Here is a 108,174-nt window from a genome sequence, read left to right on the forward strand (position 1 = left end):
GAATGCGGTCATTTAAAGTTACATATTTAGAGCCACGTCCTGTGTCTGAGCCCTGCTCTGCCTTAGCATCCACCTGCTCTCAGTGGGGATTTCCCCCTCACCCTTTTCTCCTGGCAGGGAAGTAAGCAGGAAGCAGGTGTGAGTTGCAGTGCTCTCCTTGCTGTTCCCAGCTCCTGCAAAGAGGAGTCTGTGTGGTACAGGGGGCTCACTGCTACCCAGGGGAGGTAACTGCAAGTCTGAGTTTAAGAGCAGAAGCTTCACAGCCTCTGTGGGTGAAAAATCAAACTGAGCAGACTAAATAGATTACACTAATTAGGAGATGCAATATCCAGAGAAGAACAAGACAGTACTTTCTTTGGGGGTATTAGCTGTTCTTCCCAGCTGATCTGTCCTGGCTAATGTCCTTGCAGATAGGCTTTGGAAGAAATTATACAAAGTCATTGGTTTGGGTTTGTATCTGATCAGTTATCCCACATCCTCTAAGACTTCTTCTATTGAAGCTCATTCACTGAAAGAATAAATAAAAAATATGTTTAGCAATTGAAAAGAGAACTATTGACGTTTTCCCAGCACTTGAAAACATGCAACACTGTCTGGCATTCAGCTACATGAGAGCTAAGCCTTGTTATATAACCATAGTTGTAGGACGTTTTGCTCTGCACACCTCTGGCCAGAAGGCTGCCTCTAAATTCACCAATGTCCAGTGTGATTCATGGCATTAGTGGTGCAGACCTGGATTCAGCCCCTCACTCACAAGCCTCTCAGTGCTGCAGTTCCTGACAGCTGTACCAGGACAGCAGCTGCTGGTGCCCAGTGACCTCTGCCACACTCATGCTTAAAAATGGAACAGCAGGACCTGAAAGAGGGGGAAGGGTTGAGCATTGGAGTTTGGGAATGAAACAGAACTATCAGGAATAGGGCAAAGATCTTGCTGGTGCATCCAAACCCATTTAATACATCTGGGCAAGAGACAATGCAGTGTGTTGCAAGCACATAAACACTGAGATCTTTGGTTTGTAAAGTTTAGTCACATCACACTTGCCACAGATAAATGCTACACCAAGGGACAAATTACTGAAGGTGGTCTCTTTTCTGACTGAAATCCAAATGATTTTTATGCTGCCACCTGAGCTTCTCCAAATATTACAAAACCAGTCTTGACCCTAGCAAGTCATCCCTGTGGGTGAAGAGTGGAAGGATGCTGCTGGCAGCCCCACTGTTGGGCAGTGAAAATGTTAATCTCTCTTTTCCCCCTCCTGCTGCCCAAACTGCTGGGGGGCAGGCCCCCAGACCCCTGCCCACTCCAGCTGCCCTGGCAGTGCCAGGCTCCTCCAGGCTTGCTCCTGGTGCCTGGGGGTGCCTCCACCCCACGGCACTGGAGGGACATCCTCAGCCCAAGCCACATGGCCCTGATGCAGATTGCTGTTTACAGAAACCATGTCTTTTCCCCTTTGGTGTCTGTTTTCCCTTGTGCAGAATCTTCCCAATTAGGGATAGTTTTTTGGCTGTTTAGTAGATCAGTCCCACGTTTATATATTAAAATTTTCTTCAGCCTGTTTATTCTGCATCCAAGGGTTTAATCAGCAATTGTGCTTAAGGGTAGCCTGTGTTCTTTATTATCTACTTAATCAGAGGAAAGAAGGCTCTTTCGTCTTTTTTTTTTTTTTTTATTTATTCTTAACTAAGAAAATGATGAGACTTGTTCCATGAGAGGAGTGCAACCTTGTACCTCCTAGGCAGGAGCAAGCAATGCTGCCAGGGGAAATATTTTGTACACAATCTTCCTTTCAGATCTGGTTATAAAAGGGTAGTGGCACTGAAATGATCAACTTCCTAAAAACCAGCTGCTGACTTACTGAACCCTCCACCAACCTTGGACAACTTAAAATGCACTTATTAGAACAGCTTATCCCTATCTATTTTTATAGATAAATATATAAAGTTTAAATATATAAACTAACATATGTAATCAATACATGAACACTTTTCTTTGAGGTTAGTATTGATTCCAGCAAAGCATGATTATGCTGAAAGATAGAAAAAATGCAATAAAAAATACGAAATTTTAATCCCCTAGAACAGCTCTCTGCTTTCCCCAATCCATCTGCTTCTCAGCCAGGTGTCTCCTGCCCCTGCAGGAGGAACACATACCTGGCTGGAAACCAGGCTGCAGGAAAAGGACCCAATATTACAGCAACTTCCCTACTACTGGCTTTAGGTCGGTGACAACTCATCAGTTTTATCCCTTCAATATTCTCTTCACAGCCAGTGTTGTGCTCATTTCATTTCCTTGTCACTGCATAGGGTTTCTAATATTTCCATGGGATCTCCTTCAGTAAGCTCCTCGTGGCCACTTGCTTTTCCACAGGCTGGGGTTGCTGGGTGATGGCACCAGTGGTGGCACCAGTGTTGCTGTGCCCAGTGGTGGCAGGACTGCATTCCCATCCTGTGCTGTGCTTGTTCCTCTACCCATTTCCCACATCCCTGCCATGGTGCCCACTGCCACCACTCTCTGACCACACACCCCCAGCCACCAGCCCAGCACTGCTCCAGCAGCCATTGCACAGGCTGTGGGGCTGCCTTTCTGATCTGGGAAAGCCATGAGAGGAGTAATTGGGTCCTTTTGGCAGTGTGATTGTTTGAAAATCCCCTTGTCCTCCTCTAAGCCCAGAATGAATGCTCATGCATGCACAGGTGCCAGCGATGCCTTAAGTGCCTCACCGGCACCTCTGCTCTGCTCTTCCTCTTCCACTAGAGCCCATGACAATAGATGAAACCCTCCAAGACAACCTTTTCTTGCATCACAGTCAACACTTGACTTGAAAGAGACTTTCATCAGCTTCACAGAGCACTATCATGGCATTACTTCAAGTGCCAAGTGCTTGAATTTAAACCTGGAGACTTCCTTGGAGAGGCTCGTTGCAGACCAAGGCACTCTGTGCAATCACTCCTGCATCCTCCAGTGATAATTGGTCATCAGCCGAGGCTGCCAGCTCTGCAGAGAGCTGTACCCTAGGACTGCCTGTACTAGGACAGACTTCCAGCAGAGAACCCAAAGAAGGAGACTCACCACAAGACAGTTTCTCATGGTTAACATTACTATACTGTCTCCTAATTGAAAACTCCTATTTGGCAAATGCCTTCTTTTTGTGTTGGTCTTTGTTGTTTTTTTCTCAGTTCCTTGTGAGGGCAAATGCAAGCCTGGTGATTTCTGACAGCAGGTAAGATCTACTTTGTTGAATTTTACCCATTTAATATCTTTGATCTTTGTGAAATTTGCCTTCCACTTTTTGATGTGATAAGACAGGGAGTTATTCTTGCTTTTCCTGTCAACTCCTACCAGCAGCTGGGAAAATGGTGATTTCCTTGCAAGAAAAGTGCTTTCCAAAAACCATCAAAGCTGTGATTCTGCCTACATTTTGCTCAGGTTTTGCTTAGGTTTAAGTGAAGGTTTGTCAGCAGCTACACAGGCATAAATGAGAAATACCTCCATGCCTGACTCATCCAATACTCTACCACATATCCTACCTGGAAAGAGCTCCTGTTCAGCTGCTGCAGCACGTATTTCTTGCTCTCAGGAGGGGGCTGAGAGGTCAGAGACCCCTCTCAGGAGTGTGTTTAAAACAAAAATCTGTGAGGTCACAGCTTATGCCCTCTTATCTCCCAGGTTGCCTGCACCTACTGTCAGAGCCAGATCTGCCTCATCTCCCTGGCAAGGGGGCTGTGCTGGCACCTGGACCACAGGTCTTCAGACATCAACTCTTCTGCCTCTGCAACATGGAAATACTGGAGGAAACAAACGTGTTCCCAAAGATAGTGCCTCCCTTTGTGGCTTTGAACAGCCATGTGTCACTCACACTCCTGCTGAGTCTGACTTTAGGTACAGCTGGCTGCTCTGGGTAAAGAGGGCTATTACTTCTTCCCAGAGCAGATTGTCCAGATGATGGACATACACAATGATTCAATCTTCAAAAAAGCCCTAAACCCCAGGAGAAGGGCTGTTGAACCAACACTAAGGGCCAGGGCAGAGGCAGCACAAGGCACCAAATGGCAGTCCTGGAGGAGGTCACTGCCAGCATCTCCCCTTGCCCAGGGTCCCCCCAAGACCCCACTGGGGCTTGCTCCCTTGGCACCTGCCTGTGGGGCTCAGGTGGCTGGTCATGATGAAACAGGGGTGGCTGTCACTGCAATGTTCTCACACTGCAGCCCTGTGTGCAGCAGAAGGTGCTGGACAAGCCATGAGGGTGGAGGGATGGAAGGCAGTGGGAAGAAAGGGAGCTGAGGGAGGTGCTCCTGCTCTGAATCTCTGCTGAAGCCCAGATTTGAGGATAAACACAGCCCACAGACTTAAAATGAGCAGGTGGGAGAGTTTTCAAATCATGCAGGGACTTTTCCCTCCTCAACACTTGTGACCTCTTCCTGGGCACAGGCACAGGCCAGCACAAAAGGCAAAGCAGTGCATGGCCAAACCCCTGCACTCCAACTCCTAATGAAATTCATGCAAATTTTAGAAAGGGATTGAGATGTCTGGAGCTTCCTCCACCTGTCACTGCCTTATTTCTAGCAGATGCCATAATGAGGCACCTGGAGGACAAGATCATTTTGTTTTCTTTACAGTAATCACAATTTAGCTGCTCCATAATTTAATAAGAGTGAGAAGGGAACAGCAACTGGAAGAGCTCACCGGCTTCTCGGGCCTGATGAGCTGCATCACAGAGGGCCCTGTCCTGCCATGTTAGCAATACAGCTTTGCAGTCCAAGCTGACAATCAAATCTGTCTACTGCTTTCCTGGGGGCTGAGCATGCTGGCCCAAGGCACAGCCACGCAGCAGCCACGTGTCCTGCAACACCTCTGACAGCACGCAGCAGAAGCCAGCAGCTTCTGGAGAGAAAAGCACACATTGCAGCTCCTACCAACTCAGCTGGGTCTTTGGTCACCCACAAATGTGCCCAGCACAGCCAGAGCACCCCGCAGTGCTGAAGCCAGAGCACAGAGGCACATCTGCCCTGCCCTGGGAGAGCCTGGCTGGAATGGCAGAGGGCTGCCTTCAGCTGGGAAACCTTACCAGAGACCATTCGCAGAGCTTGGTGCACCTGCTTATGTATTTTAAACACAGACCTGCCTGCAGCTATTTCTGCAGAGCAAACAAAGCCCGTGCTGCCCTGGGCTGGATGGTGAGCACTTGTAGGCTCCCTTTGCATTGCTGGTGCTCCTCAGCTGGCCAGGAGCTGCAGCAGCAGCTGTCTAATATGCTCAGCCAAGCTGCATCCTCACCAACTCCTGTTCTGAAAAAAGTCCCTTTTACTGATAAAATGTCTCCCTGGTGCCAGTAGGTATTTCCCCCCTTCTTTCCCAAAGCCTTCTGGATTCACTGATGACCCCGCTTCTCCAGGCTGGCCTTACCAGGAATTTTCCATGAGAAAACTCATGGAAACAAAGATCCTAAATAGTTGTCTTGTACCTTATTTGCTGTGATGCTCCTGGGAGTAGTCTCAGAGCTGAGCAGTGTCCCACCCTTCCAGGAGCAGAGCCAGGACCATGGCTGCAGAGCCCTGGAAGGGAACACTGCTCCTGCCTCACCATCCAGCTTTGGGACACTGCTGTGCTGCCTTTGGCACCTCGGGATCTACCCCTGCCTGGGCAACATCTGGCTCTGCAAATGCTGCCATTGCTGTGGGGACTGTGAGCAAAGTGACTCCTGCCCCATGCTCTGAGACTTCTGCGGCACCAAGAACTCCTCATTCATTTAATGTGGTCCCTTTCCATCAATCCCAGACAGCTGGTGTGAGGGGGTGCCTGTGGAGACTCTCCACCTGGCCTGGGGTGAGGGGAAATGCCCACACAGAGCTGGGGGGAAGGAGCTCCACTCTATGGTATTGGCTTGAGGATGGGAGAAAAGGGAGGAAAAGGAGGGAGAGGAGAGGAGCACCTACCCACCAAGTCCAGCAATACTTTAAACATCCCCTTTTTCCTATTTCAGTCTAATAGGTTTTAAACAAAGCAACATTTCAGTTGGTTTTGCCATTGAGATAAAGAGTTTTTGGAAGCCTGGTACTTCCTTACAATGACAGGTAATAGACAGATCTGTTGATAATGACTCAGCGCATGCATGAACGAGCATTTAGAGTCCTTCTGTACTGTGAAATACCTAACAGTGCCAGGAAAAAATCCTCACTAGTATGGTGGGTGTGTGCTCAAACACATTTCTTTTCTTGCTAATTCTTCCAGGACAGTGGGAAATGTTGCAGTGCAGCTGACAGCATATCTCCAATAATGAAATGCTGCGATTCAGTGGTTTTTCACACTCACAGTGGTATCACCTTCTTCCTGCCTGTATTCTTCTGAGAGGCTTAGCAAGATGAAATAAGCTACTTCAGAAGCAACTGTGATGTGTCTGCAACTGAGGTGTGGGTTTGGGGTTTTATATGCTGCAAAACCCCTTCCTATGCTGGAAGGCACTTAGCAACAGGTAAATAGCCAATTTCATTAGCAGATGTGATTTTTCCATAGTGTCAGTTCTACTGATTGAATCACTGATTAAAATGCTAAAAAGCACTTTTATTTTAGGCCTTTTATAGGGCTAGCACAGTGGCATTTGCTGAGATTTGCATAGGTCTTTATAGAAAGGAGACAACTTTTGAGGTCCAGATAGGAGGAGGATGAGTCATATTTAAAACCAGAGGAGTTCTTGTTATCAAATACTTATCATGGTTACAATAAAAGAGTGAATGTCTGCAGCTCCAACTGGAGGAAGCCATGAGATCAACAGAAGGTTAGTGGGGAAGAGAAATTACAGCTTCCATGGTAAAGTGATTTCCCCTCCACATAAAGGGGGCGTTTTCTCTGAATTTACCATTGTAAACATGCAAAGCACAGATTTAAGGGCATCTGATAATGTTAATCTAACAATAGCTTTATTCCAATATCCCTTAAAGAGTCTTCAATTCTTTTATTGAGATAGGCAGAGATTTGTCTATTATCAGTGAGTGAATCAGAGATATGAGGCAAATACCAGTTCTTGTTTCTCAAGGAACTGAAGCATGTTTCAGTATAGCCTAGGCTGTGAATCTCGAGGAGCTGACAGCATACTGTGTGTTGTTCCTTTTAAAGGAGTTATAGGGAATATAGGAATTGTAGGGAAAAAGCCCTGAAGGGTTTTGCTTGGTTTTGGTTGGTAACAACTACTGTCCAAGTACATAAAGTCAAGGTGCCATGACTGTAGAATTGACTGTACTTAATTATCAATAGACAGTTTTACTGCTGTTCCAACACCTTGTTACAAAACCTCCGGTGTACATGGGGATGGGGACTTTCATCTTGCTGTCCATTTACACCAATTTGCTAGGCACATCCTGCTCCTCACCCGACCTTCACCATGGGACTTTTCCCTCCTCATAGCCTTTGGTCACACACAGGGGCTGGTCATCTCACCTGCCCACTGGATGCAAGTCTCCCAGGAGTCTCTGTCTTCAGGAGCCTCTTGAGTCCATGACTTTGGAAATGGGTGACTGGAAGCACACATGTATTTCAGACTAGATCTTACCAGGGCTTTTTTCAGCCCTCCTGGTGCTTTCCTAATCACCCATCCACTCCAGTCCTCCCACTCTGCATTATCCTTTCGTTATTCTTAATTAGGCCACCTACCTTTGCAGGACTGACAAAGGGGGCTCCAGGAGGATATTTAACTATTTAATGTATTTTTCCCTTGTTCAGAAGGAGGCTGCACAATCAGGGAATCCTCAGCAACTCTGGAGTGTTCTAAACAAATTTCTAAGACAAAAACGATGCAATTTCCCTGAGATGCAGTAGAAGGGGCCTCCAGACAGTTTGGGAGGTCTGTCTATCTGCCCGTGTAAGCCACTCTTGCTGCCAAAGACGCAGCATCACCCACCACTGCCAGCCTTTGAGAGCAGCACCCCTTGCACAGAGACAGTTACCACACTCCTGGTAATCTGCATACGAAACACACCCAAGTGCTTTAATTTTTTTCCTCACAGGTGAAAAACCATCTGCTTTTTTTGACTCCTGGACTCTTTCAAAATTGTCTGTGCTGTCCCTAAAGTGTCACCCCATAGACCAGACATGGTGCCAAGCTCAGGCTTCTGCACAGCTCAGGCTGGAGAAGTTATTCCGGGTGATCTTTGCTTTTTATGAAGCGGTATCACAATTTGATTCCTATTCTGTTTGCAGCCCAGCTGTAATCCACACGTTATTTAGTCCCAAACTGCTGCTTATAAAGGTATTTTTTATTTTCATTCCATTTGTGCTTATTTATCTCCCTCCTGAACGTAGTATTTTCCACTATTTTTTTCCCCTGACCTTCCCTCCAACTCATCAGAGCCATTTTTAAATTTATTCAGGCTTCCCAGCCTGCAGTCTGGTGAGCTAATAGTTTTATTCACTTTATAAATGTAGCCTCTAACTCATTTACCTACTGCATTAATGACATTTGCCAGAAACAGTCATGAGAGACTCCTGCTGGCCTCTCTTCCTTTCCTCCAGGTCTGACTACCTATTGATATTTTCCACTTCCTCCTGCTCACAGAAAGCCATCCACCAAGGCTGCCCGGTGACTTCTGTATTTTCAGGGCCTTTCTGCCTGTATCTGGGGAAGTATTTAATCTTCTCCGAAGTCTGCAGTAGCCCTTTGGTCATGGAAGAGACAATTTTCTTCTCCTTGAATTCCCTCTGGCTGGTGATTGTGTCCTGATGGCCCACTCAGTTTAAAACACAGCATTCAGTGCTAATCACTCTGCACATCCAGTCAATTGCTTTGATTTCATGATCAGCCTGAAGCAAAGCAAACCACAGAGCAGCCCTGGCACAGGGACACGAAGGCCCCTCAGTCATTATGGCAATCTTGTTCTTCTCAAAGCTGGGCAGAATTTTCCTCCCTGGGAAACAAAGCAGTGCAGGAATGATGGAATTCTTCAGGGTGCAGCCACAGCCTGCACAGGCTTGGGAAGGTTCTCCCATCACCTGTGGCACACACTGCCCCAGGATCCACACTGCATGATTACTGAACAACACTTGCACACCTTCCACAGGATGGTGTATCTGCAAGAACACTCAGCCACTTCAGTGCCTTTGACGGCTTGCAAAATAAAATCATCAAATAAAAAATCCAATGATGAAATTTTTTTACTGTCAAGTGCTTGGCCGTAGGCATATGCTCCAAACTGAAGTATTCTACACCCTTTCTTTAAATGCCTAACTTGAAAACACCAGTCATCTACAGTCACTTGCACACTCATGGAAACGCATCATGCTGGCTGGAAAGAACACCTGAAATCATACCCTACCGACTCAGCAGCAAAGAAGCAAAAAATCCACCATGGAGTGCTTGCAGAAAATGTGTGCAAGTGCTATAAGCCCATTGTACACATTTTCTGCAGCACTTCATGGTGGATTTTCTGAAGTGCTATAAGCCTGTTTAAAAGTAGGGGACATTTCACATGAAAAGGATGAACAGTATGAAACAGCAACCCAACAGTGGGAATGGACATGGTCTGTCCTTCTGAAAACATTTCCACTGTGATGACATCCATCTGCTTCCCCACACACATTCATTAGGGCTGGCCCTGGTCTCATGCATGACCTTTGCTCTGGTAGTTCACTCAGAGTTAGAGATGACCTCGGGTGGGGAGGACAGCCCCACAGGAATCACCCCTGATCATTTACCCAAATTGTTCTGACTGTCCTCAGTGCCCCAACTGATCTCTAGAGAGTCTTTCCAGTTGATCAACGCGATATTTGAAGTCTCAAAACTGGACCTAGTACATGAGCCAAAGCCTCACTATTAGGAGAAGATGGATTATGTCAGGTGGCCATTGCTCAGTGCTTTTACTTACGACACCTTCTCCTCAATATCTGCTTTGTGATCCACTACAATCTCAGACACTGTTTTAAAGAATTGCTGCACAGCCAAAAAAGCGCTGCAATTGTGTGGTAGATTTTTCTTACTCCAGTACTCTTACCTATTCTCCCGGATTGAATTTGCTCCTCTCTCAGGCAGTTTTTCTAATTAATAAAAATAATTTCAAGTTTTAATTCAATTTTTGGAAGTGATTAAACTATCTCTGGTTGATATAATCCAACAATTTAGTACCAAAATATTATGTATTACTTCATCAATGGAAATACCAAAAGCAAGACAGGTCCCTATGGAACAGCAATTGTTCTATTTCTTGAGTTTGATGATGGAAGACTGATAGCAATTTTCTGAACAATCTAACCAGCCTGATAGTACTTCACAACACTTCAAACAAGGCTGGTACCTTCTGCTTTGTTTTAAAATGTCTTTTTAAAACAGCTGTTTCCTTTTTTTATCCTGAAGCTCATTATGTAGCTTTTTAAGAAAATTGCTTCAAAACTGTGTAGCAGTAGCAAATTCTCATTGGTAGGGGTAAACCTTAGTCTAAATTTACTTATTTTTTATTGACTATTTAATTCAATGATTATCCCTCTTCTATGGAGCTTGAAGGAAAAAAAAAATTGAATATTTAGCTTTTCCCAAATGGACTAAATGCTCATCCTTTTGTTAAATAATTGATTTACCTTCTCTTTATAACAGAGGTTTCATTAGGCTTCAGTGGTCATAAAATTTTTTGAGTTTTTCTGTTCTTTTTTTACATATATCTTGCTTTTACATTTATACATAGCTACATATTCTATTCTTGTCAATTTTTCTCTTTAAAGAACTTCTGGCACAATTATAATGGGCTCTTACTATGCTCCCAGGTTTCCCACTGCATTGGTGTAACTTCTCATTACGTGTCCTTTTATTAGTTCCTAAAGATGATAAATAATTTATGATTCTGTTTCAGCCATTTTATTAAGTATCCTGGAGTGAATTTCATCTGCTCATACTTAGGTGAGAATTTCCAGCTTTCCAAAATGCAACTTTTTGGTTTTTGTTGAATTTCCAGCTTTCCAAAATTTAATTTTTCAGAGAACACCATCCTCCTGAATCCTCTTCATCTCCTACAGATGCCCTGTGGTACCACACAACAAACTCTTTTTGTAGACCACTGAGCTGATTTGAAGTCCATATAGATTCTAGTGTATAGCTTTCCATCTTTGCCTAAAATTACAAAATTGTATTTTGTAGCCAAGATCAAACCAGTTTCTTCTTCCAGATTAGCAAACAATTCCTCACTAGTCTGAATCAAACCTAGGAGTCACTCTTGAATTAGACTCCATGAGCCAGTGTCCTCCTCATTTGTAGTAACCTTTGTGTAGTTTGCCCCAGCAGAAAATTTTCTGCATGTGTTACAAAGAAAATATCTACTCCAAGATACCAGTGGAAGAGAGTTTTTGTCAAGGTCAATAGTTTCTCTCAGGACAACTCATTTGTCACATAACATGTCGTATTTTACTTTTCATAAACATAAATACTCTCTGCTGTTCTTCAGGTGTGGCAAGTTAGCAAGTTTTGATAACAGCTAGCATTTCTTGGGAAGGAATAAGAATTTTGTGTTCCATTATTCTTGAGAATAAAGCCAGGAGTAAAAATGGCTTCAGGTGATCATTTGGATAAATTCAAGCTCTGAGCATTAACTCTCATCCCAAAACTGGAATAAGAATTAATGTATGATTCTATGTAATGAATCTCACATGCTACAGATTGAAGATGTCAAGCACATAGACAGGGAATCTCACAGGTCTGGAAAGACTTATTTTCCACTAGAATTCTCAGTCCACTTATCACAACTATTTTATTAAATATGTTACATTTAGAACCCAATACTGAACAGGAAAAAAACGCCCAACAGTGTGGAATAGACTAGGCTGGCACTTAAGCTGGACAGACAAAATTATTTAATGAAGTAATACCTTTCTTTAAAAATTCTTTCACTTATTAAATAAACTGCTAGATTAGTTATGAGACTAATCATTGAACTAAGAAAAGGCACTGGCTAAATAAGAGCTAATAAATTACTTTCAACTAAGTTTGTTTTCTGACTTTCTAGTCATGTGTTGAATACATGGTCCACTGGGAACCAATACAAATATCAGCATAAAAATTTGTCTAATCAAATGAAACAACAGAAACACAGTATAACTTCAGTTATTTCAAAAGTGCCAACACTGTCTGTGCAAAAAAATAAAACCGGAAGATGAAAGCAAAACACCACCACCACACAGTAGATTTAAACTTATTCTTTATGATGCACTTTCATCAAAATTTGTAGTTGCCAAGTATCAAATTTCACTCATGCAACATCAATGCACGAAGAAATACATATTTTGGTGAGAAAATTAAAGTCCGTATTTATGTAAAAACTGTTTCAAAAGAAAAATAAAAATAAAACAAGACCTATTTTCTAACAAAAAAAGAGGATTTCTTTTGTTTTTGTTAACAATAATTACTTGGAAAATTCCAATTTCCCACATGAAAGAGTTAAAGGAAGTTAAATGTATTTAAAAATGGAAGATTCTGCATTTACATAGTTATATGCCATTAATATTGAAGATATGCTTTCTGGCAAAAAACTTCTCATGCTTAAAAAATGCACCTTAGTTTTATACTGTACATTACAACATAGGGTAGTAAGAAACAGAATTAGTAAACAGGTTATATGCAAAGAAAAAAGTTACATATACAAGACAATTACAACTGACACAAAAAATTTAAAATGTCCAGTTTAAACAGTATTTGAAGGCAATTCACAATCATTTCAGGAGTTTTGTGAAATTTAAGGCCATTAGTTCTAAATAAAATGCATCTGACACAAACTCACAAAACTGTGTATTTTGTACAAAATATACATGCAAAACCAGTTTATCATTATATACGATCAGGCATATAATACATTTTTGGGGTAGTTCTGTACACAAAATTGTGCACAAAGCAACGTAGTTGTGCAATTTTTAAACCAGTTAATGAACTTTATTATTCATGCACCCTGAATGGAAATGTGATTAAATGACAATATTAAACCCAAATATTAAGAGTCAGCATCCCTTTGAATGGGCAATCAAGACAAAAAAAAAAGTTAAATTTTTAAAGTTTAAAATTGTCCACTATAAAACATCTGCTGTAACCACTTCAAAAGACATTTCTGATGCAAGATTTCCAGTACTTTAAGGAATGCATGATATGATTTAATGAGCTCAGTGAGTCAACTATAATATTCTGATAGTTCTGGATTGAGGTAATTTTCTTTAATTAATTATAGCAAGTAACTATTCTAATTTGTTTCAGTAGTTAGTTTAAAAAACTGTAAACTTAGACAAATTTAGAAATTGGAGAATCTCTGAAAAATACACATACCTCCCACTCACAGTCTGGAGTTAGTTGTAAGTTATATGCAATGATGCTATTCACATTTAGTTATTGAAATTTTCAGTACATAAGATGAATGGATTACTGAGCACTAATTGAAGCACTTCAGTTACTTTAAAACACATTGATGTATTTGTCCTTTTCTTAGCTTTCATTTGTATTTGTCTGGACAAACATTCAAAGAGATATTGCTTCTCTTGTTATCTTGTGACAAACTATTGCAAGCTAGAAGACAAGTGAGTCAATATTCCAAACTTTTAGTCTTAAGAATAGTTATAAAAGTACTGAAATTTAAAAATAGTAACATGTAAACATTGATACAGGGTAATAGCATTCCTATACATTTATATACACACAGTATTCAGAGAGGACCCATTCTTCTGAGTTGAAAACCTGACTTGTGCTTTCTCCCCTTCAATAAATACATCAAAAAGTAGGGTGACTAGATTAAAAAAAAAAAGTCTCAGAACATCAACATCTTGCTCCTAGCACTTACAAGCTTTACAGTTGCTTATGCAACTATAGGAGAATTTTGGTATGTGAAGAGAACTTTTCTAGCTCCAAAAAGTTATCAGAAGCTACTGCTGCATCCAGAGATTTGTGAAAATGCTAAACACTTCAGAGCAGTCATATCTGAGTCTGCAACACGTGAATTGGGGGCGTGTAGGGTGGAGGTGCAGGTGATGGCTTTATTCCTCTGACTCTCATGTAGGACAGAAACTGCTCTGGGATTTCAGCTAATACATCTTTAGCAAGTCTTGCCATGCTTAACACGTGGTTTCCACTTCTGTCAATGTAATCTCGGAATGGCACAAACTACAAAACCAAAGATATGTTCACTCAGGCCATCATGCAGACACAGAATATCTCTTACAACATAAAAATAAGAAAGCTTAACCTAGGGAGTTAGAGCACGTGAATATGTTACATTACACAGCTTTAATGTTACATTACACAGCTTTAATGTACATTTTATAAATACACATTGTATCTCAAGTTTTACAGATCTGCCTTCTAATAGAAATAGTGTAACACTTTCACTTGGGTGAATCCCTTCACATGAGCCATGGCTAGCTCAGATTGCTGATGACATGCTTCACTGATATATTTGGGTTATCTCTCAACCCTTTCCATGCAAGAAGGTAACTTTGTCTCAGAAGGCTATTCTTAGCTTACATTCCCTGCTCCTGGGGCTACCCACCAATCTGCCTCCACTCTGGTACTTGGCGAAGAGAATTTCTTTTTGACCTCTGAAGTATACAAAACAGAAAGGATGACTTGAAATTTTTTACCATTTTGCACCATACCTAGTAGAACTATGAACCACCTGAACACTTTCAATGTGATACTAACAAAAGCATAAAGAAGCTAAGCATAAAGGACTGCATTAAAAACAAACTTGTTATGTGATATCCAGATGTTCAACACCTAAACCAGTTACCTGCCCACCCCTGGCTGGGATTCCATAATACTTAATGAGAATCTTGCATTACTGGCATACAAAAAAGAAACAATCCAGGCTCCTTGATTTTTTTCCTTGCATGAAAAGTACATGCAGTCTGAGTTAAAGAACATGCGTCGCATCCTAAGAGATCACCTCACCCAGTGGCCTGCAGACATGGAATCTCAGACCACTGCTCTGTAGCAAAGTGGGGCTATTTCAAAAGTGTAATTCCTTAGATGCAATTACACAACCCAGATGGCCTGATTTAGCTCTTCTTCACCTCTCCCCACACTGCAGACATGTCAGAGGAGCTGCAGGAACTACAGACAGGTAAGCAAGCCTAGAGATGTACAAGGACAGCTAATGGAAATGGCAGAGGAATAGAATCAAAGGTATAAGGGAAACCAAAGGGAAACTGATGGAACAAGTGCTTTTTCTATAATTTAAGAGTTTAATTTAAAAGGCTAATACGAAAAAAATCTCAGGAGAAACAACAGGTGCATCACTACAAATAAATATACTCCTAAAATGTCTTAAACAACAAAAGGATAAGAAAGGAGCAGAAATTAAACAAAAGTGAGGAAGAATTTGTACACATGTAATACAGAGCCACTACAATATGCATACATACTAGTGAGGGGGAAATAGTAAAGAACATGCCTTTACATGAGCTGCAGTCAGTAGTAAATAAAACACATACAGTGACTCACTGTTAACAGACAAACTTTTCCTGTACTAATTTAATCAAAATATTTCACAATACTGTTAGAATTAATAGGTAATTCCACTAATTTTAATTAACCTAATTCACAAAAATATCAACGTTTTATATTTGACTAGTTAGTTCTACAAAGGCAAATCAGTTTTAGCCTGCAAGATACAAAATAAAGGTCAAACCAAACTTGGAGGGTTTGACAGAATCCCTATTCATTTAGTCTATGAAGTAAATATTTGTTAGTATTTAGACAGAAAAAGAGCACAAAATAATACTGTCTTAAGGTAATTCAATATGGCACAGGGCAACATTCTGATTAAAATATATTAATAATAAATACATGTTTTATTGCAATTCTGATATGCAATGAACTACAAAGAAATACAAAAGGGTATTCATTTTTTTTTCTACTTTTCAGCATAGGTTAGTAATCTCTGATGCAAAGCATTTTCACAAACCTTGTTTATAACATGTTAGAACTCTATCCATTTATGCTCTTTGAAGTTTTTTGGGCTGCCATTATTAGAGAAATTGTGTTGCTTATATTTAAATCTATTTAAACATAACTGTAATGCATGCCAGATATACCTGAATTAGCTTTAAAAAATCTGACATGGCACTCAGGGTTTTGCAGAAATACTAGCTTGGGGTCCAACCCACACACTACTCTGTTGAAAGCACTGACATTTACAGAACAACAGATTACAGACAGCTCCTCTCCAGACTGATATGGACACCAAGGAACATGAAGGAACACCAAGGAACAAAGACTTTGACAAAATTAGAAAAAATTTCTTTTCACCTGTTCAGCTGTCTTACATCATCCCTACTTTTAAAACTACCTGACAACAATGACCAAAGAAGAAAGCGTGTTTTACTCTTCTAAGAGTTTTGGTATCTCACTTTCCCATCAGTTGTTATCTCTGTATGTTGCAAAAATGAAAAAAGTATCTTTCTCAACTATTAGAATTCAGGAATCCATGACTTTCTTTAATGTGTAGCCATAAAGAGTCTGAGGGTAATTTAATTTCTGTTATCTTATGCTCATTTCTGATCCCCATTTAGAAAAAAAAAAAAGAGAGAGGGAATTTTAATGTAGTACACATGAAGACTGAAGAAGACTGAAAAAAAAGATCTGATCATTGTAATTTCCATACATTCATGTAGTTTTCTTTATTTTTGTTTTCTAATAAAACTAAAATCAGGTGTCAAATACATGTTTTGAACACATTCTTGTATTGAAACATTACATCCATCAGCAGTTATCAATCAACCCTTAAATTATTCACGTATCAGTATTTGTATTTGTAACAGTGTTAAACATTTTGAAAAGTTTCAGATCCTGCAGATATAAATGCAAACAAATAAACATATCCCCAAGTTCATCAGCTGCTATCTAACCTTAATTACCATGCAGCATGAGCTACTGATATGGCTCAGTTATTCTCCCTCTATATATATTCTACTAAACAATAATATAAAAATCTAACCTGTCTTGAAGAGAAATAAGTGAAAATAAGTAAGAGGAAAAATAAGCAAACACTATGAAGTTTGACAAATATCAGGAATAAAAGAAGAAGAAATGGCAGATAGATTCAAGGTGAGGTTTGAATCTAAGGATGCTTGTCAGTGTTTAAGAGGCATTTGGAAAATGTCCTCATTAACATGTCCTAACTTTTAGTCAGCCCTGTACTTAAGTGGCCAGGCAGTTGCACTGGGTGTCTTTTGTAGGTCCCTTCCAACTTAAATACTGTATTTTATCAATGTGTTCAGCCACTACCAGGAAAATATGGTTTCCATATAAGATTCATTTTTAGACAGATACCATTTTTTCTAGAAACACCGTGTTTCTCCAAATTTTCAATAGCTCACTCTTCTTCATGGCTGTATAACACCAAGACTTTGCAACAGTGTTCTGCCAGTTAGGGGTCATTTCCTAACAAATGCAGATCCACTAACTGGCAGGACAAGAGAAAATATGTCAGTGCTAAGGTAAAATGAATGATGGAATATAGACAGAAACGAGAATTCAAAACAAAGAGGAATAGTAGCAAGTATATCTATGAGAATATATTTTCTCTCCCACCTGCACAATGTCTCTTTCTGCAAACCTTCCTCTTGAGGAAATCCTCACTACATCCCCATCCAGTTCTTCCATAGCTTAAAAAAAACAAAAACAAAACACAACAAAAAAACCCTATGAGTTCAGGTGCACAACAAAATCATCTTACTGAGAAAAAAAAAGTTCAGACAACTTACACTTTCAAGCAATAAAACCAACAATTCTCTAGGTAACTGCTGAGATCATTTGCATCATAAAATACATCATGTTTTGTAGCTGTTTTGCACTTTTTCATGGTGACAATACATACTTTTATCTTTACTGTCACCTTCAGAAAAGAACAGACTATGACAAAGCTTTTATCCTTTCATCTCTCAAAACAACGAGTATATCTGGTTTTGTAAGGCAATATATATATATGTGTGTATATATATATATATACACTTTCAGAAGTGGAGAAGAATTCATCTTCAGGAGCTACGGTTACAGAAGATATCAAAGGATACAGCACAAAGACGTAATAACTCACAGTTCACACTGAAAAAGCAGTATCTTCTAATGCTAAGGAATGAGGAGATCTTAAAAAAAATTATTAAATTTATTGGGCAATTCTTCTTGCATCTTCTGAGCAGGATACAGGAAAGCTCTGTTGTCCTGATACCTGGAAGCTATTCTAGGTAGAAAGATGTACCTGCTCTCTTGTCAGTGTTGAAATAGATGGATTTGGGATCTCAGATTACTGCTCAGGTGTTGGAGCTACAATTCTACAAACCTTCTTTCAGTGTACGCTATGAAAATCAAAGCCCTGCACCACTGAGCTTCTCAGGGGTTTACAAACTAGGTTGAATTCACTGAAACCAGCACTTCACAACCCAATTCTTCTGAACATATTTGTTCAAAGAAACAAATCAGTAGGTCTGCAGAATATGTTGCCTGATGATGATGTTGCAAAAATATCCACATGCTCAAAGCAGGAGACTGAAAAAATAATTGAAGGAATTTCACTAAAAATTTTCCAAAATAGACACGAAGCGCATCCTACCCAAACGAAACTCCAACCTAAAAAACAGCATGCAGGGAAGTATCATATTTGCTTAGTCTGCTCCTAACATTCTCTACAAAACTACCCATGGTCAGATACAGAATACTGGGCAAAAATGCTCCTGTTGTGACCTGTTATAGTCATCCTCACATCCTTTAAGGAAAGTTCTGCTAAAATGTGTCATCTACCCAAGCTTCAGACTTTTAAGAACCCCTCTGGTATTTCCCAGGGGCTGGGAGATCTAGGGAACAGGGAGATCTGAAGAGGAGCAGCTTGGTCTCTGTAAGGCAGAAGTGAAGCTTCAGGGTCACTTGCATGTGCAGAATGTGCCTAAACATCACCCTCCTGCAGACACGCTTGTCCAGCATCCACAGCAGACATGGAGTCTGTTGTGTATTCCAGAAGGAATCTCTGTAGATGGAAGCAATTTCTCTGTCCTCTTGGGCACTGAGGGACTATAGACTTGGCACAGACCTAATTTCACTGAGGCAGTAAAGCCAGGACTGTGGCTCCAAAGATGGAAACTGTAACTGCAGAACAAACAGAATCCCGACTTCAGGAAAGGGGGAAGGACACCCCAAGAACATGTCCTGGCTGAGAAAGGGGTCCTGAGCAAATCCAAGGACAAGACAAACAGGGAGAAAGGGAAAATTGCAATGGAGGGGCAAGAGAATGGTACATAACACACCATTCAGACCATGCTGGAATTCTCAGGAGTAAAACATGAAGTTTAGAAATTTCCATCATGTGCATTTATAAATATGAACTTAAACTGTCTTTTTCTCAATGACTGAGGCATACAATCATCTAAAGTGTAAGTGTTCACCTGGACAATTTCTTCATGGAAAAGGATACTTAAAATTATGAGTTACAAACCACTTGCCAAACAGCGTAAGAAATGCTTGTAATAAAATAAAATACATTTTAAATATAATATTTTTTGTCTTATTTTTCCCTCTTTTTCCCTGCATTTCAAGTATTTGCACAAAAATTAACATGTACAATCATCAGTCAACACTAAACATCTGTGGTAGTAGTACCAAGTATATTTCATGTACAACTGAAGGCATACTGTTCTAATCAGAACAGAATTAAAAAGAAAGGATTTAGGACTTTGAGCAACAGACACACACAAGGTCTACACTTCACAGTGCAGTGATACATACTTACTAAATTAATACAAATAATGGAAGCAGCTTACTTATTGCAACAGACAATGGTGTTCCAGAATATCAGAGAAAGAATATGTAAACAACCTGGTAATTTCTCTCCTGCTGTATGTAACATTCTGTCAATGCTGCTGCACAGTAGGGCTCACTCCTGTTACCAAGTAAAGCCCTGTTTAATCCAGATCACCCCAAATGTATTTATTTTTCTCAAGATTTTATTACTGCATGAAGATCAATATTTCCAGTCAACTGACACTTCATGAGGCATCTAAATATTTGTGTTGAAGAAATTTAATACTGCCTGAGTATACTTACTTTACTGTAAATGCTGAGCCCCCATATGGCTCTGACTTGAACAGAGAGCCTGAGGGGCTACTCAGCTCCACATGGTAGCTTGTAATCACACTGAGTTATCAATCAATCAATCCAGCTGGAAATGCCAACAGCACTCACTCCTCGCTTCATATAATGCTCTTTTAAAGACCAGTATTTGTTTGAAAAGCCACATATTACTAAAATGTAAGCAAATATTAAAAAAAAAAAAATAGGAAAAAACCCTACAACTCTTACCATCAAACTCTGCTGGTCCTACCCCCACTATAATTATGGACATTGGAAGCTTTGAAGCCTTCAAAAGAAGAAGAAAAAAGTTTAATACATTACATAACCTCTTCCAATAATACAAGATCTGAGAACAAAGTGAACAAAATCCACACAAAAATTATGTTTTAAAGAACAGTTTTTCCCCCTAAAACGTTGAATGTTATAAACTGCTTAAGTGATATAAAACACCATGGATGAAGATAGAAAGGCAGAAGATTATTTTATTTTTTCATTTCCAAGTCTTTGAATCATACAGGATGCTAATTAAAGACAACAAACTATATTAGCATTTAATACTAATATGACAACTAAGAGGACAAATTTCTCTTAGAAACTTTTGTAAACTGCCAGTAATTGCAAATATGTACCTAATACCAGTCTGACATTTATTGAAATATGCTTTACTGTTTCTTGATATTACACAGCTGCTTGCAACTATTTTATACATTGGTCTTATGCCAATTTTTAAAAGAAAATAAATAATCTATTTGAGCAATATGTGTATTACATTTATCTCATTAAAGAAATTTTACTGTAGTCAATCATCCAAGCCACAGAAAAGCAAGATACAGAATGGGCTGTGGCAGGATTTTAAATTTTACTTTATCTTTTTCAATCAAAGATGGTATCTGGCTTTTCCTGAATAAACTCTGTAAAATCTTTAAAATTATAAAGACACTATCTTGAATGCTGGATTCTCTTGCCCTGATAGTAGCATCAGTTTATAGAAATAATGTGAATCTGCCTCTGATGAAGAAGGTATCAACTAAAACCAAAGAACATTCAGCAAATGTCAGGGCTGACAACTTACTGAGTTAATTCTGATAATTCTGTTGCTTATGGAGATATTCTACAAACTGTAGAATGTGTACAGTAATTTTAAGCATTAAACAGGAATATAGACTGGTCAAAAAAAATCATAGATGTACACCTTCTGATGGCTTAGAACCTTCTGTTTTTCAGACATTTTCTAAAACGTTATTTTTTGATTGTAAAGAAAGTCTCTTTTAAAGAGATTCCTACTCACATGGACACAGAATTATGTGGTACAATGAAATATGAAACATGAAGTAGCAAGGACAGCATAATAAAGACAAAGAGTTAAATTTTTGCATATAAACTCAAGTGTTGGCATTTCCTGAATGACAGCATAACCTTTAAACAGTTTGGTAAAACAGAATGTGTCTGACATATATGCTGTAATGAGAAAGATGCCTAAAAGCACAATTAATGTTAAAAATTGAAATTGAAATTCTGAGTTTTTTACACATCAAGTTGCATTGGACATCATTGCCCTTTTTAGTGTTATGGATATTATTAAGACTGAAAAAACTGCTATTGAATAGCATTAATTAGTTCTGTCATGGTATACTGTGCTCACACTTCAGGAAATATGCAGAAAAATGAATGCATCTTCATAAAAGATCAAGACAGCAAATATTCCCAAACTTCCACTTATTCCAAACTAACAACACATCTGCTGTGTTTCCAGACAATTGCAGACTAACAGCCATTATTCCTTGAAATGAACTATTATTGAAAACAAGGTTCTTCTGCATGTCTTAGCGGCAAATGAATTAATCTTGCAAGGTATCAGCCAACTGCACTTGCTGGTCTCTTATGCACAAACTTCAAACAGAAGGGTGAGTCAGAATCAAGAACTGCTCTTTTTTTTCTCCTCTTTCTGTGAGCCTTTTTGTCACTTAAAAGCAGCTCATCTAAAAGAAATTCTGCTTCAAACTTCTAGGCTGGGCTAGAGAAGGAATTTCCAAGCTTACTAAAACATAGATTCTGTGTTTGTGCTGCAGGCTGGGATTTGAGGGCATTTTGCTCCCCTGTGAGAGGCAGAACACTGGGGCAGTGTTTTCAAGGCACACCACAAACTGCAACCATATCAAATCTCTCAGGAGCTACTGAAAATGGGTCTTCAAAACTATGTCACCTAATTCTACACTATTCACTTGGACATGATGCTGAATTAATGGAGGCTTTTCAACTCACCACTCTGCTGTTAATCAGATCCAGTGTAGTATGTTAAAAACTATGGGTAGAGATCTTTTCCAACCATGTCTAGGAGTGTTTCTGTGTGTACTTTCATCTGAAATTTCCCATGGGCAAAAGCACAATAGAGCCTGCTCATAATACAGAATATTACCTATACACATGGCAGTTTTGAAGAGAAGAATACTGAAAATAAAGCAGAAACTAGGAAATAAGGAACTTACAGAGTTTTATGGACTGTTTTGAGGGAAATCATATTATTGGTATGCCTGCCATTCAGGATTAGAATGTTGGGGCAGTTTATAAAAAACTGTGGGGAATCAAAGCTGTCTGCAATTATGAGAGAGAGAGAAAAGAGTTTGCTATGCAAGACTGCATGGTGGGATGTACATGAGGAAGGAGGCAAGAAGCAGAGAGGAAAATCATACAAACATACAGTGTTAGAAGAGTATAATTTACCACAAAACACTATCTAATTAGGTCAAGTTTTGCTTTCTTTTCATCTTCATGCAGAAACTTTTCATGTTTGGTAAAAATGGGCACTTATGGAATAAATCTAGTGCCTAAAATATGAAATCCTACAAACATACTTTCAACACTTTCAGTAAAACTTACATTCACTATGGATTCTTTTGTCTGAGCCATATCAGATATAACTCCATCTGTAATAATGAGAAGAACAAAATACTGGGAGCCATCTTTTACTGAAGCAGCATATCTAAGGGAAGAAAAAAACAACATTATAAAAGTAAAAAAAAAAACATTATAAAAGGAATTAATATGAAAACAAGCTGTATTTGTAAAATTTTACCACCAAGGACTAAAAAACATAACACAGTGAATTTTAAAAGTAAAGATATTCATAACTAAGCCAGACATTATACTCTTAAATGAGAACATTGAAAAAAAGTAACTAATACAATATTGATAATCTGCATGTTGACAACACTGATGTGTTGCATCAGTGAAAAATAGGAACTCAACGACTGCCAAAAGGAGCATGGACAGAATGTGCTTTAGGGAATCATGAGAGATTAGAAAGCCTAAGTTGTTTAATAGGTATTACCTAAGGGGTACACAGCTTCGTATGAAGGGTACCCATGAATACTGAATGGCTGGGTTTATAGCACAAATAAAACTTAGCAGGAATCAACACGTTGATATTTCTCTCTCTCTCACTTTTTTTTTTACATTTATTTTTTTGTCTTACAAATCCAGGTTACTGTTACCATGATTGCAGATTTACAGTTCACATATATGTGTACGTTTGTAAAATGGCTGAACATGCACCCTGCAACCCTGGGTTAGATATTAATTTCTCTGCACCACCCACATATGTCCTTTCCTTCAAGACTCAAGCTTCTCCTTGTGCTGTGCAGGAATGCAAGATAAAATACACCCAGTGTCATTCCCACCTCAGTCAAAGGACCCAAGAAGCAACTACTCTTTGAAAATGAGCAGCTTTTGAAAGTTTGCAAAGTCCTGAAAGAGAGTCCAAACAGCCTCACTAAATTCTATGGTCTGAACAGAAGAACTTCTTTATTGTGGGAAGCTGTTTGCTGCTTCACAGCCACTACAGTTCCTACTTCTATAAATGCTGTTGGTGCTGGGAAGAAGTGAAAAAGTAGAACCTTGTGCATTGAGTTGTACAGAGAGCAGTAAAAGAAAAAAAATAGTTGCCACAGGGTTACTTTTGAATACATGCCTAACTACCTAACATGACTGTCAAAGAACTCATTATTTTTTTGGTCACTGAATATGAAAGGCCTGGTTCACTGAGCAGAGGATGTTCACTGATGGCCATGATGCTTGCATATGCTTACAAAATTCTCTGAAGATAACACAGTGCATTGGCAAGCAAGCACTTCTGATCAGTACAATGCTGCAGGCACAACTATAAGAGTTTGTAGAAAGCACAACTAGCTCACACAACACCACCATCTTCCACTCCCAAGATACAGATGGGTAAAGAAGCCATTCAAGTAGTGAACCTGTTGGATACCACCTATCTGGATGCTGGCAGTAGGGAGTGATAGTTAAATATGGAGATTAGCAAGGCCTGCCATGGAACACATTTTCACTGCCATGCAGAGACTTCTTTTATCTCACTTTTCCACAATGCTTATAAACTTTTCAATGATGACTGCATTGACAAGGTGTGATGAGAGAGTAAAATAAACATTATTTTCCTATCTGAGCTCTTAACACTGTCTACATATCTACACTGAAGAAATGGAACAGAAATTTGGTAATTTCAAATTTTTCACGGACTAGAATGCTCCAGAGCAAGAAAGATCTTATATGAGGAGGGCAGATGAGAGATGACACTAAGTTGTATCTGGTGTAGTTTAGATAACCTTCTCACTGGGTAAAGGATAAAGAAATCATTATCTGCCTAAAGAGTTTCCAAAGAACACCAATATCACAACAGGCTAGTAGTATCTGACATTGTTTACAGAGATTCATCAGAGGCATTCTTTCAAGTAGGAGGGATGTGGAAAGAAGAAATTGCTTTGAGGCTGAAGGTAGGTTCAGAGAGTAACTGCAGGGCAGTACCATGTCTATGAGAGTCAAGAGAATAATCAAGAAATTGAACCTTGAAGGAAAATGGTGTTACTGAGAACTGGACTGATACATAGACTGCTCTAGGGACGATCATGCAGTAGAAATCCTTGTGAAGACACTTAGCTTTCCCACTATAATGTAGTATGATTTGCTACCAGGAGGAGCTCCCACATTTGCAACAACTTTTAGACAAAAGTTCAGTGGAAGGACTACTAATACTGGTGAGCAGTCTTCTGTTATTCTGCAAAAGTTGGCAAATATTCCTGGAAAACAGCTGGTGAGAAAAAGAACTAATTTTATGCCAATGCTTTGATAACACTGGATCAAAAATTTCATTTTTTGCAATGAATTGCAGGCTTGAGTTAAATTGCCAAGTTCTGAGTCAGGCATCTCAGCTGCTAGACTGGTTCTGAAGAAAAACAAAGAGCCAGAAAAACTGTTGGGTTAGATTTCCAGATAATGTGACTGAAACAGACACTGAGTGCCACACATATGGAAAACTGCTACTGAAGAGATCATGTCAAAGGAAAGATTAAAGGAGACAGCTACTCTCAGATGGCAAGCAATGTAACATACATGTACATAATTTTAATGCTATGATCTGAAGACAAAACAATTAACCCTAATAATAAATAGCTGAAATCAACTATCTAGCCATGCCAGGGGCACAGAAAATTCTTTGCACCACAGAATTTGCAAACTATTTTCTGCTCGTCTGTAGAACTAACGATAGCAAACCAGTTAGCATATAAATATCTCTTGCTATTAAAATTAGCTATTTTGCAAGCTCATAAATAAAATATTACCAGTAAAATGACTTACACATCCCTACTTCTTTATTTTATAAACAGTAGTTCTTTGTGTCTATGAATAAAATAAAACCTGTTCAGCAAATCATCTAAGCCGTATCACTTTCCTATATAAATTCATGGAGGTATTATACTGCCAAGGTCTCGAGCTCAAAATTGTAAGTCAAGATCCTGTCTGCCAAAATAAGTCAACATTATCCTTCTTAAGAAACTTCTATGAACACAGGAAGGTTTTAACTTTGAGGAGTTAGATGAGGTGTTGTATAACAGCACCATGGCTCTCCAATGGTGACAGCTGTATCACTGCCTTAAAAGTGACACTACTAGCTGGGAATTGTTGGCACAGAGAGACCTGGAAGATTTTGTTGACATTTGGGATATTTAGATATTAGAGAAGCTACATATACCTAAAAAACCCTCAGAGTTTATAAAAGAATTTTGATAGATGCATGTATTTTCTGTGAAGTAATAATTCTGTGCTCTAAAGGACAAAATAGGAACATGACATGACAAAAATTTTATTTCCTTATGATTTCTGCTAAGATTTTAACTCAGGCTGGTCAACTGGATCATTTGTATTTCTTCTTAACCAGCAATTAAATTCTGCATAATACCAGCCATGGATGTCAGCCTTTTATATGCAGTTGTTGTTCTGACATGAAGAAGTTTCTCCACAGCACCTACTGTGATACTTACCTGGCTACATGATTAATTACAGGAGCAAAGTTTGTTGGTCCATAAAGCTGTACACATTTTAGACTCCTGTAATATGCCTCCATTACACCATCAATTCCATGGCAGTATGGATTTTGAGGGTTTCCATTCTAATGAAAACAAAAGATGTTTAATCATTATCAGTAATTATGAAGTGAAAATTCTGTAGGTTAATGAAGACTATCCAGTGTACATTTTTAAAAAGCAAAGAACTAAGCATTCTAAGATCTATTCAGAGAGTTTACTACAAATGCCCAGTGTATGTGCCATGTCTTCTTGTGAGTGTTTACTGATGAGATAAGGAAGTTCTACCAGCCTCAGAGTCAGAATCATTGGGACTGGCTCCTAGATAAATACTACCTTTAGTGTCATTTAACACTCCTTTGTACATATGACAGTAACAGGCATTTTCCTGTGTGGATTTAAGGTATGACTTACAGGTCAGATGTAAAACTGGAAGCATGTGTAGGAACACAGTTCAGGCTCAATGATTTATTCTTTTAAAAATGTGAAAAAAAAAAAAAAAGAATTCGTAGCCTGATCCTGAGGTTCATACACTTTTAAGAGTGCAAGGTAAAAAAACTTTTCGTTGTTTTGGCCCGATATTTCTGCACTGAAAAAGTTATTTTTGGCCTGGTATAAAAAAATAAAGAAAGGAGTTTACTCTTTGGGAGCCCACGAAATGGCTGGTACTGTAAATTCTTAGGATTGGCATTTTACTAGCTATCTCTGTAATGACTCTTTAATGAGGACACCTATTTACAGATGGCAATACAAATATAAAAGCTGAATTCCAAACCAATGTCAGGCCAGGCAAATGATCTATGTCAGGCTTCAAAACCTTTCAAGTCATCCTACCTTCATATGCCAACACCTCATTAGCTTAGTGTGCCAGTATCTCATTCTGAGGTAAAGTATACTTGCCTGAGAATCTAGAAAACCAAAGGGGATTTTTGACAGAATGTGTCTAAAACATTAAAAGAATTGACTCTGCTTAGCATTACGTGGGAGACACCTATACATGTTTATATATGGAGGAAGGAAAAATACACACACACATATATGTATGTATGTGGTGCTTTTTATTCTTTAAAAGTACCACAATAGCTCAAAAATTAACTGAACTAATTTTAGAAACTTCCTTAAAACTGAAAGATGTATCAATGTATTTGAGCTTGCTATAGAAAGCATAAAGTCTGCAATTTAAATGAGTATTTGCAATTACACCTTTTTTAAATTACTATGTAAGTGGAAAACCTTTCCCTGAGTTAAAATATGTGCACTCTTTTCTAGCACAGGCTGACAGAAGAGCAACGTGTCTACAGTCACCAGTCTTCTGCCATGTCTTTGAAGCTACCTGATTAGAACTCACCTGATATAACTACATTTGCTGTAATTCTGACAATTTTATCCTACTCTGAGAAGAACAAAAACCTCAAAATAAGCAAGTAGATAAAATATCAACACTAATCACAAGTGTCACTTATACCAGATCAACCTTTCTGGCAAATCCTGGTAGATTTTAGGTTTGCAGTTTAACTGACCCGTGGACCAATCTCAGATTTGTTCTTATCAACTCATCTTTTAGTCCACTTAGATATCCCTACGTCTCTGAACAGGCAGCCTGAAAAGACAGAGATCCCAGAAAAATGAGACAGAAAAATAAGAACAATAATGTAATAGTATCTTGGAACATGATTTGTTTCCTCCTTTAGAGAGATTAACTTCAGTCTGAAGTCTCTAAAGCATCTGTTTCTCAAGCTGCTACAGCTGAGGTTAAAGATCAGTACTTTTCTTAATTACAATTTTTGGCCTACAGGGATTTCTTGACTCCAGATTTCTCTTCATAACTTCAAGTGAAGCAACTTCACTATGATGAAAAGTTTTTAGACAACTATTTAGAGTTAGCACAGAAGACTTAGTACATTCTCTATTCTTTACTTGTCCAGCAACTGCTTAAGACTACAACCTTAAGTCCCAAAATTCTGTGGTAGTAAAGAAATTTTTAAAATATGTATTTATTTACTTACCAGCGCAAATTCATGTGATACCCTTCCATCTGGAGGCAGTCTAGCTCCAAAACCTAGAGCTGGGAACATTTTATCACTATCATAGTCCTGAATTATTTCACCAACAGCTCTCAATGCCATGCCATAAGCATTCAGCTGATAGGGATTCATGTAGTGCAGTGAAGTTGGCTGTGAAGGGTTACCTGCAGAAGCAAGGATCAGATTTACTTTAAAACTGAATCACTTCACAATTTTCTCTCTTAAAAATAAGAAGCTGTATCAGATAAAAATACAGTGTTCTGAATAAATTTTAAAAGTAGTAGTTTTCTAGTAGTTCTAAATACATTTTAGCAGAGGTAGCTGCATTTCAGCATTGAAAGGGCAGCAAGAAACTTGTAGATTTGGGCAACTTATACACTTTGAAGACAAAGTTTACAAAAGTATTATGACATTCTGAAAGCAGCTTTGGAGGAGGATCACAACTTATCTCTGCTTCACCCCACTTCAACCTCAGTCTACCTGGAACTATTTGGCCCTTCTCAATAGGTGCTCCAACGTTTTATCCCAGCAGTTATAGAATACCAAACAATAATAGTAACAATTCAAAAACTACACAGATATTTGCAAACTACTGGCTATTAAATTTTATATGTGGCTTTCCCAACTTTTAGCTGTTCTGTTTGTCCTGCTTTACTAGACAGGAATTGGCCTCTCATCTGTTGCTCAGCAAAATGGAATCTCAAGTCCAGGTGGTGCCAGCTGAATACTGCTACAAACACACACATAGGAACTGAAAAACTGAACACGGCACAACTTAGAACTGAACACAGCACAAACACACACAAGATGTTTATTTTTATTCTTACCATTGGAGGCTGTGAAATCAATAGCAACTGTGAAATTGATTTGGGTTCTGCAGAAAAAGCAAACACAAATCTTATTAATAGTTGTACTGCTATGCAGAAAAATAAACAAGAGATGGTAACATAATTTGTGGACAAACCGTAGGACACTGACTTTCTAGTATAGGAAATAAACACTGAAAATACTCTTGTATAAGGTTCAAGCCAAGGGCTACACAACACTCACTTATTAACACGCTGAAAACAGTTACTTGACTCCATCATTCTTTTTTTCATTGTTTATTAAAATCCTAAATCATTAATAAGAACCTAACTCCCATAAATATTATTAATTCCTTTTAACAGTAATACTGATTTTATCTTGGACATATTTTAAGCCTGGTCATGCAAGATGTCCTCTCCCAAATGAGGTGGAATACCCAAACAGAGCAATGTGCCTCATGGATTCAGTGCTGCATAGATCACTACTACTTTGCCATAATTTAGCTGGTACAGAAATGCATGATCTACTTGAAACTGGACAGGTGATTTTACTCTATATTCCCACATGCCACAAGAAATGAAGAAAGCATCTAAAAAGGAACAGTAATCCTCACCTCACAGCCACAGAGAGACCAAAGTGAAACCTGTAATCTTTTAATGAGTTCCATCAGTAATTATATAAATAAGGGAACAAATTAAGCCTGAATGTAGTTTTTGACTGGGTTTGATTAGGTGTTTTAAACGGTACATTGGAAGGAATCATGGATTTCCCCCTGTGGCTTCAGAATGACAACCAGCTGGTCTGTCAGCAAGGGGGAGCAGCTGAAGGTTTGAGGACCACCTACTGCACAGAACTCTACAGCAGAGCTGTCAGAGTAACTCATTCTACCAAGAGGCTGCATCCTCTCCACGGCATCTAAACCCCCATTGCCACTTTTAATTTCCCCTTCGCAGATGCTTGTTGAACCAAATGTTGTAACAACATACAGGAGATTTTTCAGATAAAGTCCCTTCAAGATCTTCCTCTTACATAGTTTTATTACTCCTCGATAGTCTCCAAGGATACAAGAAACACATGGCAAAGCTTCCAAAATAGCTAGCTATGGCAGCCCTTGCTTTGTACTTTCACATTGCAGGTCTCCTGTGAACAGCAAACATGCCTCCCATTGCAGTGGATAGCTGTGGCAGACAGTGTATTGCCTGCCTTAAAACAGCTGTCCTGAAAGGAGATCTGCATATCCCTTTTGACCATCAATGATTCAACACAGTTCAGTTAAAAATATGCGTCCACATCCTTTTGAATCCAAAAACTGTGTGCGTGTTCATTTCTAAAGACCTGGATGAAGGTAAGGCTTTTAACATGATGGAGATATTTCCTCTTATCTTCCACTAATCTGGGACAGAAGAGATGACAAGATACTTCAGTTTCAAAAGGAATCAGCTCCTGAATTTTACTGATTTACAAATAACTAGCTCACTGCCTTTCCCAACAAGTCAAACAGGCTAGAAAATTCTGCACATAAGTATGTTTTCTATCCATTAAGTCTTGGAACTTTGTGGCTTCCAAAAAAAAAGAGTAAATACTAGACTAGGTTTGACAGTCATTCCCATCAATACAATTGCATTCCTTTCCAAGACTGCATCCCTTACATTGTTTAACTTATTCATATATTTGGAGGTATTTTGATAGGAATATGTTACTAAGTGGGGCTGTATTAAGCGGAAGGAGAAATTTGATTTTGAACTATACATTATTTTTAGCACAATGTATTTACTTTAAAGGTGGGAAGGTTGATGTGGCAAAATATGTGGCAAATTAAGTATCAAGATGTAAGGAAAAGCCAGCTATTTAGATGGAACTATTTGATGCAATATTCAGATGCAAAAGAGACATCATCCTCTTTTTCTGCTATACTGCTATAAAATTCAGTCTTACAGAGCAAAATGAAATCTCAGTTTATGGACAAACCTATTTAATTTTCTAAAGTTCTTTAAGAAAACAATAGATGATACTGGTAATGGAATATCCCAATTGAAAAGATGCAGACTCAAAACATAAATGAAATCAATACTGTAATCGTAATTCGTTAAAGTTGTCAAGATTTCCACGACATCTGTGTTAATTCTAAACACTTCAAATTAATTACAATGAAAGTTTTGAACATGAAGTATTTTATAAGCACCCATTTAAGGAAGAGCAAATACGCAGTCGTGCCTATTGTAGAATCAGTGCTTTCTACCTCTTGCCTATCTAAATGGAAGAAAAAACAGAGAACTTAAAAGAAAAAACATTCTGGGGAACATGATGGAAAACAGACTGATTAATGACAAAATCTTCTCTTTCCCCTTCCTTCAAGTATTTGTCAACAGGACTTTAACTGATATGTAGTAATATTAAATGAGACAAACAAAGGTAGGGAGAAGCCTAGGAAATAATTCTGAGTAAGCCTCCTTGTCATGTTTACATAACTGCCTATGCTGCAGAAAGAAAGGCAAGATTTTACACAAGCACTTCTACAGTTTTCACTGGTATGTACATAGAAATAATTGTATGAATCACTAAAAAAGATTCTATATAAAATAATAAAGTAAGTATACTGCTCATACTTTTAAACATGGAGCATTCTACTGCATTATATCACTTTTTTGTAAAAAGCGGAAAAATATGAGTGGAATTTATTATTGTGACAAGTCTTCTTTAACTTGCAGTTAATGAGATATCAATAAGAACAACACAATATTTTTGTATTCAAAATTTACATGATTTTTCTGAAGAATGTAGATAATTAGGTTTATTAACTTGTACTGTAACATCTCAGTGAGGAATGTGAAAGATCACCCTGGAAAGATTACATAAGCAGCCCCCATATAATTTTCTTTTCAAATTTTTCAAATTTAGACATAAACCTCAAGTCCTCAGTTCCTTATACCTACTCTTTCTGTAGAGATGAATTTTGAATGAATGGGGAATTGGATGGTCATGGCATATTTGTAAAACACACTTCAAAGGAAACAGCTGCACTAGAGGCAACACTGTTTCTTCATGAATTTGTGCATACACAGTCTTCAATCAACAGAAATTTCTGACAAACATGGATGGATGACCATTTCAATTTCGGTCAAAGTTCACAACAGGAATGTAGGACTGCCACAGTTGGGACCAAAGGCAAAGCCCTATATAGCTACTGTCAAAACACAGCACAGACTTCTTTTTAATTTACACTGAACTCTGGTTGAAGACTTCAAAAAACCCCCAAAAAATAGAACTTGTTTCTTCAGGTAATCAACGCTCTAAAAAAACATGTGGAATGTATACTCAGACTTTATGCCCCAAAAATGTAAAAACAAGTGCCTAGAAATGAATAATAAATTTCCATTTATTTTACAGAAGTATAGTGTTCTGGCAGGAATATTAAGAGCCAGGAATTTTTCAGATTTGGTCCCATTTCCAGGTATGTTCCAGGGTAAGACATTTGACACTTCTGTCTCTACTTCTCTTTAGAAGAAATGATGATAAATGAAAAATCAAATGTGTTAAATATTTTAATTAGTATTGAAAAAAATGCCTTTGAAGGGGAAAAGCTTTAAATAACTGCCAATATTAAATCCACCAAAGTTCAGTATAATCAGAAGAAATAGACATAATTTTAATAATTCAATAATAAATAGATCATTCCCTTTTTTTTAATCAAATTTTCTTTGGCTGATCAGAGGTCACTCTTTCTCCGTGTTCTAGCATCAACTCCAATTACAACACTGTAAGCAAAGTTCCATAACTTAACTTAGTAACTATGTGTATGCTTCATGTAGGAAAGTACAGCCCCTAAAATGAGGAAATAATACAGCTCCTTACAGATGCTACTGAGAGCCATAAACAAATTGTGAAAACAAGAAAGGTTTGTTGCTAATCACATACCCGCCTTTAATATAGTCAAGGAATGAAACTTCTGTTTCAATTAGGAAGGAAAGCAATGTTACCTGAAAGCAAATAAAAGAGAGTCAGACAAGAATTGTGTGTTTCCCAGTTGAACAAGTAGAGACATAAGCACAATGTTTTTCGAGTTCTGTCCTTAGGATGTAATTTCCTACAGTATTAAGGGAAAAAAGAAGATTAAAAAAGATATTAAATAATTTCAGTAGGCAGCTCTTGAAAGGGAAGAGACAGATTGAGAAGTCTATAATTGCCCTCTTTTTTCTTTTTTATTATATTTAAGGAGAAGGTAAGGGGCAGAAGACTGTATTCCAGAGCAGGTTACCACATACATGTTTTCTCATTTCTGTGTAGTGTACCTAAAATTGAACATTACAGGCTATTATGATAATGCATCTATTCTATGAGAACTTCAACAAAATGAAGTTTTCTTGCTTAAAGAACTCAATTACAATTATGTTATTACTCATCTCACTTTAAAAGCAGTATTGAGTTTCGATGCAAGCCAAGAATGCAAAAATCTAGTTTATACATATATAGGAAATATATAAATCTTTTAAGTAGTATGTGTGTATATATATGTATGTATATACTTATGGGTATACATACATATACACATAAATACACACACACACACATATATATTAAAATATATATATATAAATGCAAAGGTAAGAAATTTCAGCAGTCCTAGATTTTATCATTCAGAAATGACAGAGATCCAAAACACAGAGTAATCTAAAGGTGTTTCTGACATTTTCATCAATCAAGTCATAGAGGTATAAACTCAAGTGGAAAAGACCCAGCATTTAAGATCTTCATATATTGTGCAATATTTATGAAACAAAGAATTCAAGTTATTTTAATTTAATTACATAAATTCTCTCATTCTGTAAGTGCAGCAGGCAGTCAGTAAAAACTGCTTAACTACCCAGAGCAAATCCACTAATCAAGATACAAGGAATAAAAAGGGAATGGAAGTCTATCACAAAATTTTGTGTCCATTTGCAGCAAATAAAAAATCTGAAAATACTCCGAAATTGTAAACATAAGACTCAGAATGAGATTACAGGCAGTAATTCTGTTTTCTATCCAACTTCCTTTGTCACAGTTCTGTGTGACTGAGTGATTAGCTAAGCTAAAAATCACCAAAATACACCCTTGTAGCTGAGAACAGAAGACCCTAACAATGTTCAACCAGACTGTCAGTAGCATAGTCTTGCAAAAAAGACCAAAATTTCTATGCATTTGCCCACTGGACAGAGTATTATTAATGGGTGATCTGTTCTTACAGCTAGTTATCTTGTTCCTAATTAATTTAAGCAAGTATCTTCACTGCACCTGATTTTAAAAGTCAAAAAATGGAAACAGCTCCCATAGTGGTCGAAGTATTTACTTACATAGGCAAATTCAAATTTTAGGCACTGGATTTTTTATTTTACTACTAAGCTTTGTTCAAAACTAACCATGTTATTCTGAAACACTTCTGCCTAGTATGCAATTTGACTGCCTGAATTTAAAAAGACCCCTTAAGTAATAATAATAGAGATGTGCACTGTATGTACATAGTCCTTAAATGCAGCAGTGAGATAACAGTCAATGATTTACATCCACTCTAAGCTCTCCAGAACTCTACCTCCTATTAATGAAAATTATAGTCTTGGTGCTTGGCTTGAAAATTTAGAAATTTGCAGGATAAAGCGTATCTTGGGTCAATGATGAGGACAAGAAAAACAAAATTGCAGGCAAACACAAAAAAGTGACCATGTGGAGAAGCAGAAGGGAAGCCTGAAGGACTACCAAAAGTAAGGGCAAATGGGGACAGAGATGACCTGGTATCAAAAAGAATTTACAAAACCAACAGAAGAGAAGGGAAAAGAAAAGGTAAGGAAGGAAAAAGGAAAGAAAATTGCTAACAACAGTTGATTGGTCATTTTGATGTAACTGGAAGTAAAGAACAAGTCACAGATGATTTTTTCTGTTCAAAAATGAGTAAAATACATTTTTTCAAATGCAGACAGACACTTCATTACTTGTGAAGATGTAAAATATTTTAAACCAAAATCAACATGAAAACTGAATGTGAAAATACATTTTATGCCTTTCTGTGCCCTAAGGCAGATTTCATACCTAAAATTTTGAGAACACTTTTAGCACTGGTTGAAAACGACCACTTTATATAAGTTTCTCACTCACTAATTTAATGCAATACAACTTGGTTTTAGCATGACAGATTTTAGTAAAAGGAATATGTTAGCAAAGACTAAATTAACCTAATGAATTAGGTATTGAAAGGTAAATTTTAATAGGCAAGCTGCTTCTGCCAATTTTTCATAATCTATTGCAAAGGTAGAAAAATAAGAGTTTATTTTCTCACTGATAAACAGACAAGAATGTGAGAATGTCAAAACATTCCTTCAAGGCTACTTTTCAGCATGAAAGTAGCCCTATTGACTTCAGTGGAACTATTCACATGGAAAAAACCCACATGGTGGATGTGTTTACAAAAAACATCCCTTATAACTGATTAGGTTTTCCAGTATACCAATCCTCAACATTTATCTTCACTTTTTTGTAAATGGTGCTCTGAACATCATGGATACCAGGACATCAAAGCTGAGGAAGTGCTGAAGGAAATAATTGCATTGCTAGCAAATGGTTCATAAACATGAGAACAGAACATGGAATGCAAACCAAAAAACAGAAATTCTCATGTCAAACAATACTAATGGATCTTTCAAAATAAGATTACAAAAAGCCTGTTAGTAATAAAAAATGCTGACTCTTTTTGATTCAGCCATGATAAGCATACTAGCTTTTAATGATTCTAGCTCAGCAGATAAATTTAAAGAGAAAATTTATTTGTAGAAGTGTAAGAATGTTTCAGATAAAATTTTTAAAATGTTCAGTCCAGTAGTTTCAATTATTTGACTGAAATTTTGGTAGAGCTTACTTTGCAAACCACTGGCAACTTGACAGCACACTTGGACAAATTTTATATTAAGCTCTCCAAATTAAAACCAATCTGAAAATAAATGCTATGTAAAAGTAAATAGCTTATTGTGGCCTTGATACAAAGTTCTATTTTAATTCTGTAAAATTACAAGTCAACTACACTCTGTTTGGAGCAAGAAGAAAAACATCCAGTAACATAAAATACATTTACTTACTGTTCCAGAATTAACATACTTTTTCTTTTTTCCTTTTTTCTTCGGATTTATTACCTAGAAACACAGATACAAACATTAAAGCAGCATGATCCAATATAAAGATAAGTGTAAGGTATTTCCAATGCAGAAAGTATTCTATTTTCAGTGATTTCTAAGTGTATTCAGCATCCTGTTTACTGATGCAGCTCAGTGCTGGGATATGTGCATGTTGAAAACCAGTGGTACTTGCCAGGTGAGCTAGTGCTGGTACTCATATTTAATAAGGGATGGGGGCAACAGAGGTGAGAACATTCATTGTATCTGAGAGCTCAGTGAAGCACTCTTTGAATTTTCACAAGATTCTGCATTTTTCTGCATTTCTGATCGCAGTATTTCAGTAGTGTCACTACTCTGTCACTTCACAATGCATCTCTTCATAATCCAGTTAATCTGTTTCCATCTGCTCCTCATAGCACTTCAGAAACATGAGAGTTTTCTAGTCCCAGTTTCTGTATTTGGTGCAATGACAGGATCTGGCTGACAGGAAGATTGAATTTCATGAAAATTCTGTATATCACCACCTGGCTGGCATACAGGAATTGGGGGGGGGGGGGCCCTCAGTGCACTCCCCATACCCAAGAATCTTCACAGAGCTGGACTACAAAGCATTAAACAGTTTTCTTGAATGTCTGGAACCCACACCTATAAAATTCATCACTGTAGCCACCAATAATTTTTTTCCCCTTCTGAATACCTACAAAAGGCAAGTCTCAGTTAATTTTGTTACATATACATGAAAATGTACTCCCTGCTTTTCCAGAAATGCACATGGAATTGGAAGCAAAACATTATTTTATTAATTAGGTCATTCAACTATCTCCTATATATTTAGGAAATTCAATGCCTTATGGCTTACTGCCAAGTTTTAAACTGTGAACTACTCAGAGATGTTCTCCAAATGATAAGGAATGAAAACATTCCCAATTGAAATCTTAGTCACTTATCTGGTACAAAATATTTGAAGAATTTTGCCTGAAAATGGGCCAACTAGTAATACTTGTCTTCCAAAGATTTACACCAACAACCAAAATGAAATTACATTTAAAGATCCTATTCCTTGCACAACACAGAACAGCTGTAAAATGTAAGGCAGGAAGAGACAACTATAATTTGAGGTCTTCCCAAACAGGCTAAACAAGTGACTCATTATTTTCCCCCAGTATTCCACACTGATGTTACACAGTAAATATTCTGCAAAGCTTTTACTCCTTTACACATATATAAGCCTGTTAACACTTAAAACCCCAAGTAACTCCTGCCCCTCCATTTAACAGTGTCTGATGAGCAATAGATAAAGCCTGTGTAATGGTGGTAATTAAACAATGCAGAAATTCTTGTTGAATCAAAATCTTAGCCAGAAAGTGACGCCTGCTGACATTTGCCCAGAACAGGAAGATGAAGGTAACAGGCTGCCTGTCTGCCCTGTGGCAGTTCACTCACTGCTCTCCAGAATTCAATGGTCAGGCCTCAATTAGCAGCATATTGCTTGCCAGCAGTCATTAAATGCCAAAGAGAAGATTCATTTGAACTTTCTGCTTCAGGTAACTTGACAATTGGCTGCTTAGGAATTGCAAGGAACTGCACTAGATCTTGGAGTGAAATATCACGTGAAACAAGGCATCTACTTGGGAGCAAAGATGAATGAAATAACAGCTTTTTTCTCTCCTATAATTCATAGTACTCTAATTATTATAATATGCAGGGGTTTTTTTCAAATTTCAGCTAACTTAAGAAATTAAACAACATTTTTTTAGCCTCTGAAAGTTTTACATCCCTGCAGGAACCTAGAGAGCTACATGAATTACAATGAACCTATTAAAAAAAGCTCAATGGCAAAGAGGTGGTTCTAGCAAGGTTCCTAATCTTTAAATATGGGCACTCACTCAAACTTCTCTACCCGCCTTGGGTGGAGAAGTTAGCTTGTAAAAGCAGAACATTTAGAAAAGAATTTGCCCAGTAAAATCTTTTGTTCTGATACTGTAGAGATTAATCAAGTAGAAGTAGTACCCAAGTATGAAGGATTGCAGTGTGGGGAGGCAAACATGAGCCGCTCAGGAAATGTATGCTCTTGCTGGGAGTATAATACTGACACTATATTTAAGAAATTGAAAAATTACTTAAGATGTTATGACAGAATATTCCTGGTAGGGTAGGATTCACATCAGTGATACAACAGGAAAGGACATTTTCACTGCACACACTAATCTGTGTTATGACACTATTCACAGGAAACTACTGTAACTTACTGTAACTCTGGGGTTGATCTTGTATCTAAATAAGAAAAAAAATCATGGCTTTCAAGTTATCTTTATCCTGGTTTGCACAGCAGCTGCTTTGCTCATCTTCAAAATAAAAGTGCAGCACATAATTGGAACACCCTCCTTCCCTGCCTTTTTAGTGCTTACCTAAACCATTTATATTTATTAACCACCTATATTAGGACTGTGAAAACACTGAAGTTTAATGGCAGTAGTCTGAGACCAACTAAAGGATTCCTTAAGGAATAATGAAGATCTGCACACCACACAGAAGCAAAAAAAAAAAAAAAAAGAAAAGGAAAAAGGGGTTATATCCATACAGGCTTCTCTTCTCATTAGTGGCAATAATCACTTTCCATTGTTTTCAGTGTTTTCCATTGTTGTTTTCTCATTTATTTCCTGAGAGTGAGTAAATATTCATAATACTTACCTCATAAACATTGAACTGAGACTGCCCTCTTGACAACTCTCTGTAACTTGTTGTGAATTCTCCGATGAAATCATGGCTGTTGGAAAAATAGGATTTTTAATCAAATGCACAACATCTAGGAATTTAAACATATATTTTATTTATTAATGTAAAAGAGACACACAGCCACTATGAACTGACACCCAAGAAACAAGTAATGACAACAGATATAATTTGCTTAAGAACCTTTATTACTCCCTCTGTTTTGTGTTCATCCTATTAGTAATACAAATTTAGGGTTGGAAGGTATTGGCTTCAATCTTTTTGATGGCTTTTGCTTAACTTAGCTGCACAATGAGGACTGTGTTGTAAATCAGTGATCAAGTCCAACATGAGTTTACAGAATCTGAAAAAACGGAGCGGGCTACCACAGACTGTCACCACCTCCTCAGTGGATGACCACTGGCACTACACACTGAACTGTGTTTCAGGTTATGTGAGAGAAAGGGAGTTACTGAAAGCATGAAAAGGAGCAACTTAAACCAGAAAAGAGCAGCCCTCCCAATCTGTATAACATGACATTGAATTTTTAAGGGGAAGACCCAAGCTTATTTCAGCTCCTCTATCTTCCCATCTGGGAAGAGAACAGCAATCCACTGAGGTTGCTCAGCTTATGTCATTATTGGAAAGCAGATCTTAACCTAACACTAAAGCAGTGGTTATCAAGCTTCTCCTTTCTAAGTTTTATTCCTGCTCCAAGAATACATTTGGCACTCCCGTGCTGTCATTCATGTTTTAAAAACTGCTTTGTTAATGCATAACAGGGCTGGCACATTGCCCAGGAGCCACTGTGAGCACAGAGAGAGCTGCAGTGGGGAAAGCACTGCTGAGGAAGGGGTCAGGGAACTGGGGCACAGAAACCACAGGGCAGCCAGACCTGACTGAGCTGCAGGTTTGTATGTCAGACACAGCTGTGTATCTGTGCCTGGAGTGGAAGGACTGCAGGGGTCAGTGCCCCAGCCATCAGCTACACAACTCCCAGCACTCACAAGGTCTGCTCCCATTCTCTGCTAACTTTGCTGCTCCAGATTTTCCCAGCTGTGCCCTAACGGGGCATTGTATTTCCTCTACACTGTCTCCACATCTGGTGAGCTATGAAGCTGTTTTACTTTCCCTCCAATGGTACACTACAATAGAAACTCAAAGTTTTATGACTTTGTGATTTGTAAAGCTTGTTTTTAAGAAATTCAGCACAGCTCTAATTAAGCTATAAATATTAAAAGCAAGTTAAAATAAATCTAAATGCTGCAAGATGGAAAATAGAAACAATCCATGGCAACATGAAATTTTTTTCTTGCTTTATTCATAATGAAATTCAACAAAAAAACCCCTCAAATATAAATTTCATTTTCTGAAATCAGCATGAATTCATAAAATATGTAAATCAAACAACTAAAAGGTTCATTCATCATGCTAATACAAAATAAGCACAGCACACTGTAAGAAAGCTTGAGAAATACTACATGTTAAAGATACTCCTCATTACCCAGATTCAGAAGGGACCACCTCACATGAAATACTCTCCTTTCAGCTGGGAGATCATCAAATTGCTTCCAAAACAAAGGCTTTTCTTAGGAAATGTATTTTGGAGGTGTATCTCTGCTTAAATGCTCTCCAGATTGCAAGGACTATTTAAGCAAAGGTGTATTGAACCTTAGGTAACCATGGCACTGGAGAAAAATGTGTATTGCTCAAAATGGAAATTCTCCCTTTCGTGATAGTTCTAACCTTTTATTTTCAAGTCAGGTTGTCTATTTTGAAGGCAAAAATTAAAACAATAGTACTCTGACTACCTACAAACACACTGCAGAACAGGAAACATGAGCCATTCCAGACAGGACTGTCTCTGGGGAGCAAAAGAACCTGTACAGCTTAACAGTAATTGCTCCTTTAATTCTAAGAGACACTGGAAAGCCTCCTTTTCCTATGGCTATATACAAACACTGACAAGACCTGAGATAGGAAGATATGATTCCTCTGATGAATCATGTTGAAAAGGTATGGACATAGTTATCTAGTCTCAGTGCCTTCTGCTCTTGAAAGGGCATCAACTTGGATCTTTACACTCAGTATTCAGGTGGATGTACACACCACCACTAGGCTGGCTCTGAAAGCTGAGCGCCTGCTGGGCAAAATATGCCTTTGCCAAATGTGTAAGTTTTTAAGAAAATATTCCAGTATTCATCATCACCCTTCAGCAAATGGATCTCCTTATTAGTCTCCGGACTGAGAATCCAAAGTGCTTATTCTCTTTGCCTGCCTAACACCAAATTTTCCTAGACTTGCAGACTTTCATCCATGAGTGGCATATCAGAACACTGAACCAGAGTCTTAGCACACAAAATTATCACTTAAAGCCCATCTCCATAAGTTTTCCACTTTCAGCCCTGTGTTTTGAACTGCTGAAGATCACTTTCAAAATTGTATTAAATTTTTATTTTTTTTATTATCAAAAGGAAAAACATAAAAGGACAATCATAATCAGAAACATGTTCATGAGTAAGGAGAAAATGCAAGAATTTAAAAATCAACTATCTAGCTGGAGAAGGAAGATGAAGACAAAAAATAAGGTGGAAGAGCTTAGAATCTGAAATTTAAAATCTCTTCTCCGGTTTTGATAGTCTCAGATGAGTGCTTCTGTGGCTGCAGGTTAGCATGAAAATATTTACAGCTTTATAATTCAACAGCCCCTCCCCCTTTTTCTATGTAACAGGTCATAAACATCAAGACCGTGAAATTACTTTTTTGACATGTATGCTGAGTGATATTTTTTCTGAAATTAAATGAAAAAGCTTTCAGAGAGAACTAAAAACATCATAGTACTGCTGATGTGCCCAAAAAAAAACCCCCTTAAAATGTGATTCTGTCAAACAACTGGGCTTGTCCCAAGTAACAAAACCAACTTTTGTGACTTCTTATAGCATCAGGTATGTTGGGGTTTGTCACGGCCTTTAGAAGCAATAAAAGGTATCAGAACAAGTTGTTCACACTTTGACAATTTTTGTGCAAAAACTGGTTTGACACAAAGAGAAGTTCAATAGTTAACAGTGTTAATGTCACCAAGGGCAGGTATGACTTTTTGTCAAGATGTTTTATGTGATGTTTGAAAATAAAAAAGAGCTATTTAATTATTTAACGATAATATGATCATGATATTACATTACAATTACTCTAACAACATAATTTAGGAACATGATGGAAGAAGCACAACCCAAAGCTATGGTGCTATTTTTCAAAGCACAGGTAACCCAGAATGGGGAAAAGGGAAAAAAAATTCTTAGTCAAGGCTCAGAAAATCAAAAATCAAGTGAAGTCATGATTCAGAAATCATGTATACGCACCATAATTTTGCCTTCCTGATTGCAGAACAGCCTGCAATATTCAGAATAACTTGCTCTGTTATCTAGAGAATGGGTAATCTGTCAAAGATTGCCCAGTCTGCACATCCCTGCAGCAAACGGATCCAGCATGGTGAAGTGTCCAGCTGGTGTAACAACAACTTATAAAAGCTGTGCATCATAAATGGAAATTAATATAAACTGAGAAACAGCAGAGTTGTACAAAAAAATTGTTAGAGTAACTCTTGAATGGGATTCATTTCAGATATACTTGGCAATGTCAAAGTTGAATAAGGCACTTAGGTTTTGCTAAGAACACTATATAAGTTTATAGGCACCACCAACTGGCAATTTATTCCAGGTAGGATGGATTCAATCAGACCATCTTCCCCTGTAAGCCACTGAAGTAGCTTAAATGATTAGTTCAATCTACTTGTCTGATTTCTGCATTGTCTAAAGTCACGTGAGATGAGTGTTGTCTCATCTTTCAGAGGAATTTTGCATGTAAGATGTTAGTGCTTGGCGTGCTTCTAAATTCAAAATAGACAGAAAGCAAAAAGTACAAAAAAAATCTTACCATTAGAATAAAAAGGAAAACATGTAAATGGTATCCTTCAGTTTTGTTTTTTAGATATTAATTTTATAAGTATTCAGATTGTGATGTGAGCAAACGTAGATAATATTTGAGACTATTTGAGACTGGAGAGGCAAATGATGGCCTAAAATCCACAGTATGTTCAAGATTTCACTCAGACTGCAGTTACTTAGTGTTGTCAGATTTCTTCCTTTTCTTTTTAATCTTACAGATTTTGGATAAAGTGAGACAGCACATATTATACCTTGATAAAATATAACCCGTATTTTTTATTAACTTGGCAATACGATTTAACTATTCATTGCCAGCTTGTTTTCAAAAAATGTGGTTTATACACAGATACATAACAATTTTAAGGATTTGTCAAGTCTCATTGAGAAAAGAATGCTAATAGAAATTCTAAATGGGATGCAATGACTTTTTGCTAGTATGGCTTTTTAAATTTAAATACACTAATTTTAATTGCTAGAATATGTTATTTTTGTCTCTCCAGAGAATATCTGATCAAGAAGGATGAATTTACACTGGCAGGTATTCATAGAGGATAAACATGAGATAAAATGCTTATAAATCAACAGGCTTCATGATGGAAAAGAGAAAATTAAAAGCTGAGAAAGCTGAGTAGGCTTTTGGATCTTGTCAGCAAGGAAATGAACAGTAGCACAGGATAAATCTGCCTATTATGATTACAAGATATGTTGCCACAGAAGCACAGTATCATTATCTATAATACTAGAAGCAAATTGCATTGGTAGTATTAAAGACATTACTGTAGAATAAATAACATGCTTTTAAAAATCAAAATGTAAGTGCATATCCATAAATTTTAAAATATAAATTAGGATTGAGAGGAAATAATTAAGACAGACCAACTTAAAGATAAATGGAAATATACGTAATACTGTATTATGTTTCAGTTCTAGTACCAAGATTTATTAATACAGTTTCCAATTAAAGTATTAAGATATAAGCTCAAACATTTTAAAAAGAACAAGAGGTATCAATCCACTGTGTTAAAAAATAATTCTACCTTGTTTGTCAAAATACAGGCAATTTGAAAGGTTCATTTCTTGAGATAAAAATGTACAGCCAGAACACTGGGGTTCATAGCTCCTAAGAATAACAGATATCCTTCCTGAATTTGGCAACAGAAATTCCACATATATTCCACTCTCCTCCTTCAAGGGGGACTTATACAAAACTCAGGTCTTCCAACTCCAGAGTTTGCAATAAAGTTTTGATGAACACAGACGTGGAAATGAGCATTCAGACCCAATCTGAAATTAAGGTAATTAATAGGTAGTTTCTGCATGGCCATATTTAGTCCACCATGAGTAACCAACTGCAGGCATATGCATTTTATCATGTTCCATGGATAAATATACACACAGCAGGTTTGAAATAGGCTAATGCATCAGTATTTACCACAACTGCAAAACACAGAGCTGTGTCACAGCAGAATTTTTCCAGTACCTCTAAATATTGACAAATAACTAACTTTCTCTAATATTATGCTGGACACTAAATATTAATATGTTTTAAAATGTGTATGCAGGGATAACCCTTAAATTTAAGAGAAATAACATCTTACCTTCCATCTCTATCCCAATCATATACTTCTACTTTGATTGTCCTAAAATAAAAAAAAACAAAACAACAGCACAACCCTATTAAAATGTTAAGTATATACCCGGATTGCCTTTAAGATTAATAGCATAGGGGTGTATCAATTGTGCCAAATCCAAAAAAAGCAGAATTTTTCAGTCATTTCTCATGGGGCAGCAAATAGCCTGTCAGGTAACACAACAGATCTTCATAAATCAATAGCTAAATACAATGCAAACTAAGGAAACAATTAAACACATTGGAAGTTTAACCAATATATTTTTACTTGCTGATGTTCTGAATTTTCTGTAGTTTTTAAAGCAAGTGATTCTTTAAACCTTAAAGTATTATCAAAGTTTTTAAGAACTGTTTCCTTATGAGTAAAATGAACCTTTGAGGACAGCTCTGATCTTGCTTCAGGAATGACTGGGGAGCAGATAAAAAGGAAAAAGCAGATATTTCTGAGAAAAGATCAATCATATTTCACATACTTACTTCAAAAGTGGATTTCTTAAAATGCTACTACTACAGAGTATATTATCATCAACATCCTTGATGAAACAGGAGAGATATATAAGGGTAGCAACAGTATATAGTTTTATTCATCTCCTTTTACTACAGAAAGGGTAAATATGTAAGCAAATTCAAATATTGCTAACAGTGACTCCTATTTGGCCTAAATGAACTGAACACGGGACAGAAAAATACCAGCCCCAGACCTCCTGTATTTTAACTTACTTAACTAACTTTTATCCTTCAGAACAGTTTCACGGGAAGTGAAGCCATCAGGGCTGTCTTATCAATAGAGGGGACAAGAATGTAAGCAAGTACTTTATAATTTGCTTCCATAGAAGCTGCTCCTCATTCTTACAATTACACACAGTCAAATACATATTGTTTAATTTATTTACTAAGAAGGGATTCTTCAGGAAAAAAGCTGAGCAACAGCTGATATTATATACAATATAATATCAAGTAATTCACACTTAGATGTTTTTCACATTTTTTATGATATTCTAAAAGAGGTAAAGAAGGACTTGCTTTGTGTGGATGTACCTCTTTTCAACTCAAATTTAAAGGTTCCTAACCACACAATCTGTTATATTTTATAGCTCTTGCATAATTCAGGTTGGATTTGAGTTACCTTACAATGAAAACTGATTAAAGTGAAAGTTGTTCTGCAGAACAAAGTGAGAAACAAATCCAAACCTCTTTTACCCCATCAAGTATTTCAACCTTCAAAGGAAATTACTTTCTCCTTCAGAGGAATTCAGCAAAAAAAGGCAGTATTACATCTTTTTCCCTAGACAGCCATTATTTTACTTATGTTTCAAAACCTATTATGACAGACAGAGCACACCACTAAGTTAAGATCTACGTAAGGTTTAGTGGGACTTAAGTTTTGACTTGTCTTGGAAATCTGTGTTCAAATAGCAAAATCATCTCAGTGAGAAAACTCGGATTATTAAAATAAATTATTAAGAATATCAAGATAAATTCCTGAGAAGGATCTTCAGACAGATAACTGCAGTAAAAGCAATTCATCCCTGAATAAAGCTCCTCCCTAGTGAAATTTATTTCACACTAAAGGATTAATTACAGATCTTGACTTTTATCTATTTTGCATGATATGCAAGATATTAAAAGACCTTTCCAACCCTCACATACTGAAGCTTAACCTTTACCTTAAAGGACACAGTTTAGAGGATGGGTTTCTTATTTTAGTGTTAAATAAACCCCTTTCATTTAAAAATAATCATGGTTAGAGATGGGTATCTCTGTTTTAAAACTTTTATGCAGAAGATAACTAAGTGCTTTTTGAGAGCTCATTCTGAGAGAAAGAAAGAACAAAGACATTAGACACTAAGTACTACTGCTGTACTGAAATGCCATTCCTGTGATGTCTGAAAACACTGCGTAATCACATAATTTGAGGAAAATTAAGCAAATCCTGGTCATTCCATAATGAAAATGTGAACAGCCTTCACTCAGAAGCATGCACTAGCTGAAGATTTAGTCTCCCCAACACAGAACAAACATTTACTGTGACATAGTTTTACTAATGACATTATTCCCACCTTTCACATCTATCACGGAATCCAGAGCATCAAAATTTTATCTTCTGTCACTGTCTGAAAGAGACTTTTGGGGTTTGTGGTTTTATGTATTACCATATGGATATTAGAAAGTTAATTTTTACCTTTAGAAAAAAAGGGTTTTCTAATTTAAAAAAAAAACCCAAACTCTGAAGTTTTTTCTGGACTATCAGCAGGGCAGTTTGAATTAACCCAAGAGCTAATGACTACTTCTTAATTTGAAACACGATTGTTGTATGCAGGACTATGAAGTTTCATGGAGCATTTATTCACAGAGCACATTATGTTGAAAGCAGGTCAACAGTAGATACACAATAACAATTTGAGGAGTGCTATTATACTTCTAAGTTCCCTTAATTTGGAAAGCTGGAGTTATTTCAGTATGCCTCCACCACAACATCTTTTCCAATTATTGTGAAAACTCTTTTTCTTTAATATGATAAACAATGCAGTGTCCAGTGACTAGCTTAATGAATATTATTTTACTTCTGCATTATGCACATTAACCCAAATACAAGTAAAAAATTCTATTTGAATACGCTCATTAAAAAATTGCTTCATTTTTAGTGCATCTAAGTGAGAGAGTAACCAACACAGCCATTTTTAAAGAGACTAAAAATACCCATTCCTACTGAACTAATTTGTTATTAGTGGTAAAATGGTGATTAAAACATGGTATTATTACAACCTGAAGATAGATCCTTTTACATGGCACCACTGAAAACTTCAAATCTAAAGATGACTACCTTCTTGTTTCTCATCTACTGATCTATTTTAAAGGCTTTCATTTATCAGCATCCTCTGACATTGCATTGTCACACAAGGAAAACAGATCATCATTGTTTTTCACTGAAACATTAAAAAACACTTGTGTACACTTTTCACAGAGACCATGCTTTAAATTAGTCTTTTCCTTCTGTTCCTAACTCACTCTATAGAGAGCAAAGAAATTTTTCCAGAAAACACCACTGACATTTCCTACAGATTTAGCATATTTGCTTTATTTTTCTAAATTCTTTAATTTGATGAATGCTTATTATCCTTTCCAAATGTTGATTAAGTCACACTAGGAGCTGGACTGCACAGAAAAAGCTACATACAAAAGAATACACAGAGAGTTAGGGAGAAAAAAAATGTATATACTAAAAAACTTAAGATACAGCTTACCGGTCATAGTCTCCATTACACAGTGCTCTGACAGAAATCTTGAATGCTTGCCACACTGGATTTAATGTATTTTTTACAACCTCTGTTTTGTGGCAGATTGTAAAACTGTAATTAAAACAAACAAACAAAAATATTTTTTTATTTATTTACTTTTGTGTCATCAAAGATGGAATTAAAAGAGCTGCAATCATTCATACATACAATGTCCATACAAAATATAAGGTAAGAAAAAAAGAAATATGGTGAAATCAGAAGGAAGGGAAGACTGAAGAGACCCACTGGAGAGAGATTACAGACTAGAGTGCTAAACAACTCTAAATATAAAATGTTTTTACCCAAAGCTTCAACAGGAGCTATAACTATTCAGTGAATATTTCAGAGAGGAGGGGTTTCCATCCCACTTGTTTAAACAGACCTTGTACATGCAAGAATTAGTCACAGATCCAGAAAGAAAGCAATCTTGTGAGGATCTGACTCTTTCATGGAGATTAAGAAACTAAGTCAAGGGACTGATGGCTTTCAGATTCTTATTCCCCATTTTATGTCCATGAATTTTTAACCACGACTGTCTTAAGTAAAATAGAGAAGCCTCTCTGAGATTCCATGATTACCTTCTCTCATGAACTATATTAGCACATAGTGCTTTCTCTAAATACTACAAAATTAAAATACCTCTTTTGAACCCCTACCTTGGGGACTGAACAGTTCAAACAAAAACAAGAGATAAAGTCAATGGTGAAATCATTACTGAAATTCCTCACCCAGTTGCAACTAAAGTTATCCTTTGAGGGAATGTCCTCCTTGAGCCTCAAAGGCCTATACTTTCATCCTGGTTATGATTCAGAAGACATGCCTGAAGCCAAAAAAAGGAAGCATCCTTCTGCCACAGGTGCAGAAGTACTGCCCCAAAATCCTGTTGGATTTAGGAGACCCATAAAGCATCACTGGCTCAACACTCACCCCTTAGAAGGAAGTGGGGAAGAATGGCACTCAAGGCCAAGAGAGGCTGCATGTACCAGCACTCCCAGCAGCAGCCAGAGGAATTTCACAAGTGACCTTAATGCCACTCATGGAGGAACCATAACTCCTCCAGGCTTGCAGTTTTACATAGGCAGTGTTTCCTCAGGAAACTGTCCCTGTAATCTGCCTCCAAGAGAAAAAGAGCAGGTAACACTCACACACACCCATACACAGATTTATGTTAACAGCTGTTCCACTTGAGCTACAGAAAAAAAGCAGTATCATACATGTCTAGCCTTTGGTTTGATATAAGTTAGACATGAGGAATTCCAGTTTCCAAGAAATCTTAACCTGCCAGTAGAGCCCCACAGAAGCAGAGCACTGTGTTGACCAATGCATTTCAAGGCTTAGCAGTGGAACAGAAGAGATTATCCACTTTAACAAATTAAAGCATTAATGTAGCAAACAGCCATTTGTAAAAAATATAAATTCTATTTCGTAGATTTTTAAATTCAATTTCCTAGAACTCTTGTCAAAAACATAAATGATATTTCCTAATTTAAATTTGCAGTATAAAATATTTTTATCTAACGCAATTTCTAAGCATTAGCATATTTTGCAGCTACAATTTTCTTTGAGAATTCTATGTAATTTAAATGCATACTATATCTTAACAAAAGTAACATTATTTAGCTATTTTATTACAATTAATTGTAATAGTGCTCTATATTAGAGACATTCACTGCTTAAAACCCTAAATTGCAGTATTTGATCAATTTGTTGCAACAATTTTATTCCTATACTGCACAACATGACAAACTGAAATCCAACAAATATTATAAAAGAAACACAGCTTTATCTGATTTTTTTTTTTACAAAATTAAAACTATACTAGCTGTAAATAATTAAGTTGCCTAATGATTAGCAGCAAAAATACTCAACAGGCACCTACCTGCCATCTTCATTGCTTCGATGAAATACAAGGAAAGGATCAGATTTCCCAAAGAAGTCCTTCTTGTCTAGCTTATTTGCACAAAATTGCATTAAAACTGAATCCTGAAATGGGTAATAAAGAAAAGTTACAGACAGCATGCAGTCTACTACAATAAAAAGAAAAAAACCTCAACTATGCAAATAGAAACCAAAATAGATGGGGGTATCTGTCTTTTAAATGCCCTCTACATGTTCACATTTGTGCAGTGTCTTCATAGTGCAGTTTGAATGGCTGGATCCAAGAATTCCTTTGTAGGGACATGAGAAACAGAACAATTTCCTATGCTAAAATAGCTCAGGATTTTTCAAGGATTTCCTGACATCCAAAACTGCATTCTGAAAGAAGTAGATGCACACACAAGGAAAGTGTATTATTTTCCAGGCTAAATAATTTCAGCTCTCTCTGCCTCTCCTCAGACGAGGGATGGTCCAATCCAAAAATCCAGAAGATCAAGTATGTGACAGCTGCTGAGACACTGCAAGAGACGGAGAGACTGAGGACATGAAGAAGCATTAGAGGCAATTCAAGAGATATTGAGCATTGGCTTCTGCTTCTTTCTGCTTCTTCTCTCTAAAACTAAGAGCACCTTAAAGGAAAACAGTATTCTAACTTCTTACATAAATCACAAAACGCAAATTTGTAAGTTATACCATTACCAATCCAGTGCAGTGTAAATCATAAAATAATTTCCATGTTATTTTTGAAAAGCAATGAGCACACTTACTCTGCAACACCCCAGTTCCTCTGCTGTTACTATGACTGTTCCACACTTCTTCCCAGGAATTCCTCTGCAAAAAAACACCACCACATCACCTTAGTTCTTTAAAATCATGTATGAAAGTTACCTTGTGCTCTCTGTATCAGTTTAAGTTTTCAAGTCATGAAGCTGATGGCATGCAATTCAGTTTCCCTTTTGTGCCTCTTGTACTTGGTAAAAAAATTTTGTTTATCCTAAGTGAATTGGTAAATGAGTTGCATATTTATTCTAACTAGCAAGAAACAAATCAGTTTTGATCTTAAAGGAAACAGAATTAAAAGTTTAAATAGGTTGAAACAGTACCAGAATTCTACTGTCCACCCTCCCATCGATGTTGCCTTTAGATACTCTACAAGTAATTCCTGAAAAACGTCCTATTGCAAATTTTACTTAAACAGAATACTTAAAATGTAGTTAAAAATAAACACCAGCATTATTTTACAACATTTATTCTGAAATGTCTATGAAGACAGGTAATAATCTCACTATCACATCTGATACAAGAGTTGCAAAATAAACTATTATTCACCCAGACATCAATTAAAAACATATGCTGCAACACGAGACAGTTCCTCAGCACAAAAAGCAGCAGGGAAACAGAAAACCCACACAATCTGATAGCATTCAGTTCCAGCAGCCTTTTGGAGGGGGGCACACTCAACACAGAAGGCCATGGGCATTATAAAAGAAGGAGAATATTAACATGATGGTTGATAAAGAGGTGAAATACTTCAAGATTAGCACAGAATTTCTCTACAGAACAAAAAGTTCTCATTATTCAGGAACTAAAAACTCTATCAAATGACTTGTGCAGTTTTTGATGCTCTTAAGTACGAATTTCGTATGCTTAAGTCTACATGCATGAAAATAGTTCTGGACCATTTGTAAACACTAAAGTGTTTGTTCCCTTACAAATTCCCTTGAAAATCATTCATTAAGAAAAAAATCCTTAAATGTAAAGTAAGCACACTGACAAAAACTTCAGTGGTCACAGATAAGGCAAATGGAACAAACTTTAACTAGCAATAAAGCCCTGTAAGAAAAAAATAAAATAATTTCAAGCTGGTCAAAGTACAAAAAAAAAATTACTTAGAGATTCATCATTACAGACCAGTCTTTCCAATTGCCAGAGGAATACTGACTAATACTATATAGAAGACAAGCATGTAAGAGTTCCACCTGTTTAAATACAGAATGCAGTGCCAATGTCCATCTTCCTGAGCTCTAAGGGATATCTGGTAGTGAGCTACCCTGGAACTGGTTCTATTGCACTGAAATTACAATAGAAAGCCTATGTTCAGGCAACTAATTTCTCAGAGTTTCTCTGGAAAGAGTTGCAGATCAGGGTTTGTAGAGTAATGATGAGTATTATATATATATATATATAGAGAGAGAGAGAGAGAGAGAGAGAGAGAAAGAGAGAGAGAGAGAGATTTTATCTGTAATCTATGAGAAATAAAGTTTTGTATTGCATAACTACAGTCAACTCCATCATTCAGGGCTAGTTATCTGAAACTCAGATTTAGAAAATGTGCCAGTCTAAGTGTGAACAGAGTGCAAACTGAATAAAGAAAAATAAAATGTGAAAATTTATATTTCAATGGGTCCTACTGGCTTAAGAGTCCAGAACCTGTAGGTTTCCCTACAGTGATCACCTCTTTTTGGACAGTATTTGAAGGAGCAGGTAATTTCATTGGTAGAGGAACAGAACAGGCAACCATTATCAAATGAAAGGTTTTCAACAATACCTGCATGTCTAGACAAGACATAGTCTTAAGAAGTAATTATTGTCTCCTTCGAATAAATGATTCCACAATTGAGACACCACATCTGCAGCACCAAGAGAAGTTTAAAAGGACACTCTGGGCTTTAACAAGGATCAAAAGGAAGACCTTTACAGAGCCTATGTGAAAGATGACAATTTATGTGGAAATTCAAACCTGAGAGGTGAAAAAGAGCCTCCAATTTTGCAAGCTGGAATTGCAATGAGGCAGAGGACGGAACATTTTTCAGGTCATTTGGAAATTTACAGTCTTATCGCTGAATTTGTAGAGCTTAGCCCTCTGACAATCACACACACAGATAAAAGGATAGGACAAATATATATAGGAAGTCAGTTCAGGTGTTTTTCTATCAGTTATGTTCACAGCACGATGACAGGAGAAAGAACTTCAAGTAACAGGGCAGCTGGCTCCAGTACAGCCTCATTAGCAGGAAATAGCACTCAGAGGTGAATAACTAGCATAGAATGCTCATTAAGCTTTGCAATGGCCCTATCTCCTCATCAACAGGAATCCCTACAGGAATGCACTTAGCAGATCCTGAAAAAAAACATTGCTCAGAGTTATAAGTGTGGCTAGCATCTTCTCTCTAGGAAGACAGAACATGCAAAGATCTAATTCTGAATAGTGTCTGAGCAGGTGATACTCTCTTGATAGAAAAATGAAACCACACAATGTCTGGAAGTAGATGTATCTGCACATCCTTTTGTGCCAATACAGCTGGAACATGTGAAGCCAGTCAGAGTAAACCTTACTCATGGAGCTTATCTTGAGAAGGCATTTAATGAATCTACTAACCTGAGAGGTAAAGAGAACAAACATTACTGGTAAAATGTTGCATTGTCCACTTCACCTTCTTTGAATTAGTAGAATTATTTTCCAATAGAAATTATCCAAAACATATGTTCACATCTGTACCTGGCCAGTCTGTAAAATAGAGTGCAACACTAAAGCATGTTCTTGAACAAGCAATGCTCACTGTGACAAGAATAACAGGCTACCACACTACAATACTGGGAGCAAGACTCTCCTGTGACAGAATGCATAAAATTCCAAGTCCTTTATGGTATCAGAAACAGAGAAGGAGGCTCAGGGGACAATCTCACAACTGCCAAGAAGAAATACGGTCCAGTTCATGCCTCAGAGGTGTAATCCACTGGTTCTTGTAATTCAAATGAAACTACAAGGCATGCATGCCATGTAGGCAAAGAAAATTGTGAATTCCGCACCTTCACTTGTGTACTTGCCATGAAGATTAGTGCAAGGTGTCTCAGCCTTCCTGCCTAACTACAGCAGTGGTGACCCTCTAGGCTTGAGACATTTAATTTTGAGGAAGGACAAGACCACCCTTTCACTGCAGACTTCCTAAGGCAACTTGCCCTGATGATACACAATCTGACTTGAAGCTGGACAGCTCATGGCAGCCATGGAGTCCTGAATTGTGTAAGACTTTTGTAAATGCCTAAAGTAGATAGAGCTGAAGAATAAGCTTCAAGTCTTTCTAAGAAAGAACATCAGAGCTTACTTGAATGCCAGCCAGAGAATGGAATTCAAGCTTCTCAAACTGCTTAAGTATAAAAAGTGTTACTTCTGTAGGGTAGCTGACTGGAACTAAAACAGCACCAAGCATTTTCTTCTTTGTACATCCACTGCCAGAGAACTGAAGAGGGAAAATGCTAATGAACTTCAGAAAAACAGTGAAAATATAAAGCTCTCTTAACTCAAAGAGCATTCATGCTATGAGCACACAGACATGACTTCATAAACAGAACAGTAAATTCAAAGCAGTAAATATCCCCAAGAAGGAAAGACATGCAATATTGTCAATTCAATTTTCATTGTTTGAATTTTAAGAGACATTAAACACACATCTAAAAGCAAACAATACTGAAATGCAATGCAATAGTTTCATGAATAACACAAGTGTCTCCTAGACACCCAGACTTCAGAGAGTCCAGAATGGACAATCACTCAGGCATAGCTGTCAAGTCACACAACTGTCAAAAGCACCAATGACAAAATAAACCATGGATACTGTGAAGAACTGATAAAGTCAAACACTCTCTCATTAACATGTGTCTGCCCACATGTTGAGTCCACTTAGTAACTACCATACAAGAGAGTATCAGAACCCAGACCTGAGAAATGCTTGTCTACCCAAGAGAAAATATGTTATACAGGCCAGCACAACTGTGAAGACCTTTTCTCCACAGAATCTTCATCAATATTTTTTCTTTTCTCATAGGTAATTTAAAATGTTAAACTTCATCTGCTACTCATTTCAGACTTCATTTAACCTGTACCAAATGATAAACTGCTGAATGGATGCCTTTTAATCCACATGTTTAAAATAAATTTTAGAAGTTTTCTCAGGAAAAAAAACCAAACGTGTACTGTGCTGAATAATTTACAAATTGAGGACAGAAAGAAATTTGAAGACCTTCAAAAAGTCAGGTAAGATTCATCTTACTAAATATAAGTGTCTTCAAAGTCAACACTTTCTCTGACCAAGTGACCACAGGCTTCCAGCAGAATCAACTGACAATCAGTCAACCCAGTCCATGGGGCTGTGACAGTGCAATTCACTGTGGCAGCCAGCATGAGCTAGGCCTATGTGACAAGTCAGTGAGCTGTTGTTTCAGTGGAAGTAAACAAAATAGGACCAACCTCTGTCCCAAGTGACAGGACAGTATTTCTGTGCTCAAACTGTGCAGCTGTCAAGAACTAAAAACGCATCCAGAACAAGCAGTGACTGTGTGCTGCCATCCCACAGTGCTGGGGCTCTGGTTCTCCTGGGACAGCCCAGGAGCTGGGCAGGGATTGTTCCCTTAATTGTGTACTGGAGCTCCCCTGCCTGTGCCTTGTACCTCTGTGATTCTTCCAGTGTGTGGAGATGGGTTTCCATAAGCTGATGACTCTCCTGGCAGGGGTCTGAAAGCAGCCAGGGCAAGGTATTTGGCCTCCCATGCCTACCATTGGGATATGCCTCTCATTTGTTTGCACACAACCTTTTTAATCACATAACCTAACATAACTTTTCTATTATGACACTTACTGTACTGGTCTTCAAGGTTATTTCCTAGACATGTTTTTAAAAGTTTAATATCCAGAATGGGATTAAGGGGAGAACCACAAAATACTGTTGTCTTATAACCACAATATTTACTGATGTTCATAATTTTGTGTGATTGTATTAGAAATGTGATAATCTGCTCAGCTGATTCTTTATTGTTTCTTTGTGAAGGTTTTTTGCAGGAACTCAAATGCTTGAACAAAAGGTAATAAAAGTTTTATGGTGTGCTAATTTGCAAACTAAAAAAAACCCCATTTTTTAGAATAGTACACTCAAGCTACTTCTAACGTAAGATGTAACAAGGTTGACAAAAATTTTGAATTAGTAAATTTCTTTGCTAATTGTCCAAAATGAAACCTAAATTATCATAGTATATATAAAGAAAGATTTCCATTCCATGTAACTATTTACTCGCTCAAGAGCCATTTCTGTCAATTCTGTATATCAAGATATCTCACAGCAAAATGTTCCATCCACAACTCTTGCCTCATGCAGCAGCATGCATTCATCCAACATTCCAGAATACTTACACAATTGATTTTTCCAGTCTGCTTCCCTGTGACCCCACTATTTCTCCCAGTGTACAAAACATCTGTCCCAAAAAATCCTGAAAAGCAATAACATAAAAAACTCGGAATTCGTATTTTACACAATGAAATTTGGTTTCCCATTTATCTGAGCTGTTCCCTACTGAAGAACAGATTCTGCTGAACACATCTCAGTAATAGCTATGCAGTAATGAATCATAAACAGACTCACTACCACCTATTTGACATAACAGTAGGTTACATTTACAGATGTAATTCCAAGGCAGTACACCATCACTACAGGGAGCATGTAATTGGAGATCAATGGCTAAAAGTCTCATCTTTTCACTGTGAAGCACACACACAGCATTCCTTCTACTATCCTCTTTTCCTTTGCTCCGGGTTCTCAAAGGTTCTCTCACCAAAGCCTTCCTGTATTTATTTTTTAAACAACTCACTGAAAAGCCTCTTAATTCTACTCTTGCATCTCTAAATTTTAAAGTTACTATTTCGTTACTCTCACTTCAAGACAACATGAGTATTAAAGGTTTCTTCTAACACTGAGACACAATAAAAACATGCTTCAATTTTTGGACCCAAAAAAGTATCAATAAAAGGTATACATGCATGTTCAAATATGCCCTTTCCAATAGAAATGTCCCATTAAAATTATACTCATTAGCATTATAGGTTTTCACTCATAGCACAATCACTGTATTTGTCTCCATGTATCTGATATTACTTATAGTCAAAAGAAAATAAACGTACTTAAGAAATGCAAGCATTTTAACACAAGGAATTATAATAGTGAGGAAGAGCTTACGTGTTTTGACAGGTTAGGACTCTTTGAGTCAACATCATAGCTTACAAAAAGAAAAAAAAGAAAATTTATATCAGAGTTGCCAGATGACATATCTGAGGACAATCATGTAAAGAAACAAAAAAAAATAAAACAAATCAAACAACTCTTTCACCTATTGCCATGTGTGAAATTCACACAAACAGATTTGTCAAAGTTTCCCAGTAAGGAATACAAATTGAGTCATCACATATTATAGGATTATGGTTCACTGGTTATTTGAAATGAAATCATTCTCGATAAAGTGCAAGCTTTAAATTGAAATTCTTCTGACAGACCTGTTTGAACAATGAAAGATGACAAAAAGCAGACCAAAAATTAAAAATTAACCCTAGAATATAAACTAACTTGTAAATTATTTTCTTAGGTAATTTTTCAGTCATTTAAATAAGCAAATAGAAATGATTGACAAGAAACTAAACTTTTAGCAAGAGTTTGACTTGTTCTTTTGAGTTTATCAAAATCTTGGTCTTCTACCAGCTAGAAAATGTCATTGTTTCCCTTCCATAATCAAGTAAAGAATTAAAAAAAAGCTACTCTCTGAATTTAAGAGATTGAAAAAAATAATGTAAGAAATTCATACAGTATTACTAATCTCTATACTAATAGTCTTCCATCTCTATCAGATAATGCAAGTAATATTTTTATCAAATAATCCATTCAGATTCAGCACCAGTAACTAAACAGAAAATGTTTTTATCTGTCATGTTACTGCCCATCTCAGGCTCCCCTGCATGTTTCTGCTCCCACTGCATGGAATGCTATCCTTTGGTTGTGCTGCCACAACTGGCTGCTGCAATGTATCATGGACCAGATCACATGTCAGGATGACAGGAATGCCATAACATAGCTGGATGTGGGGCAGCACAAAGCTTCAGAAACATATTTATAGAGAAAAGAAATTCCTATAAACACCATTTTAACACGAGTTAAAACCTCCAATTAAAAGCAAACTGCTTGGTAGAATTGAATGAAAAGAAAAGCACAACTTATAATTTGACTTGAGAGACAGCTACAGAAACAAAACAAAGAACAACTTCACTGGCAAAATCACTATGTACCAGCTGTGAGAAGAAAGGGACCTGTGACATTGGTGGCTGTACATTTTTTTGGGGGTCCTGCTCATTTATTGAAGCACCAAATATCAGAGATATACTTGCCACTTGATTTTTTTTTTTCCCTGCAAAATATATTAATCATATAAGGAATTTCTTTGAAAAGTAACACTTTGGCCAACAGCAGTACACAATTTTGTCAAGGAACTGAACAGAGGAAACTTTAGAAAAAGTTTCAGAATTGGGATTTAAACCATGAGTGGTGATGTGAGATTCACATTTCTAACTCAGAGTTCTAAGATACTTAATTTCTCATCTATCATTGCTATAGGGCTCTAGAGTAAATTTACATAATATGGCTATATAATTCACACAATATGGTCCCTTGCAAAGACAGCAGCAGCTATTCAGCTATGAGCTCAGAACAGACTTGTGTCCAGGTAACCCAGGACAGCAGCAGAAAGCAGTCAGCTCTCTCTGCTAAGCACAGAGAATGTGTGGTATTTACAGCTTTTCATAAACAGACAGGAGTCCACTTCTCTGACTACATAAAGAATTAAACAGCAGAATGTGTTTTCCCTTCCAGGTCCAAGTCCTTTCCAGATAGCACTTACCCAGAAGGTCTTTACAAACTCCCCTTTCTTTTCATAGACTGAGCTTGGCTTTCTCTTTTCTAGTTCATTTCTTTCACTTTTCATTTCTATTGCCCTGCCCCCTCCCCATAACCTACATGCATCCTATGAGAAGCAGGAGGCAAACAGATACAGATTTCCACACAGCTCCCACTGTGTGGCTATTTCAGCAATGCTTTATGCTCTGAGATGAATCCTTTATTTCATAAATTGATTAGCTCTGACTTAAAACTTATTTTAAATAATCCGCAATAGTTATACTCCACAGATTGAATGACATTAAAACCAACTTTTAAAACTACAAATAAAGTCTGTATCAGGCTTCCATTGTGAAAGTCAAAGGATTTGTACCTAGCCACCTCAAAGCACCCTGTAATCTTCCTGGCTTTAAGTATTTCCTTTCATTCTTTGAAATAGGTGGTCTAGTACACCTTACAAAGCAAGTGAAAAGAAATAGGAAAAGGGTTCTTCAACTAAGAAAGGACATACAAAGAAAATTTGTGGCCACCATGCACAGAGTGAAGCAAAACTGCAGCAAAAACTTAATTATCTATGAGGGTTATTCATACTCTCTCCTAGGGCAAGGTTAAGAAAGAACTGCTAATAAAAAGAGGATGAAAATTACAAAAAAACAAGACAACCTTGATTATTACAAAGACTGGAATAATCAGAAAGGACTGAAACGTAAGAGATGACATGCAATGGTGACATGACCTGGTGACTGAACTCTCAATTCTATTTTCCAAAGAATAAAGGGAAAGTCAATTCCACCAGTGGAATGAAATAAGCACATCTGGAATAACATCAAAAGCCATCTATTTCTAGAACAACTGCTGTTGTTTTAAAATCTTAAATGTAGTATATTTAGATGCACAGTAAAGAAAACTTTGCCTCTACTACTTGTACAGTATTTTATTTCTGGACAGTATATCTGTACCTGTTTTGCTGGCTATGCTGCAAGAATATTTCAACATTTTGACATATTTTCCTTTCTATTTTCTGAAAGTAATAACTGTAAGCATAATTGTGCTTTGACTAGTTAACATCTGCCAATTTCTTAAAACTCAGCCATTGCTATGTTACACATTTATTTCTGAGGAAGCAATGTTAAATAATCATGTTTATTACATTAATTTATCTTATGTCAGTAGATACCAACTCTCTTCAAGTTAATTTTATGCTGGACAAAACTTTACAGCCTTACAGAGGCTACAATATTAGAGTGAAAGATTGTTAACTTACAAATCAAATCGCAGATTCTCTCTTTCTTCAAAGAAATAGTCCATTATAAATTTTCTTACAAAATCTGGATTTAAAGTATTATCAATTACTTCTGTTCTTCCAAACTGTAAAAGAGAAGTGTAAGTATAAGCTACATACAAGAAGGAAGTGTAATTAGATACCTGCAAATACCAGGAATAGGTGAGATACATGACAGCCTGTAAAAAATTCTCTTCAACAGGTGCCATGAAAGAAAATGACTGCATTCACATGAATAGATCAGTTACCTGTGGATGAAGACAGAGTGGCAGAAGACCTCATATTTCAATATAGAGTAGTGCATATCTAAACTTCATTAATATCAGCTCCCAAAGCCAATGAAAATCCACAAAAGTTTGAACCAGTAACAAAAATCCACGTTTCCTGAAAAATGGGCCAAACACAACAGCAAGCAAAAGCTTGCATATACTGTTTATTTCAGATAGCTTTAAATATTAGGAAACACAGTCCTTCCATTGCAAATGCATCATTTTTGCACTGTCCATCTCCTATTTCACCTCAGTTCACCTCTCTCTTCATCACTCCTCTGTCTGAGCTTTTGTCTTTTCTTCTTGATGTTTATAGAAAGTGCCTTAGCCTCTGTCAAGATGAAAATATTTTAATTAAAAAAACAATGCAAACCTTAGCTGGGGAAGACCCAGAGCAACCTGGCCTGACTTTGGAGATGGCTTTTCATGGATCAGGAAGATGAACCAGATACAACAGATGAATAGGAGGCTAGATAACACATAAGTTCCTTTCAATTAAATTAGTTCATTATTGTCATACTTCATATATCATGGGTTTAAATTTTCTAGCTCCATTAGCAATAGAATTATGTATGAATCCAAAGGAAAAGTTATTTCAAAAGAAAAAGAAGTTATAAAATGGCAGCTAAGCATCAGTTTTAATCTTTTAAAATAATGAAACATCATAAATTCATAAGTAGTTTTCATCTCTTCAATTCTGCATTTTTTTCAATAAACAGTATTTCATTTTACACTACAACCATGTTGCCCTTGGGAAATATGTCAGACTTGATTTACAATGCATTACAGAAGTGTATCAGTAACCTAAGATAAATATGAATGTGCTGATGATCAAATCACACTGAGACCAGAAAAGGCCTAACTGAATACCCATTACACTGTCACCTTCATCTCCCACCAATTATACTTAGATTGTTACAAAACTCAAGAGAGTTTTGTAATTCAGTGGCATTACTAACTTTTCTTTAAATTGTTTTAAATTACTGTTTTGGGTTTTAGTTGAGGCTTCAGGTTTTTTTGTCTGTTTACTTCCTTTTTTTTTTTTACATGGGCTATATAAATGATTCCTTCACTTATGTTTGCACTCGAAGATCTTACAGGCCTTTTTCAACCTAACTGGTTCTACGATTAAACTACTATAACTAATTACTTAACTGATTAATTACTAATAGAATTTACCTTAGTTGTAACAGTAAAATTATGTTCTCTAAAAATCACTAGTCTACACTTTCCAGCTAAATTAAGAACCTTTTGAAATTTGTTTTCCCAATTACCTATACCCCTTTTAAGTAGAAGAGGTTACTTCTATAATCCAGTCACTTATGACTAACAACATAGCTACTGATTAATTAGTTCTCCACATGGCCTACTTTCCCCACTAACAATTGAGTAAAGCTAAAATTTCAACATGGCCAAGAAGCAAAAACCTTCAGAAACATTATTTGGGAGAATAACAAAATCAATGTAACTATTTAAAGGGACTAATCTTCTACTTACCACCTTAATTTTTTTACTGCTGGTATAAATATAATATGCCAGAACATACAAAACACAATCCTGATTAAGCCCCTCCACAATGCCAACCTCTAAATTTTGACTGTTTTAATAGATACTAGGAATGGATTCTACTCACTGAACTCCACATCTGACATAGTCAAAATTTTAGGCTTTTGACTATCTCTTGGAGGCATTTATATAGAATGATTCATCTGATCTAATGCAGACATCTGAATTAGGTCTGGTGAACAACTGCCCTCAGGATGTTATTTTTTTCTATTAACTGTAAACAGAAAATTGAGTTGCAAATATTTGTACCTGAACCTCCTGATAGACAAGATGAAGATAACTGTGATTTAAGCCAAAAAGCTCAGATTTTCTAGCAACTGCAATCTTGAAAGTCTGTTTTAATGCCTGTAGATCCTAAACTTCCTCTTTACTTATATGTATTTCTGGGTAAGATTGCATTATAACCTTAGCATCAGGACAATTACAATATTAAAATTGTTTTAACAGCTACACAAGAGAAGTATGAAAATTACACAAAATACATATGAACCTTAGACAATAATAAAAGCCAAAATTTTGATGAAATCATCTCAACCCTGGACCAGAAGAGGACCCAAATGTTTAAGTGATGATCTGAGCTTGACAACCAAACTGTACCAAGTCACCTAGGCACCTGAACAACTTAAGAATCTGCTGTTTTCACAGTTTGCTATCCAGATATTTAGAACCCTGTGTATGTCCACTACATCTCCTAATTTAACTACGATTAGGCAATTCCCATTATGAGTCCCTAAAGTGACATTTCTTCACACAAATCATCAGAGGAATGTGATCCAGTAGGTATACTGAGAGGATGTCTAGTATCCACTTGAGAACAACACAGAGCAGCAATTTTCTTATAAACTACAAATTAAATAAGTACATTGTTTCACATATTGCAGAGTTACATGACCTTTTCTCCAAGCATGAGACAAATTCAATTCTCTCTTCTTGACAAGACTGAAACTCACATCCACCATGTTTCAGCAAAGCAGAAGATACAATTCTCTGGCCAGCTGACAAAGACACCAAATATAACAGAAGAGGTCTGTTTTCTGTGTCCCTGGTCATCTACCACTGGAAACCTTTTCCAGAGCAAACACATAAAATATAAGTTCTACAAACAGCAGTATCAGACCTCCTCTCTTTTACAGGGAAAAACAGTAAGATAGTACATTCCACTCTTGGGTCTGTTCTTAAAGCCCATGGCCACATAGCAATCCACTTGTAGTGAAGAACAGTTCCACCAACCCTCTCTGAAGGCAAGGAAATACTGTATTTTATCAGTAGAAAGATGACCACCCTTCTCCAAACACTACCAGTTCTTTCTGATAACATTAAGAGTAACATTAGAGAAGAAAAATTAGATGACTAAATACTGGGACAGAGTTCCAGGCTATAAATGTTGATCTGCTGCAGGCATGCAATTCTGAGGTACTTGATTTAGTTTCTTAAGACATACCTCTCCAAAGTGTTCACACTCAAATAGGAAGATAAAGTCCAATCTACACATAATATCCTCCTTGCCTTGTTGCCTATAATAGTGTACACTCTATTCAGCAGCATCTAACTTCTCTGAAACACTGCACAGCAAAGGTAGATCTTTACCACAACTACAGGCTACTTTTGCTGACACTGACCATCACCACAGCTCAGCTCTGTTTGAACATCTTCCTCTATGGAGAGCCACAAACCTTATCCAATCTGACAGCTAAGTCTGGTTTAATTTACCTGAGGGAGACTGTAAAATGGGAAACTCATGCATTTTCTCTATTTTATTCCCTTTTTTGATGGAAATGTGCAATCAAGATATGGAAATTGATATCATTGTGACTGTATTTTAAGTGTTTGATAGTACACAGGACCCCCATAAGCCTATCATGGCATTCAAGAGGCTACGCCATGCCCTCTTCTGCTAGGACAAATTACCATCCTCAAATATCCCCAAAAGGTTTATACAGGTATGAGTATGCATCTTACCTCTCTCCATTCTCTGTTTCCAATTGCTTGTGTGTACAAAACACAGACTGTGGGGAAAAAAAAAAAAAGTTTGGTTATTTTCAAACATTAACATATCCTTAAATTAAGTGAACTAATTTTGTAGTCTCTTGTGCTGTTGAAATTAGTAACTAGGACAATCAAATGGTAATATTTTCCTTCAGCTGTCAGCAATCCTAATCAGACTGGTGACCATGTGGTCTACTTGTTGCAGAAATCAGCTAATAAATGGAGTGTTTCCAAAATGGGAGGCAGCACTTAAGCCTGACCCCTAGCAAAGCACTTGACAATCTTTAAAGGTAAAATTGGATAAAAGCAGGTCTTCTTTAAATGTGGGTGGTCAGGCTATTCAACATAACCTAATGCACAATTACCTAAAATACACTTTCTTCAAGAGAGAAGAAAATTAAAGTGAAAAAACAAATGAGGACCCTACTGAAAAGAAACAGGGGAAACAGAACCAGAAAAGGGAAAAAAAACCCAACCAACCAACCAAAAAAAAAAAAAAAAAAAAAGAAAAAACCTCTGAGGTTTCCTTCCTTAATTTTACTTCAAATTATTTATATGTATTTAAGTGTGTCATACATGCATGTTTTATTTTTTTTTAACTAAAGCCTGATAAAAAAATTGAATCAATTAAATTTACTGACCTCACCTGATTTTGAAAGACCAAGCAGAACAATCCCACGTGTCACTCAGATCTCTATTACCAGTACAGCACTCACTACACATTAAGCTGCAGCTTTCATCACAAGGACTGGTGACAGGGGTGCAGTGATTATAATCAGATCTTTTATACACTATTTTAAGTACAGATCATTTGCACTGAAGGAGCACTATAAACCTTATTTTCTACAGTCTTGAACTAGTTGCAGGTAACTACGATAAAGCAATTTTTACCTGAAACTCCTCCTCAAACCCTTTCTAAACAGAAATACAGATATTTCTACGTTCCTCTACAATTCCTCAATAAATTCTTTTCCTATACCACTCATTATTTTTCAAAAGAAGGTAAAAATAATACTGTTTCAGGTTTCAGCCCTGAACAACAAAGGTAGAGGTTTGATTTTGTCATCAGTGAAGTTAGAATCATCAACAGATGAAGCAGAAATGAAGTCAACCTTCTAACTACACTTTCTTCTTATTTGAAATGCATTTGCTCTACATAAAAAAAACCAAAAAACAAACCAAAACCCCTTAGGCAGTAGCAAATAAGAGGAGAAACAGCAAAAAGCAATTTCAATATTTTAGCTCACATAGAAGCTAAAAGTTCACACTTTTATTTTTTAAGTAAGATGTCTTGTAGATGAAAAAAAGCTTTTTAAAAAAAATACTCAAGAGTAATTCTCAGCAGATGTCTGTCTTCCTCCATTTACTCTAAATAAAACCTTGGCAGTCATGTCCCTACCTCTGGTTACTTTTTATAGTAGAGTGACTCCAAACCAAAAAGCTTATTTTTTACCACACACTCTGGAGTGTGTATTTTTTCAACACAGCCTGCTGGAGTGTATTCATGAAGAATGAAGTGAAATAGGAAAATGTGAGAAAACAGAATGAAATAGAAGCTGTGAAATCAGCTAAATAAAGTTCTGTAGGTTATTGAACTTCTGACTACCCACCCATGACTGTAGAACATCCTGAGCTGGAAGGGACCCAGCTGGAAGGAATCCATCAAGACTATCCAAGTCCAACTCCTGGCCTGCACAGGACACCCCAAGAGTCACCCCATGTGCTTGAGAGCATTGCCCAAATACTTCAAGAACTCTTTCAGGTTGGTGCTGTGACCACTTCCCTGGGAAGCCTCTTCCAGTGCCCCACCACCCTCTGGGGAAAATCCTGTTTTTCTAATACCCAACTTAAACCTCCCCTGACACAACTTCAGGCCATTCCCTTGGACTCTGTCGCTGGTCACCAGAGAGAAGAGATCAGTGGAAGATGTAGACTGCAGTAAGATCTCCCCCTCTAGGCTGCAGATGTGGCTGATATTTTAAATAAAGTAAGAATATAGGCTAATAAGTGATCACCTCATACAACATGTTATTTTAAATAAAAGATGCAAGTCTGACAGGGATACATACACGTGTGCATCTCAAACTGACATTTCAAAAAAAATTCAGCCCTAATGAAAGCTATAGAAAAAACATACCTTTCAGTCTTTCCGATAAATATTTTGTAAATTTAGAAAAAAACTTTCAAATTCTTCTATCTTTCCTCTAAAATGTACCCCATAAATTTTAGGAAACCATCCATGATACTGGCCTCCATCAATCTTAAGATTCACTATCTCAAATGGCTCTTGGAGAGAATTCTGTAAAGATCTTGATACACTAATTGTAATAATCACTCAAAAACTTCCTCAAATTCATACCCAACTGGAGAAGTGCAGATAAATACATCTAAGTTGATCTAAAGCACTCGAAATGCTCAAACCAGAGATTAAAGGCTCCATAAAGCAACCTGTTTTTTATTAGAAAACAGTTAACAGCATTGTCATGAGGGAGAAGGAATAAAGGGGGATAAATAATATTTCACAAGCCATCATATCATGCAATCACATCCTATGAGCTGAAAAAATAGCTTTTCTCTCAATCTCAAAAACTAAGGGACCAATGAGAACACTCACAGCAGCACACTGATGAAGGGTAACCAAGAAACACTTTTGGAAGGCTTTGCCATATTGTGAAGATACAGCTACATCTGCAGTCAGGAATTACTAATATTTAGTAATTTTTAACTCTAGACACTTATACCACTATGTCATATTCAAGGTAAATTTAATTAAACCTCGCAATGAAGAAGATGATGGAAATGTCAACACTTATTACTTTGTTGCAGATACAGTTCCAAAAATATTATAGATTATTATAGCCTGCACTTTCCTATCTTCCCCGATAGACTTGGCCTCCCTCACCTGCTCTGGTCCTTTCCCTTTCAAAGCATATATGCTTATTCTTTAGTCTGGCAACTACTGCTACATCAACACTGTCCATCTCAGTTTTCCCAAACACATATATTCCATTTCACGAAGACTTAACCACAATGAAGTTGATCAATTCCCCATGCTACCTAAATCTTTTCATGGTATCAGTTCTAGCAGGGCTCCCCAATGATCTTCACTGACCAGCTTTTATACTTTCCAGGCAGAGATGCCCGAAGGTCCCTTTGCTCCAACTGCCAAGGGATTCTTCTTATTGTTACTATCCTCCATGGGGAGATTCCCCAGGGAGGAGTTTTTATGTTTTCAGTCATTCATGCTGGACTCTTTTGATGATTTATACTCAGGAGCCACAGGATTCCACAGGAGGACATTTCATCTGACTGTGCTGCTGCCAGCACAGCTCTGCAGGGCTCAGCTTGAGTTGTCAGAGCATGGGAGGAAAACAATTCTGTCCATCATTAGACAGAAAAGAAACATGCCAAAATCATTAATCGGTATCTCACCAGGTCTTATCCCTGCCTCATCAGGGAAGTGCTACTCTAACTTGGCTTTCTACAAGAAAAAAAACCAAACCAACAAACCCCATAGATGTTAAAAAAATATTCTTAGAAAAAATGGTCTCCAAACTGGAAGAGCAGAATGCTCCAAAACACAAATACAGTACAAATACAAATCAGGATATATGACTTGCTTTGACTCCACTGAGCAGAAAGCACTGTCAGTAAGAGGCTTCAGGATTGTTTAAAACACTTAATGAACAATGGCTATCCAAGCCTGTCCCATCTATCTCTGCAGTTACTTCTATCACTTGCCTCTGGGGAGGCAGTGACAGATTCCTCTTGGCATGAATATTCTAGAATGCAGGAAAGTGGTCAAACCTGGAATACTGAGTAGCGATTACAGTATTAAAAAAAGGGCAAGCATATCTTCTAAGAGAACTAGGAGAACCACAAGTTCCTTTTTAACTTCAGGAGAAGTATGTTTATATTGACATGGAAGTTGGCTATGTTCCTGTGTGTCCCTCTGAAAAAAAGACCAAGAAGATAAAATTGGATTTTCACTACCAGTAGGAGGATCCCTAGATAAATGTACTCGAGTATGAAAATCATAGTAGAACTGGCCTAGTCAAAATGAGACCCCAGCATACAGAATGACTCTACATAGTTCTATCTTGTGTGAGATCTAACGGCTGCAAATTCAGTGGCTGCAAAAGTGGATCTTGTGACAGTGGCAGGATGCTGATTTTGACACCTTTTTAGCTACAGAATAAACTTACCGTATACAGAGCAGCCTAAGAATGGCCTTTGTCCAAGTGAACAGACATTGAGGAAAGTTGTCCTGCTGCACTTCCAAATACAGAAGAACAAGAACCTTTTATACTACTCACCCCTTTTACAGTAGGGCCATATCTCTGTGCCCAACTAAAGGATGGTACAAGCAAACAAATGGCTATTAAAAAACCTGCAGAGTACTAAAACTGGATGTACACTTTTTGGAGAGTATCCAAAATCAAAGCTGCTCTGACAAGTAATTTCTAGAGTGCAAATACAGTATGAGTACTGCCAGTCTCAAGAGTTTCCCCCTTCTCTCTTCACCAAGGACAATATTACTGTACTCCATGGTTTTATACTGCTAACCTGTGACAGACAGGCCTGATTGGCAGCATAATTGGGTACTCACAACTGGAGATCAGATCTCTAAACCACACCACCTGTTTGAGTGCTTTAAATAAACTACATATTGAAAAAGTAGCATGTCGCAAGTTGATAAACAAGTTTATGATACTTTAAAAACATTTCCATATACTCTGAATCCATCAAAAAATACCACCAGTTTACTCCTCAGAAACATTTTAAAATAGATACTAAGATTTCTTTAGGTTTTCCTGCCACTTTGCTTCCATGTTTTTCCCAGAAGGGGTCACCCACCAGCCACCATCACTTTGGTTTGCCCACCTGCACGTTCCTGGGCTGTGCACAGGCTATTTGGAGATACTTTGCTGGAGCATCTCCTCTCCAGAAGGCATCTCCAGCAGTGTCTCTGCACACATGGCTGTGGCAGTACCTTCAGCAGCTCTGTCTCTAGCTCACACCTGCTGACACATTTTTCCTGTGGTATGTTTGGGCACTCTGTGCTCCTCTGGCAGGCAGAAGTTCTGGCAGGCAAGGGCTGCTCATGTGCTTTGCAGAGCTGACTGGAACCAGCTGTGACTGTCACAGGGTGCTTCATGGCCTTCTCCCACACACTCACACTGCAGTCCCCTGCCACTCAAACCCTGAAATTTATGCCTAATATAGTGCCCTATCAGATAAAAACTTGAAACACTTGTCCTTAATAATTTTTTGAGCTTAAGAACTGCAGACGCCATATCATTTCTGCCAATATGAGAGATCTCTGAATTCATTATGGGAAATAGGTCACTGAGCATTCTTCAAAACAGTTTAACTGAGGGTCTTTTTTAACACAATCACAGAACTTTTAGGGACCTTTGAAAATCATCCAATGCAACACCCAAATAATTTTTACTATTTTTTCAGCCAACTAAATTTTTTTATGAATATGCAAAACACTCCGTTTTGTTACTGTGTGATCTCCCTACACCAGAAGCATGGAATTACCTATGTCTCCTGGAGCTGTTTGGTTTTTCGTTGTTTGTTTTATTATTTTTTTAAAAAAAGCTTTACAGGATAGAAACATCAAAGGTACTCCTAACTTCTTGTAGGTTTTCCCCAGGAAGTAGAAGCTTTTCCCTTCAAAAGTGTATCATAGAATCTCTCTCAAGACATTTCTGATGCAGAATGGAAATATAGTCTAACAAAAGTACTCAGATGTTTCATACTGCTACATGACTCAGTATTCAAATACCAGGATATGGTTGCATGTCTAGAGACTTGATACAAGTGTGTGTCTTGGGTTATTTCCAATGCCAGTAAGCACAGTATGTGGTATCCTAAGGAAGAAAAAGCCCAGGCTTAAAGAAAGAAACTGAAATTATGGATAAAAGCAAATGGAAAATTGTAGGGGAGACAAGATGACACTACAACCTAAGGACCAGCATATTAACAGAACAAAACTCCTTTCAGTAACATTACCAGGAAAGAAAGGAAATTGTTTGTGATCTTGGTTCCTTGATTAAAGTTTTCATCAAGCATTCAATACAGGAAGAAAGTAATGGATTTTGAATCAAAAGTCCCATCATAAATTCACAGACGAGAGTTTTGGGGGATCCAGTCATAATACAGCTTATGAGCTTACAATTTTGAAAAGATTAATTCAAAAACCATCATACAATTTTTTGATCAGGAAAGCCAGTGTTTCACAGAGATTAATTAACTTAATTTCATTTTTCAGCATTTGACTCTAAAATTAGTAGGCAGTATGTACCAGCAGCAACAAATGCTTATAGTATATTTAGTATTTTGCCTAACAGCATTGAAAAAAATCTAAAACAACAGATACTAAAAGAGAAACAACAACCCAGCTTTCCAGAATTTATTAATCTTGGGAAACTTTAGGTTAAATACTAAATAAGGGATTACTTAGCTCAGGAAACCAGTATTAAACATAGTCTTTAAAACTCCAGCTCACATAACATTAATTATAAGTGTAACTTATTCAAGTGTAACTTAATTGTTCTAAGTAATTGTCACAAAGACAATGTAAACCTAACTGACACTGAAGAAAATCACCCACCTAATTTTATTCCAGTGTTTGCACATGTAGAATACATAATAAGAAGAGATAGCAAAATACTATATACTCACTTGGATCAGATTTAGAAAATGTATCTCTGTCCAAAAGATTTCTATAGGAAAAAAAAAAAAGAAAAGATAAAAATAATCTTAGGTATAAAAAAACTGTGGAAGATGCAAATCAGATACCAATGCACATACATTTTTAACAAATCAAGAGTCAGCTTAGTCTTCTCCCCTCCTAAGACTTAGTCAGCACTAACACTCGAGTAATCTTACATTTCATTTTATTAACCATTTTGGATTTGAGCAAACTGTGGCTCATATACTCCAATACCATGATTCAAAAAACAACCACATGTACTTTATATATACATGTAACAGGCATCAGGAAGAGAAATTCCTTTAAATCACAAAGGTCTACCAGAGATTCACTTACCAATTCAACACAAAAACCTTAAGACTTTACATAAAAGAATGGCTATGAGATTTCAGAGCCATCAAGAAACATCTCAAAGAATCTGTCATGGACAAGGAAGGTAAAGAGAACTAATCCATACATAGGACACACCTAGGAATAACCATTAATTTTGTTATGGAATTCAGTCCCAATATCATGACCACACTTCAGCCAGCTGAGAATCATACACAGATAAACAGACTTAAATTAACAATTCAAAAGAATCAGGACTGACCAGAAACCATTCTCAGAATAGTTACCAATATTTCATCATTCAAAAAAATTTAAAATAAATAAATATTTTAAATTGTCTCAACAGACTAGAAAAATGTTCTGAAACAAGGTGTTATTGAAAAGGGACAAGAAAGAGCTAATAAATTTTGGAAGGTATTAAAACTTAACAGCAAAAATGCAGCATATAGTTACATGGAACTGAATATACAGCACTTAGGTCAAAAATAGTCCTAGCCATCACAGTTGGCCACAAATTAAATGCAAGTCAGGAGTCTTGTACCTTAGGCAAAAAGGCATACTGGAATACACAAAGAATGCCACTTTAGACTAACTGTCTGGTCTTCATAATACTGATAATTACTCAATTCAAGCAATAATGTTTTGGACACTCCAACGTTTTGCAATCTAAGACAGACATGGAGCCACTGGAGTTCAGTGAAAACAGAAATAATTGGAAGTATATAATGCCTACCTATGAGGAAAATACTGCTACAAATTGAAGCTGTCCTCAATATCAAGAGAGCAAGCAGGAACAGGTTTAACCATAAATTAAACCATAGGCACAGAAGTTGAAGCTGACTCCCTTGTTTTACTATCTTTCACTGTTAAAGGTGGGAGATATGATGTGAAATCTCCATTGTCTTCAAGAACATGTCAGCTAGCTACAATTCCTAGTAGGGTCTTCGATCCTAAGCCAGAGCAAAAGGAAGGATTAAATAACCAGTTTACATCCCTTATAGCTGATTATTTTTAATAACTAGCACAGCCTCTTCAAGGGGCACTGTTAACTACTCTCATTCAGATCTAAATCACATGATTTTTGTGCTACTGAACAGTGCTGAAAAGTGTATTAATATTTTGTTCAAAACAGGTGTTCTAAGTGGTCCAGTTAAAACTTCAGCAATGAGAAGATACTGTATTCCAAATGTAGGTATTGCCAAGTTCACACTTCAGAACAAGGAATATGAAGAAAAAAAAAAAAAAAGCTTGAAAAGAACATCGGACAGATCTGTATTATTTAATCTAGCCAAAGCAGGCACTAGCTTTATTATTAGTAGTTGTGAATACACCTGAATTCTGCACACACTAATTCTTCTGAACTTCTCTAGTCCATCCAGAAGTGTCATTTTTATGCATACAATTATACTCAGTGAAACTATATCCTAACTGAATGAAAATCACGCAAACATAAATTGGAAGTATTAAGAAACCCAGGAAAATCAGTGAATCCAAGTCAGTACTTGACAATAAGCATTACAAACTGCTTTAAAAGACAGTACAGCAAGTTCTGCAGTATTAGAATTGCCAACCCAAAATGAAAATGACCTCCTACTCCTCCTTAATTATATACACCTAGACACATCACTAATTCCTGGTAACTAGAATTGGATTATCCCAGGAAGAATAGTAATAAAACCTCAAAATTAGACTAACATCAAAGAAATAGTACACTATATTTTGCAACAGGCCTCCCATACTTGCCATTGGAATTCCAAACAATTTTAATTCCTCTGCATGATAACTATACAGTGATCTTAAAATTGGTATGTTAGTGCTTGTCACTGTAGATTAGGATTAAGGAATTTTAGTCATGCTTATACTGGAGATGAGGTGCTTCAAGATCTTGAGATATTTCCTACTTTTCTTGTGTTCCCTTTTAAGTTTTGTTCCCCTCTATCTTCCATATACATACTAACATCACATACTCTTAAGAGTGGCCTGGTACTGTAAAGCTTCGTCTAGTCTGATACTTCCAATAGCTGCAAAAAAGCAGCCACCCATGGGAACAGCATAAGAAGAAGGGAAGAGTCTGTAGATGAGAATCTACAGGTTCTTAAAGAATCTAAAGATAAAGAATCTTTAATGAGTTAAGAACATTTCTACAGAAGCAGCAACGCTGAAATGATTGCAAGGATAGAGACACCCAAGTTTAACATTGTAATTCAGGTCAGACCCTGCAATGAACTTGTGGTTTTGAACTAGTACAACTTGCAACACTCTCAATTCAACCCTTCACACACTTTTCCTACAAATAAACAATGTCTTCAGCAAAGTTTGGACCTGATTGTCCAAATCATAAAGAGACACCAAAATAGCAACAAAAGAACTTCGCAAGGTGTTCAAGCACTGCAGCCAATTTTAAAAGGAACTTTAAAGAAAAAGTTCCAATAGGAAAGAAAAAAATAAAGTCTGATTTGGACACTAAATCAGGTAACACCTCAATAGGCTGCTCAATTTCATTTGTGCATTTTCATTACAGGGGGATAACAACCAAAGTGCTCATTTAAATATAGTATTTACACAGTATTTACACATAGGACAATCTACAGTCACAAGAAATGGTAATGCAAAATAGAAAGCAGACTGGATGTATTTCTAGAACTTTAGATAGTCTTTGCACTCTTAATTTTCAATGGCACTTTCTACACACGCTGAGCAATACAGAATGTATTTTTTCCCTTTTCCTGAGAAAAGCATTCTCTTTGGTAGCAAACTGTTTAGTCTCAGGAAAGCTCACAAAGCTTTCAGAAACCAGAAATATCTGAAACTTCTTTTTCTTTCTCCTAATCAAAGTATTGAGAGTAACAGACACATTTTAACTGAACTTGGTGAGTATATTTTTTGTCTATCCTCATTAAGCCTTTCAGATAAAGAATGTAAAAAGAAAAGGAATTTCTATCAATTTTTTTTTCTTGAGAAACATGCATATCAAACACCTATAGCAAGGAAACGTAGGAACATCTCTGCAGAAAGCATTATTCTACTAGCAGAGATCTTGAAGGAATTCATTCTGCACCTGCCCATTCTGGTGTGGACCTTCCAAAACAGTTGCAACAACATAGATGTCTAAGAGAAAAAAAAATTAATAGGAGCCATGGCAATAACACTGGAAATGTTGGGGTATTTTTTTTTCTGTATAATGAAAGCAATTTCCCCAGAGTAGGAAAGAAAGTGATCAGTAAATAAGATAAAGTTAAAACATTTTTAGCTATGCCTCACAGCATCACTTTATTCACATAGTTTCGTAAACTCCATAAAAATTTATCAAAATAACAGTCCAGTGCTCAAGAAGTTTCTTAGCATAGAATGTTTCAGTTGGAAGGACCCTACAACGATCATCCAGTCCAATGGCCCAACCACCTCAGGGGTGACCAAAAGTTAAGACATATTATTAAGGGCATTGTCCAAATGCCTCTTAAACCCTGCCAGGCTTGGGGGCATCGACCTCTCTAGGAAGCCTGTTCCAGCATTTGACCACCCTCTCAGTAAAGAAGTGCTCACTAATGCCAAGTGCTCTGTACTGTTTAATCTAAACCAAATCACACATATAAATCAGATGCCCCAAGATTCACTGATCTAGCTAGCAGTGGCAGCTAACCAGAAACCATCACAGCCTATGCTGCTTCCTACCATCTCTCATAAACCATGCACTATGTGTATGTTTTCAGATGCATATTAAAAGTAGCATTTACTCACCTTGTCCACATATATCTTCCTTCAAATTTCACTTTTAGTTATCAATATCTGAACTTCCCTCTCTGCAAGTAATTTTTAAGCCTTTGTAACACCAAACTGTTAAGCAGAAGTAAATCCAATTCCCCCATCAGAAATTACAGAATTCTGGCTTGAAGAAAGACCATTGTAAGTACAGAACTAAGCAGTTTAAAATCTGCTCTCTAGTTTCAAAATTTAAAAAACCAAAAATCTGTATTGACTGGAAAAAGACTTACTTATATACTGCTTTCAACAGCTCTGAAATTTTTAATGATAAATATGTCGTTCACTTTAGATTAATTTGTCAAAATCTCTCTGGGTGTTATGGCTTTATGTTTCTCTTCCTCTTTGGATTACATTTAAATGCATGCAAAGATTTCTTGGTTGTGAAATAAAGCACTCAGCAGTTCGCAAACACAGAAGTTGGTTACCTATGCAAAATAATTTTTAGAAAATACACATTTTCAGTATATCATATTTATATTATATATTACAAGCACACACTACTTTACACTTTTATCAATCCATGGGAAAAGGAATTGGCCCTAGTTCATTAAATAAATGTATCTCTGTTTCACTCACTTAATGATGTGACCACATCACTTTTTCACGGAAGATCCTGATAAAGAAAGAAGCATCCTAATCACTTTATAATGCGCTGAATAATACCCATAGTACTACTGATTGTAACAAAACTGTACCAACCTAGTAGGCACTGCACCTCAGCCTCAATGGTACCACTGAACTTGCAAGGATCAGTCTAAGATGACGTATTATCCAAAGAGTCCACTCAAGTGAAGAGCCCACTTGACCTACCTGCAGAGTAATTTCACAAACTGTAGTGGCAGCTTAAGCAGTCACCCTTCCACAGCTGTTTACTCTCTCCTCTATTCAGTTAGAGCACAACAAAGCCAGCTATTAGCCTCCAGATCTCTAGATTCAAAATGCCCTGGACCTAACAGCAGATCAGACAATCACTCAGAATTTTACCTTGTTGCCAAAATAACTGGTTCTCTTGGAATAGGCTCACAGGCAAGACAACAGTGACTCTACTGACTAACAGGTAATTAGGACGACCTGTTCTTTTCTGTTCAAACCATCTCCAATCTTCGGGGCACTAAAAGAACCAGAAAGAATGCAAACATATCTCTGATGTGCAAGATTAAGAAAACATTCACAATACCTCTCCATAACCTTTGGAGAAGTAATTCACTTTTCTTGTTCACCAGAAAACAAATAATTTTCAGCCTCGTGGTAACTTTCATTGTCAAGGTAAGACTATATTGATTCAGAGGCCATAAGGGAAAAAAGAAAGGGAGAAGCAATGAGAAGAGTAAGATCAGCAGTACTTCCATGAGTTTTAAGACAACTCACAGAAAGCCATCTTTGGCTAGATGTACACAAACAATTTTAGGATGAAACCTCTATTAAAACTGCTGATTACTCACAAGGGTTTAAAACACCCCAAAAGATTTGCCAAGTTTATTTACTCTAACACAGCAATAGTTTTATAGGAATTCTGTTGAAACAGTCAGGAAGTACTGGGTTATCAAAATACACTTGTGCAGATGAAAGAGACTGGAACACAATCTTAGACTATTCCAGTTTAAATTTAAAAAAAAAAAAAAAAAAAAAAAAAGTCCATTTAGTACTATAACAAACTGGTGGAACCCTGCTTCAGTACCAACCCAATTTCTATTGGAAACCAACAGAATAAACCATCTACGTGTATGTTGTTAAGGCTGGGCAGATAAACAGTCTCTGGCTCTGAGCTTCTGGTGATGTATCCTGGGAGATGGCACTAAGGACTGCTGGTGGCTGAAAGAGCTTTTCAATCTAGTGTCAGCTCACCACTCCTTTCCAGTTACTTTCACCCAGACCATCCAAATCCATGGATATGCTGCCCTACTTGAGATTTGAGTTCTTTAGGAATGTATAATTCAGTTAATACAGTGTTTCATTAATGTCTAAATACGTAGAACACCTAGGGATTGGTTTTGCTGAAACAAACTCCAAGTTTTTCTGGAACAGCTCTTTAAAAGGTATACCTCAAAGAAGTAATTTTAAAAGGAGATGCATACCATCATTCTAATATTAATTCTTTCTCTGCCAGTGCAGGGCTGTTGGTGAGTGAGCCACTGCTCAGACAGGGAGAAAAAAAAAGAGGAAATAATAAATTTCCTAGTACCTGGATCTTTTCCTGCTGCCAGGCTTCCCTGTATGCCACCTTTCTGAGTCCCAGGATGGTGGGCTTCAGCTGAGGGAGGGCGTTACAGCGAGCTACCTGTCAGTGTCCCACCTCTGGGCTGAGGAGAGCCATGAAGTTTATGGTGGTGGCAGCTGAGGAAGAGGTGCTGTCAGAAAGAGTATGATGTTGACAACTTCTTCTTCCCCACTCCAAGGACGCCCAGCTGAGTTAACAAGCTCTGAGTGCATTCACCTGCAACTCCATCCTACATCCACATTTACTGCACACCGTATACAGCCTCTATTACATCTGCTTGAGACCTGCTCTTCCATCGCTTTTGGTTTTGCCCAGCTCCCAAACTGCACTTCTTTACCAACCATTGGACCTCTTTAAAGCACTGGGGTCCCCAGTAAGGGGGACATCCCAAGTACCTTCTTTTCACCCACTGCTGCCACGCTCCCATCCTGTGCCCCCATCTGCAATGTCTCTGCTATCACACCATGATGATGCTCCTCTGCACTACACCATTCTGTGAGGATCACAAATACATCACTATACACATAGTAACTACTTGCTACTACTATCTGCTGAAAGAAATGTGGTTATACCACACAATTATACAAGGACAAGCTAAAAGGAAATTAACTGAGCAGTAGCCACATAGTAACTAAAAAAAAAACCATACCGGTTTGGTTTTACAGCTTAGTAAAGCTGAACAATGCACCATGTAGGCAAAGGCATGTTCAGACAAAACCTGACAAGCCCTGAGACTTCCAAGGTTGCTTGAAACCTGAAGCCTGAATGAGAACTGACATGTTAAAGACTCAAAAATCAGATTTGCAAAGGCAACAGGTGCTTTGCTGAGGCCAGATTTGCACCCCCTAAACAAAGGGGAGGAGCAGAATTTTTTGGGTGTGCAGTGAAACCTCTGATCTTTCAAAGAACAGCCCAGGTGCAGAGGAGATGCATACCCACCCACCAGAGGATGACCACAACAAACAGAGCTTTGCTTATCAACAATCTTCTTTGTTGAGGGAAAAGGCCAGTAAGAAGCATATCCTGCAAGGTGATGCTTTTTATCATGCCAATGTCCTCTCCTGATGAGACTCAGGTATAAAACCACCACCTGGGGGAGGTATCTGGACATTCATAAGTAAGCCTGAAGGTATTCATTCATTTTGGTAAGTCACAACTGATTCAACCTGTGCAGTCATGAGAAACAGTGGCCATGTCTTCGGGCTGCAAATCTTCAAAGCCCCCCAAAGCACCCTCAGACTGTGCATGATCCACAGTTATTTCATAGTGTAAAACTCCACTCCCAGGGGAGGCACCTGGGCCTTCCTACCTGAACATATATTAACCCACTGAATCTTTTTTAGGGGACTTCTCCACCCCTGACAGATAAAGACTGTGACCACAATTTCGATCAACAGACGTTGAAATTGCAACAATCAAGTCTCGGTGCTGGATCCACGGGTAGTGATACCTTTACTCTCCTTTTGCATTCTTACCCTTTCTTTGTTTTCCTTGTAGATTTTCCTAAGCAATATTTTTATACTTTTATATAATTATATTTCTATAAATAATAACCAAAACAGATACATACCTCCTTTGCAATGTAACCAAACTGGTCTGAAATGAACCTGCCATGTATATATCCACTGGTCATTCAATCTCGTTTCACTTCAATCCACCCCAAGGGATTTAGTAAGAACTTTCAGTTACACCATCTCAGGGGTGGGTTAAAACAGCCTGTCCCCAGTGTGTGGAAAATCACTCTATGAAAAGCCACTGTGCACGAAGGAGACAGAGGAGTCCTACAGCTTTATTCAAATGAAGGGAGAGAGTCCACTCAGCCATACACCTGTGGGGTTTCTCTCTCGAGGTTTCAGAGGACGCAGCCTCCTTTTATCCTAAAATTCCAGCCACATTGCCCTCTTCCTTTCCCCAGTGGCTGCAGTACTAGGAAGGTACAGCCTTCCCAAACTGCTTATCACATTCCCCCCTTGAACATGTCACTTTCCTCCAGAGTTTAGAAATTCAAGCTATGTGGATTCTGCAACAGACTTTGTGCTCACCCTCTTGTCTATTACTCTTAAGTTCAGGAGTCAAACTGTCTGGGTTCTGTAACTTGAGGTTGGCAGAGGAACTAAGACCTGTTTCAAAGACATTAATGTCCATTTCTCCGTAAGACATTCACCCATGGAATTGTTTGCAAGGACAGTGGGACCCATCTTTCTCCTCACAATTGCAAGACAAGAACTTCCAATGCAAAAGATCTTCAATTTAAATTCTGTTAGTCACATGGCTGCATGTTTAAATTTCAAATAGAGACACACAGGTGAAAACTAAACCGTGCACTCTATCAGGAATGCATCTCCATGACTATGGACCCTGCAAACCATTTATATTTTTTCTGGCTGTCTAGGCCATATAATTTCAAAGGAAATAAACAAGTCAGATCAACCTTGTGTTGCCAGTCACAAATAACTTCTCCATGGACTTTTAATCCGACCCAGAAACACAAACACAAAGAAAGCAGGAAAATAAAAACCGTATTTACAATCGAAATTAATTTTATATTCTGCATTTTGTACTATACAGGGTTACAAGCTCGAATAATTTGTTGAGTATCTCTTTTTTCATTCTAACTTTCTATGACAGAGATTTAAAACAAATTACAAATATTTTAAAAGAAAACCCAGATGGTAAGTATGATTGCTGGAGGGACATGAGCTTGCCAGAAATCAATGCCTAGGACAATCAAAGATATAATTAAACATTCTTTTAGGTATTGCAAACACTTGGAAGTGGCTGGTTAAGTTTTTCAGACTGCCAAACAAAACAAAAAATTCTGAAGTGGTATGCTTTGTTCTTCTGCGCATGTAACTTGAATTATTTCAATTACTGAGAACTGGGGTTGCTTAATTCCATTCAGCTCATTCATTAATGTTAGATTTCTGTACGAGCTGTGAAGTGGCATAGGACTGATCCAAAGCAGACATGGGCAACTAACTGTATTTCTGTTGAATTAGCTGTGACAAGGTGTTTATGGTGCCTTTACACACAGCCTGCTGAAGGAGAACAGGCAATATAGAGTTTATCCAACATAGATCCAGAATGAACTAAAGACCTACTGTCTGATTGAGCATAAAGCCTTTCAAGGCAGTATTATCACAACAAACGTTCTGAATTAGCAAGATGAGCCTGTACTGTGTCAATATTTTACAGTTCTACCGTCTTCCCAATAGCCATGACATCTTTGATACACTACCAGAAGTCATAAAATGACAACATTACAGCTTCAGTTTCCTACAGATATTAAAAAAAACACTCGCAAGAAGCTAATTCTGATTGACAAGTCCACAAATAAACATTAACATGAGATATAATGAAATTCTTGACCTTTTTATTAACATAAGATTGCAGAATGGCTGCAGAATTATCAGGTACTACAGAAAAAAAATGACTAGGCCTGTTCACACAGAATGATAATCAGAAATCATCACTAAACAGATCACAACAAAAAAAAAATTAAAAATTTGAACCCATTAAACTACACTGAACTTTACATGCTCACACAGAGCACAAACTTCAAGATAAGTAATAACCACAATCCTGCGGTCTTCAGCATTAGATAAACTGCTTCAGTCAACACACAGTAACAGCACTAACAGAGGGAAGATGGGAACAGAATATGAAGTTTTTCCAAGACTTAACTAGATTAGAATCAGTGGAGAAAATCAGTAGAGGGAAAACAGGATGACAGGTACATGCCTGAAGCTTACCTGAAGCTTACATAAGACCACAAGCTTATACACACAGCTGGTAAAGTAAGAGTGGTGTCTAGACACAGGCCTATAACCAGCAGGCAATGCAAACACCCCTGGAGAGGAGGAGGAACCTTTGGGCCTGGAAACAGTAGTGAATAAAAGGATAGAGTGCAGCCTATTTCCACACTTTCACACAGACTGCAGAAACAAGGCCTTCAGTCCCTCACCATGTGACAATTGTGCAAGATTATGCCAGGCAGCAACAAATAAAGATGGAATGGCAAGTGACAGCAACATTTTCATCAGACCATGAATGCCCATCAGCACATGTGATGAGGGGAGAGACAGGGTGCAGAGGGAGATGGCTACAAGAACAATTGATCCAGACAATAGTGGACAATTACCAATACCAGAGGATCCTCTGGGATACACATGTAAGTTCTTCTGCCCATATTAGAGCTGGCTCTTGAGTCAAAGACTTCTGCTTCCTGATAAACTACATCTTACAGAGTCAGAAAAAAATTGTGAAGTTTTTTATTTGATAGGATATGAGTAGCAATTACTAGAATTAAATTAATTTCTTTTTTTTTCTAGCATTTTTTAAATTACAGCTAATGCTGGCATTCAAAAGTCATGGGAATTATATAAAAAGCTTTTAGTCATAAAGAAGTTACAGAAAGAGCATTGCCTGACAACCAAAACGTTCCTGGATTTTACAATTTTCACAGAATTTCTCATCCCATCCCATTAGATGCCTGTCTCCTAAAGGCTACCTGATGTGACCCTGAAGCTAAGCCTGGGTGGCTTAGAGAATACCAAGTAGTGCAATGCCATCTGCATAGTGCTGAATCTGGATACTTTGGTAACACAGGCAGTATGAGCATGCAAGCAAATTAGGAAATGCTAACAGAGAAACCACATGGAATTGAAAACTAAAGGAAAAGAAACTGTACTCTTACTGAACAAGACAGACAAAAATATAGAACAAAGGTAAGAAGAGTCATAGATTTACTTTATGGCATAAATACTTTGCACTGCTTCACTGACCACCAAATCACACTACCTGTACAAACTGGAAGAACTTGCCTCATGTCCTACAAAGAAAACAAGCAAAAAACTACAACAAACAAACAACACTCCCCCCCCCCCCCAAAAAAAAAAAACAAAAAACAAAATCAACCACAAAACACCAGAACAAACCCCAAAGCCAAACAAAAAGAAAAACCCAAGGGAAAAAAATCTAGTAATAAATAACAGTTATGAACTAACAATTGTTCATGTAAGTTAGTGACCACATTGGTCCTACAATGCCTCAGGTATCAAGGAAAAAAATGTCATGACTCAAACTGTTGCTAAAAGCATTTCTCTCCAGGTACTAAGGAATACATAACTGCTAATTATTAAAGACCTTTCAGCATTCTCTGAATTTTGCAGCTTGCTCTTGCAGTCTTTCACAATTTCATTTAACACCACATTTCACAAGCTTTAGCCAATGGATGTGTTTACAGATGAATCACAAATGTGTTAATCATTAATCTCTGCCCTGGTATCATTCATTTTCGACTCTACTTTGAAGCATAATTTTGTAATCAAAAATTGTCATCCAGCACATACAGAAGAGAGGAATCTCCATGGAAATTCCCATCCTTCTGCACTTGGCATCTAGACAAATGAAAAAGTTTTAACAAAACTGACATGGCTTTTAAGGACATGTACAGAGAAACTGCCTCTCAAACTATTTACTGAAATATACTGAAATTAGTTACAAGTAAGGTCAGAATCGACTGACCATGTTCCATACCTGCATTTCTTTGTAACTATCTGATGGATTCTCAAACCACTGGGAAACATGGCAGGTATATACAAATGATAACTGGAATTAAAGGAACTCCCACAGTAAAGGAATTGGGTCAAATTAGGCATAAATGCTCTGACCTCTGTAACTATGACAGACTATTTGAAGAACTCACAAGTAATACTAAAGGTCCTGGATTGCTTTTACACATTACAGCACACCCTTCCTCGGACAACAGTTGGTGCTTGTCAACTTCGCAGAGACAGCCAGCAAGTACAGCGGGGTGTTTGTATGTCACCCTGGTGACTGTTTCAGTATTACAAACTTGATCTTACTCTATTTCTCAGTGCTTCAGCCTTCTTTTGAAAACAACACTTGATAAAACATCAAATCATGCTTTATTTACTAAGTAAGAGAGGGAGTGGTCTGACAATTTAAGTTTAGAGCACCGCCGTTCTGTCCTGGTAGTAATACTGGTAAACGGCAACAGCTCTGAGGAGCTACATTACAAAATGAAGCAACGGATTGTAGAATAAACTCTGTCTCATTTCCCATCAGGAAACACACTGACAGTTCAAGTTTTCCGCTAGAAGCTGCCAACTCTGCTGGTGAAAGGCGTCACCGCTTTGCAGCTACTAGGAAATACTTAAGGAAGCTGCGGAACGTGAACGAACACATGAAGCGCATAAATAAAAGGATTTTTTTAGACCTCTAATGAGAAAAATCTCTGCATCACGATTTTTTGCAATACCAATAAACAAGCGCCAAAGGAAGAAAACCACAGACACTATATTTAGTTCTATGGGTTGGCATTCCCTCAATTTCTCGGCAGCAGCGTTACGATAAAACATGACACAACACGACCGTACTCCTAAGTTTTACAAGAGAGCTTTAAAGAACCCATGACGGGATTACTGCGGACGGAAGGTCTCCGTCCCCACCACGGCACTTGGGACATCTCCAGAAGTTAAATACCTGCCGGATACCGCGCCCTGCCGCGACTCCCGCTCCCCGGCAGCGGCGCGGGCAGGATGCGGGGCGGCGGCAGCCGCTGCCCGTCTCGGCACAACCCGCGGGCGCCAGCGCTTCGGCCCCGGGGTCCGCCGGCAGCAGCCTGCGGCGGACACGCCCGGAGCGCGGCCAGCGGGTTGCAGCGGGCTGGCAGCCGGCCCCGGGCTGCGCCCGGCTCTGCCCGAGGATGCACGGGCAGCTCCCCGCGCTCCGAGGGCAGGAGCGGTGCTGCGCCTCGCACAGCGCCCGGCGTGCGGAGCGCGTCCCGCGCTGCCCTTCCCGTCCCCTCCCCGCTCCGCTGACAGGCCCGGGACGAGGGGACCCCGCCCGTCCGCCCCCTCCGACGCCCCGGGGCGAGCGGGTGGCGCGGCCGTGAGGCGCCACCGTACCTGCAGGACACGGAGAGCTCCACCTTGGTGGCCGGGATGCTGGAGCTGAGTACGTTAAAATCCCCCACGGACGCCATCTTCGGAAGCCCACCGCTCCTGCCCGGCTCCTGCTGCCCCGCCGGCTTCTCCAGCCCGAACATGGGACGGAGCGGCGCGGGTGGGAACGAGGGAGGGAAGGAGGGAGGAGGCGGTGCCTATCGGCCTCCACAGCGCGACGGCGCTGGAGCCCGGGGAGCGCCGGCCGGCCCCGCTCCGCTCCGCTCAGCTCAGCTCAGCACCCGCGGGGCGCTCCTGCTACCGGAGCGGGGCGTGGCCTCACCGCCGGCGGGAGCCGGACGGCCCGAGCGAGGGCAGGCGCCGGGGCCCTGAGGGGAAGCGCGGCCCTGGAGCCGTCGCGACCCCAAAGCGTGCGGGGCGGGGAAGTGCCCCGGTGGAGGCGTGCCCGGTCTGCGGACCCGAGCGATTTCGCTCCCGCGCCTCCCCGATCTGTTTTCCCCCCTGGGTCCTGCACAGCAACTCGCGCTCCGTTCCGTCCCGTCGGCTGTCCGGGCAATCTCCTCCCTCCGCGTGAGCGAGTGAGGAACCTCCCCGCCGTCTTCCCCTTGGCTCTTGCACGGAAACTCCCACTCCGCTCCGTCCCGTTGCGCAGGCTGTGCGGGGAATCCTCTCCTTCCGCGCTGGTGTGCGTGCGGGTCCCCGAGCAGCGGCAGCGGTGGCTGGGGACAGCGGGTGCGGGCCAACCTGCGAGGCCCGGCGCGGGGTCACGAACCCTCCCGGGCAGCGAGCGGGGTTTGCGGGAGCGGCGGGACACGGCACGGCGGGACACGGCACGGCACGGCACGGCGGGACACGGCACGGCGGGACACGGCACGGCACGGCACGGCACGGCGGGACACGGCACGGCGGGACACGGCACGGCCGGTGCCGCCAGGGGGCGCGGCGGAGCGGCCCGGAGGGTGCGCGCTCCCCGGGGCGGTCGCCGGCAGAGGGGAGACCTCGGGGGTCAGCGCCTTTGGAATTCCAGCCGCCCTTCCAACCGCGCAAGAGTCGAAGGAAAAGAGGTGGATTTACCTCGTGTACTGTGTGCATTGACACGTTGAAAAACGGGGGTTTCACTCTCTCACATGTGAGCAGGCACATTCCTTTTTCCCCCCCCCCAAGATCACCAATCCAGTTGCCCTGAATCTGTTCGTAATAATTCACAATAATCACAACAGCTCCATCATCTTACACGCAATGTGTATAATTTGTATCTATTACTATGACATCGAAGAGGTCCCCAGTATTTATTTCTCGTCACGGCAGTTTGAAAAGAGGTATAACTGCCACCATTCCCATGTCACAGGTGGGAAGTGAAGGCAAAGGCAAATTAAATGCCATGTCTGTAGCCACACAATGTGTAGGACAGGTCAAAGATATCAACCCAAAATTATGTACTGAATTTCTCTACTCCTCTGTCAATAGTTTTACATACAGCAATAAATAAGTTTATTGTGTTTATTTGTAAAAAAAAAATCTTCAAAGCAGCGAACATTATGAAAATACATTAATTTCATTTCTAGATTCTTGTTGCTGTAATTCAAGTTCAATGCTTGATCTCAGCTAGTACATCAAAATAATGGTATGAGAACCTGAATGTCAACACCTGGTTAGCTCATAGCAGACAGAAGGAACAGCAGTGGGAATGCGGAAGACAGTAACATGTTCTTATGAACGGGGCATATACTCCCTGTGCACAGCACACATCTGAAACATAGCTCCAGTGGCAGAAACTCAAGGAGGATATCACGGATATTTTATTCAGAAACTTCTGACCACATTCCAGTTCTAATTTTCTGGCTCTTTGTTTTCAGGAAGTTATCACCTGAAGTTTCATTTCTTTATTTTCATTCTCTTGTCCAGAGCAATTTGTTAAGCACAGAGCAATTTCTCATCAGATATCTCTAAAGTACTTCCTCTTAAACCAATCTGTCTAAAGTTGTCAGCGCAGCCGAGAAACCACATACGTTCACAAGTATTCTAGGTATGTCTGCAGGCAGCCAAGCCAGTAAGCCTACAGCTGAAATTGCTTTAAAAAGCCAAACCACAAATGTCGAACAGAAAAACAAGAAGAAATTTAGTTCACTTCTATCTTTGTCTGTACGGTAGCGTGGAGGGATTGGTGAAGGACCAGTGGTGTCTTGAGAGGCAAATGGCGAGTACAAATAAGCTACTAGATGACTAAAACCTAAAGAACAGTTTTTTGAGAAAAAGACGAACTTTTTCAGCTTTATAATACAGTTCTTCCCTCTTTTATAATCCACTAGAAGGATCTAAACATGATCATTGGGATCATGGCATGGCACGAATAACCGGAAATGTACGAAGTGTTATTATAATAAGGATATTACATCACTATCAATGATATAACTGTTAAAATAAGATAGGTGTGAGTAACCTAAAAGTATGTCATGTGACACGATTTTACATTATTCTCTACTAATCCACTTTACTTTTGGTTATGTGGGGGTTTGTTTTGATCTTTTTTTATGTTACCTGATCTTAATATTTTATTCTACTTAGAAAAATGAAAATTGTCGGCGATTGCTGATTCCATAAGTAGAGCACCATATGAAAATAATGGAGGAGTTAAGGAAATTCAAGTCTTCAGTGTTGCTGGGAGATATTAATCTTCTCTCATGTTTATAAAGGCACAACTATTTTGTCTGTTAACGTTTCAGCTTAGAGTAAGTACATAATTCTCATGCACTGAGAGTGATTTATATGAGGGAGAGAAATTAAAAACTAAACCAAGGAATAGTTGAAAGATATGCACCAATGAGACTAAATATACATTATTATCATTCCGAAACGGCACCTTGTATTTTCTCATGCTTAAATGGCACTAAGGTGTGGGGACTGGAACTATGCCAAGTATTGGGACTGAGGCAGTTTTAGTATCTGAAATTTATGTGCAAAATACCTATCAGATTACAGTACAAAAAGAAGCATAAGACCTATGTGTGGTATATGGTAAGCTGACATTTGGATGACATCAGTGCAGAAAATTTTGCAATGCAAAACAGGACATATTTTCCTTGCTTTCTTTTGTGATTGCTATTTTATTATTACTAGCTGTTGCTAATTATCAGATACCTACATAACTTGTTTCAATACCCGCTACCTAATTTAAGGAATGAGGGATATATTTGCAGTAATTATAGCATAAACTATGAACAAACTAGAGATTCCAGAATAGCTGTAATGCGTAACACTGGATGATTGCTTTAAAACATCACAGCTTCCAGGTTTCAGCGGTATAATTGAAGTCGAATGCCACAGGATGCAAACATTGATTACTCCCCTCCACCCCCTCAGCTTTCTGCCTTGTAGATCATTATTAGGCATCTCAAAAAAGAAGTTTAATGATTAAATCTTTGCACTACTAAAAAAAAAAAAAACAAAAAACCATACACAAAACCAACACAGACTAATCTGTAGGAAGTTAAGGAACTGGAAATGGCATCTATTCTAGTTATGTGGTAGAATAGGTGGATGATTATAGAAGTGAGCTTAGAAGTGAGCTTCAGTATTATTGGAACAGAACAATGTGACTCCAATGCATTTTCATGACAATGGCATGCCTACTCAGTCTGTATTTGTGATGAACATACCATATTCCCTTGTTCTTGTTCAAGTATCTGTTCAATAGTTCACTCAAGTGACATCAATCATACATCATATTTTTATCCTGGCTGCTACCAAACTGTTTCTTCCAAAAACCTGAAGAATAGAGTGAACTTAGCCATAAGCTGGTCCTTTCTGGTAACTGAATGTAGCACTGAAACAATTCCAATATCCTAATACAAACTACAGTTTGAGAATTGCTATATCTTTCTTTCCTGTCTTTGATTAATATAGTTAATTTCCTCCTTTGCTATTGCTGATTGTTTCAATCAGTTGAACAAAGACAAGGAATTTAGCTTTTGCTGGGACAAGTGCAAACTTCAGTGTCAGCATCACTGTTGGAACCATTGGCAAGAACTGTGGCTGAATACAGACCGTAGGCTTTAAAAACTATCTGTAATAGAACATGCTGATGGATGCATTCAGTCTCTTTATTCTTCTAGGATAAATTATCTCCTATAAGTCCATAATATTGTGATCTGTTTTAAAACACACAAATACTGATGGAGCTCTGTTTTTGTGAAAGTAAAGTCTAAAGGAGATGTCAGACTCAGAGGTTTGATGTAAAGAAAAACTCTCCTCTTCTTTTAAGGTTTTCACTTTAAACACTGGTTTTTTAAGGGCTAATGTCTACAGTCTCACAGGTGTCAAGGAGAGAATACATTCTTCTGTAGAAACAATCTAGGCTTTCTGTGTTTGAAAGCCTTTGAAACCTATCCTCACTGTCTGCATAAGAGCACCTCCGTTGTGAGGACCCAGAAAACCTTGTCACCATGGCATAAGCCTGAGGAAAGTTAGTGAGTCATCAATGCAGAGACAGCTGATAATTTCACCCTTTCTGTATTAGTAATGCATTTGTTTGTATACCTCTCTACTGTTTCCTTGCAGAATAAAATCACAAAGTATAAATCACTTCCCCTCTTCAAACACACAAAGGACAGCTATCCAACAAATACTCATCTCACTGTTTATTTGTTTACAATGGAACTGTGTTATATCTAGTACTTTTAGCACTAGATAATTTTCCTGTAGTATTTCAAATTTCCTTCCAGTTTGATCCAGGCCAGAAGAGAGAGTTCAGCAGCACAACCACAAAGGTTTCTTTCTGCCACATCCTAAGGAAAGTGTTCTTCCATAGAATCAGGTTAAGTAGTGGCAGTTTCTGACACAGCTTTCAGTTAGTTCAAGAGCTCTTCAAAATGACAAAGACCCCTGAAGCATTTTCAGAGTCATCCAGGAGATGTAATGGAATCCATTTCACACCTTACATTTAGGACTGCATAGTAAGGTCTCTACAACTATAAACAGAGGAATTTTAAGTCTACTGAGCACTTTTTCTGATTCTCAAAGTGAAGCAAGTATAGTGGAACTCAAGTTCTAAAAAACTGACTTGGGAGTATTTTTAGTACAGGTTTTTGACTGTTAACAAAGTCAGATTAAAGTTCAGAAGTTCAGGTTTAATTTTAAAGAACGAGGAAAACTTATTAGGTGTTTTTGGGTGAAAAAGTATTATTCATGCACCTTAACTGAGCATTGGCCATCCAGATTTCATGTGTGGACAGGCTACCAGAAAAATGTAAGGGTGTATTTAAAATAATTTTTCTAGAAAGACAATTTATGACTGGCTCATGGCAGCAGATAATTCTTGATTCTGCTAAACTAAGTGTTTAGTATGGCAGGAAGAATGGTAACAAGAAGATTGTCTGCATACAATTTATCTCAAAAATTCTAAATAACAATGTTCTTTTTAATGGACATAATATTAGACAGCCCCAAAATGAAACCTCAAGACATTTGTCACAAGATCAGCTGAACAATTCAGGAAAGTATTTTAGTCTTAGAAGAGGTAGAGGAGAATCTACTTCTTGCTGTTCAGTTACTTCCCATGTTCTTGGACTACTCTTGATGACTGGAATTATTTTTTCCTTCCCTTCCCTGCCCAATCACTTATAGACCTTCTAAGAAATATCAGGTGGTTTGCAGAAAACATTTGTTTGCTACAAATCTTTTAGGAATAATATATTTCACAGTTTCTTTCTCTGCCTAATCTCAACCCACATCTTTTCCCTCAGCATGCTTCCAGAATATTCATAAAATCAATGCCACCATTAGCAATACAGCTTGGGAGGCCAAGTCTTCAAATGTAACAGTTGCTTAGTGAATATGGCTAACGCAGAAGAAATTAGCACATAGCCTATACAATTTGAAGGTATGTTATCCAGTTATTTTCTTCATGGCAACTAAAGTCAAACTCAGTTCTCTTAGGGAAAAAATCATTGCAGCATTTCTAAACCCAACAGCAGCAATGCCCAAACTGCTACATCCTCCTCCATCACCCAGGTGGTGACTTCAGTACTCATGCACGTGACTTTATGTATTTCCTGCTAAAGGAGATATTGGGTAACATCATTCTAGGTATAGAAGAAATCAGTAACTCTTCCAAAACAGACACATTTAATCTTTACATGTAGACTCCAACACAGATTTCATGAGGGAGCACCAATTGCTTATCTATTACCTCCCTGTAAATATTCAGACAGATGTGTACACGGTGAGGGGGTGACCTGGACTAACCTGGTTAAGTGTTGGATCCACTGCTTATCAATAGTCACACACTTGAACTCACATTAATAAATACTCTGGATGATATATCAGGTTATCTTACCATTTCATCTTCCCAGAAAGATCCCTGTGGAGTCAGGGTAATGCTACATATTCTAATTAGCCAGCGAGAAGGAAACCCAAACTTTTCTGTCAATTGCTTTTTAACAGTTTCTCTCACAAATTTCTCAGTGGAAGCCAAGATAGTGGAATTTCAAAAAACTTGTCACCATATGTATACCCATATCATTTCTATGGCTTCCTCATTTAAAAAAAAAAGTTGTGGGTGTTTCTGTATTCCTTCAAAGATCAGTGAAATCACAACATGTTGCCATATCTCTCCGTACTATTTTTCATGCAGTCAGGCTTACAGTGAAGCTCTGTCCCAAATTAATTTTGAAGGCTGCATGTGATTTACTTTATTGGCTTCTTGATTATTTTTTTCCCCAAGATTATACTTATTTTGTGGAAGAAACCCTGATAAATGCCCTTTGGACAAAAAGAGAACATGGCTCTATTTTCAGAGAGGAAAACTTTATGGCTACTTAAGACTCTCTGTCATACTTGATAACTCACTGTTAGAGACAGAACCAGAAGGCATAAGCCTCTCCCACACAATGAGTTCCTATGGTCTGGGTTCTGGAAAGAGGAGGAATTGTGTCTGGAAAGACTTGTGAAAGTGTGTGAGGATACAAACGATTCTGTTGGCCAGGTGAAAGACTTTCTGAGCAGGTAACAAATCTTACCAGTACTAGCTGTGATGTTGATTTGGCTTTTGCAGTTGATTTTATGCCTCCACCTACAAGGACATAAGCAGCAATAACTAAAATATCTGGAATATCATTAAACACCTCCACTCCCATAATTATCAATTATTAGTCCTTGATAGGAGCTTCAAGGTTGTATGCTCAGTCTGACAAAGCAGACTTTAATCCATTAAATCACTTTGGCTTTCACCTCCAGGTGCCTGTAGCAGTAGGGGCTTTTTCTTCAGCTATTCAAAGAAAGTTTATCCTTTCAGATAAAGTGCAATTTTCTGAGCTACTCAGTATGGTTGGGTTCTAAAGAGCCCATAGTTTTCTTCCAGGGTGCAGACTCCAGTTTTCTCTCAGGGGAGGAGCTGTGCAGTGGCCTGGGTTGCTCTGTCCCTCAGTGAGCCTGTCTCTTTCCTACACAGCAGGGAGATCTCTGAAGCAAAAGGGAGGTCCCTGTACACTACATATATTGAAGAAATAGAATTACTGCAGGATGTCATCTTCTTTTTCTTCCAATTTACCAGAAGCAAGCTCCAAAGTGACTACACAAACCCTCAGTGAAGCTGATTTTAATCACTCATGACTCATTTATAACTATGAATTAAATTTTCCTATTTTACAGCATTTATTTTGATTGCATTTTATAATGACAGTTGCCATCCTAGTTACCAAACACTAATTTATGATATAGGTTAATTTTGCGTTATTAATGAACTATCAAAAAGGCACTGTGACTTATGGTACTGACATTTAGCAAGTCACTAAAATACCTAGAGAAGAAATTCAGAGAGTTGCTTCTTTTTCTTTCATGAAAACAGAAAAGAATCACAGATAGAAAAGTGAATTCTGTAAGAATATTTCTTATTTTTTCATCCTCATGCATTCCCTCATTCATGAATTTTAATGTTATATTATTTTCCATTCGATTAAAATACCTTAAGCAAACAGTTAACAGCATGTGGATCATCTTTCGGGAACACTGTCCATCAGATTTTTCTCATTTCATGGCAACATTCAAGCAATTAAGGTTTTAATGAGGCTGAAAATTTCCAGCCCAAATAATGTAATGAGTTTGACTATCTTCCAGAACAACTGTGGCACTAATGCAGGAATGAATTTAACCATATGCTTGAATTCATAACTGTGTTGTTGGGCAGCAGCTGCTTGCCTCTTAAGTGAAGTGTAAAGCTCACACTTAACATTTGCTGAGCTTGGAGGGTTCATTGCACCATTGCTTTGCCTGTGTGAGAAGTACAAGTACAATATTGCCATTTTCTCTTGTCGCACTCTGCTCTCTCAATGTACATATATCCACAAGTTATTTAAATGATACCTGATCCAATACTTATTTTCAGCTTTAAAATACCACTAAAGATTCCACAGTATTTCTCAAATGAGAGGTAAATAAGATTTTGTTACTTAAGAGAATATGGAAAATTAAACTGTATCAGTGCCATGGACTGACCTGTACTGATGAGTGTCAGGACTTCTAATTCTGTATCTGTGGTAAGTGAGAACCTTTCATTTCCTCTTCTTTTCGGAAGGGTTTTGCATCCTGATAAAAACAGTGTTTGTTTTCCGAAAGTGACTTCATACACATTATTTATTCAACTGTGAAATAAACATTCCTCTTCAAAAATAAAGAACTAATTAGTTTGGGGCAATTGCCAGATACCAGCAGCATACTTTCCAGAGCCACAGTAGCAAGAATTCTATGAAAATTATTCCACTATTTAGGTAACCATAGCATAGTTGTCGTCAAGTTATTCTGAAAAAAAGATGCTGGTTTGCTGCCAGAACAAGTAGAATTTGTATCAACTGAGAATGTAACTTCATAAATACTTCAATATATTTTTCTGGTGGTAAAAAATAACTAAAAAGGAAACAAACCACTAGATAATTATTTAAATAATTCTAAAACAAGTTTAAAGGAAAAGGCCAATTTTAAAACTGTCACATGGACTGCAATTCTGAATGTGCTTCAAAGATATACACAAAACTCCTTGAAATAAGAAAAATATTTTATTTGAATAGTGATTCCCTGTTTCATACTTATATGTTTGATTTAAAATTTAACTATAAGCACACACAAAAATATCTAGTTCAGCAGCTTTTAAAATGGTAACTCAACCTTGCTTTGCGTAATTAAGAGAAGGATTAGAATGATTTTAAGCCTATTGTATTTTCAACAACCTAGGCCAAATTTATCCATATGGGAACTTAACAGAACTGAAATGATCAATGAACTAATTAACCCTCTTGAATTTAACAGATAATTCAGTGCAAATTAATATTACACTTTAAATATTAACTTCAGGTCCTTAATTATTTACAGTTTTGGTGTATCTTTTCCATAGTGATATAATTAGTATAGCTATGTGGGGATATATAGTAATTTTAGAAGAAGTTTGATTGTGAGGTCTAATTTGAGTCCAATTTGTGTGTCTCCCAAGCATAAACTTTTGAAAGGGAAGAGCACTAAAAAAATCTTTTACTGTTGAAAGTTTCTACTTTTAAAAAACCTTTTGGGAAAATAATATGCATTCTTCAGTATTAATCTATATAAAGAACAAACTTGGGCTCCTAACACAGGAATAAACTCCTTACACATAATTGCTAATTCTACATAATACTACACTACATTACTGCTACACATAACACTAATCTTAACACTCAGTGCAGTTTTAGTCTTGCAGAATACCTAAATCCAAGAACCAGTCCTAATTCAATACAAAAGAAAATCCTCTGGTACCTGGTACCTGGTAGAAGCAGACTCCCAACACAAGTGTTCTCCTAAGTGCCACTTAGATCCCACAAACTGTATTAGGCACTGTATGTCAGAAAGGGTCACTCTCAGCTCTAGTGAGAACTCAGCTTCCTTTTGCAGCTTCATCAGTAGTCTTGAGTTTACCTTCTGCAAGACTAACCTTTGCCTTGGCTTAGCATTGGCTGAGAAGCCACTCAATGCACAAGCTTGGTATGGCAAGGAAAGTTTAGGAGTCGTGCTTCAAAACCTATTTTATTATTCCTTTTCAAATTAAAAACATGTTTTACCTAGTATTCTCTGATTCCAACATCTCTAGACTTAACAGTCGTTCCAGGTAGAAAAATCTTAATTATGAAAATCAGTTATTCATTGTTATTATCTAAAGATCAGTTTTTATCCAGCTTTTTTAACTCAATAGCTTTCATTTTACTTATTGCTGTAGATGTCTGTCAAACTATAAATCAAACAAGAACCTTAATACATCATGAGGCCATCTTGGCATGCCATCTAACTTAGCAGGGAAAGCACTGTTTCACATTTTCCAAAGCACAGAAACCTGCTGGTTTTTATCAAAGAATGATGGGATCACTGAATTTGAAAGTGACCTCCATGCTTCACCTAGTGCTCCCGCTCTGATCATGGCTATTGCCAAAGGAAGGACAAGTTGCTCAGGGTCTTGTTCAGCTGAGGTTTAAAACTCCCTAAGGTGCCCCTTTCCAACATCGAAACACTTATAAAAATGTGCCCTATAGCCAGCTAGGTTCTCCTTTGCGGCAGCTTGTGACTGTTGCCTTTTGTCCTTTCTGTTGTGCACCTCCAAGGCAACACTCCCAGGTATCATCAGAGAGCTCCACTAAGGTAACAGAGAGCACTCTTCATCCTTCTCATCTCCAGGCTGCACAGGGAGAGTTCCCTCTGCTCTTCTTGCTCATTACGATCTAATCATCAGCTCCCCAATCATCCTAATGATCTTGCACTTACGTGTCTCTGCAGTTTAATGCCTTTGTAGCAGGGATCCTAATGCAGCTCAAAGATGTGATCTGGGTGGAAAATTCCCTGCTTGCTCTGGTACCGCAGCCTGGAGCGTTGTGGTGCCTGGGGTGATCTCTGCTCATCCATGTTCCATTTGTTGTCTGTTAACCTGCAGAGCTGCTGTCCACCCCTCAGACCCCCTCAGACCCCCTCCTTTACCCACGTCTGCACCTGCACCGAGTGCAGGCTTGTGCTTTGGTCTGCATTGAAACCCACAATGCTCCTGTTAACCTGACACCGGGGCCTTTCTCAAGACAGCAAATCAATGTGATAAAAGTCTTTATTGCTTATTATCTCAAACTTGATCAGGGCTTTTTTTTTGGTGTCTGATGATAGCTTATCACAGCACAACGTAATGTGGTAAAGCAATAAACATCAGTTTACAAAACTTAGCTCAATTTGTTTTGTTTTCTTTTTAAATAAACCATTAATTTTTGGTTCTTTCAGAAGTCCAAATCATACGAAAATGTACTGTAAGTCTTAATATCTTCCTTAGCACAATTTCCCAGATAATCTGTGAATTTGACATAGTGAAAGAGTCTCTCAGGTTGCAGAAGACAAGCTATAACCACCACTGATTCATGTCCTCCTCACAGCCCTTGGTGTTCCTAAAAAGCAGATACAGCTCAAGAACCTGTTAGTTTCCTAAACTTAGATACATATTTCACTATACAATGAATCTTTGCACTTTACATTTACCTTGTTCTTTATATTGTCTGAAACTGAATTTCTAATATTACCATTTTAGTTTATCTTTGTGAAGCTCTCTTAAAAATATGCTGTTCCTTTTATAGTTGCTTTCCAAAATAAGCTTCTTACAGACATTTGCTATCTAAATAAAATTAATTAAATTGAATCTTCTTTTGTAGTATAGGAAGACAAATAAGATGAGAAATGCAAATACTAACCCATATCACTTCTCCATCAAAGGCTTTTTCTCCCAGTATGCTTTCTGAAAAATTGCTTCTGCAATGCAAATGAAAAATAGTTGATATACAAGCAAATAGATTATATACAGCTTTATTAAACTCTCATTTTTTGATGATTAAAACATTTCTAAATGCCGCTTCCTCTTTGCAGAGGAAGGCCTTTGAAACATAAATATTTTAGAGCAGCAGAATTGTTCAGATTTTAACTGCTCATGTCCTCTTTCATTTTTGATGTCATTGGAATGCTTATACTTTATTTACAGTCACAGAGAAAGAAATACTTTCATGATTTGTTTGTCATATTGAGGAATAGATCAGAAATATAAAAAAGGTCTTACAAGGAAATGGGACAGCTTCAATTGTATAAGCAACATTATTGCTGCAGACTTTAGAATTGCAGAAGTTATTTACCTAAACATATGGAACTATAACTACAAAAAAAATCTATCTTTTAAAAACTACTTGCTTAGAATAAAATAAAGTTAAAAATTAATGGGGTTAATCTATGATGTAGTGATTTTTATCATTTATCAACCACTGTTCCATACCAGTGTTATGACATAAAAGGGAATTCTGAGACCAATGTTACATTCAAAATCACCTTCAAATTCATAAAAGAAAATACCTTATATGGAAAAAAAGAATTTATTACTAGTCTAATGAAGTTCTCAATAGTAATTACAATGCAACAGACAGTTACTAAGATTAGTCTAGTCACAATACTTCCTGCTACAGTACAAATTATCTGATCAATTCAGAATAACATTAATAATGGAGTCAAAACTGTTGTACAAAACCTTCCTAGTAGCTAGCTCTGCTCTTGGGCTCTGCTCTTGGGCTTTCATGTTTGGCTTTCATGTTTGGTCCTGTATTTGATGGCATCAGTACTGCTTGAGAAAAAGAGGGCTGCAGCAAGCCATCAGCACCCTGTGCCCCTTGCCAGGGCAAGCGTGGTGTTCATGACAGAGTTCCTTCTTTGCTGGAAGGAGGTGTATGATGCTGATGGTTTCTTGCTCCCTACTATGAGAACCCTCACTTGGGGCAGGTTTTCAAGACTGATTCTGTGAGCTCCTGCCTGATTGCCCTGCAACTCCATTTTAAATTTAAATTTACTCTATATAATGAGCTTGCTCTTTCAGCCCTTTTGGCTTTGCCCAGCTCTCAAACTGCACTTCCTTACCAACTACTGGTGACCTCTTAACAGCACTGGGGTGCCCAGCAGGAGGATAACCCAAGCACTCACTTTTCACCCTCTGCTCTCACAATTGGCATCCTGTACTCCTATTTGCAATGCCTCTGCTATCACACCGTGATGATGCTCCTCTGCTCTGCACCATTCTGAGAGGGTCACATCATTATACACATAAAAACTACTTGCTACTACTATCTGTAGAAAAATTCGAATTATCTCTCTTTTCCAGGTGTTGGTGAGTATATATGTTCTATTTAAGATGCATAGACTTGTAGCATAGGCTTTAAAATTCTTCTTAAAGGAAAAATCTGATAATTTGGACACTTCAAGATGTAACTTGTAAGGACTTTGGTACTTCTGGACTCAGTACTTCAAATTCTGATCTGACCAAAGTAATGCAACAAATGTGGAACAACTAAATCACAACAGAGAGCTGAAGAATAGTTGGCACACAGTTATTATTAATAGTTCTCTGAATTCCCAGGGCTCTGCACTATCCTAACACTGGAATTGTTCCTGCCTCAAAGAGATTAAATTAGGCTAAGGTTCAACATGTGGATTTTAAAGATAACTGCAGAGGATGGGTAATAGAGAGCACACAGAAAACAAATAATGCTGGATAATTACTTCTATTGATAAAATCTGTGAATGGAGACAATGCAATATAATACATCTAGATTTTACTAAAGGATTTGATATAATTTCTCACCAAATGATGTGTTGATTAAAAATTAGCACTATACAAAATGAATGCTGCACATGCTAAAAAGAATATGATTCAGAAAGTAATTCTAGAGAGCATCTATAATGGAGCGTTTCAGGATCAGTTCTATTCAATGTATTTATCCTTTACTGGGAAACTTCACAGATAAAACATAATGGAGGCCATTATAAGGAAAAGAAGTATGTTGATCAAGTGATTGGAATTTCATGGTAATCTGGGTTCCCTGGAATAACGGTGCACTGCAGTTCAGTGCAAATATATGCCTATAAGATGCAAAGATATGGATCATCCACTTAATATGCAAAGCCCTGTTTTAGAGAGCAGCAAGTTGAACCAAAATTGAAGACAAGATGGAAAGCAGCTTTAAACAGTTTATAGTGCTCTAGAGCAGGACATGAGTTGTAGCCCTGTCCCCAAGCACAGACTGGCCACAAGCAGCAGATACTGTTTTCAAGAGGCCTTAATAAATACAGAACAGGAGTCTGAGTGTCTCAGGAGAATTAAATCAATGCACCTAAACCATGAAAATTTTCCCCCATTGACAAACAATATTTTGTACACATGAGTTTATATAATGAAAACTTTTAAAGGAATGGCTGCAAGAAAATGCGCAGCAAGGGAAACTGCCCTTCCTCAGAACATACTGACTGTAGTCTGCTCTGCTTTTAATCATCCCCTTTTAATCATATAATCCACCTAGTCAGGAATCAAGTCATTGTCCCAAAAAGCCAGGCTGGTGCTGCATCAGTTTACCATGTCACCACCCTGTTGGTTGGAGAAGCCAGAATGACCCCGGTGCTCTAAGCCGAAGTTTGCAGCTGGACTGGGCTGCTCAGCAGCCCCTGGCCCCTGGGCTGGCTCTCAGCTGCTCCTGCCAGCTGTGCTCTCTGCCAGTTGTCTCCTCAGCTGTGTTTGCTGCCTGCAGGCTGCTCCCACGCTTTGCTGGATTGTTTCACTTGGGGTGTTTCAGCTCTTAGGGAAGGTTCACTGATGTGCAGGAATGTGGTCATTGCCACAGAAAGAGGAGTCCCCAAATACTTTCTCTTAAAGATAAATTCAGTCGCTCCTTGGGATTGCTTTTGTCAACTCTTCCTACTTCAGCAATCTACTGTATATTTGTAGGATTGTCCAGGCTTTCCCCATCCCTATACCTTAGCTGATTTTAACATAAATGTTGTCAATATTACAAAATACCTATGAAATTTAAATATTTTAAAGCCTGATATGTTGCCTGTTGACGTCAGTACTTCCCACTGTCCCACAGGTGCACAGACTGGGTTCACCCTACAATTGCAACTCGAGCCTGCAACTCCCAAGGAAGGCCCACTGGTCCCTGAACATCTTACCTGAGCAGAAATTAAGCCTAGAAGGTAACTACATCCCAGTACTTGCCTGTAACGGAACAAACAGCAAAAACATGCTTCCAAAAATAATGCTTCAGACAGTGGTGGGACTTTGAGGTTTTCTTGGGTTTTTTTGGAGGGAACTTTCTCTCCACAAGAAATTGTTTTCATTCCTTGTTTTACTTACAGCTTAGCTACACAGTTTGAACATCCATCTTTTCCTGTCTGCAGCGTTTGCTGAAGCACCTGGAAAAGAGCAAACTTGTTAGGCAACATTAGTAAGACTGATCACTTGCCTATTTTTGGCTGGTTGTCAGAGCAAGATTAAGGAACCAGTTATCCCACAAGCTAACCTTTAATGGCACCCTGAAGTGCTACTATAGCACTTAACTGAGCCACCAGTTAGATGGTCATTGCTGTACATGTCGTACATACAGGATGCAAATATTTCCCAAATTTAATGCTTAAACTATTAGCCTTGTTCTTCTCTTCTTCTTCAGATAAATTTCATTTAAAAACTCAATTTCAAAGAAATCTAAAAACTAGAGATAGCTCTAAAACTAGTCTAAGGGATTGTGTGGTAGGTTTCCCCAGTGAGTCCAGGCTGACAGAACCACAGTTTGAATGGGAAGGAGGAAAAGCTCTAACATTACTGCTCTGTGACCAGCTGTACTATTCTGAACAGTGCTAACAGGAAAACCATAGCCCATTCTCATATCTTATAAGTCCATACTCACACAGAATTATCATGTCCCTTCCTATCTGTTGACAAAACCTTTATAGGTGATAGTGTGAATAGCATAAACTACTTCATCCTTGTGATTGGTCTTGCAGTGTTTTACTTAACATTGCTTTTTTTTCTGCAGCACAATACATTTCATGCTGAAGGACAGTTTATGGAAGATGTGGGCCACTCACCTGCAGTACAAACTGGCTTGCCTGGGGTCTCCCTGGCATCAATTCCTGGGAATCAAAGAACCATCTCAAGAAGGAGCCCTCCCTCCTATAATTTCTTGGGGATTCAACTAGGGGAAAAAATTCACAGTGAGATTTGCTATTCAGTTCCAATACACTGCCTGATGACCTGAATAGCTGCAATTTAGAATTGAAACTATTTGAAACTAAATTGAAACTCCTGGGATTTAAGTCTTCTTATGTGGTATTAAAGTCTACAGAGTAGATGTGCATGTGGGGCTAGGTGTCTAGGCTCCTGCTGTGATCAGTGAGACCTAGCAAATGCTAGCAGTGGAATGCAGGCTGGGCAGACTCAGCCAGATGTAGGAGCCTACTTCAGTGTGAGTGATGCACTCTGGAGGTCTGCACTGGTGGCAGGGGGCACCCCCACTCATGTCCAAGTCTGGGCTGCAGATAATACATTTAAACAGAAAGAATATCACTCCATCTCTTTTATTTCCTGTGTTTAGTAAGACCAAAGAAAGCACAGCACATACAATAATGCTGTAGCAATTTATAGTCATAAATGGTATAAAACAAATAGCATTAAGAAAAGGAACTGTAATAGGCTTGACTTGTTAAACACATGCAAGCATTGGTTGCATAGGAACTAACAAACAAAATTCATGGTAATTTTGTCAGTTATAATAGCAGCTACAGGGAATATAAATTTCATACTCTCTCTAAATTATCATCTCCTGTTTTCTAGAGGTGGAAAAGAAGAAACCATGAAGAAAACATCTGCAGTTTAGGGGTGGATTGTGAGAGCTACTTATAATAAGATAATTATTGCTTTTTAAGGTTCAGCAGAAGATATGCTTATTAAGCTTAATAATGGCTCTATTAAAACACAAAGCCAAATAATCAACAGTTGTCCTGCCTCACAAGAGTAACAATTAAAGGGTGTGATTTGGAGCAGAAAAAGAAATAACAGCAAAGTAGACAAAACTGAGAGAGAAACCACTCTGCTTGGAAACTGAGTATTGCAGAACAAAAGGCTATAAAAGAATATCTGAAGTAACCACAATGCTTACAGTAGAGAATATTTGCCAAGTCAGTGAGTATCATTAAACAGAAACTGAAGTCACATTTAAAAGCGCTTTTTTTTTCCCTAAAGTAACTTTTCAGTAATTGCTGATCTGACCTCTGCAAGCTGGAAACAAAATTACAAACAGTATTTTAGATGTAACATTGGGAATTTGAGAGTTGATTCATTGTCCCATAAAAATTAGCAGTAGCAGGCTAAACTGTTTATGCAGAAAGAGGAGCACTAGGAGTATTCTGCTGGGAATGCTGGAATCACATTGTCCCTCCAAATGTTAGACTGAAAGTTTTTCAAATTTCTGTTAGGAATAAGGTTTTGCAGGGGAGGAAATATACAGTATGTATCCTCCCTGGTGTGTAAGGATTAGCTCAAACAAAAATAAAAAGCCCAAATAGCTCAAACAAAAATAAAAAGTCCAAATTTCTCTATTTTTTTTCTGATTTCTTTCTGTCCTTTCACAAGTTCTTTTAATCTTTAGGAGTTGCTTCAAACAATTTTCAGACTATTTACCAAACTGCTGGCCTAAATTTGATCTGTCTAACTTAGAAGTCAGTAGGAATTCTATGCACCACCCAAAATATGAAACTGAGTCCTCAGACAAATTAAAAACAATAATGTACACAAATATTTTATATAACAGCAGTTTTATAATCTCCTATAAAATCTTTAATACATCGTGTTATTCCATATTTATTGCCAGCTTAACATGAACATTTAAAGTGCAAGTCTATTTTATTAATATATAAATAGCAACTTTTTCAAAAAAGAATTCAAATGGGTATCTACAAGTGATCTAGAAAGGCAGGAAGGAAGGAAGGAAGGAAGGAAGGAAGGAAGAAAGAAAGAAAGAAAGAAAGAAAGAAAGAAAGAAAGAAAGAAAGAAAGAAAGAAAAAGAAAAGAAAGAAAGAAAGAAAGAAAGAAAGAAAGAAAGAAAGAAAGAAAGAAAGAAAGAAAAGGAAGGAAGGAAGGAAGGAAGGAAGGAAGGAAGAAAGAAAGAAAGAAAGAAAGAAAGAAAGAAAGAAAGAAAGAAAGAAAGAAAGAAAGAAAGAAAGAAAGAGAGAGAGAAAGAAAGAAAGAAAGGAAGGAAGAAAAAGAAAGAAAGAAAGAAAGAAAGAAAGAAAGAAAGAAAGAAAGAAAGAAAGAAAGAAAAAGAAAGAAAGAAAGAAAGAAAGGAAGGAAGGAAGGAAGGAAGAAAGAAAGAAAGAAAGAAAGAAAGAATTTATAACACACATAAAACCACTGTTGTCTGGTAAATTTACACAGAAGGTTCATCCACATACAGAAGAACTCTTGAAGACGTGACAGTCATCTTTAGATTGTTGCTTCTTCATGGTTTGAAACTTCCCTTAGGTGTTGAAATCCAGGAGGTGTCTGTGTCAGGCAGGCAAACAGACTCTTGACATCTCACTGGAAACACTGTTTTCAGTTCCATTGCTTTCCAGCTACCTATAAATTCCAGACATTTTAAGTTAGAGCTTCTCAAACACATTCTCCTTTTCTAGACTCTAAACCTCTCTGTTCACATGAAACAAATTAAGAAATAATGAAATGCTGCATAGTTTGTGCACTATATTATTTTCTTTTATGTGTTACTAAAAGAATTGTTTCTTTTCTGCCATTAAGTACAGTACTTCCAGCTGCTTGATCTAAAAACACATCAGTGTTATGGAACTGTTCTTTTGTCTTTTTCAGCTTGGCAATGGCTCAGAACAGCTTTCCCATCAGACTTTGCCTGTGGAAGGAAAAAGAGAGGAACATTGCTTGTGTCTTCAAAATTATTGTGTGAAGTTTTATATATATATATATATATATATGTATGTATGTACGTATGCATAAATATAGATCCCATAATTGCAATGCTTTTTATCTCAGCTTTCTCAGATTTATTCTCCAGAAAGCATAATCAGGTGGTGAAAAAAACTGATCAACACCCTTTCAAAAAGCGGTGAAAAGTGTTTCTTTCCTTGCTTCCTCTGAATTCATATTGAAATTCCTATATTTTATCTGGGCCTAATCTTTTTTTTTTTTTTTTAACTAGGAGTTTAGATGGATGACTGAAAAGAAATCATGGCATCATGGTCTACCAAAGAAGTATTACAAATCTATGATCTCGACTCTTGATGTAGGGGGAAAGTGCTCCAAAATGGCATTATTACTACTTGGAGAAAATATTGGGACAGACATTTAAAGGAAAATGTTCAGAGACATATAGAATGGGAAACCATGGCAGAACTGAGATAATCCACCATCATCTGTTGATAAAGAGAGGATCTGGAGAGGGCAACTAGCAACACAGACAGTATTTCTCACAACAGTTTTAGTGATGGTTATTCAATGACCACAGATGTCCTGTTACATAAACATCTCACTTGGCAGACACAATGTAGTCTAATCATTCCTGACCATGAAAGATCAGCTAAGAGTGATATCAGTGGGGACAGCATAAAAGTAAAAGCAGGGTCAAAGAACAGAAAGGTTAACATTTTGAGCAGCTTGCCTGATGTGAGCAACCTTCCAGGTTTGAGTTTCAGCAATATCCCAAAACACCAAGCTCTGTGTTGATTTGCATTCTTGTTTGATAAATTAGAAATAGATTGTATTTCACAGCACTTTTCCAGCTGAGGGCAGTCCTTTGTTCTCCAAATAATCCCTGTACCTGCAGCAGTTTGAGATCAGCAGCACATTTAATTTCTATGCACTCCATTATCTCCCCTCCATACGTGTGTTGATGTGGGGGAGAGAGAGAGAAAAGGTGGGAGGAAGCAGCATAGTCCTGAGCTATCAGCAAGAGTCTGGGAAGATTTTATTATATCCCACGAACGCTGGACTTTGGTCTCACCAAAACAGGAGGTGGGACTGCTATCAAGTGCCTGAACCAAGAACCAAGAACAGAAAACTTAGCACGAAACTTTGCTTTGCAAATATCACCGTGAAATATTTTTTGGTACATCCCTGAAGCTGCATTGTATTCGAGCACAAGCTACAACTGCAATAACTTCCCACTCAAAGTCCAGTGAACAGAAAGGACACACAACTCTCATTACTTTTGGGTTTTTTTTCCATTTGGACCTTTCTCTGTGGCGAAACTCTACAACAACCTTTAGAGAGTGTCTACACAATCCCTTCTGGGTCACTAGGAAAAGCCTCACCATCTGTCTCAGGCCTGGAACTGCTAAGAATAGCTCCAAGGCTCTGCTCCTGCTATCCATGCACCTTCCTCTGCCTCAGCACTCTCAGGGCTTCTCCATTTGACTGCACTGCTCCCAGGAAAGGGCATTTTCCTGTCCCCCTTCCTTCACTATGCCCTGAGCTCAACACTCAAGACAGTGCACAGAAGTGTTTGGGGACCACCAGCCTTGCTATTTGGAACTGTGTTGTCTCCTGAAAATTCACAAGGCTTGCTCATTTCATCGAGTGACTAGCAGGAGAGGACACCAGAATGCTCCACTGCACTTTTTTTTCCTTTGGGATATTTGTAGGATGACTTCTTGGTAGCCATGGGGCAGCAGCTGCCAAATCTGGGGCATGACCTGAGAGCATTACTAGAGCTTATATAGGCAACTCTCTGCTTCTGTGCTAGTTTTAATCCCTATAGTTAGTTAGTTCCTAGAGAAAAATCCCATGTTTGTTGGTGTGCACTCTGTGTACTGGTTTGAAAAGCAAAACCAGTGAGACTTCAAGTCAGTAATACAATTTTTAATAGGGAAGAGAAAAAGGAAAAACAAAATACATGCAATAATAAAAAAAAATAAAACCACTGACAGTCAGAATACAACCTGATACCCTGTCAGTCAGGGTGCTGGTGCAGTTTTCCTCCAAAGGGTCCAGCAATGATGTGGAAAGAAGTCTAGTTCTTCCTCTGGAATCCAGTGGAAAAAGGCTGCCTTTGGTGTTCTAAACCTCAGTTTTTATCTAGGTAGGAAAGGCTTGGCTCGTCCTCCTGGCTGGAGCATCTCCCAATGGGATGATGTAATCTTATCAGTTATACAGTAGGACTGAATGGCCCATTAACAGAAGATACTTCCCACAGAGATAAGGATGATCACCCTTCTCAGATGGTAATAGAATATATATCTTGTATTGTAAACCAGGACACTATGGAAGCTCTATTTCCCTCTTGGGATGGAAATGCGCCCCACAAGAGAAGGCCCTGGAAGTCTCCCCTCTGAGCCCAGTAGGTTCATATCACCTACATTTCATAATCCTCCACAGCAGTATTTGCATTTTATGCCTTTGCAATGAGCACAGTGGCAAGTCTCTAGCCAAGGTCTCTACAGGTCACTGCTGAGGCTCCAGACACCTGGCCTGTGGATCCAGGAGCAGGGAAACCAAAGCACCCCTTCCCAGCCCAGGCCATGGATCCTGGTGGGTCCCTGCACTGGGAGGCATCCCAGGAGAGGTTGCGTAATGGTGCTGAGCCCTGACATCTGACTGTTCCTATATCCACCCCAAACCCCAGGGGAAACTGGCTCTCCTGAGTGTCACACTCACCTTTCTGTGTCACACCAGCAGCTGTGTGGCTTTTGCCCCTGGCCAAGGGGTGAGGCCAGGAACAGCATCACTGCTCCCCAGAGCCAGGCACCTGCTCTGCTGTGGGAGACTTGTTGTCTACCTCATGCACACTCTAGACCCAGTGGTTTTTCATCTTTGTTGCAGAGCTGTAGGGAACATGAGTGGCAAATATTCCCTGCATGAGAATGGCAATGAATTTCTTTGATTTTCAGGTAAATTCAGGTTCCACCTGGTGACAGGAAAACGTAGTTACCAAAACCTTCACAGGATATTATTCAAATATATTCAAAATATATTGCATACCAATATTTACCAAAAAATCCAATTACAGCAATGATACTTTGTAATTTCTGTAGCTATGTGGAGGCCTCCAAAAGCAGTGACCTATCACAGAAATCTCCATATGTTTTGCAATAAACCTACAAAATGTCCTTTCATTATTCATGATCGTGAACCCAGGAGAGATTGCTGTCATCACTAGGCATGACACAGGCTAAGGATAAAGTTCCAAAAAACTCATTAATTACTGAGCAAGAGCATTTCTTTTAGAAAAGCATCCACTTCTCTTTTAAAAAATTCTACTGCAGGAGAATTCACCATAGTTCTTGAAAAGCTGTTCCAAGAATTAAAATATCAGTGTTTGAATTTGTCTTATTTCTTTAACAGACACCAAATCTTATCTTTGCTAATGTAAAGAGCTTCTGCCACTACATTTTTACCCTGTAGATACACTGAGACTCTCATGGGACTGAGCCTTCTCCAGGCCATTAGAGACAGGTTCATTCACCAGAAAATGCATTTTTTTCAGCCTTTCAGACATTGCTGTGGCTTCACTTTGTGACAAGCTTATTTATTTCAGTATATTCCATATATCTCTGACCCCAGAATGGGATGGAGTATTCCAACAAGATGGTACCAGTATGACAAACAGATGAGTTATAGCATCTCTGCTTTTACTTTTCTGTAATCTCTGAGGTTGCTCTACCTCCTTTTTGATTAAATCTTTCATTGGGAACTCATGCTCAGGTCCAACAAGTTCCCACATCTCCTCCAGTGTCTTCTTTGCTCTAGCAGAGTCACATCTTCTTTTGTCTCTTCTTCATTCCAAGACATGCAATACTTCATCGGGCCTATCAGAACAGATTTTTTTGTGTTTGGCTTTACTGAGCAGCATGTCCCCTTCATTTAATTTGTTCTACTTAAGCCAGTGTAGCTGATTCAAGCTACCACCATATTTTCATCTTTCACAAAATCAACATAAGCCTTTTTCAAGTATGAACAGTGGGGATCCTTTGAGATTAAATTTAAAATTATCCATTTTAGATGAAAAAAATGAAGTGTACATGGGGTAGTATGGAGAATGTTTGTTTTTCCTTTCTCTGCAGAAGAGAAGTCTAATGACATATTCTTAGGTGTCACTGTACCTTGGGTGGTGAATTTCTGTGTTCTCTTTATGGCTTTGTAAGGAAGAAGCATAGAATCACCAGGGTTTTGAAATGCAAAGTAAGATTTTTCACTTTACGTTTCAACTCTGAATTCTGAAGGACTCAGATTCTGAAGGACTCAGCTGGTGAGTTTTATGGCTAACAAAGGCAGGATGGAGAAAGCAGCTGACTACCAATGCTTTTAAAATCCAGCCTGAGAAGTTCTCATTCCACTGTAAATCTGTATCTGTAATAAATATAATCCACACCAACACTTGGGGAAGTTCATTCTTTAATTCAATCTAACCTTAAAAGACTTTACTTAAAAAAGTAATAGATTTGTATGTAGATTCTTGGTTTTGCCTCATACCACTTTTAAGAGGTGGTCAATATTTTTTGTTGAAGTTGTTATCCTTTACACAAGAAGAAAAAAGAAATTGTTGGAATGGGAAAAAATAAACAGTGTAAAACTTAAAAAAAGTGTAAATAATCCAAAAAATACACCTGCATCTCAATGCTCAGAGAGGATAAATAGCCAGATAGGTATACATGGCCACATAAACTCCATTTTTCTTTGATGTCCCTATTAAAAATGCTGACCAAGGGCTGTCTTGTTTAGGTTTACAAAATAAATATGTGAAATCAGAGCCCAAGGCAGATGCATTACCAACTAGTGATTACCTGTTGTGTTCACTGAAGTTACAAGGCACAAAATAACAAGAAAGGAATAAAATCCAGGTTGTAATACAAGCTCAAATAGCATATTGATGCTGGTAAGAGTGTACTTCTCTGGACTTGTTTTACTAAGATGTATGTGCAAGTGCCAACTTAGTCACTGATTTCACAAAAAGCTTCTGAGCACTGGCTGATTCCACATGCTTATCCAGCAAAGAGCTCTTTACACAGGTGACATTTCCAACATCTCCATTGCTCTCCAGCCACATCTGTGCTCCAGTTTCCATACCAGTCACCTTTCTCATCTTTTGCCAGCAAATTTCACCACCTCCCCTCTCCCAATCCTGCTTTTACCCACACTGTAAGGCAGATTAGAGAGAAACCCACTGAGCCAAAAAAAGCCCCACTCACACACCAACCAAATTCTGTTCCCCAGTCTAGGCCAGGGTGTTTACAAATTTGCTTTCTCTAATACACTGATCTCTTGCACTCTCTTTGCTCTTTTGCCATGGTGAGGAACTAACATCCTCACATTTGGAGGAAAACTGAGAGCAGGTGATGCTATTGCTGCAAAGACACATGGGAGAGATTGGATTCTGCACAGAACTGGTCTGTTTTATTGGTCCTCATTCATCCCACATTGTCAAGCCATGCAGCAGTTTTCTCTGTTTATGTCTGCAACATGCTCAGGGTGAGCAGGCACGGGGCTCTCACAGGCAGCATGAGAGGATGAGTGGCAGTGTGGCAAGCCCAAGACAGTGTCTGGCCAGCAGCCTCTGGACCAGCACCTCCTGTGCTGCAGGAGCCCCTGCTGGTTGCCCTGCTCTGGCATCTCCAGTGCAGAGCCATGACACACGGTGCAGTCACACCCTCTGGGCCTCTGCTGTTCCTCAGGACTGTGCAGCAAGCACTGCTCTGTCTGGCTGCCTGCTGA

The 108,174-nt window shown here is 38.1% G+C and overlaps 1 protein-coding gene across 1 annotated transcript; it reads right to left on the bottom strand.

The window, feature by feature from the left end:
* Positions 1-13,916: 13,916 nt before the first annotated feature.
* CPNE8 (copine 8) lies at positions 13,917-83,760 on the bottom strand. The gene is made up of 20 exons (XM_062490786.1): positions 83,621-83,760; positions 70,348-70,388; positions 63,628-63,674; positions 59,816-59,919; positions 56,851-56,890; positions 56,031-56,107; positions 50,614-50,677; positions 49,848-49,951; positions 47,936-48,040; positions 44,659-44,700; positions 39,096-39,171; positions 36,369-36,422; positions 33,184-33,245; positions 29,289-29,335; positions 28,444-28,625; positions 26,396-26,523; positions 22,941-23,043; positions 20,292-20,349; positions 17,535-17,608; positions 13,917-14,105 (listed from the first exon to the last, which is right to left on the bottom strand). The coding sequence occupies exons 1-20, from the start codon at positions 83,758-83,760 to the stop codon at positions 13,917-13,919; spliced, it is 1,737 nt and encodes a 578-aa protein (XP_062346770.1).
* Between the last annotated feature and the right edge of the window lie 24,414 nt (positions 83,761-108,174).

The sequence above is a fragment of the Cinclus cinclus genome, chromosome 4 (assembly GCF_963662255.1).
Source record: "Cinclus cinclus chromosome 4, bCinCin1.1, whole genome shotgun sequence".
Taxonomy (NCBI): domain Eukaryota; kingdom Metazoa; phylum Chordata; class Aves; order Passeriformes; family Cinclidae; genus Cinclus; species Cinclus cinclus.

Excerpts from the sequence above, each read along its gene's own strand:
- CPNE8 (XM_062490786.1), bottom strand. The coding sequence starts at position 83,760 with ATGTTCGGGCTGGAGAAGCCGGCGGGGCAGCAGGAGCCGGGCAGGAGC. Across the intron at positions 59,920-63,627 it reads GAAACAGAGAATGGAGAGAG|TTTGGAAGAACAGAAGTAAT; the intron begins GTAAGATGCATA and ends TCTCTTTTACAG. Across the intron at positions 36,423-39,095 it reads CTCAGTTCAATGTTTATGAG|GTAATAAATCCGAAGAAAAA; the intron begins GTAAGTATTATG and ends CTGTGTTTCTAG.